Source organism: Rousettus aegyptiacus, unplaced genomic scaffold (assembly GCF_014176215.1).
Source record: "Rousettus aegyptiacus isolate mRouAeg1 unplaced genomic scaffold, mRouAeg1.p scaffold_m13_p_11, whole genome shotgun sequence".
NCBI classification, from domain to species: domain Eukaryota; kingdom Metazoa; phylum Chordata; class Mammalia; order Chiroptera; family Pteropodidae; genus Rousettus; species Rousettus aegyptiacus.
Genome location: NW_023416286.1, coordinates 15,069,583 through 15,213,761, shown reverse-complemented (window position 1 = coordinate 15,213,761; position 144,179 = coordinate 15,069,583). Strand labels below are relative to the sequence as shown.

Genomic DNA, 144,179 nt, shown 5'->3' with positions numbered 1-144,179 from the left:
CATTTGGGAGGCTCGATAAATTTTTCCTCAAATATTTTTTTCTAAGATGCCCTCTTATTTTAAGATCATTTTTTCACAGAAGACAAGAATAGATGAGGCATGTTCTGCTTTCCTGGAACAAGCTGTAAACTGACAGTAAGGGATAAGCTGACCCAGTGTATTTGGGGCTAGACAAATGTTCCAATTGTTTTTTTCAATGTTTGGGTTTTTCTAAGCCAAAAACATGTTTGCCCTAAGCTCTTTCCCTTGGATTTTAACAACTCGTGTGTACTTGAAGTGAAATTGAATTCATATTATTTACACTTAAATCATTAAAGTGTTTCATTTATTTTTGTTTTTGGTAAAATTATTAAGGTGATCAGGAAATCTTTAAGGCATCTTTAGAACTCTGCTTCTCAGACCGTAAAAGTTTTCATTTGTAAAGAGGTCACATTTGCTCATAGGCTCTGGAGCATGACCTTATTGGACACATAAACCAGATCCCTGAGGCCATTCTAACTTAATGGATTGATACCATGTGAATTCCCATACATGTGCTACCAAAAAATGAACAACTCCAAAGGCCCCTTAGTTGCAACTGCATCTTGTCCAATATTGCGATGAGATAACTGTAGTTGAATTAGGAATAAAAATATACTCTATATACTCTATAGACACAAAATAGAAGGAAAATTGAAAGCTTGAAATAGATCCAAAATAGTGAATGAGATCATTAGAATACTGAAGGATAAGACAAAAAAAAAATCCTACCCAGTAGGACACATAATGAATTGTGCATCTAAAAGTCTAATTTTCACAGGTTCTTGCAATGATAGTTTTAAAAATCACAGTTGCAGAGGAGGAAAGCCTAAGAATGATATTGCATGACACTTTGCAAAGATGATATTTTATGCAGGGCTGATGCAGAAATAAATAATGGTCATTAATGCTGTCACCCTGCAAAGACTTGCCAGAGCCTCACGTTGGAACCTCTCCTGAATGTATGCAATAGGACTGTATTACCTTGACCATGCCAAGGCAAAAGAAAGCGTCAGAAGCAAGCTCCTATTTTGAATATCCCAGTGAAACTTTTTTACAGCAAGATTAAATTTAATAACTCAACATACCACATTATAAAAATTAAAATCAGCTCTCATGGTTGTGAACTTTATCTCTAGGGAATTTTATAAAAGCTGTTGTAAAATATACCAAGTTTAATCGGAACAATCATAAAGGGAGTTTTGTTTTCTAACAGACATCCATCCACAACTAAGCAGGGTCTCCCAGGGTTTTCCTTTTTGAAAACGTGCTTTAGATCTAGACAAGACATATGCACAGAGCTGAAATGGGGAAAGCATGGCTCATGGCCAGACAAACTAAAAAGTATTAGCCAGGACATAGAGTGTTCTCTAGTTTTCATGTAGCTGCTCTTTTCTGATTATTAGTGAGACACTCAAAAGTCAACATATGTTTAGAGAGAGCAGTAGGTAAAAGGTTTACACACACACGTGCGCACACAGACACACACACACACACACACACACACACACACACACTAGTATTTTCATTTCCCACCACATCAGAAACCACATTTTAGCTCACTGTATCCTGGTACAAAAATGCCAATATGTGCTAGAGCAGGAGTTTCCAATTCCCTGGCCAAGGACCGGTACTGGTCCATGGCTTGTTAGGAACTGGGCCACACAGCAAAGCTTCATCTGTATTTGCAGATGCTCCTCGGCACTAGCATTACCACCTCAGCTTCACTCAGATCATCAGGCATTAGATTTTCATAGGAACACTGGTCCCTGGTGTCAAAAACTTGGGGGACTGTTACGTAGAGTAAAACCTTAGCTCTGCTGAGCAGATTGGAGGTAGAAGAACAGGATAAAAAAATTAGCACATTAAAAAATTTTTGGTTTATATATTGATTTCTTTCCTGATATATGAAATCAATTTTTATTCCATGCCCAGAGTGTGGACATTCTCCTATAAGACTATGATCCACCTGGGGTTTATAATTACAATCACTTCCTCATTACTACATGTACTCATAATCTCATTACTACTCATTATTACACAACTTTTATTAATTTTGTGGGCTTTGTCTCCTTTTGAAATTATAATTGCCAGAGATTTGTCTGATTCATGGCCTTTTTGTTTGTTTATTTTTTTAATTCACAAAGATTTAATTCTTAGATTTATCATTGTAATATTTTTCATTTCTTGTTTTCATTTGTTTTTTTTTACTTTTATCTCTACAATTTTTTTCTTTGATTTAATTTTAAAAATCCTAATAAGTGAGTGGAATGCTTATTTTTTAAATTGTCATTTAATAATGAAAATGTCTAAGATTGCGATTGCACCCTGAGCATTGATTTGTTTACATCTTATATAAGTTTTGATATATAATGTTTACTTTTTCAAACCAGCTACAATTGTAGTTTGATTACCTTTTTGAGTCAATAATGAGTTAGAAGAGTAATTTTAATGTTCAAGCAACCAGAAAGTTTTGTTTTGTTTTGTTTTTAACTTCTATTACTAATTTCTGGTATGGCTTTATAATACTGTGAGAACTGGGTCTATATACCCTATTTCAACTCTTAAGCATTTATTAACTTCTAGGGCAGCAATTTTCAACCAGTTGTTATTGTTTTACCATTGTAATGCCTTTTTAAAAAAAAAAAAAAAACTAAAACAATTTAAACCACAAGATGTAAAAATGATAGAAAGCTGAAAACTTTTAGTTGAATGGAAAATCGAAAGCCCTAGACACTTACTCATAATGAGAACGCCTCCGTTTTGACCAAGACAACCCTAAGGGTCTCTTGAAATTCTATGGCTTTGCCCAGCATGGTTCGTTTTAGTATAGTACAGCATCAATGGATGTGTTTCATGGATCTTTGAAAAGAAGGCAAATTATCTTTTCACACAGATTTATGTATGGTTGTTAATTCAAGGTTATCTATCATAATTTAAACAATTTATGTCCTTATTTAAATGTCAGAATGCTTATATAAAATGTCAGAATGTTTTTCTATGTCCTTTTATTTTATCTTCTGTTATTTTTTATATCTCTATTCATTTTCTAGAAACTTTAGGAAAACTCAAATTTGCCCTCTTTGTCATTGATTGGACTTTCTGTGTTACCAATTCTGATTTTCTGCCATTTCCAATGAAAATTTTAGTTCTGCCATTGCATTTTAGCTTACTATGTGCTAGGCACTGTTGTAATTACTTTAATCCTCTCAATAATTCAATGAAATAGGTACTATTTTAATCCGCACTGTATAGACAAGGAAACCAAGGCTCAGCAAGATCAAGTGACTTGCCCAGGAGCTGGGTTTTGAAGCATTTGATTTCAGAGTCCTTGTTATGAACTACAATTTCTTAGACACAGTTGATAAGGACTTTATAATGAGTCATTTTCATATTGCTTATTATTTGCATTTCTTCAGAAATTTATTCTCTAGTTGTTTTTATTTTTCACATTTCTTAATAGTTATTTTATCTCATTTTTCTCTGTCTCATATCTCTCTCTCTCTCTCTCTCTCTCTCTCTCTCTCTCTCTCTCTCTCCCACCCCCCCCCCTCCACCACTTCATATTAGCAGTATAATGAGAACCAGATTTTGGACTGGTACTTCAGTTCCTTTCCATTACGAGATTGGGGTACATCATAGATCCAGTTCCAGAGCCTGCAGCAACTGGCCCAGGTCCTGGTTATGCAGTTGTCTTAGCTCCTTCTTTGCAGCTCATGTAAGTAGATTTAGGCAAGCCATCACTCTTGGCAGCAGTTGTAACTTTTTCCATTTCCTTTCAGAGTTGAGGTGCCCCACTATACCTGGGTTTCAGGCAGTAAGTTGGCTCTTGGCTTATAACACATATAGTGTACTCTATGTTTCCAATATTTTAAAGTAATCAACATTCCAAATATCCCAGATGACTTATATGAGAGCTTAAGTAGCCTCTGCCTGCTTTCTAATTTCTAGTCCACAGAGATGTGCTTTTTTTTTTTTTTTTTTTTTTTTTTTTTTTTTTTGCATATGTGGCAACAACTGTGTATTTCGGTTTTTTAAAATCTTGTTTTATCTTTCTTGCTATTATTGTAACATTGTATGTAAACTTAAAATCATAATACTACCTTTACCAAACATCCAGTTAAATTATTTTGAGATGTTTTGAGAGATTTTCTTTTAACTCTATTTGATTGTTCTATAGTATTTTCTCATGTACTTCTTGTGCTGTTGTGGTTTTTACAATTTATTATCTTAAAAGAAAAAAATATTCACTTAGAGTTAGTGTTTGCCAACAGACAGTCTATGAATTGCCTATGGCCTTGTGTGTTGTTCATCTACAGTTAGAAATGACTTACAATTGGAAGGAAAATTGGGATTCACAATTTCTAGCCTACTTCCCAGTGACTGGCCCACATCCCACTACTGCTATTGTCCTGGACTTAGATTTTCTTTTACACACAATGCCCGGTTCCTTGTCCTGATAAATTAATCCCAGCATGCCCTTCTTGAATCGCTCTCACCCCTGACTCTTTATTTGTTGATATTTAAATTCCCAGAATGCATCACACCACTGTTAGGCTTTCTCCTTCTTTCTCTCTATATCTTCTTCCATACACACTTCCAACTACATGTTTTCCTAGGTGTTAAAAACTCCAAAGAAGTGAAGAAGAGAAATTACTGATAGGGTAAGGAGGATGTGAGAAGATCAGTCCTGTGAATCAAAGAGAAGTATCTCTACAACTGCGTGATGGCCACACTATTCTTGGCTTGGTACAGACTTTAGATTTCTGAGCTAGGGTACAGCACTAAGACAGTAACCACAAACCTCCCTACCTCATCTAAAACAGTCAGTTTAGTTTTATTTCAGCTGGCAAAGCACACCCAGATCAATAATTTTTATTTCTGTCTCCATCCCATATATTTTATAATTATTGAAATTTCTTCCAAGTTCTGGCGATATGTTTACTGTCAGATTTAGTTTTGTGCAAATGGTCATTCTTTTTGTTGTCTTTGTGATTATTTGAGTAGGAAGTTAGAATAGGTGTGCCAGGGTCTGTTAGCCAAATAACTATATACCAAAAATCTGCTGCTGATATTATTTTTAAACATAATTTAAATTATATTGATAATTATGTTAATAATTATCTGCAACTATTACCAGTTACTAAGATCTTATTTTACCATGTTAGTATTAAAATTCTGGTTCTTCCCTTCTGAGTAAACATTCTGAAAATCATGGTCAACATACTCAAAGGCCACATGTTGAAAATCTAATTGTTTGGCATTATGAGACTCTGCTTAGTCTACTTTTGGAAGTCAGTCTAGTGCAACTTAAGCTATAAGACTCAGAAATATTTTTGAAATCAGATGCTTTTGCACAATTTTGGAGAAAATTATTCCTTCAAGAAGAAACTTTGCTATTTCATACTTATTTTTGCATAACAAGACATTCTACTGTCATTTGCTAGAAACTTCCTTAAAATGAAAGTAAAACAAAAATTAAAGCATTTGCCCACAAGGTTAAAGAGCAGGGAGAAAGAAAAGGCAATCAATTGTAGAAACTAGAAAGCAAAGGATGAAGGATAAGTGATACAGCAGCAATTAAAAATCTGAATACTAAATTGCCAAGGGGAAAAGCTGAAAAGAGCATGATTTACACTTTGGAAACCCCTTAACGGTTAGAGATTAGTAGCACTAGGTAACTATTCTGGAAGAATTATGAATAGGTTGGGGGTGGGGAATGAATTCAAAGGTATTAAGGAATGAAAGAGTACTGAATAAGGGAAAAATAGAGAAAGGGACAACCGCATCTCTATCTCACTGCCCAAAATTATTCAGGGGTGGACAGACCTGTGTAAATGAAGCACACTGGAGAATGCTGTCAAATACCCTCAAGATATCTATCTAGTCCTATTAAGAGGGGAGCCTTTAATAATAATATATGGTGTGCACAATTTTTAATGAGTTGAGGAATGAAAAAGCTACATTTGAAAACTCAAGAAAGGAGCTAGCATGCCTACTTGCACTTGCCTGAGTGGTCTTGGCTTCCCACTTCCTTTTTTCACCCACTGGCAACCACTGTGGTTCTGTGGAAGTCATTTTACCGACTTCCTCCCATTTGGAGCTGGTCTACCATTGCTATTCCTCACCTGATGGGAAAGCCTGTAACTATTCTTGACAGAGAGTGGGAAAATCCCTCTTCTCTTAGTTTCCATACAGTTAAGGTTACTTTTCCAAGAGTCTGTACTGAAAACACATTAAAAAGGCCAAAACAAATTTTGAAAGTATAAAGACATTTTCTTTCCAAGACCTGCATGCCTTCTTCAACTATTTGGTTACAGATTAAAGTGACTTGATTGATACCTTTTAGAAAGCACCAGCTCTCCTTTTCTTTTCCATTTTTGAGACTCATTTCACAAACTTTACCCAGATCACACATTTACTGAGATGGGAAAAATAAGTATTATGGGACTATATATTAGAAAGGGAGTTGCTGGGAACCAAATTAAAATGAAAATGAGAAGAAAAATATAAGAATAAATTATGATTAAAGAAACTTAAATTATTCAAGGAAGAAAATAAAAATAAATTATTACTTTAAAAGGTCTGAATTATTTTGTCTTAAAGTATAAGAAGAGTACTTTTCCCATTCACTTCTTTCTTGAACTCTAGCAGATTGGCTCATGTGAAAAAGCAGACATTAAATAGGTCACTTGTTGACAAAAAAAGTGTTCCTGGCCAGACATGGTTTCCCAGCAACTTCACAGACAGAAAGACCATCTCAACGAATGCTCTCTTTCTAGCCCCTTCTGATGAGTGCTAATATTACTTTTCCACAGCAGAGCTTGTGAATACCCACCCATCATAGAAACATGACTGAGACCTTTGTTGCACCAACAAAAATAATTGAGTAATTTTTAATTAACTATGATTACATTGTCTATTATGCAGATTATTTATAAAGACACAAGGCCTACTCCTTCAACTACTGACAGGACAGACTTTCAAAGATATATTAAAGACAAGATTGAATTGTGCTGAACATGACAAACAACACGAGTTTATGATTGTATGTCTTGTTGAATGTTGAATGAATTTCTGATGGTGTTCCAGAGACAATACAACTTTTTTAGTCACCATTATTTGTATTATTTATGCCTCTTCTTTCCATCAGCATGGGAAATTTTTATGTTGGTTGTTTTTACCTAAAAGTGATTACATACAAGCAGATGTAAAGATTGGGCTGGCAGTCACATTTTGGTCCCCTTATTGAATAATATATGGCGATCAGACTTGGCTAAAGAGAGTCCAAAATGCAAAATTAAACAGGCATACTATAAAACAATGGGGCCTCAGACTATTTTCTTTTTTAGAATTTATTAAAAGTGATGGACCTTTGTCTCAGAAAAAAAAGCAGAGGAAGTTATTCTTAAAACTGCAAAAACTAACGGACTCCCTAGAAGCCATTCGTGGTCCCTTAACAATTGAATTAAATTCTATATTTCCAAAATAAAGTTTCAGCAACTTTGAGTTCTAGTAAATGTAATTTTAAACTCATCTGTGACTTGAAAAAATTTCTAACTGCTAGCTAAAGTCTGCTCTTGGATATGTTCTGGTCCAGGAGACAATATAGCATTTGACATAAGGCCTCAAGGTTTTCCAACAGCAGACACTGATCAGTAGTAGTAAGGCATGAAATATTTACTGAGGAAAACCCTCACACCTCAAATTGTTTCTTCTGAAGGTTGTAAAACTAGGACAGACATAGAAAAGCTGTTGAAAAAAAAAGAAGAGTAAAGAAAAGAATGGACTAGAAAAGAAAAGAAAAGAAAAGAAAAGAAAGGAAAGGAAAGGAAAGGAAAGAAAAGAAAAGGAAAGGAAAGAAAAGAAAAGAAAAGAAAAGAAAAGAAAAGAAAAGAAAAGAAAAGAAAAGAAAAGAAAAGAGTTAAGGAGGATTTCCTTTAAATAGAAGAGTATGGCTGTCATCTAATATACAATTTAGCTGTTTGTGACAACAGGCAGGATGTCAGATTGTATCTCTCTCAGAGGGAGTACAAATCAAGGAATGCGTTACAGCTACATTGAACAGCACCCAAGAACCAGCTTTCATCACTGTCTATTAAAAAGGACGAGATGACTATTATCCTTGAAGTTGAAAACAGGCAAGATAATGCTCATCAAGGCTGAAGAGATTTGAATTCTTTATCCAGTGACCAATATCAGGCTGGAATTGGTGGAGATCTCAGACAATTTTCAACATGACCATTTTGTCCAGTCCTTTCTCATATTTTTTACATGTGCATTGGGTTAGCTCTGTGAGAAATGCAATCTGACCTGAGCATTTTCTGTGCTTGTAGAGTTCGAATTATTTGGTTCCTCTTAAAGTTATCATTTCTTGATTTATAATTCTCTTTATTGTCATATTAGATTGGATTCCTGTAACTTCATTCTCTGGTATGTGATGTTCTTGATTCAATTTTATGAGCACTTTTAGTCTAGTCATAAAAGGATGATTTTTTTTAAGAAAGCCAGCGTGCTACATTGTCGCTGCTCTTGCACTGATTTGGAAGAACATATTAAAATACACAAAACACCTTTTCTATACCAAGGACATCATCAAATAATAAGTTTTAAAAAATTATCAAATGAGTAATTAGCATTAAATATGTTGTGCTTCACATCACAAAGGAATGGTCCTAGAAAAAGACGAGCACTGTAGGCTTTATACTTGCTTATGAACCTAGTCTTATGTCTCTTAGAAGAAAATTATTTTCAAAAATCATATTAGGCAAATCAAACCTTAGTTATTATCTAGCCAGAGGCAATACATTTGAAATTTAAAGTCTCTGTCTTCTAATCACCATGTAGCCAGTACTTTGTTTTGTGACCTCAGGCAAGTCATTTAACCTCTCAGTGGTTCACATTTCTTCATTTGTATCTGTGCACATCAGTGCTAGCAATCAGAAAAATTATCATGAAACACTTTCAAATACTGATGCAAAATGATACTGTTCTTATATAAGATGTTACTGACTTGAGGTTTGGCACATAGTAGGAATGCAATTAATTTTTCTTATATATGTCAATGAATGAAGAGATGATCCAAATGCACTTTCCATATTTTTTTTTGTGCAGGCAGTCTTCTTAGACCCTGTATATATATGTTCTTGTAATATTATACAATCTTCCCAGCTAATTGGCCTTCTGATTATCTCCCCTCCCCATTTCTAACCTCAGTTTTCTGTCCACTCTTGTCTTTCTCATTTCCAATTCCTTCTTTAGAATACCTTTTTCTTTTTAATCTGTTGTTCCCCAAACCAGTCCCTTTTACCACTCTTCACTCATTCCAGTACTAGTCCAAACTAGTTCAGGACTGATCTACAATGACAAAACAAATAAAAATGGATGGTCACTTATCCAAAAAGCCTGAGGAAAGAATATCAGGGTCAAACAGTGGTCTACCTGTCTTTTAATAATAACCCAATCAGTAACAGCTGATTCAGTGAAGAAAGGTTGTTTCTCAAGCATACAACATTCATGACCTCTGAAGATGCTTCTGGAATAGGCAATCACATGGACAAGAGAAAAGTTTTTCTGGCTCCAGGGGACCTATAACGTGCTGTATCTTAAAGCTTAACAAATATTCCAAGGGTCTGGCATTCTCAATACAGGTTAATCTGTGGAAGGGTATGGACTCATCCTCAAATCTTATATAGGCTCTATAAGGTTTCCTTGGACCTTAAGTTTCCCAATCAAAACTGTAGGACTCTTGTTATCTTAAAACAACCAAAACATTTCCTCTTTTTTTATAATTAACTGGTTAATTTTTACTTCAAAGTTCAAACATTCTCTGAGCCTCCTAGATACATTAATAGCTTCCATGTTTCATTCAAGCTTTAGTGTCAAATTTGCAAACATTTGGAATTAAAGATGAAAATAGTAGAATGGCATAGGCCAAACAGAAGTGGCTTTACTGACAATATAAAGTGACTAAGTTTTTTAAACAACCCTCAAACAGAAAAGCCTGCGAGCTCCAGAAGCCTGTCCATTTTGCTCTTTGGCTCCAGTGCAAAGTCATGACTAAAATATCTCACAATAAGTGATAGTTTCATGGTTCTAAGATTCTAATATGGCATCTCGATGATGGGCTGCAGGGCTGGAAGCAAACAAAGATCTTCTGTATAATGAAATCAAGGCTTTGAGAAATGACCAAAACTAAATGTTCTGCCAGTAAGCAACAGAGCTACTGAACCTTGAAAGGAATGCTTTGCTGCTTGGTATTCAGTTAGTAGGGACACTTATCAGGTCATTTTACTGTCACTACCATTTACCAGATCTGATTATTTCTCTTAATTCAATAAGGACACAGCATTTCAGGACTGTAATTTGTTTTTTAAAAATGCCTCTTTCTTACTAGTTCAGTCTTAAATTTCTTTTTATTTAAGGTTAATTTTCAGGAATCGACTTCCTTTTATATTAATCTTAAATGAACATGCCCTTGAAGCCAGTGCAATCCTCTGAATGCAGCCAAAAAAAAAAGGGTAAGAGAGGATTGAGAAGGCAGACCCAGTCTTTATCTGCCTTAGCTCTAAAGGGATCGACTTCATTAAACTTGTACAATGTTACATGTCAATTACATCTCAATGAAACTAGGGGAAAATTGCAGTCTAAATTAACAGAATGATTCATGTGGAATCTCAAAAGATTTAATAAAATTAAGTCTATCGATAGAAAATAAATAAATAAATAATGTGACACACTTCATTTCTAACCTCATTTCATTTGCATAAACAAGTCACATGTCCTCATCTAGATGCCAGTGGCTGGAAAATATAGTCTGTAATATTAAGACATTCACTGCTTGGTGACAACCCTACAATGTGGAAATGGGAACATTAATTTTTTTAAGAACATCTAGCTATCTCTGTCACATCCCCTTCACCCCTCCCTTCATATTACATCACCCAGATCCCTTCATAGCTTCTATCATAATCTTAAGATAGAGGTTGTTCAAGAATAGACTGAGCCACAGGTACTCACAGGTTTAGGGGCTTAACCAACTTCAGCAAAACTCTGTCTCTCTCTTCCCATTTCTTGACTTAACTTTTTGTTGGCTTCTTTCTCAGACAGGCTTAGATTGCATCATTTCTAGAACTTTCAATTGCAGAATTAAATGGAAATAATAAAATCACCTCTCTGTCATGAAATCCATAGCAAACCATAAAAATATATATTTAATTGATCTTACTAAAGATGTAGGTTCACCGTTAAACAAATTACTATATCCAAGAATAGGGGATATTCCGTTAGCCCCATCACATGGCAGAAGAGATGGGATCATAGCATTTATTGCTAAATTTATTGCTAAGAACTTTGGGAAGAAAAAATTTCTAAAAAAAAGTTGCTCAACATACAAGGAAGTACCAAAGATGGTTAGCTCTAAGCATTGGCTACAGACATGGAATTTGTGAATTTACTTATTATTAGTCCTTCCTGTTATTGTTAGTTTTTAGTCTTTAATAACATATATCTTCTCATATATCTCTGAGATTTTTTGCTTATAAAAAAACAAAAACTATAGTTCTCTTCTTCTTTCGTTCTACTACAGAATGGTCTAGGTTAAAGACTATGCCACTCCTTTAAAGATAGCTTTAAATAACTAATGTGGAATTTGCTAAAAAATAGATTTCGACAATTGTCTCGATAAAAAAAAATTCTTAAAGTACTTGTAAAATCAGGTTAGATTGTATCTGTTTTCATTTTGTGAGAGTAGTGTTGTTTTGAGGAATTTAAAGTGTCTTGCCAGATGTGAGCATTTTGTCTACTAGGGTATCTGCAAATTTCTTAAGATACTAGGAAGGTCAGAATGATCGAATATTGATAGATGTCAGACCTCTGATTTTTTTTTTCAAATCTTTACCATTTGGATAATGTCTAAAATGAAGTATCATTTGATTTATTTATTTAAGAAAAATTATTATTATTAATACTGTTAATATTACATATTAACACCTGTGATATGCCACAGCCACTGGGCTGGGCATTCAGGATATAGCCGTGAACTTTAACTTAATGACATCTCCAAAGAGCTTTCTTCCAGATGAGGTAATAGTCACAGACTCCAAGAATTAAGAGGTGGACATGTCTTTTGAGGTACACCAGTCAGCCTATTATATAAGGCTAGCCTTCTTGAAGCTATTCAGCATTAAAGTTGAGGCCGAAAGGATAAGTCAGGATCTGGGGAGTTGAGGTTGGGAGTGTTCCAGACTGGGGATAACATGTTCAAAGCCTAGAGGCAACAGCATGGTAGAATCAGAGGACTGAAAGAAGTTCCTGTTTGGCCCCAGCTAAGAGCAGTGGAAAAATAAAATAAGAGAGAAAAGGCTGGAGCCAAACCATGTATAAACCACATGAAGTAATTTTAAGTTTATCTTTGGGCAATGGGAAGTCACCGAATGTTGTAAGAAGAAGAAAGATACAATCGAATACACAATTTTGAAAGAATTATGGCTGATTTATGGAAAATTGATTAGGAGAAGCTAGAGTGGAAGCAGAGGACCAGTAAGGAAGTTACTACCATAGTCCAGGAGAAAGAATATTCAGGTAATGATAGAAAGAAATAGCCAGACCAAAATGTATTTAAGGTAGAACTGGCAGAACATTCTGATGGTTTGGATGTGGAGAGGGAAGGGAGAGTGAGGTTTCAGGAATGACATATAGGTTCCTCAGCGTCACAGGTTGAATTGTCTACCCCTAAATTCATATACTGAAGTCCTAACCTCTAGAACCCCAGTATGTAACCTTATTTGTAAATAGGGTCTTTACAGAAGTTATTAAGTTAAAATGAGTTTATAAGAATGAGCTCTGATCCAATGTGACTGGCATCCTTATGAAAAGGGGAAATTTAGAGACAGATGTGCACGCTAGGAGAACATCATGAGGAAATGAAGGCAGATATCAGGGTGATTCTCTACACATCAAGGGACACCAAAGGCTGGCATAAAAGAACCAGAAGCCAGGGGAGAGGCGTAGAGCATCCTCAGAGCCTTTAGAAAAAACCAACCCTACTGGCACCTCGATCTTGGACTTCTAGTTTTCAGGACAGTGAGACTATACACATCTATTGTTTAAGTTACTCAGTTTGTAGAACATTGTTAAGGCAGCCTAAGAAACTAAATTTCTCAAAACTAATATCCTGAGAGATTGGGTGATGTCAGATACTGAGCTATAGAGCAATGGAGAAAGAGCCAGTTAGTGAGGAGTGATGCTCTTAACTTACCAACTGAAAGAATTTTCAGCCACATATCAAAAAAAAAATAGTCTTTTTTCACCTGAAATTGAGATAATTTATAACGTAAAGAAGAATCAGCTTCTAAAAGATCAAGGCACTGATCATTTGAACTAAATAAAAGTGTTTTTACTTCAGTATAAATTAAGAGCAAAATTTTAATGAGAAAAACTACAATCTTCTCATTACCTTCTACCCTTAAGCAATGACACAGTTCTGGTTCCAAGTTTGTTATTTGAAGAAACAGGTTTATTAAATACTCTGATCTCTGCTCTTCAAATAGGATACTGATAATTCTCAATCACTTGAATTTGTTTTAATCCATGTAGTGTTTCAAATAAGTGAGATGTGTAGTTACTACAAAATATTTATTAGTACATATTTATTAAGTAGGAGGACATCAGTGCCTATCTTAGCTCCTGGCATAGAGTAGAAACTCGATAACTATTTATTGAATAAATAGCAAATTATATAGTCATCAAATACTAACATTGTAAATTTATGTTAAAAAACATCTAAAATAGTAGTTTCCAAAAAATTTTTAGCTGTTGAAATTCTTATTCAAAGACATCTTACATGAAAGTCAATATGTAAAACTGATGAAATAGTACTATGCTGGTTAAAGCAATGTTAGAGACTCACCTACTCCAGCTCACTCCCATCAGCTAGCAGGACTGAGATAGAGTCATAGAAATCAAAGAGAGACCATTTTGAGAAGTACCGACTGGAGTTTCAGTTGAGCATAGCAGGTTGTCTCATAATTTGAATTCCTTCCTGAAATAATAAGATAGCAAAGAACTTTTTAAAGTTATAATTCACAAAAGCAAAGAGAAAGGTAGAGTACACAAAAGATTTCTGCAAATTTTTGGTATGCAGAAAGCCAATGAAGGAGTGGTACCCAACCTAGCTAAGTACTGGTAAAAGATGTGCCAATTTGCACACAGAGCCATCAAAGACCCAAGACTGGAGGCCTTGTTGCCACAGAATGCAGGGGTAAAGTACAGAATGGAAAAGAAGGTTTGTCGAAATCGGTGGACAGAACTGTAGAATCTCCGGGTGTGCTGTCCCATTCATAGCCAGTTGACTGTACCTCTATGAGACTAGAGGATGTTTCCCAGAAAACATTAATAAGACAAAATCAAGACTCCAGGACAACAGATATGGCTTGAAAGACAGAAAAGAAAAAGGAGAGGATTAGATGAATGTTTGCATTCTGAATGATAATACCCCTGAATTCTGTCCTTCCCTAGACTCTGAATGTCAGCAGCAAAACTGAATAGCTCAAGCTACCAGGCAAGAGATTAAAAAATTCAGGTCTTGAGAAACTGACCCAGTGCATGTTGACATTTAGGGGTTGCCCAGCTAAAAGGCTTTATTCTTGCCAAGTCGCTTTGGGTAAATTTTATTAAAAATTATGCAAGAAAAATTGTATAAGAAAATGTCTCAAAATGAAGGATTTAGGCCTCCAGTTTGAAAGAGTTCTTCGAATACTTAGCCAAAAATCTTTGTTTTAAAAAAGGTCTACATAAAGACTCATCAATTAGAAATTTTAGGACACTAAAGATACAGGGGAAAAAATCTAAAAATTTCTACAGAATAAAAAAACAATAACAACAAGGTCAAATAAAACCAAAGGCTATAAAAGCCAAAGGAGAAATGCCTTCAAATCAGGAGAAAAAATAATTTAATTTAAAATCCAATACTTTGCCAAAAAATAAATCAAATATAAAGGTAGAATAAAGACATTTCAATTGACTAAAGTTGTTTTTTAAGTTTATTAATGGGTTAGCCTAGAAAACAATAGTTTAGCCATATTGTGTTCCCCTCAGGCCCTGCTTTTGTACCCAGCTTCGGGCCCAACCACATCCTTCCTAACTCCTGGATTATGATGTTCTTCCCTTCCACACCCAAGGCTAAATGGCTGCAAGAAACCAGATTGCTTCAGAGGACTTACATGCACTAGAAGCTAAATAAGAGCCAGCAAAATAGTAAAAGTTGGCAGAAAGAAAAAAGGGGGATCTTGAAAAGATACTTTTAATTGGGTGATTTAAAACAGCTAGAGATCATTTATTGACACAGCTCCAGAGTGTTGTGGTTTCCAGTTACAAACTTTAAATAAGTACAGTTTTACTGTATTTGGTTAGGAAATTTAAAATCATGTAATATCAAAGTTCATGGGATGGCAATGATGATGATGATAGATTTTAAAAAGAAAGAAAGTAAAAGAAAATTAACACACATAAAATGGTGTTATGCAGCTGATGAAAATAGCAATTAACTTGTGATTAGATTATGATTTATGCTTATTTTGTTTTCTACAAAACACATAACTTTCAGTAAAATCTTGAAAAAGAGGATGCAACTCCCTTGGAACAATTATCTGTTCACACAAAAAACATAAATTAAGAATCCTATGCAATAATCAGAGGGATTGAGTCTATTTTTCTCCAAACCAAAGTTACCTCCTGCTAGAATATATAAGCTGCACGCGAAGACAAAACCATGGTGTAAATTTTGCATGTGAAATTGTAGTCCTACAACAGCAAATGATGGCAAAGATGTGGAACAACAGGATCTCTTATTCATTGATGGTGGTAATCCAAAATGGCACAACCACTTTGGAAAATAGTTCGGTTGTTTCCTATGAAACTAAAAATACCCTTACCATGTGATCCAAAAGTTGTGCTCCAAAGAAGTTGAAAACTTGTATCTATACAAAAACTTTCACATAGGTTTTTATGTCAGCTTTGTTCTTAATTTCCCTAAACTTAGAAACGATCAAGATGTCCTTTAGTAGAGGGATGGAAAAACTGGTACACCTAGACAATGGAATATTATTCAGCACTAATAAGCCACAAAAAAATAAAAAGGCATGGAAGAACCTTCCATGTATATTGCTGAGTAAAAGAAGCCAATCTGAAAAGGCTACATACTATATGATTTCAACTATATGACATTCTGGAAAAAGGTGAAACTATGAAGATGGTAAAAAGATAAGTTATTGCTAGGGGTTGGGGAAGTAGGGAGTGAATGGGTGGAGCACAGAAGATTTTTAGGGCAGTGAAATTGCTTTGTATGATACTATAATGGTGGTGCATGCCATTATACATTTGTCAAAGCCCACAGACTGTACAAAACCAAGAGTGAATCCCAAGATAAATAATAGATTTGGGGAGATTATAATGTGTCAATGTAAGCTCACCTATTGTAATAAATGTACCATCTGATAAGGAATATTGATAGTGGGGGAAGCTCTGCTTGTATGGGGTTATGGCTATATGAGAAAGTTTTGTACCTTATTCTCAATATTTCTGTGCTCAAAAAAAAAAAGAAAGTAAAAGTCTAAAAAAACTTCTTTTAGCTTGATACTGTGATCCTTATTAAAACACAACTCTTCCAGGAAATAGGAGTGCATTTAAATGTGAAGCTCGATGTGATTGAGTTTTAGATCCTTTGGGAAAGCAGGACTTTATGGGGGGAGGGACCACAAACCAAGAATTGAGCACAATGTGGAGACACATCAGAGGCAAACTTCTCAGGTGTTACAGCTGACCTCAAAGCCTTCTGGACATTGATTGTTCATTTATTCAATAGATATTAACTACATGCCTAAAATGTGCCAGGTACTGTTTGAGGCTCTGAGGACATAAATAAATCGAACGAAGTTCCCTAACTTCACAGAGCATACTCTTCACAGGGAAGAGATAGAAAATAATAATAACAAACACATAAAAATTAAGTCATATAGTATTCCAGAAGGCGATAAGCTGCTATAGAAAAAAAAAATCAGAGCTACGTCAGGGAATTAGGAATGCCAAGGAGGTAGGGGCAGGTGCTAATTTTAAACCTGTTTGGTGCTTTGCTTTTTCAAATAGGTAATTCAGTTAAGAGTCCACTGAGTACGTATTCAGATCCCAAGTTCAAAAACCATAAAGTGCATCTGTGACAACTGCTAGACAATGAAAATACACATAACACATGGGCTTAGAGGTAGTGAACGCATTTATTATCCTCTAAGGATATTTATAGATGTTCAAATAACATCACATTATCTCTTTCATTGTTTCATAAAAGCAAGGTGCATGCTGAGTTTCACAATCAAACCCAAAGGAAAATATGTGTATTTGAGAGATGGCACACCTTTACCTTCTCTTTATCTGTAGACTTCCATAGGCACAAGTCACATTAAATTTACTGGATGTTTCTTTCATCAACATATGAACTGTTTAAATATTTTAACCATACTTTCAAAGATGGCAGTTATTATAAGCGTTGAGAGTGTTGTGATCTGCTTTACAGTAAAAGAATAAAAGACCAGACAAAACGTTGCTTCAATATGCTCTCCCTTTCTCATAGGAGGTAGGCCCTAAATTACCAAGTTCTGCACTCTGTCAGTAGCATTCAGAGGTTTGAAAAAGCATTACTTGGTAATTGAAACTTTTTGAAATTGCAAGGGAGAAATAGTCATGAAAATCACACATAAGAGCAAGAATTTCAATCAAGATTATTTTGTCCTGGATTGATAAAACTTAGCATTAAGTTTGTTTTCTGTTGCCTTGAGTCCCCAAATCACCCCTTCATTAATCATTCCATAACAAATCTTATGTGCTAGGACTGGAAAAGAAAAGAAAGAAGTGGTCAAAAATTTAACTATCTGATCAGTGTAATTACTGAATAAACCAATGACTACTAAAATAAAGCCTTGTGAAGCAAGAGTCTTACTGTGAGTTCATGTGGCAGATATTCAGGTACAAGTTACCTGGGCAACAGATGGTGTTCTGCTTTAAATGTCTTGAGTTTGAGGTGGATTTGAGAAATCTACAGTAAATATTTCTTATTAGGAGAGGAATTTGTTGTCCCAGATCTAGTCACCATTCCTGTTTGGTAGAATTCTTCTTTGTGTGTTCAGTCACCCACATCTTTCCTCTGCCTGCTCCCATGGTGCAGGTGACATAAATAAGGATCAGCCAATAGGATGTTCCGACTGGAGATTTTGGTTCCTACATGTGATGCTAGTATGGCAATCAGGAAGAGTCAGTTCGTTACACAGAGGTCACAGTCACATTAGTGGCGGCGGTAGTTTCCATGGTCGTGGCTGCTGGAGATGTCCTTTTCTGGTCCTTAAGTCTATCTCCCCAGACTTACTAGCAATTCTAAAGCTCACAAATAGTCTATGATAAAGTCACTCTCTATTCAAGTTTCCTTCTTCAGTCAAGGCCTTAACTGATCATTTCCACATGAAACCTGGAAGATTAACCCTTTTGTTTCCCAAAAGAGGAGAAATTGTCTCAGAGAGGTTGTGACATTTCCTAGGTTACTCAGCAACATGGTGTTCTTAACACCATGACTCAAATATCAAAAAGATTATTGAAAATAATGCATGAAACGAAGGAATTAATTTAGAGGTATATTTGGAGTTTAATTTGGGGGAATGAATAAAGTAACTGAGAACACACAGTAGGAGCAAAGAAGAGAGTTGAAAACTAAACCTCAGGAACATTTACTTTAAGAAGTGGTTGAAAACTGAGTCCACAGTAAGGCAGACTAAGATGATGTTAATAAAATAGTAAGAGAAGGAACAGAAATTCAGATCATTGAAACCAAAACATGAGGAAGTAATTACAAAGGAAATAGTTGATCAGCAGTAGACTGCTAATGATTCTGGCCACCAATTACAAAGTGTGGAGGGTTTTTCCCATACCAGGCAAGTCTCTGACACCAGCTAGGTGTCCTACAACTCAACTCAATTCCAGTACTATTTAACCTGGAGGTAGTGTCAGATCATACAATTAACAGCTCAATTCTAAAAGTCTGACTCCATCCCCATTTCAAAAGCCAATGGCAAGTTCAGGTTGTCCCTTGTGCTTGTGAACGACTGACTATAGATCAGAGGTTACAACAACCCCCTCCTTGGGTTTGATTGATTTGTAGAGTGGCTCACAGAATTCCAAGAAATATTTTACCTACTAGATTATCATCTGATAATAAAAGAATACAACTCAGGAACAGTCAGATGGTTGAGATGCATGGGGCAAAGTATGGGACAAGGAGCACAGAGATTCCATGTTCCCTGAGCATGCCACTCTCTCAGCACCACCAACCCCAGAACTCTCTGAACCCACCTTTTGGGGATTTTTATGGAGGCTTTATTACATAGGCATGATTGATACAATCGTTAGCCATTGGTGATTGAATTTAATTTTCAGCCCCTCTCTCCACCCCAGAGGTCAAGGGGATGGGACTAAAAATTCCAACCCTCTCTTCATAAAGTTGGCTCCACTGGTAACCAGCCTCCAGCTTTAAGTGCTATCCTTAACACAGCAAGTCATGTCCTTAACACAGCTAAAAACACCTTTCGTGCTCTTATCACTTAGAAAACTGCAAGGGTTTAGGAGCCTGTGCCAGAAACAGGGATGAAGATTAAATATGTTTCTTAAGATAAAGTATAAAGTATGATATCCCAAATACAAATGAGAAAAGAAAACTAATTTTGTCATTATGAGTTCATTTGTAAATTGAGGTAACTTTAAGATAGAGGTTTTCAAAGAGACACTAAAGCCAAAGCCAGCTTGCAAAGGGTAAATGAGGATAGTGAGTATTAATGCTACTTTCAAAACATTTTGTATGAAGAAAAAAGCATAAGTGAGATTATACTTTGAGCATCAGAGGAGTAAAGGAGAAATTTTTGTATAGGACAGGTGATTTAAACACCAAAAATAAAGAACGGATTTAAATAAGGTAAGACATAAGGATAAGGATTGAGATATTTTATTTGCTGACTCTCCTTCAGCAACTCGTATGGGGCCGGAAGAATTATTTAATAAATTTATCTCATGAATTCTTAAATTTTCAAATATTTGGATATTTGAGTTTATATCTGCTTTCTCTTTAGACCATCAATGGCTGGCTGAAGATTCTTCCTGTTTGGCCCCATGTAGTCATGGCTATAGTCTATTGTGTGGCTAATAATATTTTGTATAATTGGCTCAATTGTTATCATTTGTTTTTATTGTGTACTACCACACAATAAGAACTACAGTAGATGTTATTTGTTTAACAAGTGCAGATATATTCATCACCAGCAGTCCTGCACTACCCTATGAGGCAACAACCTTGGTAAGTGAAGTCATAGGGGGGTATCTGCCTGGGACACCCGGCTGCTTTATGCCCGTGTGTGGAGTTTGGATGCATTTTGAGTGAGTGACACTATTGTATATTTCATGTTACATATTTCACACTGGACTCATGCAAAGTAAAAACTTAGCAACCTTACTATCATCCCTAGGTAACTTCTCATGTGAAACTGTGATGATGTCAAGTATCTAGACAGAAAGATCTTTTTGAAAATTTTACAGTCTTCAGAAAATTTGTTCCTTTAGCTGATGTGTGCTTTGATGAACATGTATCATCCAATCGGAGACACTGGTATAAGTAGGTACACGTATTTATAAAACTCCCTTCCCACCTGCCTTCTGTCTGGAACGTGTATATAATAGGCTTTGAAGACTGATGAGGTTGAATTCTCAAACAGTCTACAAATTATTAGTCTCAAAAATATTCTTCACTAATTAGTTTTGTGATCTTGGACAAATTGCTTTACTTTTCAGAGACACAGTCTGGTTTATATCCCTTGGCATTTTCATATTAAATACTATGTGACTTTGTTAATATTAAATATGAAAGTTTTTATTGAAAATATTTAGATATTAGCTCTAATAAACAAACTTGCGTCAGATTCTTACATATTCAAATAATGTTAGTTTATGGTTGCTTAGGCTTTGTTATATTTGCAGACAGCGTTTATCTTTTGCTTTCCGTAAATGACTCTACTATATCTCTATATCTCTCTATATAGATGATAGATAGATAGATAGATAGATAGATAGATAGATAGATAGATAGATGTAAATATGCCTTTGAAGAGCCACAACACTGCAGACTGATTTTTATCTTCTACCTGAATTTTTCATACATATCATGTAGTATGCCATCGAAATGTGTGGAAATGTCTATTTAGAAACTTTCATTTGTCATCTTTTTATTTAAAAATTGCATGTAAAGAGCATTTTTAGTATTACAATGGAAAAAAAAATCTTGAAATCGTTCTTGATTCATCTTTTTCTCACTCCCAGTAGCCTATTTGCAAGAAAATCTTGTGGTCTCATCCCTCAAAAGATATTCAAGAGCCAATAATAAATATATTCTAAACAGGTCATTATTTACTCTTGTCTCTTTACAGACTATTCTCTCACAGAAGCCAGAGTAATATGGAAAAACATAAGTCATCTCTCGGTTCAAAAATCTTGAGTAATTCCATTTCTGAGTATATGCTCAAAATAATTAAAAGCAAGGACCTGAATAGATAACTTGTCCACCAGTGTTCACAGCACCAGTATTCACAATAACCAAAAGGTAGAAGCTATCCAAATACCCATCTATGAATAAAATGTGGTAAATATGTTCAATGGGTTATTATTTAGCCATAGAAAGGAAGGAAGTTCTGACACATGCTACAACATAAAGGAAGCTTGAATACTTGAAAAGGTGAAGACATTATGCTAAATGAAATAAGCCAATCACAAAAAGACAATATGGTATGATTCCACTTACATGAGGTACCTGAAATAGACATATTTAAAGAGACAGAAAGTAGAATGGTGGCTGCTGTGTGCTGGAAGTAGAAATTGTTTAATCGGTATAGAAATTCAGTTGGGGAATATGAAAAATTTCTGGAGATGAATGGTGGTAATGATTGCACAGCCATGTGAATTTATGTAATGTCACTGAACTGTATACTTAGAAATGGATAAAATAATAAATTTTATGTTTTGTCCACTTACCACAATTAAAAAAAAAACTCGAATGGTCACCCATCTCAGAATAAAAGCCTAAATTCTTATATTGACCTAATGGCTCTTATGTGATCTGTTTCTATATCAGTCCTCTGATCTAAATACCTTTACTATCACCCTTACTCCACTCTAACTACGGTGACCCATCTTGTTACCCTCAAACATCCAGAGCATGGTGCCACCGCAGGTATTCTTATTGATTCCACCTGGGGTGTGGACCCCCAGACTCCACAGGGATCACTACATCCTCCCCCATCATATCTTTGCTCAAATGTGTCTTCCCAGTGGGGCATTTCTGAAAATTCTTTTTTTTTAATGAAAACATGTTCCTCCCAGTATCCTCTTACTCCTTATTCTGTTTTGATTTTTTCTATATAATTTATTAACATTTAATACACTATATAATTCACATATTTATTTGCTCCTCTATTCTAATGCAAGTTTCATGAGGGCATGATTTTTCTCCTGTTTTGTCTACTTCAGCTTTCTCAGGGCTTTGAATAATACCTGCCACCTGATAGTCGTCCCATAAATATTTGTTGATAAATAACTGAAATGTGAGAACTCAAAACAAGATAAAAAGGCAGAACAAATTCATTCAAAGAGCATTTAAAAATCCAATGTTTATACTCATTAATTAAATATTTCACAAAAAAATCCTTATGAGATAAATCATTGATTAAGAATCAATTTAATTTTTAACTTTTTCTGAATACTTGGCTTTGATATTTTTGATAATTAATATTTATGATACTTTTTAATTTCCCATATATATTTTAATCATTTACATTTATATTTAATTTAACAAACATTTACTGAGGGCCTTCTTGTACTGGGCAACATTTATCCAATTTGATTTGGCATTATTATTGTCACAGCTCTGTAATCAGTAAGTAAATGTTTTGGGTTTTTAAAATATGTACTCTTTCAAATTCAAATAGAAACAAATCTTTATCAGGTGGGAGGATAAAGTGAAGATGCTGAATTTTCCCCCCTTAACCATGATTCTTTCTTTCTATGCTCCCTCAGCCTTAACTACTCAAAACTTGTGACATTACCCAACCATGAGTAATCAGAATCACAAAATCAGAGATGCATAAACCACAAGAACCTATCTTGCCTGTCTTCCTCCTCCTGGATAGAAGTGACTTTACACTATTATGCTAAAAGCAATATACCTTATTTTGGGGTTATTCTTCTAAGAATGTATATTCCTGCCACAATTTTATAAAAATAAAACTTGTATTATATCATAATTCTTATTTTACAAATAAAAAAACTAAAGTATATGATTTAACTAAATTTTCTAAGCTATTAAATCAAGTTTATTATAGAGCAAGGATTAAAATTCACAGAAAGCTAAAATTATTCAACTTCCAAGAAGTTTTCTGAAACTTGCTAATTTTTATTGGTACCCAATTTCTTTTCTAAGATAAATAATATTATTTTCACAAACAAATATCTTTTGGCATAAAAGTATATATCTTTTGACTATAAATGACTCCATCTTGAACCCCCTTTCAAAACTGATTTTTAATTTATAAATGTAATAATACAATTTTCAGAGATGCAGTGAAAAACCATTATATCTAACTCTGGGATGTTTTTGTTAATAGCTTGAAGTATAATTTTGCTATTGTGAATATTAAATTCTGGTATCAAATTCTTAAGCAGCAAAAAGAGAAAAGAAAACAAAGTTGGCGTGTGATTGATTTGAAACAAATTAGCAAAAAGACAAATGGCAAAATCAAAGATGTTGTGCTATTTAAAAAATAGTTACCATTTACCGAACACCTAAAATGTATCAGACTCTGTACCAAGCTCTTTCCATTTATTGATTCTCACTCTTTCTCTGTTTCAAAGTCCTGCAACTGTATGTAATTTGTTGGAAATTCTTACTTTTGGTTAGTTTGGGCAAATAATAAGGGGATTATATTATTTTGGTTGATATTTTGTGTTTATTTACTGATGAAAATGATAAAGTGGGAAGGAGTAAGAAAATATGTTTAGTTCCAGTTTCTATTACTTGAAGATTAAGTAAAACATCCTATTTTGTCACGTGTTTCCCATATATCTCTAAACACATTATTACCAGTTTTGGTAAACTAAAATCCTATTATCAGAGATCACGACTCACCATTTAATAACAAATAGTGCTGAAGCAGTCAAATATTGAAGGTGCAGTCAGCACTCTCCAGGGCGCTCTCTTCCTCAATTATATAGTTGATATGGAAAGGAATAATAAGAAGACAAATAACCTGGGCTGAGAACTATGGTTCCATGCCTTACTCTATACAATAGAAATGCTCATTGTTTATATGTGAGATTTTAAGAAGCAATGTAATTCATTTTTGTTACAGTGGTTTGCAATTGCATCTTAGAACCACTTATACCCATTCTATAATCAATAACCTATGGGTCTTGCAAGGAGAGCTTTCAAAACTCACTAGCCCACAGAGACACTCAGTTTTGTCCCATCAAATGCAGTTTTGTTGGCTTTTTAATCTACAAGGCTGTATTGTTGATTTGAAGTCTTAATAGTCTAGCATCACAACTAGAAAGAATAATCACACCAGTTGTTAATTAAGTCTAAGATAGTAATAATGAGAAAATGGTCACATTAATCATGTATAAAGAGATTAAAAATAGCTCCCCAAAGTAGGCTGCTGAAATTCACAACACAGCACAGAGTATTGAGCATTTTAAAGCACTCGCTACCCACTGCCCAGCAAACAAAGGCTGAAGTCAGCTGAATGAGAGGAAAATTCTCTGATCTGGCACAAAATGATAATGAGAAACATGAGCTGTTATGCTTCCAGCTCCAAGGTCATTCTAAGTCAATTATTTCATGGGGTCTTGCCAATAGTATGTGTTTATAGTTAAGTACAAATCCAGCTATGTCAAGGTTACTATATTTAGTTGAAGAGAATGTTTCAAACACCAAAGAACTAAATATTTTTAACCACAGGATAAAAAGAAGGTGCCTTTTCCTCCTTATTGTATACAAGTTGGGACCTGGAATGTTTGGGGCAGAAGAACCTGACAAAGACAAAATTCCTTTTTAATGGACAACACTGTTTTCTAGGCCAAATGTAAAGCTATAGAATTTCAGAATAGAGAGGGACTTTGGAAGTCATCTGATTCAACCCCTTCATATTCCAAAAGAAGAAGCTAAAGTCTGGGAATGGTAAGTAACTTTCACAAGGTCATGATCAGGCTAGAATCTAGGCCTCCTGCCTTCCCACTCCTTCTCTTTGCTGAGAATATGCCTTCCATCCTAGAGATTACAGGGTACCAGGGTACTAGCAGAAAGCTAGTCCAATGCCATTGCATGTAAAAATTATGTACAAATAATGTAGACCACCTTTGTCAATATGGGCGGTCATCCTTCTGGGATACTACAAATTCTGGAGCCCACTTAAGAAATGATAAACTCAGAATGGTTGAATAAATCCTATGACATTTATTAAGGATTTGTTTCTATATTATTCCATTCATTAATTCATTAATCTAGCAAGTAACTCAAGTACTTCCTGTTTTCACATTAAATTGTTCATGTTCTTAGTGCATCTCTATTAAAAATTTGATCAAACAATAAATATTGAGGCCTTCCTAAAAAGGACTAACCTTTATTAAGTACTATTTTCTTATCATTCTACTTACGTTTTTAGAAGGATTGACAGGTGTCTTTCTTATGCCAATGTTTTCATGGCTGTACAATGTATAGAATCTTCCCTAAGGTTCTGGCTACAGGCTACAGTTAGCTTAGTTCTCTCTCTCTCTCTCTCTCTCTCTCTCTCTCTCTCTCTCTCTCTCTCTCTCTCTCTCTCTCACACACACACACACACACACACACACACACGCACGCACACGCACACAATGAAGCTAGTTATTTAGAATTAAGATATTTTTATTCATTTCAAATTTAATTTGAAAATTTAATCACCAACTCTACTATTCTCTACCACAATTTCTCACTACCCAACCCTTGCATCTATTGTTTCTCTCCAATCTAGGCTCAGTAGGTTGTTACTAGAGGAAAAGTAAATACAATACTTTTTTATAAATAAATTTTAGAATTATGTAGCTACTGTCTGATGAAATTCACTCCGGCTCCTCAATTCACTCAGTTTCAAAAAAAATATGAAAAAAAGCTTCTATTTCTACTTTCTTTATTCTTCCTTCTTTCTTACCTCGGAAAATATGTCTCATCACCTACTATTCACTGGACTCTCAACTAGTTGTGGAGCAAAAGGATAATAATTCATGGTCTCTGCCCTCATTGAACCTTGGTCCAGTGAGGGAGAAAATTTTGTTAATGGACAAACTTTCTTTAAAAAGATCCTTTTCACATTTTTGTTGCTTCTGTGAGGATGGAGATAAATTATGTACCAAAAAGACATTTGAGTCAAAGAATCTCTATATAAATACTTTAAGATTTACACTTTAGAGTTGGTATTTTAATCTTCCTTAAGCCATGTGGCTAGTTTTCTTTTTTTCTTGGATTTTGGATACCAGTCATCATGCATTCTGGAGGGGGTCTATGAGCCTCAATAGACATGAATTTCAGGAACCTAGTTCAGTGACTGGGCTTATGTAACAATCTGAATGGCTGATAATACCAAGCGTTCTGTGTTGAATTTAAAAGTCAAGCTTAGAGCTCCTTAAGTCACAAATACAATAGAAAAAATATACTAGAAAATGACATAGTAAATATTCTGAAAGAAGAAGACCTTGCTTGGCTATGAACTACCTGTCACTCTGAAAAAACTATGTACTAATCAAATGCCCTCATGAGAGACATCCTAATGAAAACCAGGTCTAATACATCTCACTCAATGTATTAGTTTCCTAATGTTCCTATAAAAATTACCACAAATTTATTGGCTTAAAATAAAAAAAAAATCCACTTTCTTATGTTTAGGTAAATTAGAGTCCAAAATCTGCTTCACCATACTAAAGTCCAGGTGTCCATAGGGCTGGTTCTCTCTGAAGGATCTAAGGAAGAAAACTTTTTATTGACTTTCTAGCTTCTGGAGTCTGCTACATTTTCTTGTTTGTGACCCGTTCTTCACATTGCTTCCATATCTTTCTTCTATTGTCATCATACCTCTTAATTCCTCCTTTGACCTTCTTGTTTCCTCTTATAAGGACCATAATGATTACATTAGGCCCTCCATATCAAAAATCTTATATTAATCACATCTGCAAAGTCTTTTTTGCTACATAGAAAAACAGTTACCTTTTCCAAGGATTAAATGTAGTTATTTTTGTGGCACCCTTATTCAACCTATTGCACTCAGCCAGACATCTACTGAGGGAAAAAATTTGATTCATTCACAGATGTGGGTTGGCAACAGGCTGAAATGTGGACATAAGATGAGCTATTGCTTACTCCACTAGACTATTTTTTTGGCTGTTCAGTTTGGGGCTGTTTGTTACTGGGTCGACAGAGGCATAGACTCTGGTTATTCGTTGTCACTTTCTGCTAAGTCATATGTCCAACTCTAATGTAGTTTGGTTTACATTCTAGCCCAAAAGTGCTTTTGGGACTTGGTCCTGACCAATTCTCTCTCTCTATCATGTTGTAATTGATTCCCAGTGGTACTGACATTCAACTTGAGAGATTTCCTCCCCTTTTCTCTTTTTAAACATTCTAAGCTTTTCACAAAATATGTATTAGTGGCAACTGCAAATTTCATTGATGTAAATAATTTCTTTGAAAATTTAATGAACCTGTCTCATAAGATAATGTCTAATTTCGATCTTATCAGATAATATCTGTGAAGTAAGAAGACTTCAGTTTTTAACCTATACAAATTTCAGCCAATATAATCATTCTTATTTCAACATTTTTATGGAAAGAGTCAAAAGTCATATTCTAATTAGGATATTATGTGTTCATACTATTATATTCATATCACCACTTTTATAGACACAGCATTGAATGATGTAGTATGTTGTTGCTATTCACATTTGTTAGTCTTTTCTACCCAACCAGACTCTGTTTCTTAATAGAAGCAAAACTTTTTATTTCATTTGTATCCTCCATGATAACTAGTTTTGGATTAACCACATAATTAGCAATCATATTATTTTTGCTTGACTAGTCTTTTCTCTAAAGTCGCATATGGCTATTCAATTTGATTTCTCTCTACAAATTTGGATACATTTCAATTTAAACAAATTGTATATATAGAAACTTGAATTTGTTTTTACAAAAGAAAAATATAGAGCATGATAATTTTATTTGAAATAGGATATATGATTCCTATTAATGAGAACTATCTACCACAAAATTTAAATGCATGGTAGTTGTACCCTGATTGATTGCTATTTCTTTCATCTTCAGCTCTCTATAATTTTTAAAAATTTCTATGTGCTGCTTTATAATTCCATTACCTTACCACCCACCTTTGATTTACACATCTCTATAATTTTAATATTTACTTTTTTAAAACTCTCATTTTATTTCATTTTTATTTGCACTTTTTGCTCCCGTGTAACACAAACATAAAAATACATGGGTCACAGTGTACAGCTCAACAAATTTTCATAGAGAACCAATCCTCTAATTCTACACAAATGTAGAAATAGAACATCATTAGCATCCCTGATGCACCTCTCCCCAGTCCCTCTTCTCCGAGTTTATCCCTCTCCTTACTTCTCACACTGTAGATTATTTTTGCTTGCATTTGAAATCACGTTGTTTTAAAATTTGCTTGTTTACTAGAGGCCAATTTTTTTTTTTAATTCTGATTTCTACTCACTCCCCCAAAAAGGATTCCCAGGGACATATTTTCTTTCTTCTTTCTAAAAGATAAATTTAATGATGCAGTTCATTATCTCAATAATGTCGTGTTCATCATTAAATTCATCTTTCTTCTGACTTACTAATGGACCTCCTATGTTTCTTTACTCTCCAGTCCTTTTATAAAAGCCTTGAAAGTTTCTATAATCCTTCTGCCTACATGTTCCTTCCAGGGACCACTGTTCTTTTCTGTTGCTAGCAGTTCTCAGAATTGCTTTAGTGTGAGTTTATCCTTTTTCATATTCTCGGGGAGATTATTTTTGTCTTTCAAGATAAAATTCTCTATCTTTCTTTGTAAATCCACAGTATAGCTGTACTTTTCCTTTCCTAAAAAAAAAAGAAAGAAAGAAAATCCCATGTGTATTAATTATAGAGTGTTGCTTAAATTTCTAAAGATTCCTGGGGCACTCACAGGAATTTAATAATTCTCATTTCACTTGTCTGATTAGTTTTATGCTTAAAAATGTAAAACTATGAATTAAGCCTTACAGTGCTTTGGGCTATGCATTCATTAATTTTTATTATGCCAAATTCAAATGGCCACTGATGCCTTCTTTTCTGTAATTTTTATCCTTATTTACGTCTCTCCCTTTTGTTCAGAGGCAGATTGAAACATTGGCTGGGACTCTAGTCTCTGTTTCTAACATAAATGTTTCTAAAGAACCGTTTGGATGATGGATGTATCATGTGCTTGTTTCCCAGACAATGCCTAGAATAACTTTCTCCAATGAAATATTTTGAGCACTTTAAAGAATTAGAAGAATTGAAAACTCTAAGTACATCTCACATTCTTGATACACTTGAACTCTAGGGATCAGAATATTATAGAGGATAAAGCTCTTGACTACCAAACAGGAAACATATGTTCTTATCTTGAGCAGGCAGCTAACCACTATAGGATCTTAGGTAGATCATTTCTTGGTGTTCTTCATCTTTGGAGTTGTGCTACAGGGATTCTCAGTGAATGTTAGAAGAGGAAGTATCTAGTTCCCCTGGGGACACACAAGAATCTGTAAGGGTGCATATTTTCATGATCCCAAAAGTAAGAAGTAAAATTACTCAAAATCTTCTTGGGTTGTAGAAATAAATGCTTAAAGGTTAATTTAAAAAGAATTGTGTGAGAAAATGGGTGGAAAAATGTTGAAAACACTGAATAAGAGTATCTTTAGAATAGCTAAGAATCTAATATCTATGATAAAGATCTTTAGGTTTCTTTCATTTCTTGAATTTTTATCATATTAGTCATTCTCTTTTCCTGTGTCTGCCCTCCACGGAGTTCTCTGTAAATTATAAAATTCCCACCCAGGGTTTCTGGGTCTTCTATTCCTTCAGATTTCCTAATAAAAATAAATAATCCTTTCTACCCAGTGAGAAATAGAATCAAAACCCAAAGGACCAAGCCCTCTAAGCAGAAAGTTCTCCTGGCTGACCCCTCACTCCCCACAGCTCAGCTCTGCCAGCACTTGGAAACTAGAAAGAAAACTGAACTGAAACTCAGATCTGAGTCTTTCTGGTCCCGCATTTCCCACTAACTGTGTGGATAATGGGCATGTCATTTAATCTCACTAGCCTTAATCCCTGCATGAGAAGTTAGCATATTACTTCTTATGGTGGCAGTGCCAGCCTAGGATCAGCTCTGGGGTGAGCTCCCTTACTGCAGGGAGACCTTCCAACTGGAACAGTGTTGTTCACGTGAGTAGATTCGGGCTGGGGTGAGGGGTAGGAACTCACAGAGAAAAGTCTCAAGGAAGAACCAGACCAGAATACCAGCGATCTGAAGACAGGGGGTGTGAATAAGGTGAGCCAGCTGCACCCTCTTCCCCAGTCCCATGTCACACATCCTAGGACACCAAGAGGGAGACCGGAATGATGGAATTTCTTAACAGTTGATTTATGATGGTGGCAGCTAAGAAACAAACGACATGATCTTATTAACAGCATAGAGATAATCAGAGAGGGAAGAAAGAAAGAGAAGCAAACAGGTCAAAGGACTACTGGGAAGAAGTTGGAAGATTACCATAGATGAAATTTTTAAAAAAAAACTGTTTTAAAATAAATTAAATGAGAACATAGCATTTAACCATAGTTGCCATTTGGCCTCAAAAGAAGTTGATCTAAGAATGAAAATTTATAGAGTGCATCTCAGCAGACAGCCTTCCAGTGAAGTTTTCCTCTTTTTGAACTCAAAATGCAAGGAGGTTCTGGAGCCCTGCTGAAAAGGGGCTGTGGTAATGGAGAGGCGGAATGAAGGTCAGTTCCAAGTGATGGGCAGGCCTTTTCCTGTACCTAAAATTATTTGCATTGTCATGGATAAATGAAACTTATAACTGTAAAGAATTAACTTGCATGAATAATGGATAACTGGAGTGCAATGAGCCAAAAGGAGATTAAACTTCCTTACACACACACACACACACACACACACACACACACGGGAAAAATACACCTGAGAAATGGACATTTTCCTAATAGTTGTCAGGGGTTGACTGTGGACTCCGTTCACCAAACAGCAGAACAGTGAGGTTCTTCCTTGGGCTTGGAAGCATTTTGGTCAAAGAAATGAAGGGCTGAGCCTATTTCTCTGGCTCCCACAGGAAGTGGTGGGCTGTGAGCACAGCTACAGGCTTTCCTGTGCAGTGAGAATTAGCCAAATGTGAGCAAAACATTCTTATCTGATGAAGAACTGGAAGTGTGACTGTGTGCTAAAATGTTGGAAATAATATTGGGTCTCTGCTTCACTGTTCCCTCATTTTCTTTTTCTGTCGTCCCTTTATCTTTGGCAATCACACTGGGCTCTGGGTTCTTTTCTAGCTTCTCATGTGGTTTTCATTAGAAAGGACAAATATAACTGAGAACAGAAATGCCCGTAGTTTTTCTCCTCTTCTTTCAGATTAGGATGCTTAATTGCTAATCTTCTTTTATGTTTGTGTCAGGAATATACATACATCTCAACCTAAAAGTGTCCCTTTTAATCCTATTCCTATTCCTTTTTAAATCTGTCTTGGAAAAAGAAGTATTAATATGAAACAATCAAACTACCCTTGGCTGAAAGCTATTCATCTTATAGGAGAAATAAACTAATCAGACATTTTGATTACCAGTCTTGGCTCAACATCTAAGTAGATATGTGACCTTTGAAAATTTACTTAAAGCTCCTGGCATTAATTTTATCATCTCTAAAAAATGACAAGGTTGGATTAGATACTCTTCCAGGTACCTTCCAGGAGACTTTATGATTATCTTTGCCAGGTACATTGGTACCACCTTCATGAGATAAGCCTAAATGGAGCTCCTTACCTGCACAGGAGAATGAAGACCCTTCCCTCCTCCCACCCCAAAACAAAAACAAAAACAAAATCCTTGTGCTTATTTCCCTAATTAAATTAAAAGTGGCCAAAAATGAAGTTAATTCCAATTTATTTGCACCCTTTTATTAATGGCTTATATGTAGCAAGAACACAAATTACAGAGTTATGTACAATACCAGACACCTAGAAAGCAGACAATAAATGTTTACTGTATTACATACTGCTCTAGCTGCAGACAGGGAGACAAAGCCTAGTGAAAAGAACATTGAATTTATCAAATGGAGGCTCAAGTCTCAGCTTTACTACTTGCAGTTTTATGATTTAGAACTAGCCACTTAATCTTTGAGCCTCAGTTTCCTCAACTAAAAATTGAGACAAATATCTGCACTTCAAATTTTGGGGAGAAACCAATGACATAATATGTATGAAAATGATTCACAGCATGTAGAGTACTTGAAAATATTCTCGTTCATAACCTAAGTTAAGTTAGGTCTCAGATTGTAAATTAAGGAAGCTGACCTCTGTGATCTGTAAAGTACCTTCCAGCACTGAGCATCCTTCCCTCCGTGACATGGCTAAGCTTTCGTCCTCAGGCTGCAGATGTGCTGGCTCCAGACAACTTAGAGCAATACTTGCTGTGCATAGAAGTTTGAAAAGAGAGGCAAAGAATTTCATACAACCTTGTCCTTGCCCCTACAGTGCATAATGTGGCCTTTCTTCAAAGACATTGATAAGCATGTCCACTCATCTTGTTAACCTCTGACAGCTACTAAGATATTCCAGTCCAGGGCTCTGCATGCTATTATCATCAAAAAAAACCTCAAGTCCCAAAATACAAGACACTTTTCCTTATATCAGTGTTTATGGATGCAAGCTGAAGGAAAGGGGGAAAACATGTCAGTAGTAAGTAGGAAAATAATTCAATTATGTACTTTGTTTTTCACTCCAGTTGAGTAGTTCTTGCTTTTATTTTACCATTTATTGAAAATAACCAAATTGCTAGTAAGAGTATCCTAAACTTGCAATGAAGAAATGACTGCTTATGGAGGCACCTGAAAATATAAACTACATAATGCAAAAGTGAATTTACTATTGTAAGGTATAAGGGAAGTGTCTTTATCAGAAGGATGTGGGTCACAACTCTCTCACCTTCAGAAGACTTGGATGTACTGATGTTGGGAGCATCCTCCTCTACCAGCCTGGCAGTCAGACTCCTTAAAGATAGCTCTATGAAGTGTGAATGTTTTGATACAGCAGCCTATTAATGAAAAATATGAACGAGAGCAAACTCTCCAGATAAAAGAAAAAAATAAAAGGGCAGAGGAATTAATTGATCAAGGAATTAAAACCCCAGTTTACAATGAAAACCTCTTTTTAAGTTTACAATATTCATTTTTATATTTTGAAAACAGTATTTACTCATTGTTCTCCAAAAACAAATGTCAGTATGATTATTCATCCCCCATGAGTCTGTGTGTCACCAGTACAGTAAGGGGTGTCTCTGATATTTTTAGACATGATGATTATGCAAACAAAAGGGCACATTCCACTTCCATTCTGCTGAATGCAGGCTACACCCTGGCACAGCGACCGGTGGTGGAAGCACCACTTATTCTAACTGTTCAAAGGCTTTCTTTGACAGGGGAGTGTGCTGTGGGTTGAGGAAGGGAAACAAAAAATAAAGAAAAGATATTTCTAGATTTGAACTTGAACAAAAGTTAATACTGACAGCAGAGTTAACTAATAATGGTCAGAATACAGAAGTACAGACAGGCATGACTGAGGCCCAATGGCCAGTGCTCTCTGGGAGAGGGCATCTGCCATGCCACAGGACCCACAGGGTGGGATTGAGTTTGAAAAACCCTGGAGGGTGAACTTGGTCTTTGGGGATTTACCATTCTTTTGTCTAAGAGTTTAGTAAATATTTGTGTAGGAAGGAGATAGCACCACAAGGGCTTTGATTAACATGTGTGGGCTTTCTCCTCCCACCTCCTTGCTGGTGATCAGGGATACTGGCCTCCAGGTATGCCATACCCACTAACTTATATCCCCCCAAACCCTACCTATCACCTCCACCTCAGAGGTTTTCTTAAAAACAGTAACTATTTCAACTTGGAAAGGAAAGACTTAAAGGAGGCCACCATTGCCTTTGCCTATGACCTACTTGTACCCTTTTCCTTCAAACACAAGAGCCCGATAAGCCACCCACACTTATTGCATAGGATTCAACAGTCTGTCATTTTTGGCTAAGAGGCAGGACAGGTTCTGGCAAACTTAGTAAGCAGATTTTCTCAGTGATATAATTTTCTTGCTTAATGCAGCTCTACTTCCCGTGGTTAAAACATTCAACCTAAAGAAAACAGAAGTTGCCTGACCTGATATGAAGTATAAATGAAAGTTTTCTTTTTCATTTTTTCTTAGTTTTTTTTCTTTTTTAAACTTCTATTTTCTTAAGGGCAATGGGGGATGGGCTTTATCTTTTATAGGTCATCTTTATATAAGACAACTTGGGTTAGAGTTATGAAACTGGTATAATATTAAATCTGCTTTTCAGAGCAGCCAGCATTAGTACCATATATAGCATTTAAATGTTTCAATTGCTTGATTAACTTTAAGTGCTTACTTCACTGTCACTGTCAGTAACAGTGACTGTCACTGTTACTCTGGTGATCTCTATGTATATGGCCAGTGATAGAGAGAGCATGTAAAACTACAGAGGGCAATGAATGGAACTTAAACAACATGTGGATAAGCACAGTAAAGACCAGTTCCCATGTCAGTAACCCCTCCCCAGAAATTCCAGATCTCTAAGACTGAGAAAACTCAGGTTTTAGGCTAGGCTAATGCCCCTTCATCTCAGACCATGTCGCAAAAACTGGATCCTCATCTTTTCTTCCACTTCCTAGTGTGGAAATGTCATCTATAAGGCAGGAATACCTGGCCTAAGAGTAAGAGGTATACAACTTTCCTAGCTATTATGGGACTAAAGCAAGGTAATAGATTTGAAAGTGATTTTAAAAGTTTAAAATGTACTAATTCAGAAGTCTACAGAAGCACTTTTTTAAGTTCCACTATAAAAAAAGATGTAATCATAAAAGATCTCTTTTCTTGTAATAGTCTAAGTAAACAAATGTTACAGGCATTTTTGGAATTTAGCACATTGTCAGGAAGCTAAGCAATGTATCTTAAACTCATTAAAAAATTAAAAACTCTAATTCTGACTTTTATGTATAAATCAAGTTCAATGAGGTGGCACCAATCTTTCAGAGAAAAGTTTTTTCAAGAGAGAAAGAGTGTGACTCTGAGTCGAAATCAAATTGATTCCAGCTTTCTCAATTTATGAACTTCCATTTTTGTTTTCTGCTGCTTGTATTGCCACTGTGGGTAATGCTCCATTATTGAGCTGCTGGTTCCCTATGAACCATTCCTTTCTTGGATAGACTGCAAAAAGTAAAGAAACAACATTCAGCAGTCCAAAGTCAATATTGGAGAGAGATGGGCCAGACCCCCATTTCAGCAATGAAAGTTAATATGCAATCAAAATAGCAGCACTTTATTAACAGTTGGAAGGGATTAGGGATGAAGACACCGGAGGCTATTTTATTAAACCCTTAAGCTGGGTAGTGACTTTTGTGTATCAGTTCTTTGTACTTTAATTTTTATTTTCCTCAGATACAGAAGCAAGAGCTGCAATATGCTGTAGAAATGCCCTAAGCCTTGTGACCTAAAAATCTGGACTATACACACTGATTGTACTTTTTACTATCTATATCTGTCTGTCTAACTATCATATATATATATATATACACACACACATATATAATACTAGCAAATTACTTCAGATTTTGAAGCATAAGCTTCAGTTTCTTCATATGTAAGAGGGATATAATAACATAATATTACATATTTTAGAGTGTCGCCTTGAGGATTGAGAATATTCTATATAAAATACCTAATGTAGGACTTAGCACATAGCATATCTCAAATAAGAGAAGTTGTAACTGTTATTTTGTCAAATGTTTTTCTGCATCAGTTGAGATGCTCATGTGTATGGAGAGTTGTTTCTCCATTCTGTAAATGTGGTGAATTAAACTGATTAATTTTCAGATATTGAACATTCTTGCATTCTAGAAATAAATCACAGTTGGCCATAATATATAACGTTCTTAATATAGTGTTGAATTCAGTTTGCCAGTAGTTTGTTTAGGATTTTTACATCAATAGTCATAAAGAATATTGGTTTATAGTTTTATTTGTTTGTTTGTTTGTTTTTTCTTGTAGCATCTTTGCTGAGTTTGCTATCAAGTTAATGCTAGCTTCATAGCATGAGTTAGGAAGTGTCCTTTCCTCAATTTTTTGGAAGAATTAAGGGTTGGTATTAATTGCTTTTAATGTCTGGTAGAATTCTTCAGTGGAGCCATTTGGCCCATGTCTTTTCTTTGTTGGAGATTTTGATTACTATTAATCTTACTAGTTATACATTGATTTATGTTTTCTGTTTATTCATAATTCAGTTTTGGTAGATGTATGTTTCTAAAAATTTGTCCATTTTGCTTAGATTATCCAATTTGTTGGCACACAAATATTCATAACATTCTCTTTAATAGTTTTTAATTAGTAGTAATGTCCCAATTTGATTTCTGATTTCGGATATTTGAGTTTTCTCTCCCTTTTCTCAGTAATGCTACAGATTTGTTAATTTTGTTGGTCTTTCCATAGACCAACTTTTGGTTTTGTTGATTTTTTACTATTGTTTTTGTATTTTGTTTATCTCTGCTTTAAATTTTACTAATTCTTTTCTGTTGCTAGTTGTGGGTTTAGTTTGCTTTTCTTTTTCTAATTCCTTAAATAGTAAAGTTTCAGTATTGATTTGAGATCTTTTTTTAATGTAAGTATTTATAACTATAAATTTCCTTTTTAGCACTGCTTTTCTGCATCCCATAAATTTTAATATGTTGTGTTTTTGTTTTCCTTTTCACTTACCACAAGGTATTTTCTAATATCCCTTATGATTTTTTAATTTCCACATACTGTGACTTTTTCAGTTTTCCTTCTGCTATTGACTTCTAGCTTCATTCCATTGTGATCAAATAAGAAACTTTACATAATTTTAACCTTGTATTAAGATTTGTTTTGTGGTCTAACATATGATGTATCATGGAGAATGTTACATGTCTACTGGAGAAAAAATGTATATTCCACTATTGTCGGGTGGAGTGTTCCATATATTGTATGTCTGATAGATCCTATTGGTCTGTAGTATTGTTTAAGTCCACTGTTTCTTATTAATCTTCTGTTTGGCTATTCCATTCATTACTGGAGCTAATGAAGTTTCCTACTATTATCTAGAGCTGTCTATTTTTCCCTTCAATTCTGTTAATGTTTGCTAGATATATTTTGGAGCTCTGTGAAGGCTTTGTGCATATATGATTTAATTGTTATATTTTCTTAGTGAATTGACCTTTTTATCAATATATACTATCCTTCTTTGTCTCTTGTAATATTTTTTGACTTAAAGTCTATTTTGTCTAATATTTGTAATCCAGCTCTTTTTAGGTTACTATTTTTTTATTTCCAACCTATTTTTTTTCTTTAGAGCTAAAGTAAGTTCCATGTTGATAGAGTATAGCTCAATTAAAAAAAAATCTCTTCTGCCAATATATGCCTTTTAATTGGAGAGCTTAGTCCATTTACATTTGATATAATTACTGACAAGGAAGCTCTTCTTCTTAACAATTTTTAATTTGTTTTCTGTGTAGCATATCGTTTTTGGTCCCTTTTCTCTGTTACTACCTTCTTTTGTGTTTAGTTAAGTCTCTGTAGTGACACATTTTGATTCATTTTTTATTTCCTTTTATGTATGTTCTATAGATATTTTCTTTATTGTTACCATGGTGATTACAAATAACCTCCTAAGGTTATAACAATCTAAATTGAATTGATACCAACAATTTCAATTGCATAAAATAACTCTACTCCTTATAGCTCCACTCTTTTATGTTATTGATGTCACAAATTATATTTTTATATATTATATACTCTTTTATATAGATTTATAATTATTTTTTTATATATTTGTCTTATAAATCCTATAGTGGAATTAAATTTAAAGTGATATTAAATTGAAAATTATAATAATAGTGGCTTTTATATTTTATATTTATACAGCTCCTAAAACTGTTGGAAATTTCTAAGTGACGAGAACAATGAAGATGTCTTTCGTTATGTGAATAAGATGACTTTTAGAAACTCATTAGATAACCCAAGGGTGGAGGTTGATTGCCTTGGTTTATTAGAGAGTTGGAATTTTTAGTCTCATCTCTGGACCTTGAATGAGGAGAGAGGGACTAGAGATTAAGTTCAATTGCCAATAGCCAATGATATAATCAATTATGCTTATATAATAAAGCCTCCATAAAAACCTGAAAGGATGGATTCAGAGAGTTTCTGGGTTGGTGAAAACATGTAGTTGCCGGGAGAGTGCAAATTTATAAAGAATGGAAGCTCTGTACTCCTTCCCAAAGACCTTGCCCTATGCATCTCTTTCACGTGGCTGTTTCTGAGTTACATTCTCTTATAATTAGCCAATCAACTGGCAAGTAAATTGTTCTCTGAGTTCTGTGAGACACACTAGCAAATTAACTGAATCTACGGAGAGAATCACAGGAACCTCTGATCTATAACATGTCAGTCAGAGCATAGGTGACAATCTAAACTCGTGATTAGCATCAGAAATGGGGGTTTATGGGGTAGTCTTGCAGAACTGACACCATAACCTATTGGATTTGATGTTATCTACAGGTAATGTCAGAGTCGAGTTAATTACTAGTGATATTGGAAAACTCACACATCTGAGAAGGACTTCATTTAGCATTTATTGTAAAGCAAGTTATCTGTGATAGACCCTTTCAGGTTTTGTTTATATGGGAAAGTCTTAGTTTCCTCTCTCACTTTTGAAAAATAATTTTCTGGATGAAGAATTCTCAGTTGAGTTTTTTTCTTTCAGCACTTTAAATACATCATATCATTGTCTTCTAGCCTCCACGGGTTTTGCTGAGAAATCAAGAAATAATTTTATTAAAGAGTCCTGTACTTGGTAAATCACTTCAGTCTTATTGATTTCAAAATTCTCTCTTTGGCTTTGGATTTTGATAGTTTAATTACAATGTGGCTTGACATGGGTCTCTTTTGGTTATGCTACTTGGAATTTGTTGAGCTTCTTGGATTTGTAGATTCATATATTTTGTGAAGTTGAGAAGTTTTCAGCTATTATTCCTTCAAATAATTTCTCTACCACTTTCTCTTCTTCTGGGACTCTCATAATACATATATTGGTCCTTTTGATCATATTTCATAAGTTTATTAAATTTTGTTCACTCTTTCATCTTTTTTTTTTCTGCTCCAAAGACTCAATAATTTAGGATGTCCTGTCTTCAGGTTCTCTTATTCTTTTTTTCTGCCTACCTACATCTGCTGTAGAACCTCACTAATGAATGTTCCATTTCAGTTATTATATTTCTTACCTTCAGAATTTCTGTTCGTTTCCATTTTATAATTCTTATCTTTCTGTTGATATTTTTTTTTCGTATACTATGTTCCTGATTTTCTTTAGTTTTTTGTCCATGTCTTCTTAGAGCATATTTAAGAGAGTTGTTTTAGTCTTTGTCTCATTAGTCGATTGTCAGCTTTCTTAAGATTTTCTGCCAATTTACTTTGTTCCTTAGATGAGCTGTATTTTCCTTTTCTGTTTGATTGTTTCGGTAAACCATGTGTTTTTTTGTTGTTGTTAAAAATTGAACATTCAATGATTATAATATGGTAATTCAAGAAGTAAAATTCCTACCCCTCTTCCTCAAGGTTTACTTTGTGTTTTGTTTGTTTGTTGAAAGCGGTGATAATTCATTTGCTTTTAGACTTTTTCAAAAGTCTATTCCTTGTCATGTGTGATCACTGAAGTCCCTGTTACTTTAGCTTGTGTTCAGCTAATAATTTAATAAAGATTTCCTTGAATTCCAGAAAGAGAGAGAGAGAGAATAAAATCACCACTCCCAGTCTTAGTAGACTGGCTCTGTGAGAGGGTATTCTTTCCATTTAGTTAGACCTGCTCTGACCCTCAGAATCAACTGAGGTAAAAGTTTAAGGCTTTCTCAGGATTATTGCATGAACATATGTTATCTATGTATGCATGTCGCTTTCTAGATTCCCCTATAGAAATAACTGCTTTTGAATCTCCTAATTTCCCAGAATCACACTCTACTTTCTTCTCTGGGCCTTAATCTATTGTATGTCTCATCTGAGGATCTATTGCCCTAGGCATCTGTGGGTATGTAATCACCTTGTAGCTTTTATGAATAGAGCCTTCAGCTTTTCTTGCTTGTGTTCTACGTTATGTGAGAAAGAGGCAGGGAATCAGTTCTTCAGGTATCCCCAGCTAGAACATGTTAGAACAATGTACAAAATAATTTGCAAATAAGTTCTACTCTCTCCCTCTGGTTTAAAAAGTGAAAGTGGAAACTGAGTTGTTACTACTTAAGATCAAGACTGTTGTCATTTGTGCAAAGGTTTGCTTTGTTTATTTTTATGATTATATGGAGGAACTTGAGCTTGAAGCTTCCTAGTTCACCATTTTGCTGATGTTACATCATGATTATTTTACATGAACTTACCACATACCAAAAATTGCATGTAGGTTGTTTTCTCTTTGACCCAGACCTACCTATTCTTTACACTTCTCTGACCCGGTCTGTGCTCTGCAGGCTGGTCTATACAAGCCACATCAATGCGCTCTCAGTCCAACTAGGAGGAGAGGGAGGTTATGCATTTAATTCCTTCCCTCAGTGTATACAAGTTGGCTGCATCTTTCCACCAAATGTCACAGCTCTTTTCCAATGACCCTCTCCCTGTAGCTACCCACCTTGAGAAAAGGAACTGTTATTTTCTCTTAATGCCTGAGGTTAGTAAAGAGCTTACAAATCACTATTGCCTTCTGCTGTTTTAGCTTCAAGGTCCTTCAACATCCTTTGCACATGTATCTAAATCTTTCCACACCTTTGTAAATCACTCTTTTATTAACACTCCTTACTACTCAGTTTGAGAGTGCCATCTGTTTCCTGCTGGAACTCTGATTGACACACTGCATTTTGGCTACTATTTCTCTTTCAGAGAAATATTTCTGATTTTGGATAAACATGCTCAGATATTAGCAGGTTATGAAGGCTACTTTTGGTCAAGAGATAGGCATTTACTTTCTTGAATGAAATATTTGTAATATCAGAATGATACTCAGCTTGGGATTCAGAAAAATCTCATTTCATATAAAGGCTTGATCCTGTAATCTTAAATAGGAACAAATTTGAAGTTCACATAACAAGCAAACAAAAAGACTGCCCTTCCTTCATGGGTAGGCAGAGCACAACAACAATCCCCCATCACAGATTGAATCATCTTGCCTTGCTCCAAGTTGAAAAGATAAGTGACCAGGAGAAACTGTAAATGGAGATAATATCTCCTGTGTCTAGAAAAGAGTTACCTATGAGGTAAGCTCAAATATGTTAATTGTTCCTTTTTAAATTCATCTTCCTCGTTGTTGACAGCTTTTTCTTGAGCATAGAGCTGATGAGGCCACTTCCTTAGTCAGAAACCCCCTGTGACTACAAGTCAAAAATGACAAATATTCAGCATGTGAGTGGTCACTCTACTCTTATCTCTCTAAAGATACTTTCAATCTTTGAACGATTTCCATCACAGACTTCCAGGAAACCAATCTTTATGCTGTTCTTTATTCAAGGTAAATATATTTTTTCATTCTGTCCTATAAAATGTGTTTCAAATTCAAAAGCATAGAACTACACAATCTGGCCCCAATTTTCCACCTAGCATTTGAGCACTTTTCCTCTTACTCTTTGGTGTCTTATCTTTAGCTCTTTGCACTGCTCATAGCTCATATCGGGTATTTAAAATATTCGTTAGACTAATATTGATATAATCCTATGAATTAAAATTCTCTTTAAATATACATATGCAACATTTAAATCTGAGCCAAATCTGAACATTGATGTAGCACTAGATAATATTTGTAAGTTAGTTTAGGGCATTTATTTGTATACATTTATTTACACATATTTAGGAGCAAAAATGATATATTAGATGAAAAGTTGGGAAGTATATTGCTTAGAGAGCAAAATGACATGTTCACACCCAAGACACTTTTAACTGACTTTTACAAGCAGATGGCCCTGATGACATTGGTCTTCTCACAGTAAAGTGGTTAACACATTCACATGTGAAGTCCCATATTTTCTTAGTTGTGGCTGGCTCTCCAAACTGTAGCTCATTGTTTCTGAGACAAGCCCTCAAGCAAATTCCTGCTGTTCTCCCAAGTCATCTCAATTTTACCTCTCCTTAGAAAAACCAATTACTGACTTTTTTGGTTTAAGCTTCTTAGCACTAATTAACTAAATTCACATTAGAATTTAAACTTGAGTTTTTTAAACAGAAGAGTAAAACAAAAAACAATATATTTTTTAAATTAGAATTAAATTTTAAAATGTATTTAAGGAAAAAAATCAATTCTGAATATAGACAAGTATTGATACCTCCTACTTAACAATGCGATGAAGAGCATGCCAAGTTAATATTAGATTAATTTCATTTCATCAATTTTCATTGAGTGACTGCTTTGTGTTGGAACCGGACTGAAGGTTGGGAAAAGCTGACTGTCAAAGCAGGCCACTGCCCACCTCCCAAGTTCATACATGAGCACAGGGGTAAAAGACATGGGCACAGATTGTTGTAACCTGATTATTAATTGTAAACTTTACTCTCAGATAATATTCTAAAGCTATACTTTATTGAGCACTTACTGTGTAATGGGCAATAATTATTTTATATATATTATGTCATTTAATTCTCATGGCAACTCTGTAAAGTAGATATTACCCATTTCACTTCAGAGACAAGGAAATTGAAACTCAAGAAGTATAGGTAACACAAAGTTCAATTAGTTAATAATCACAAAGAGCTAGAAGTTAATTACTGGAGTTACATTTTTAGAAAGACAAACTTTGAAAACTTTAAAACATAAACCCAAGGGTACAAATAATCTTAAAATTGAATTTTCAGTTTTTAGATAATTAAAGATATCTCAAATATGTGATAGTTGTTGTCAACCCCAAAAATAATTTTTGTTCTAAGTAGTTTCTTTACCAAAATGACCCCACTGGAAAATATTTTCAAAATCTCTTTTTAAAGCAGCAAAAATAGATTTAGATGTAGCAAAAAAATAATTGTTGATTTTGATTTCAGCACAGGATTTATCTTCATAAATAACCCAGGGTGGTATGTGGATGTGTGGCCAAGAGTGATAAGATTATAGAATATCAACTAGAAACACAGTCACAATAGTGGAATCTGGGAGTGCATATTTGAAATTAGATTTGGCATATTTGAAACAGCTTTATTATTTTTATTGTTTGAACATATTTTGAAAGCGAGAACAGTGGACTAGGACAAAATAATACTATTTTTATGAGAAAATTTGGCGTAATTTCTATGCAGCAAAATTACTTTCATTAAGAAATTCTGATTATTAAACTTTGAAGAAATATGCCTCTCTTTCAGTGAAACTTTTGTAATGCCACAGAATAGGTATTGTTCAGATCCTCAGAGCAGACTTTACATTTCAAGGGACTGGAGTGAGCTACAAGGTGACCCAGGACTTGAGTCTTATATGCAAACTTGTTTGCACAGTGGCCAGAAATAAGAAGATATAGTTGAGAGAAACTGCTGAACACAACCTGAACTTTCTTCCAAGAGCTCCCTGCACAAATGCAAAAAAGCAAAGTGAACTTCATTTGGAAGATAACTCAAGAATTCTATAATCAAGATTTTCTCTATCAGGGAAATGGCAATTAAGTTGGAAGGATTGCACCAGAAGGCAATGAACAATCTTTGGGGGGAAAAAAAAAACAAACAGAAAATTGAGAAACTTAAGTTGCACATGTAAAGTCAGCAGGAACTGGAGTTTTTAGTTTAGGGTTTCAGAACCACCAGAAAGAGCAAAATTTTGTGAGTGTGTATTTGTCTCTGTTTTGAGTATGGAGGGTAGATCTGGAAGGTGTAGACTGATCTCATTCATTCATTAGTCAGATGGCATTATTTAGTAAATTGCTCTAGAGGTAGGCAATGCAAATTAATGTAGCAAAAACTCTTAGAAATTTAGGGGATACAAAAAAAAACTAACAATTTATTAGTTTTAATCTTAGAACAAAATTTATTGAACAGAATTTGCTTAGTTTGTATATGTATGTCTGTGCAGCTCAAAGTGCAAAAAGGATAGAATATCAACTAGATAAACAAATTGAGAAATTCACATTCTACCATCTACCAGTTGTGTGGCCTTTGGCACTTTGATTCACTTTTGTGAGCCTCAGTTTCTTCATCTGTAAAATGAAGATAATGAAGGGACCTAGTTCATAGGCTTCTTGTGAGATACAAGCTTAACATTGCCTAGCACTAGTATTTCAACTCATTAAATAATACTATTATCATCAAAGAGCTATGTTGTATAATTAGACAATAAATCCTGGCTTTGATTAAACATGGTTTGCCAAATCTTAAAAGAATTACCTTCTATATGTCTTTCTGTCCCTCATCATTTTCTGACATTGAAGAATTTTCCTGGGAAGTAAATAAAGTCTCATTTCCTGCAACTGAAATAAGTGAATCTCCTAGGAGGTTCCTCCTCACATACTTGCAGAAGACCCTACTAGACTTTTTCAAGATGACCTAAACCCAGATGGTCAGTTGGCACTAGAGGTTGCAATAAGAGAAGAAAATTGCAAACCTTTATGTGGTAGCTTCTAGAGGATAGACAATTTTCTTACATGATTCTCTTTCACAGCCTCTAAAGCTTAGCTCTCATGGTAGGTAGGTGTCGATGTCAGCCACGGGAAAGGAGGGTGGGGTGGTTAGAGCATTCGCCGTTACTGTGGGCAGGGATTGGCTCCCATACAGTGTAACCTCTTCCTGATGTTCCAGAGACAGGCCAGGTAGGCAAGGAGGAAGCAGAAGATACCATCATACCTAGATTTCAGAAAGGTTTTTATTCTATTCAGAACAACTTGAGAAGATGCCCTAATTTATACCCGTGTTTCTAAAGCAGGGTTTTCAAGAAGATCCTGGGAAGGACTGCAGAGACCAGAGCGATGGAACATGGCAGAAACTGAACTCCTGGAGCTGGGTCAGCATCTTCAGCACCATTCTACTGGCTCCTCAGCACTGTTCATACTCTATCTGACCTTTCAGTATTTTCTCTCCTGCCATGCCCTTTCTGTCATCTTATCTCTACTGTACCTTCTTGTTAGAGGAAGATTCTTACCTAGGTTGTTACTGGGTCCCACCCTTCAATCAGGATTTCATTTCACCAGGTATGTCAAAATCACCCTAGAGGAATGTGGGCTGTGCTCCCTGATAATTTCTCCTTTCTTCATTGCTTGTCTTCCTTGCTCCCTACTTCCTTCTTTTCCTCTCATACTTCATTTTTCTCCTTTCTCCCTCTTTCCTTTCCTTTCTTCCTTCCTGACAGTATATTTACTGACTGCCTATTATAAGCTTGGTGTTAATTATCTGTGTTTAGGTTGGGCTCTTGGACTCTTAAATTTGAAGATAACAGCAAATAGTGTGAGACTGCTAACACCTCGAAAGGGAGGAAAATTTATGCATGTGTTGAATAAATGCACTCAAGATAATTAGAAAAATTGTGAAATGATTTAAACTTGAATAAGTTTAGGCCCAAGGTAGCGCAGAACCAAATTTCATTGCGGAATAGGTGAGATTCCAAAAATGAAGCAAAAATAGATCAGCAAAGCAAGTCAAATGTATTTTCTGGGCTCCCCCTGGCTCCCACCACCACCCTCAAAACATTCTGGCCTATGCCAGGGCCTATGGAAGGTAAGAGGAAATTGGAAAAGATGCTTTGGGGAGCCGTCTTGAGACACACGTCATTTTGGAACTGCTGAGCAATATACTATGGACAGATTCCCTGGGGATTTTCAGGCCTATGACTTTTGAAACAGGTAAAGCCACTGCAGAGGTTTAGGGGCCTCCCAGGAAGGAGTAAGTTTCCTACAGTGAATCATCCTTTGTTCAGGAGGATTTTTCTGACCTCAGCTTCCAAACGGCTCACTGAAACCTTATTACTCAGAGGACATTGGAGCAGAACACCACCAGAATATACACTTTATTTATGTTTGGGAGCATTTTTCAAAGGAACATTTGAACCCAAAGTGGCCCATGATCCCTAGAAACCCTGAGTAGAGGTTTGACATCTTAGAAATCTGTCATGCTTTGTGGAAAATTCTAGAAAGGTCTAGTTTTGTTTGAAAAACAAAACTAATTATTATTAATATGAAAATGTAACCCAGCTTACACTTTCTAATAAAAACTGCAAACTCAAAGTAAAACCAGTTAAATCTTTTAGAGATCTAGATATATCACTTAAAATCGATGTGCTTTTATTTAGCTAATTCAATTAATTTTGGACTTCTGGGATGCACAGAGAAAAATTGCAATACTTAGATAAGTATTTTTAAGTCTTCAATATTTACTTTTTCCATTTTCACTTTTTTTCTTTTTAGTGAAGCGTAATGTCTTCCAGCCTTAGGCTTGCAGGTCCATGTGTATCTCTGTAACTGACCCCAGAATATTTACTTATAACATTTATAAAAATACCCTGCATGCCAAAAATTGCTAGCTGCAGGAAAACGATAAAATAAAAAAAAAAAAACATTTAATATGCCATTGGGAATTCCCTTACACGTTAAATAAAAGGCTCTCTCAGAGGGCTCACAGACCTTGGAAGGCCAGCAGATTCAAGCCACACAGAAGAACAACAGCAGGAGGTAACACATGCAGAGAATTTGCTCTGGCTAGGGCCCCTTCATGTTCTCCAGAAAACACAGCCTGAAGGAGGTTTTGACTTCATTGTCAAAGGGCTCAGGGGCAAATGTGTCCAAGCACTGTGTGGCTTTTCCATTGGAGTTTTCATAGTTTTTCACATCTTCCCCAGGGTCATCCCACCATGTGGCACCTATTTTGCTCCCGACCTGCGGACCACAGTCTGTTTAATTTTTTCCCCAGCTTTACTGAAATATAATTGGTATATAACTTTGTCTAAGTTTAAGGTGTACAATGCAATCATTTGATACACACATATATTGTGAAACATTTACTATAATAAAATTAGTAAACATGTCCTCCACCTGGCATATGTAGAGTGTTTCTAAGGGAGAAGTGCTAGAGAAGTGATACAGGAAATAATGTAGTGGGAAATACCGCCAGGGTAAGTAGTTCTGGTTTCCTACCCTGACTCTGCATATATTGACCAAGTCATTGCATGTCTCTGGACATCATATATATCCAGAGTTTTCAGCCCTAATGGTTTCAAGAAGTACCCTTACTACCTAAGTTAGTGACTTGGAGTAGGTGGGTGTTTAGCTACCCCCCACCCATTCCCATGTCAACCAGCTCTGCCTTATCAATTTTATGTTTTGAATAACACATAATATTTAATTCACAAAACGTGTCTTCTGTTAAAAAGAAAAGTTTAACGACAACCTCTGGAACAAAAAGAGATTCCTATTAAATATTAACATAATTCGGGGCTCAGTAATATCTTGGACTCTAATTTCTTTCTTCTTGGTATTCCCACTAAAACCTGGTCATAATGGATTTGTTACATCTAGAGAAACTAACGAGCTGTCAGGGCATAAGCACCCAGACATGGTCCATCTGAGAGGTGGAGTTGGGTGGCATGATTCAAGGATGATATTATCCTCCTTTTGCAAAGGATGATGCGATCCTACAATCTTCAAGTTGAGCCAGTTGGCAGAATGTCTTTCTTCTCTTTTGGGTTACTTTCTGTTAGAATGGCACCAAAGTAGTGTACTGTGTCCCAACTGTCTGCCAAAATGTTTTGCTTGTTTGTTTTGTTGCTGTTTTTGTTTGTTTGTTTGTTTGTTTTTCTAAACCGAATCAGAGCCCTTCCCAAGATCCAGGAAGCCCAAGAGAATTGTACTGGGGCACATATGAGTGACAGGAACTCTGATAACAGTTAGTCTCTTGCTGAGATGCTTTGCTATGAGGCCAAGCTTGTCCTGAGATGATCTTTCCCAGTTGGCTGCTTAGGACTTTATGAAAACAAATTCTTGAGAAGTCTACCAAACAAATTTATCCAAATCCCAGTAGTGAGTGCCACTGGTCCAGCTACATTTATCATACCTTCCTCTGTTTTTCCAAAGTCCTCATTTTAAGCAACACAGAATATCTAAAATCAGTCCATCATTCAATATCTATCTGTTGTGCTAGATGACACACTTAAGGTTTACCTTTGATTCAATTTCTGCCAACCTGATAATATTGACTCACAATTCTATTACCAATTCAAACTAAACATGACAAAAACAGGTTTTTACTGGGCAAAAAACACACAGGGAAGTTTACAATTCAGCTGCTTAATATTACCTCTAATCTTAACATCAAAGGATAGTTTTATTAACATTCAGTTTGTTCTCTATCTTCTCTATATGTACATAACATTTTTTACAGCAATAAGATCATGTAATACAAACAGTTTTAAAATCTGCTATTTTGTCTTTAAACAATAGTCTGAACATTTTTTTCATCTTAATTAGCATTCTTTTACAATATACTTTTAATGAATTATAAAGTGTATAATTTAACGAATTTCTCAATTCTCCTAAAGTTGGAATACCGTTCAGAAGCTCAGATGTTCTAATTTTTTTAATATTGAAAATCTTAAGATGAATATCCTTATGCCTGCATATTTATTCTTATAGTTGAAATTCCAGTAGCAAAGAGAATGTTTTAATAAATATTAAAGATGTTAAATAAATATTGCCAAATTTTCCTCTAGAAAGATGAATCCATACTTGTGCTACCACTGTTTGTTTATTTCCCTGAACCCTAGCCAACATTGGGTATAATATTTTTAATCTTCATCAGTTGAAGGAGAAGGGATAGTATCTTTTTTTTTTGCTTTAATTTGAAATGTTTTACATTGTAGTAAGAGTGAACATTGTCTCAAAAAAGTGTTGATCATCTGTATTTCTTCTCTGGACAGTGCCTATTCATGTCTTTTGCTCTTTTCCTCTTGGTGCAGTCGTCTATTGATTTATAAAAGATTATATATTAAGAGTCTTAATCTTTTATGTAATATGTATGTAACATATATTTTTCCAGTGCTCTAAGCCTGAAAATGTTGTTTAGCCAATTTGTGATAAAAAATGGTTAAAAAAAACTATTGATTTTTTTTAGAAATTGTTTTTGATTTGGTATCATCCTTAGAAAGTACTTCCTCACCCTCAAGATTATATAAATATTGCTTTTTTCTTCAAATGTTTATGTTATTTTCATTTCACACTGAAGTTATTAGGCATTTATATTGAAATACAGTATGAGATAGACTTCTGATCTCTAAACCAAATATTCAGGCTACTGGCAGATTTTTTTAATTAAATTTATTGGAGGGAAAAACATTAGTTAATAAAATTGTATAGGTTTCAAGTGTACAATTCAATATTACATCATAGATATATTGCGTTATGTGTTCACCACCCAAAGTTAAATTTCCTTCCATCTCCATATATTTGACCCTTTTACCCTTATCTACCTCCCCACTTCCCTCCGGTAACCACTAAACTGTTATCTGTATCCACGAGTCTCTCTTTGTTTGTCTTATATGTTTGTTGCTTTTAGTTTTATATCCCACATATGAATGAAATCATATGGTTCTCAACTTTTTCTGTCTGACTTATTTCACTTAGCATGATAATTTCAAGATCCATCCATGTTGTCACAAATAACATTATTTCATCTTTTCTATTGCTGAGTAATATTCCATTGTAAATATATACCACATCATCTTTATTCAGTCATTGATTGAAGGGCACTTCAGTTGTTTCCATGTCTTGGCCACTGTGAATAATGAATGTTAGGTATAAATATCTATGTGGATAAATGTTTTCAAGTTTTTTGTGCAGATACTCAGAAGAAGGATTGCTGGATCATGGTAATTTTATTCTTAGTTTTTTGAGAAACCTCCATACTGTTTTTCATAGTTGCTGCACCAATTTACATTCCTATCAGCAGTGTATGAGTGTTCTTCTTTCCCCACAACCTCTTCAACACTTGTTTTGTCTTATTGATGATAGCCATTCTAACAGTGTTAGATGGTATCTCATTGTGGTTTAGATTTGGATTTCCTTAATAGCTAGTGAAGTTGAGCATCTTTTTATATGTCCGTTGCCCATTTGTATATAGGGGTAAGTATCTGTTCAGGTCTTCTGTACTGGCAAAACTTTTTAGTTCTTCTTTCACAGCCCCTGCTGTATTTAGCTCTCTCTGCATAAACACAACTTTAATTGGTCTACTCTCCAAAACCAAGCTCAACTTTAAACTAGTCAAAACTATTCAGAATCTCAAGGCAATTAAAAATGTTGTCTTATAATCTTGTAATTAAAAAGTAAATAAATTTTTATTAATTTTACCAATTGTAAGATAACAGTTCATTGTTCAAACTAAAGTATAATTTACTAAGTCCAAAATGTCACTGTTGGTTATTAGAAAGCAAAGTTCCCTTAACTAGGGTTCTCTTCTCAGGTCTTTATGTCTTTTCTTCCTAAGCTCTGAAGAAGCAGTAGCTCACTGCTACCTGTGAGCCTTCTTTCAAAGTAAGCCATGTAGATACAACTTTATTCCTCACCACCATCTAAGTTTCATCTTTCAAACTGGTGTGAAGGTTCTGTTTTTCTCCAGAAGGTTTCAATGTGTCACTTAGATGAGAACCCAAAGACTTTTCTGTCTTCTCTCTCCATGCACCTTTGTAGATTTACCATTGCTACCTCCACTAAATTTCAGTCACCTCCAACATAAATGGATCCTAAGGTTTTTTAATATGATTAATTTTTTAGAAGAGTTTTAGATTACAGAAAAATTGAGAAGACAATCCAGAGAATTCCCAGCAAGATTTTTTTTAAGTGAGAATTCTATAACTCTTTTATGTTAGTATGTCTTTTACTTAAGTATGTGGCAAAAAATGGTTCTATGGAAAGTAACCTCACAAGGTGATCTGATCATAAATTCCTAACTGGGAAGGTCATGATAGGTCATTATGTCCCAAGTGTATAACTTTTTAGTAAAAGGTTTAACTTTGCTTTAAGCAAGCACTTCTATCGTTTCTGTACATCTCTCTAGGTTACCGCCTCTTTAAAATACCACCTTTCAGACCCCTCTTTCTAAAGCTGAAGAGAACCATAATCTTAAGTAGTCTGTAATCTGATCCTCCGCCTTGTTTTCTCTCACTTTCATGTAATCTTCCTTATATTTCTTCCTTAATGTAAAATGCATAAAAGAAACTGTTAACTGTCATTCTCCACAGTACTTTAGATCTTGCTCTGTGGCATATATTATCAGTTTTGGCTCAAATAAACTCATAAAAATTTTCTACATGGTTGGTTTTTTTACATATGCAAGTAGATATCAGTGCAGTTTTCATTTGTGTAGACATTTCAGAGTGGATTACTTTTAAAATATTAGCTCCTAGAAAATAATGAAAATCCCTTTTAATAGTGCCACATTTTTAACATAAAAGTCTCTTAATAATTATTGACGATAATGGTGACTACTATCATATTTTTACTCTTGGAGGTACTCTAAAGGTAAAGAGGCACATTTTTAAATTATTTCTTATTTGAATAAGTATTTCTTTCCTACAGTTTTTTTCTTTCTTTAATACCAAGGCATTCACTTGGCTCTATTTTATCAGTTTGTTTTTATGTTTATCTATTTTTAGATCTTGTGTTTTAAAAGATCCTATTGCTACACTGCCTTTCGATTTCTAGAGTGGCATAACCTTTTTTAAAAATAATTCTCTTTTCTTATCATCCATTGGCATTTTATTTGAAGAACAAATGATTTATGAATACCCTTTGTACAGATATATTTATTTATATGCTTCCTATGATGTCTAAATCTGTCCCCAGGTTTAAAAGCAATTCAGGAAAAAAAAATCAGCATGTTCTGGTATTTCAAGAAGGATAATTTGAAAATTCTGAGGTGCATGTTAAATTTAAATTCTCCTTACTTTGTTTTGTATTTTCCTAGAATTTTAATTTTGTCTTCTAAGTCACATTTTAAACAAAAGTATACCACGTTCTTTCTCAGTCTCATAACTTTTTGTGTTAATTATAAGATCAGTGTTTTTAACAGTGGCCAAAATATACAGCAGAACATGATAAAGAAGTAAATCTTTTTCCCTTTGATAAATTTTGTTTGTTATTGTTATTGTAGAAGTGTGATTAAAAAAAAAAAAAGCTCTACATGTACTGTGAATGCACAGCAGCTAAAACATTTGACCAGAATACTTCTTCCCAGAATAAGATGTGGTCTGTAGAATCAAAGATCATCACGGAGCACAGGAAAGTAAAGTGAATAACCTGGGTTAGATGGCATTTGAGTCTTCACTGAGATCAAGAACTCCCTATCAATGTCATTCTGCAGAGATGTGAGGACTGGAGGGATACTTCTTGATAGTTTATTTACCTGTTTCTTGTCTGTATCCTTTCCCCTTCCCCCTAGAATGTAAACTCCCTTAAAGCAGGAACATTGTCTGTCATGGTCACACTCATTTCCCCTCACCTAAAACAATGGCTTTCTTCTAGTAGATACACAACAAGTATTTGTTGAATAAACAAATATATAAATAACTCAAGAATATAAAATTGTCTTAAAAGAAAAACCATTATTCACTACATTGGCAGTGACACCAGCCTAAAGCTATTCTTGCTTAGTTATTTAGCAAACTTTTCTATTCTGTGGCTAGCTTAAGTAGGAAAAAGAAAGGGCTAAAGGCAAGCTCTCAGAAGCTGTCCCAGTCTCATTTGAGCTCTTAAATTCAAGGAAAAAATAATAATAAGGAGAAGTAGCAGGAAGAACAAGTAGGAGGGGAAGAGGAAGAAAGAGAAAAAGGAGGAGAAGGAGAATACATACGTTTTTTCTGTATGCTTAGTTCTCTATAAAGTTTCTTTTGAAAAATTCTAATCTTGTTTATCAACTGAATAGTGAAAAAGAAGATGTTCAACACAAAGACAATCAATTAGGGAAATCAGCAAGTAACCTAGTGGTCTATTGTTTGGTGATATCTGAGATAGAAATAATAGAGAATCTGATTTTGATGATCCCAGTTAAACGTGGGTGTTTTTAAATGTACTACCCCCACCTTGGAAAATTCCACACTATGTCAGTTTTAGTTTTTAAGCTGTAAGTAACAAAACATCTCAATCAACTAGATTAAACATAAGGTAAACTTGTACCCTCATAACAGGAAGTTTAGTTGTAGAGCAGCTCCTGGGTCAGTTATTTCAAAGGCTGATATTATCAGAGACTCATTCTATTCCTATCATTCCACTTGACCACCCTCAGTCTGGAATTTGTCTTCAGACAAACCCTATCTCTGTGTTGTTGTTTGGCAATAATAGTTCCAGGTATTCCATCCAGCTTTCCTCCCTCAAGTCTATTTGTAGAAGAGTGGCCATCCCTTTTTTTGCATCTCTTTTTGCCAATGAGAAAGCCTTTCTTGGAATTCCCTCAGTAGATTTCTTCTCACATTTTATTGGCCAGAAACAACTTCTCCTAAACAAATCCTTGGCTAGAGTATAGCTTTATTGCTTAGGGGTATACAAGACTTATCCTGAGCTAGATTTAGGGATCCTCTTAAGAAATATGAACACTTGAACAAGTTCAGAATATTGTTAGCAAGGAACAAATAATGGAACGAATTTTGAGTAGGCGGCTAACAAGGTCTGCCACATATCCTTCCCATTATCTTTTTCAATTCTTGCCTTTCTTTATTTTTACCTAACAAAAGATATAGTTGATATTCTCATTCCTTGAATAGGTATTTGATAAATGACTCTAACTCCAGAGAGCAGTAGGAGTTTGAGCTAGAAATCTGAGAGCCATCTACATAAAGGTGGCATTTATAGCAATAAAACTGGATGAGATGCCCTATGAGTGTGAAAAAAAAGAGTTCCAAGGATTGATATTTGGGACACTCTAATGTTTAGAAGCCAGAGACATATAATAAAACAGCAACAAGGACTGAGAAGGAGCAATCAGAGAGATAAACAGAAAATAAGAGTGTGATATCTTGAAAGTCAAATGAAGAAATAGTTTCAAGGAGGAGAAAGTGATCAAAGACGTCACTAATGACTTCCATATTCCGAAATCCAATAATCAAAACTTAGTCATATTATTTAAACTGTAAACGACCTTGTTGAAGAGCTTTCTGTAAAGAATAACGGAAAATATGGCACAGTATTTGGACAAATACAGCTGATGAAAATGATTTGATTAGGGGCAGGAATACTGACTATATAAAAAGGAGAGGAGAAAATTGCTAGGCAATATCCTTGAGTGAAAAACACAGGGAATGGTATCTCAATTTCGTGTAAGAGTTCAGGATTTGCCCTTGGCAAGGAGCCAGTATAATACATTCATAATAACAAAAGGGAAGGTGAACTATAGCAGAGGTGCTATATCAGTTAGTCTATAAACACCTGTTGAAGTTCTCTTTCAATTACTTGATTTTCTCAGCTAAATAATAAGCAATTCATTAGCTGAGAGTGTGGGGGTGGTGAAGTAATGAGAAGTTTGAGGAAAGTAACAAAACATGAAACAATTGTCAGGGAATGAGAAAGATAGAATTTACTAAGGAAATATAGGATGGTGAACTTTTTTACTTAAATGCTACTATATATAGAACTCTAACTTAAAGATAAAGCCTAAAATGAGCTCCCCTGTCCTTGTAATGATCAGTGGTAATTAAACTGAGTTATAAGGTTCCTGAAAAACACATTTGCATAGTATCTCAGTGGTGCGGAAATCCTCTATTATAAGAGAGAGAAAAACCACTGCTACTTTCATTCAAAGTAACCCACCACCCAGGCACATTTGTTTTATTCTTAGATAATTCTAGGTGTTTATGCTTACAAGATAGCTCACATGAGCATGATATATTCCAAACTCATTTCCCAGGTGCTGTGGGTTTTAACATTGTCAGGCACATGTCACATCTCCTTGACGAGCAAGAAGCTCTGACCAAAACTCAGTATGAATTGATTACCTGAAAATACATATCAGAGTACTAAAAACTATGGGCACAGGTTCCACCTGTGCTGAAATCCTAACTCTATTTCTTTCAACAATATTTTTAGTTGAACTAGTTGCTTAACTTCACTGTGCCTATTTCCTCATCTATAAATGAGGATAAAAATAAGGTTTTGTGAATATTGCCAAATGGATTAACTAAGTAAAGCATTCAGGACAGTGCTGGCACATAGTAAGCACCAATAAATATTAACTGTTTTATGATTATTGATTATTATTCAGGAACTAAGGGGTTCATGGAACTGATAACTTGGAAGACTAAATCAAGGACTGGCCCTGCCTAAATATGGACAGCATGATCAGAGTAGAGGTAAGATGGGTTTTATCGTTTCTCCTTTAAGCCCAAATGAAACTACTTTGCATGGGAGTTTCAACACAAACTATTAATTTAAAAAATAAGGACAAAAACAATAATACTGAGTTAATTACACACAAATGTACATAATTGCTTTAGGTAGCTATATTTACAAATGTTGACATTATTTAAAGTTCATGCAATAGCATTTCGTTGGGGAGGAATCAGCATTATCTTCTAGCTACAGCTGACCAGAGGCAAAGTCTCAACCTGGGTCAGCTTTGTGCATCTTTTCCTTGGTTTCACCAAGGTGCTAGCTGATTTCTTTACTTATCACACTGTCTCTGGAAGCCTGTTAGTTACATGGACTCCTAAGACGTCTCCTCCATTTCAAATGAAATTCTCATATTCAGGGCTTTTCTCTCTTTTGCACTTGCTTCTTCTGTAAAATATTCTTTTCCTCTCTCTCTGAGTCTGGGCAGGAAATTGCAATTCTCATTTAGTCCATTACTCCTAGTTCCACAGATTGGAATATGTTCATCTCCAAGGGTAAAAAGCAGTATGAATAAGGAGACCCAGAGCCTTGAGATTTGCTTGCTATACATTCAGGGTTCATCAGTCTTATCAAAGGTACATCATATAAACTACTTTAGTATAAAATAAACATAAATATATTGTGCTAAGTGTTCATAATTATTTAAGATGAAACACAACATACCAAGAAATTCTACATCATGAAATCGGCCACTTCAAAAAATATTCCAGGTACTTGTTCACTAGCTTCTGCTATTGGGCATATGTAGGTGTCATTTTAAATAATTTTATTACATTTATTACCTAGACTGCTTCCTTGTCCAAAATGATTAATGACTTCATTACCTTAGGATAATGCTCAAATCTTTTAACATAGTTTAGAAAGCCCTCCACCATCTAGCCCTGTCTACTTCAATTTCATTTCTTCTTGCTTGCCAACCTCTTTTTCACAATCTACTTATTCTCCAGCCATATTGAATTCCTTCAATTTCTTTAAAGTCTCCTATGAACTTACCTCTGTGTGCATAATTGTAGTTAACTTTTTCTTGTTCCTCTGCCTATATATTCTCCGAGAAACCCATACTTCCTCTGTCATGGTACCTCCCACACTTTATTGGTTTTGTATATATAATTATCTGTCTTTCACTTAACAACTTTGTTTTCCACCTGCCCAATGCTATATTAGTAGCTCATCACTATATACCTAGCTTCTCACACAATGCCTGATACAGAGGTAATATAATTGTGTATGAATGAGTCTACACATTTGTGCTGGACTCATTTTCCCTCCTGTTAAACTATTTATTTATTTTCCTTTCTTGTGGAGTTTCTCTTAGCATTCACTTCAATAATACATGTTTTTTTTCAGGGTCTCCTAACTCTAAGAACAGATCCCATTCATCCCATTTTTCTAAAGAACTCCCTTTTAATCATTCGGTTAATCACTATGGTCAGGTGATTACCATCTACATTAATTCTTTGTGTTCTATTGTGACTTTCTCAGGGATTCAACTCTCCCTACAGTCTTCTAGGGTCCGCAGATGACAGTGAACATTCTGGCCTCTCTTATCAACAGTCTGAAAGAGGTTATTTTTTCCACAATTTGGGATAGGAAGATGCCACCAGAAAAATTATTATCATAGGCTAATGTTTCAAGATATGACCTTATTTCACTTTTATAAGATGAGATTCTGAAGGTGTTTTATTAATGGCGGGTCAGGGGTAGAGGCAAAATTAGATTGGATTTGAGAGAGGAATTAAACAATGACAGCAAGGAACTTTAATAATAAAGTGGCCCATAATCAATTTATAGCACCAAAGAAAAATAGTGAACTTGGATCCAGCCCGGGCTTCTAGTATATCCAAAAAACCAAATCTGGTTAATGTAGCCATAGAAATAGAATATTCTCCAAAGTGGTGTTCCTCATTTTTTCAAAATGAAATCACTTAGGTTGAAACAAGTTCTCAGCACTTATTTGAGTGCAGGAAAATGGTTCATATTTTTTAGAGGGTGGGTTTGCTAGGATTATATAAATTGTTAAAGAACTAGCCAAACAGGCTGGGATTCAGGAAAGACCTACCACCCCTGTAATATATTAAGTATGAGCCAGGACCTATTATTCAGAGTCTAGGTACATCAAAGAGAGGGTTTTTATTCAAGGAATGGGTCCTATTGGTGTCAAAATACTGAAAAAGTGAAAAAGAGACTAATAGGTAACCCAGAGAAAAATAAATAAGAAGTAACTAACATCTGTGGAATGCAGGGAAGGAGTGAAGCAACCAGAATTAGGAACTCTGAGGATCAGTCCTATGGAGCTGTTCCCAGGGATATTGATCAAAAACAAGCAGATATGGTGGTGACTGATATGCACGTGCTAGTACATATGCCCTAGGGACACTGGACTTGGTTCAGTATAGGAGTAAACTAAGTCCTGGCCTTATCTGTTCTTAAAATGAAGTTTCTAAAAGATTTGGTCAGGATTGGACCAACTGGAAAGTCCTGAACCAACAGGAAAACACCTTCAGAATCTCAACCGAGAACTGAGGCTGGGAATATCTTGAAAATTTAGCATTAGATGAAGCATATTATATGTTAAACTAAAATATATGGGATAATGACAAGACAGAATGTAGAGGCTAGGCACGGTACCTGAAAAATGTTATGAAGGCATGCAGAGCAGTCAGAAAGAAAGAAAATATGGTCAGAAAGATAGCAATTGCTTCAAGGAATGCAAGTTTCTGGAAGACAAAGAGGGAGTACTTTAATAATATAATGTGTTAATAATATAAGTCCCCTAGAAAAGTTAAATAAGATGAGAACTTAAAAAAATGCTATTACATTTGATGGCTATGTTGTCATTGGCAACCTTTGGGAAGAAAGTTTCCACAGGGTAATGACAAAATCTATCGAACTGGATTGATGAAGAAAGATGGTGTTGAAAGTATGAGCAGTTTACGCAGACTTCTTTATTGAGGTATTGGCTATGAAGGGAAGAAAAGAAGAGGCTGAAAATTTGAGGTTAATCAGGGACAATGAAAGAAATAGGAAAGATTTTGTCACATTAATAGCACAAAAGAAAGGATATAGTAGAAGGCAAAAATATGAAAATCCAAGAAAGAAGAGGAAGGATTTAAGCCTGGGATAGGAGAATGTCAAGGTATAACAATCCATCAGTGGCTCACGCCCCAAATATATTCTTCTAATCAAGCTGGAGACATTCCTTTGGTGGAAGCATATGTTATGAAGGCATGTAGAGCAGTCCAAAAGAAAAAAAAAATATGGTCAGAAAGGGGAGCCTTATCAAATGTCCCTAGTAAATTACCTCCTTTTTTTACCTAGAAAAAGAAGCCAGCTGAATCACTTTTATGAGAGACACCCAGGTGTCCATTACCATGAAGGGAAAATGGAAAGGTTATAAACTAGTCTTTGCCACCAGGTAGAAATATTCAAATACATGCAGAGAAGAGTTGTGATCATCTCATTCTTAAGCAATGTCTGTTAGCTGTTTCCTCTTCAAGCCATTCAAATCTAGCAAATGTCCTGACCACTCAGCTGAAACTATCCTTTGCAAAGTCATCAGTGGTTTTCATGTTGCTAAAGTCATAAAGGGCTTTTTGTCTTCATCTGGTCAGAAGCACAATTTAGCTTTCTCCTCTCTCCTTCCTAGCTTCCATGACACCACACTCACCTGGATTTTCTCCACCTAGAAGTCTCTCTCTCTCTCTCTCTCTCTCTCTCTCTTTCTCTCTCTCTCTCTCTCCATCTATCTCTCTCTCTAATGGCTCATTCTTCTCTACCTAAACACTAAATGTCAGAGAGTCCTTGGTGCCTAGTCCTAGGCTATATTCTAAGAAATATCTTTAAATACTATTATAAGCTATTAAATAATATCAATGCCTCTAAATATCATTTGTATATGATAACAACTTCATCCCAGATATCCTTTGAGTTCCACACCTATAATGCCTACTTACCATCAACAACTGGGCTTAAACAGTAGGGTATTTTATTATCTCACATAATAAGAAAATGCATAAATTTTCCAAGGTTTTCAAACTAGTAGATCAAATATGCTATCGAAACTGAATTTCCTTCTTTCTGCATTGCCCTCATGGAACTCAGAGAACAAAGGAAGCCAGTGTAAATCTGAAATCACGCTGCTTGTTATGCCACAATAAAGTTATTTTTCACTGACAGGAATCTCATGTCTTTTGCCAACATCCATGAAACTGTGTCAAGCTAACTTGTTAGTTTGCAAGAAGGGTAAATATCTCGAACTCTTCAGAGTTCTTGATAACTCTTAGCATCCATGTTATAATATATTTGTAGTTATACACCATTTATCCCATGTGCAATCATTATTTTCTGATTCTGGTAACTTGCTCCAACTACATTTTCTCTGTAACCATGCCTTGTCTACAGCACTGGACAAGATTTCCTTCCATTCTCTTAATCTAGTAACAAATTCCCAGCACCTTCTCACTATTTTCAGGCAGGTCAAGTTCCAGACCAGTCCTGCCCAATCTTCTCCACAATATCATTTTATTAACCAAATATATTATTAACAACATTATTAAGGAGGAATTCCTGGCACCAAATATCAGCATTTGTTAGACAAATGTCCACGTTTGAAACTTTAGTGCCATGAATGGTTTTGTTAAGGGAAGACAGGAAGCTAATCTCCCTCTTTGAGCCACAGAATTCTGGGTTGTCAACCATGCACAAAAGGTGATAGAACTAAAAGATGGACATAAAGCCAGAGCCGACCTCTGAGTTCTCCCAGATGGCTTAGAAAATTCAATGAAGCAATGGTAATTGAATCAGAGGAGGAAATATTGCCACCACCATTTTTCCAGAAATATTCCAAACACTACACAAGGAAAGTTTCCCAGGCTACTGGAATGAGTGTCATACAAGGGGATGTCATATTTGTGTGAGATCACTTGTGTGCATGTTACTTAATATTAACATTGGGGCAATGACAGCTTTTCCTGTCATTAAGGTTACATATCTAACTGAAATTGTCACCTTCTCATCATTTACTTTACATCTAATAGGAATACTCATCAAAGAGAGAATGATCATATTTTATATGATTATATAATTATATTTTATAATTATAAAATAGTGCCTCATTCTTATATATCACTCTATAAGTTACACAGCACTTTTCACATTAGCTCATAGTTATCATTACAACAACTCTTTGAGACAAGTACTCTGACTCCATTTTATAACTAAAATATAAAATGAAGGTTTAACTGGAGAACTTTCTTGATAGAGGCTGGGGTTACGAAAGTACATGCAGTCTAGGCCATACCACCCTGAACAAGCTAGATCCTGTCTGATCTTGAAAGCTAAGCAGGGTTGGGCCTGATTAGTACTTGGATAGGAGACCACCTAGGAAGACCAGGTGCTGTAGGTATAAAAAATAAAAAAAGAGAAAAATTAAGAAATAAGGAATTGTAAGCTGACAAGTTTCTTGCAATATGTAAAGTCAACCAAGGGTTGCCTCACCTAAAAACAAAAAAAGGTTTTGGGAAAACACAGAGAGTTGGAGAGATTAAACCTTCCTTGGGTTACAGTCTGAGAATCAAATCCAGTTCAGCTGGTCCAAGTTCCCATGCCAAATAGGAACCTTTAAGAAAATCATTATTGTTGAGCGTTCAAAAGAAAGCGGTGGTGCGGGTAGGTACTAAGCTCTGGTTCGCTAAGAGCTCTGCAAAACCAGGGCATTCTCTACGGTAATAGGGACGATGTGTAAGCAAGGAGACTGCATTTTTAAATCTCACATTGATTCAGCTCAGGGAGTATTGCCCCCTTCATAGAAGTTTCTTTGGAGTATTTGACATTTATTGTAATGATGTTGCCTCACTCAGAGCACTGTCACACCTCTTAAGGGAGTACTTTCAGAACTTAAAGCAACTCTTCACATATTCACAATGATGACAAACCTTTGTCTTTTCTGAAGATCCAAATGTCAACTGAACCCCAGTCAGGGGAATAAAACTCAGAGTTTACAATGTCATTTCTTTGTAAATCTACCCAGTAAATACAGAGCATCAAAGGGAGGTTTTTGTTTGTTTTTGTTTTTGTTCAATAAAATGAGTTAAACTTAACTAACAAAACTGTTTGTTTGTTTTTTCTATTTTGACACAAAAATTATCTCTGAAACCTACTCTGTGCCAGTTTTTGGGGCAATGGCAGCATCTCACTCATGACAGTACTTACCAATCTTTGTTAACAGCCAGGGATCCTGGAAACTGTCTCACTCCCTTAACATAGGGCCTGTGTTTTTATTTACAAAAAAAAAAAAAGTAATAAAAGAATGAGTTGATGAGTGAATAAGTAAATAGATGAACTAATTATGTTAACTAATGAAAAATTGTGCTCTTTTGATTATGTCTGGCTTAATATTTCTGTTGTAACTTAATTTCTTCAGTATCATATCCCATATATGTTATGCAATGCAGTAATTGAAAAGTAGCAAAACTACAAAAGGTAACAGTTTTCTACAGATTTCTTTTTCTGCCTTTTAATTACCATTAATAATTTTGGTTACCATCCTTGAATTTATAAGTATACAATTATATCTTTGTAAAATATAATTTTGCTTTTCTTTGTCTCTTTTTTTCTTCTTTTTCTACACTTGTAGTTATTAAAAGCACATCTCACACTCATAAGTAACAGTGGTAAACTGGTTCCCTCAGTTTCAACTTTTCCACTAAATGCAGTGGCAACATTCTTGTTGAGTATATAGTATTTATTATGTCTATAAATAAATTGTTTGATTATTATGCATTTAGAGTTTTATTAGTAAATGGATTTTGACTATTATTGAGTTTCTTTTCATTGCCTTTTCTACTAATGATGCAATGTGCCATGCTATTGGCTATTGTGATGAACTGATATAGTGAGGATAATGATACCTACTATCCTGATTGCTGTGAGCATGGAAGATGGACACGTAGAGCACCTGGCAGTATAGGTTACATGGTAGATGCCAATTAAAGATTCCCATTGTCTTTTTAGTTCCTGACGAGCTTTAGATGACTGAGCTGGCACTTTCCTGTGTTTCTTGGCTCATTCCATTCCTAGTTCTTACCACTGCTTAAGTGTTGTATTAGGATTTCCATTTCCTGGTTTGGCATACCTCTGGGTCCTTGAGTTTTGCATCTTCCTTCATCCCTGACATCAAGTTAGCTCTTTTCTAGTCTGTGGCTATTGCTCTGGCAATTCTGAGACTCAGTATCTTTCATGCTTGTGTAACTACCTGTCCATCCAGCAGGTCTCTGGAGTGCTCCACCATGTCAGTTCGTGCTACTGTCACTTAGGGCCAGGGGACAATGATGGTTTTCTGTTACACCTTCCAACTGGTTTAAACCTTGCATTTGACAGTTTTAAAAAAAAAAGTTGTTTTATTGCAACAAATCAGACCAAAGTGCATTTTTAAAAAATAAATAATTTTTCAAACAGAGTCGTAGGCAACCCCACAGCATATGGCCTAATCGAAGACCATTTTCCAAGAACCAACTTTGACTTGAATTAGGGGTGTCTGAAAGCTAAATTATATATGTAAGTCATCCATGATGCTTTAGCAAATGTCTACAGAGTCCTATGTTCCAGTAAAGCATCTATAATGATGCTCTGTTATCAAATGTAGTTAATCAAGTGCAGATAAGTCTTCACCCACTATTTTTAGGCAAGATCTTGGTGTTTTCTTTATCATCTTAGCTGTTGAAACACAATGATAAAAGTCTACTATAGTAAAAAAAAAAAAACAACTTTCTTCACTTATGTTTCTAATAAAATCATTTTACATTCTTCTTTCCTTTACTACTTGGGTCTTGCCACTTTATTCTTGTGCTATTATATAAAAGCAATCACTTGAAATATTGATTGTGTTGCTGCTACGAATTTAATTTAAAAGGAAGAAAAATCAAATACCTTCCCCTTGGTCTTTCCATATGGAAAGTACAACATGGCCTTTAGGGTCTGAGTTCTGAAGTTCTGCCTTTGGGGGAGTTTGCAGCTATTTCCTGTTCCAAGAGTAGAAATAATTCCTTCCCCACAGGACTTTGTTTGGAAATGATCAGCACTTTGGGAGAAGGCAAACAAGAAAATGAGCATTAAATAGGAGCATGGCAAAGAAATTGGTGCCAGAGGCTGTAGATAAAGATAGGAGATGGCCTGAGTAAGAGAAGCTCATTCCCAAGGCTTGGGGACTGGGAGACTATGAACAGTGGACACCTATAAATATCCATAAACACCAGTGACCCTCCTGCACATCACCTCAAAGGTGATAGGACCTTGAATAAAGGATAGCTGCGTGCATACCAAGTGTCCTTGTGTTAAAAATAGCAATGTTTCCGCAGTGGAGCCTAGAGTCAAAGAACAAGCCATTGTTGGGGTTCCTCTGAAATTCTCCTTAAACATCAGAGCCTGTCACAGAGAGGTGCAGGTGTGGCCACTTCTGATGTTAATTGCCAGAGAAAAAACTCCATCAACTAAAAACCAGATTCTTTCTTGTGTTGCTGGGGCAATGTTCAAGTATAATGCAATGGAGGTAAAGAAGATATCCAAATTAATAATTAGTTTTGTATACCTTACAAAATCTTATTCAAAGACATGTTTTGTTTATAATTTGGTGGGGAAAAACATTAGATTCCCTTTATTCAAGTGGCTAAGCTATTCAGACTTATATAAGTGGGATTTATCTTTTATTATATTCATACCATATATTGTAAACTACTACACAATCCTTTTAAGAAATATTAAAATTATAAATAATTAAAGGAGAATCATGTTTGAATGCTTCGCCTTTATTTCTCCAAGAATTTCTAAGGCATTCAATTTATGAAAATTTAGCTCATGGATGTAATCCACAGTTCAACCTACTGACCTGAGGGACAAAATTTCATTCGGCCTAAGATTTAACTTGTCAGCCGAGGGATAATAAAACTTCATATTTACATTTCTATCACTATCTTTTTACTCCTTGTTATGTTCCAATTATCCCGGTGTAAATCACTCTTAATATCTTTACCCCAGCTTCAGAGTTAATATCTGAGTTAAGACATATAATTTATTATACTCTGCAGCAGCTCTTCCCCAAGAAGAAATCACAGAAGAAAACTTTATCCTCTTAGATTTGGTCCTTGTTCTTTCATTAATTGATTTGTATGACGGTTTTGTGTTGAACAATATCTGAAACAAGCCAGTTTCTAGAATTTGTGTTGGATCGAGGCTCAGGCATGCAAATTTAACTGTATCAAGTGTACCAATTATGTACCAATGGGATCATTGATATTCTTTGTAAAACTTAGTCTTACCAAATCTCCTTTTACAGTTTCAATGAAAAAGCGACTTAACAAAGACTACCCAGTGAGGTACCTGAGGGTGCTATAATCTTGGTGAATTCAGTAGATTCATCCATCACTATGTGGAGTTTAATCCTGCAGCCTTAGGAACCTGATTAATCAGAACAATAAGAGTAGATCTTTTTCTCTGAGGAAAACTCACATTTACTGGATCCACAGTTACTGATGTACAACAACCAGAATGACAATTATTAGTTTACAATGAAACAGAGCCAGGAAGCAGATCAGATCCTCCTGCTTGTTCATTTATTTCCCTGAAAGGAGAACAATGCTCATGCTCTAATCAACAACAACAAAAATTTCATATTATTCTGTTTTTAAAATTATTATTATTAAATAACCAACTATATCTATTACATTGGTTATAATTTTTACCATTTAAAACTTTTAAATTTCCTTTTATTCACATATATATTTTTATTTTTCAATTACAGTTGGCACACAATATACATTAATTTCAGGTGTACAACATAGTGATTAGACATTTACATAACTTACAAAGTCATCACCCCAATAAATCTAGTAACCATCTGACACTGTACATAGTTATTACAATATTACTGACTATATTCCTTATGCTATGCCTTATATCCCCATGACAATTTTTAACTATTAATTTATACTTCTTAATTCCTTCTCATTATTTATTCCCCAACTCCCTCTCATCTGATAACCCTCAAATTGTTCTCTGTATCTATGAATTTATTTCTGTTTTATTTGTTTATGTTCTTTAGATTTCACATGTAGGTGAAGTTATATGACATTTGTTTTTCTCTATCTGACTTTCCCACTCAACACAATATTCTTTAGGTCCATCCATGTTGTTGCAGATGACAAGATTTCATTCTTCTATTAATTAAATTTTATGGTTAAGTAATAGTCCATTGTACGTATATACCACCTCTTCTTTATCTATTTATCCATGGATGGATACCCAGGTTGCCTCCATGTCTTGGCTACTATAAATAATGCTGTAATAAACACATGGATGCACATGTCCCTTCAAATCTGTATTTTGGTTTATTCAGATAAATATCCAGAAGTAGGATTACTGGATCCTTCCTTGTCTCTTATTATAGCCTTTGTTTTAAACTCTATTTTGTCTGGTATAATATCGCTATTCCAGATTTCTTTTTTCATTACCATGAAATATCTTTTTCCGTTTCTCCACTTTCAGTCTGCCTGTGTCTTTTGACCTTAAGTGAATCTCTTCTAGGTAGCATATGTAAGGGTTTTTTTGAGCATTTAACTTTTCTTCAATTGCAGTACTTGCTCATAGATATGTAGTTATTGCCATTTTATTATTCATATTTTTGATACTTTTTTTTTCTTCTTCTTATAGAAGTCCCTTCAACATTTCCTGTAATACTGACTTAGTAGTGATGAACTCTAACTTTGCCTAGTCTAGGAAGCTCTTTTATCTATCCTTTGATTTTAAATAGTAGCTTTGTTGGGTAGAGTAATCTTGGATGTAGGTCTTGCTTTTCATCACTTTGAATATATCCTACCACTCTCTTCTGCCTGGAAAGTTTCTGTTGAGAAGTCAGCTGACAGTCTTATGAGAGCTCCCTTGAAGGTAACTAACTGCTTTTCTCATGCTGCTTTTAAGATTCTGTCTTTGAATTTAAACTTTGGCACCTTAATTATCATGTGTCGATGTGGGTCTCTTTGGGTTCATATTCTTTGAGACTCTCTGTGCTTCCTGGGCTTGTATGTCTATTTTCTTCACCAGGTTAGGGAAGTTTTCCATCATTATTTCTTCAAATAGGTTTCCGACTTCTCGCTTTCTCTCTTCTCTTTCTGGTACCCCTATGATGAGAATTAGTTAAGCTTGATGTTGTTTGAGAGGCCTCTTGAACTCATTTTTTTGATTCTTTATTCTTATTCTAATTATTACTCCATCCTTTAAATTGATGATTCAATCTTCTGCTTCATCCAATCTGTTGATTCCCTCTAATGTATTCTTCATCTCAGACATTGTATTCTTCATTTCTGACTGGTTCCTCTTTATGTTTTCCATCTTTGTTTATGTTCTCACTGAGTTCATCCACTTTTCCCTTAAGTTCACTGAGCATCCTTATAATAAGTGTTTTTTGAACTCTGCAACTGGCAGGTTGCTTGTCTCTATTTTGTTTAGTCCTTTTTCCAGATCTTTGTTCTTTTCTTTCATGTGGAACACAGTTTTTGTCTCCCTATTTTGGCTGCCTCCCTGTGTTTATGTCTAGGTATTAGGTAAGGCTCCTAAGTCTCCTGGTCTTAATAGAGTGGCTTTATGTAGTAAGTGTGCTGTAGGGCCCAGTGATGTAGTCTTCCCTAGTCACTTGAGTGAGGGGCTCAAGGTGTGTCCCTTGTATGAGTTGTGTGTGCTCTCTGTTGTAGTTGACCCTTGGTTGCTGTTTGTACTTCAATGGGAGGGAGATTGAACCTTGGGCTGATTGTTTTGAGGCTTGGCTAGTGAAGGGATTCTCTTTAACAGTGATCTGGTGCCTACTCATTCTGCCCTTTGGGTATGTCTTCCTTAGCTATAGGCTTGGGTGGTACTCCAGCTACCACACTGGTTAAATTAGGCCACTAAGTATGCTGGCCCCACTGGCCTCCTGGGAGGGGCCCAGCTGCAGATCAAGTTCAGCAGCAGACTGTGCACTTCTGGAGCCAACTGTTAAGAGTCACCAAGCAATCCACAGATGGCTGCCACCTCTGTTAGGCTTATAAGTGTCTCAAGAAGCCAAGCTAGTAACTGAGGCCAGTTGGGTCTAGTGCAGAGCTTGAGCCTGCTCAGGTGCTCCTCCTTTGAGTTTTGTGAGCCTTTGAGAGATTTTGTGAAGGTCCACAGCATGAGCCAAGGAAGGTCATTTATATGGCAAAAACCATAGGAGGCAGCTTGTTTGGGCCACAGGTTGGGTGGGGCAGAGTCTCAGGAAATCACTTGGGCAGAGTGGCTTGTATTAACCAGATTGATGGAGATTTATATATGGGAACCTCCTGTGTCCACATGCTGGTCGTGGTAAGGGCTTAACAAAGGGAAAATAGATACTGCTGGCACTTCTATCTTGGAGAAAGCTGCCCTTCCAGCCCTTGCTCTAGACCCAGACAATTTGGTGTCTCCCCATATGTCCCTGGAGCTTTGGAAGCAGCTTCCCCAGCACTGGAGCTCAGAGCAAGTGAGTTTTGATGCCAAGTAAATCCATGCACAGGTCCTGTAAGAGCAATGTCTTTTACTCTCACAGCCCTCTGTCTCACTCAGCCACAAATCTCCACTGGTTTTCGTAGCTAGAGGTTGCGAGGCTTCTCTTGCCAGCACTGGAACCCTTGGTTGGGGAGCCCAGTGTGGAGTCAAGACCCCTTGCTTTTCCAGGGGTGGGAGAGGGGGCTCTGCAGCCAAGATATCCCTCCCAATCTCAAATGCCGCATGCAGTTATGGGGCTCTCCTATTTCATGTTTCTCCTCCTACTACTAGCCTCAAGGTGATCTCTTATATATGTACCCAGTTATAGGACTTATGTTCACCTAGACCTCAGGTGACTCCCAGTGATGATTGCTCTGTAGTTTCATTGTAATTTTAATGTCATGAGAAGGAGTGAGCACAGCATCTACTTTGTATCTTGATCGGCTCTCTCATACTTTATATTCTTGTATTTTTCAAAAGCATGTTAGATCATAATGATTTTATCATAAAAAGACTCAATACCCTGAAATTCTTAAGTAAAAGTAAGCATATACCAATCCACCAATGATGATGTTATCTGGAGTAGGTCATTTGTCCAATAACTTCTTTGTAATTCAAAGTCAGATTTGAAATTAATGGGTGATTTAAAAAGAAAATCACTCATCAAATTAGAATGCAACAGCTTTGACCATTCTCTTTCCAATGAACACATGCTTTTATTGGATATATGTATGTCTTAAATGAAGTTATCTTCAGATTTTAGCCTGAGAGGCATATAGCTCTGAAGGTGACATAGGTTTATTGCTTATGTAATTTAAACTTTTGAAGTGTGATCTTATTTCTCTATGTCTACTTAATTTTTTAAGGTATAGGAATTTTGAGAGAAATAGCATTGTCTAAAGATATCAATTACTTTCTTTATCTAAACTGTAATTAAACTTTCAATAACCCTCTTCTTTGACATATAAAATCATACCCTTTTAAGGAAAAATAAGTCTAAGATTGAGTGCTTTAGATCTGAGTAGAAGTAAAGAAGTGTCCTAATTAAGACTTAAAAACTTTAAAATAGGCAGGGGGAAGAACCCAAATTGTGTCTCTATTATCATTTTTTTTGCATTACTACTCCAAATAATAAAATTACTATTAATAAAATTAGATAACAAATCTGTGAGGTAAGGGCTGATATTCTCATTTTGCAAATGAAGAAATAAAATATGAGGAATTAAATAACTTGCCCTAAGTTATGATATTTATGCTGCTGCCTTTAATGGGTTTTGAAATATGCTAAACAATGATTCCTGACAAATTACATGCACTAATTCTTTTTAAAAATTAAAAACCATTTTTATTACCACTTTGTGCAGAGAAAGAGAGATGGCAGTAGTTAGGCTCACTCCTGACACCCTTAGCAGCTAACTTCCAAGTGGAAGTGATTCAACATTTCTCCCCTTTTGTAAATATGTGCCAGGTACTCATGCATGGGCTTTCATTATCTGGCAATGTGCCACTATTGTTTAACCCATGTATAAAAGGCGCTGCTGCCCTGCACAGTTGGCTGTGCCCTGCTAAAGTAAAGAGCTATGTTGCAGTTGCCTACGGCTCCTTGCATTTTCTTCCAATGGCCTAAGCCTTGTACCCCTTACCTCAAAACCTTGCTCTGCAGCAGTACTGACTTATGTATTGCTAACTGACTGAAATGTCTGTAGACTTGGATGAAATAATCATTGTTTTACAATTTTTAACTTGGAAGTTTGTTTCAAATCATAAATTTGTTACTCTGAGAACTTCAGCAAAAGATGCTTACATTTCTGAACATTACTTTCAAGAAATGAATCCTCATGTATTTGTGTATTGGAGCTTTTGCTGACATGGGAAAGTCAAAACTACTCTTAAATGTCATTTCAAAGTAAAACTAATGGAAATATTACCTTATTGATGCAAAAAAAATTACCTTGCTTAGGTAATTTCATTGATCAGTTTATAAATTTATTCGACAGTAGCAGTTTATAAACTTTTTTTAACATCCAGCATATTATACTGTGAGAGTACCAAAAAATAATATATTGACGATATGATTCTTTTAAAAGTTGAATTGTGAATACATGTCTATCATGTTTGTTTCTGTATTTTAAACCAGTTTATCAACTTGCCATCAATGGTACAAAGAGCACTGATTCTTCCATGTTAATGTGATTTTCACTTTTAGACCTATTTAAGGCAAACCATGAGCCAAATATCATAACTTAAAAGCCAGATCATTACCAGTAGCCAAGCTGCCTGGTGGTGAGATTAAAACATAATCGATCTGTTTCTAGGTAATATCTGTCACTTAATATCTTCCTGCCAAACGTGTTCTTGTTACTAAAAAAAGTAAAAGGAGTTAGCTCTATAGTCTAAGTTACTCCTGAAGTCTCAAATAGTATAAACATTAGTTTTTAAATCCTTGATGTCACAAGTCTTAAATAATTGTGACAAATTTTGTTTTCATCTCAACATTTTGGTCACAGTGTAACTCACACAAAACACTCTTGTACAAATGCTTTTGTCATGACAATAAATCCTAAGGAGTGATGTACCCAAAGAAGAGAAATACAGTATTAGAGAAGATCTTAAGGATTATTTACTTTGGAAAATGAGATCAAAAAAGATGAAACAATTAGGAAATTAACTAATGAGGTGATACTTAATCTCATATTGATAACTGAAATCATTTCATTTATATATATATATTCATTTATTTATTTATTTTTCAGTTATAATTGACATGCTACATTATGTTAGTTTTAGGTGTACAACATTTATAAACCTTATGAACTGATCATTCCAATAACTCTAGTAGTCATGCAGCACCATACATAGTTATCAAAATATTATTGACTATATGCTATACTTTATATTCTTGTGACTATTTTTATAACTTAAGTTTGTACTTGTTAATCCCTTTCCTTTTTTGCCCACCTCCCAACCCTCCTTCCTTCTGGCCATGATCTGATTCTTAATCACTACATCCAGACTTCACCTCTGCTACCTATCTTGATGTGGCTTATGTTCAGCTAGTCTTCAGGTGGTTCTCGCCAATTGTTGTTCTATAATTTAGTTGTAATTTTGACATGGCTATGGAAGGAGGTGAGCTTAGAGTTTACCTACTCCACCATCTTGACTCTATCCTCTCTTCTGAAATCATTTATTTTCACTCAGCCTTCTAAATCTTGTCTTTGAGGCATTTAATTAGACTAATATATTACTAGTGCTTAAAAATAAAAACCTATATTAAAATGTCTTACATTGTAGCCTTTTCAGTCTCTCTAACAATTTCACATAATATATCTTGGTTGCAATCAAGATGTAAAGCTTTATTTAAATTAACAAGTGATCGTTCTTCCCAATTTTTAACAAGCAAGTTCCCCAATTAATAATATGTACAATGTTCTTCTATATTTAACAACATTAGACTCTACTCCATCTTTAGCCCAGAATATAATTAGCTTTATTCAAAGTTTCCAATGTGTGAACTCATTTATACCAATAATGCCTCAATGAAAGGAAAATGTTTTGTCTTCCAAATTTCACCAATAATAGTACAAGATCCATGACTTTCCAAGGTCACGCCAAGGATCACTGACCAAATTTAGGCAGTCAAACTGTTGGTCCCAGTTCCCTGCTAATCTGTGATTTTGGCATTCAACACTGAGAATGTGTCAGATCACATAAATCAGAATTGTTGACCTCTAACCCATCATATGTCCTTTAACTTTTATTACTGAAAAAACTGTAAGTGGAATTTTGTGTATATTTAGTAAATATTTATTGAATGTGTGATTTAATTAATTAATCTGATTAATTTAATTAATCGATCAATCACTAATCTCTATTCAATGCTTTTTGTTCTGTACTTTCAGATTTATATCCAAAATAGATAGATTAAAATTGTGTGTTTAAATATTTTTGCACCAAAGAAAAGTGAATGCTTAGTATGACTTAATAAGTCGTAATGATGGAAAACATCCATGTAGTCACAAAGTGAATAAAAAGTGTTTCCATCAACATCAAGTTAGTGATTAACTCCTTAAAAAAGTGAGCTTGCAGAGGGGCTTTAACTATATATGTAAAATGTTGTGTTCTTTAATGAAAATAAAGATTAGAAACAGTACAGCAATTGTGTTAAACTTGATTGATGGGCTCTCTTTGTGTCTGTTGTATTATTTTCTGAGATTTGAATTATTTTGTGTTTTAAAAGTTTAGTAAAACAATGTTTCCAAATTTGAGTGATTGAAAGACAATTTTTGAAAAAAGAAATTATAAAACTCTAAAATATGTCTGCAGACCCAGTTTGAGAAAAACTAAAATACAGTACTTTGCAGAAGAAAAAACTAAAAGCAGAAAATTAAAATTTTTCTTCTGAGTGTTTCGATGATTTTTCCCTTTGCTTGGAGTTTGGAATACAGAAATGTGTCCATCTATAACATCTGTACTTTGAGGGCTTGATTTCTACCTTATTTTCACTTACTCTATTTGTTTTTGGGTAATCCTTAGGCCTTCAGGTCTTTTTGTGAGCTCACAGTTAATTTGAGTTTGTTTGATTTTTTTTTTTAATTATAGGTACAAATAAAAGGATATGCGGAAACAAGGAGTGTAATTTTTTGTTGTAGTTAACATTTTAGTTGTGATAATTTGGAATTTTTAATATACAGCCTAAAGAAAAGAGAAGATAAAAGGTACAAAGAAGGAGAAAAAAAGAATAGTAGCATCAGGACGTAGAAGGGGAAAAGAGTTTAAAAAAATGAAAAATAAAATTAAGGAAAAGAAGCAGACAGACAAAAAGGAGAAGGGAAACAGGAGGAGGAGAGGAGAGAAGGGGCAGAACAGGAAGTGATGGAAAGGAAAAAAATATATTTAAAAATTTAGTTTTTTGGAAGTCATAATATTTTATTATAGAAAAGAGAAGAGGGAAAATTTTACTATTCTTTGTAGAATGTTGAATACTTTTATTTACTTTAATGCTAAAAATGGTATTATAAGCAAGAAAACTTACTTTACCCACAATAATCCTCAAACAATACTTTGATGCTTAGAATAATTCACATAACTCTGGTTGGCATTTTTTTAAGATTAGGAAAATAAAGCCTAGGAAAATTAAGTTCTAGACCAGGGATGGCCAGTAAATAGCATTAATACAACTACTGTACTTTCCTATTCTGTGGCAGACATCAGCATCAATCATCAGATTCTTTCCCTAAATTCCAGGCAGCCATAACCAACAAGTCCATGTGGATACATGAAATAAAACTATTCAATAAATCAGGTCTAGACCAAGAACACATAGTGGTCATGAGATAACAAAGAAATAAGATTATCACCCCTCACCATCCCAATCATCAAAATCTGTCACTACTGTTTATTTTGACATCCCTTTTCACATGACTTCATTCTCATAAATACTCTTATTCAAGAAAAATAAGCTATTTATCCACTTTATGACCAAAACCACTCTCCTTTCTTGGTGACACTTTGTGGGTGATGATGACTGAGAATCTTGTCTTCGTATTTGCCTCTCCCCGTGACCTCACACAGTTGGTCTAAATGTCTCCACTTACTCTCCTGGGGCTTGGTGCTCCAGACATGCACTCTTGCTTTCTCTGGCTAGCCACATTGCTTGAAGCCATCTGTCTAAACATGGAATCCCTTAGCCCACATTCCATCATTGTTCATGTTCTGCACCTCTCACCCGTCTGCGGCTTTGGGACTGGCAAACACCAGGGAAACTACTCATAGCTTTACCTGAGTTCTGTATTTAATCATGGAAAATGAGATGTTTCATGACAAGTGGTGTTTTAATCTTCTTTGAGGAGGCTTCCCTTTCATCATCTTCTGCTGAAGGTGAAGATCCAGAAGAAATAAATAGCTTATTTTGAAGGAGAAACTAATTATACTGATGGATATGTAAGTCTATCTTCTAGTTTAAAAAATGCTGATGGAGAGTACATGGCACTACAAAATGGTGAGTGGGGTGTGGAGTTCCACCTTTCTCTAGTCTTCTTGAAGCTTGCCATAGCACAGTGGGCTATTTAGGTATGTGTGTAATACTGTAAACTTTTCTACACACCTATCAGCAAGAATTTTGAGAAATAACAATTTTTCTCATGTTAGTGGATTTGGGCTTACATACAGAACAGTAGTCCCTAACTAACAAAACTTACTAATTCAAAAGTAGGCAGTGAAAGGCCAGAATGACTGCCATTTCTTTTCACCACTTCCACCATGCTAACACTATATAAATCTTGGACATAGGTATAGTGCTAGGAATTTAAGTGAGAGATGCTGACTGGAGGAAAGAGAATGAAGTATCTTCCAGAAAAATTCTCTTCTCAAAAATCTTGATGATTCCTTCTTCTTCTCTTCATCCATTTGTTTATTTAATATACATTTATTGCATCCCCTACCAAGGGCATGTACAGGACTAAGAATTGATTACTGAAAGATAATTAACACTCTGAAAATAATATGTAGACATTATTACTTCTTGAGTACATAATATGTGTGTTTTACAGTACATATTTATTCTTATTCAGCCTGTAACAGAGAAATTATTATTCTCATTTTTTACCAAGTGATAAAATGGAGACTTGGAGAGGTCATGTAGCTTAACCTGTATTTCGAGATGAAAATGTGGCCTAGATTGATTTGAACCCAACCCTGTCCTTCTACTATACTGCCTCAAACCTCACAATTAAGTGAAAGAAAGCAAATAAGAATACATTTACCTTCGAAGAGATGAATGCTATCATATACATGTGTACATGATGCTATCAGTGCACATGGTGGAGAGTAAGATTCTGTTCAGAAACTTCTGACCCTCACCTGCTCCTTGTGAAGAAGAAAATGTGGGAGATCCCTAACATAGGAATCAGAGTATTATTTTCTTATTTTACAACAGCACACAATTCCCAAAGCAGCTACACCTGCCCAGGTTGATGATTTGCTATATATATTCAGTCCTGTAGAACTTCAGCACAAATACGACCTTGATTAGATGGCTCCTGTGAGAAACTTAAAAAGAATGGCAATCCAGGAAACTCATTTGGACAGAAAAACAACAGCTACTCAAATATAAATCTGGTCTGAGTAACTATCATGCTATTATACTGAGGCCATAAGAGAAACAAAAGCATTTCCTTTTGAAACTTGAGTATATAAGTGATCAATATTTGATTAGTTTGCCAGGAAAAATATAAGTTAAAAAAAAAGCCTTTAAATAATGCTTTAGAATATAAAATTGAATTATAATAATGAATTTTTGGGCAGTATTATTTTAACAATTCATCAACACGGAAAGAAAAGGAATCATACAAATAAAGTGACAAAAAAAATCATTGTACTATTGTAATTAAGTGTTTTCATTATAAAACTTCCGACTCAGGAAGGTCTCCTAAACACTTCATTTTCTTTCTAATATTAAAGGAAAATGATAGCCAATGTGTGTATCTCTAGGGACCAAGGAGCGACGTGCATGCTAAGCACAGAACTGAAAAAGGCAATATATTTCTGTGACAGAAGAAGCACAATAAACCCATATCACTGAAAAGTAAAAGTACCCAGTTTAAAAATTTTGCTTCTCCATGCTGTCACTAGACAATGATTCCTTGCTCATTTCCTATTCTATATTCTCATTTGATACTTTTTGACTGGCAAAAATTTTTTTTTCACTTTATTACTTGAAAAATAAAGAAGCATATGTCTGTCCTGTGGGTGAACTAAATAAGGACAGCAAAATGTATTCAGTATAATTGGTTAAGTATTTGCCAATGTTAGACAAATGGCACAGCCAATGTTTATGTCCTAATTGTGTGGATTACTCAAGCAGCCATGCCACATCTAATTGGATTCATCAGAATTTTCAGTCAGTTGATTCAGCTGCAGTTGTTTAGACATGGTCTTTCCCCACAGCGCGGACTAAACTGTAGCTTTCTAAATGACTGAAATGGCCAATAGCAAAGCCACTCATTCAGACTACTCCTCTAGTGTAGAAAGAGCTGTGATTGTAGGCTTAAATTATAGATTTAATTGATGCAGTGTTTCTCTTTCCAAAGTGGAAAAACTGAATAACCTCTGTTTGTTGTTTTGCTATTTTAGATATGAGAGAATGTTTAATCCAAAGTTGATTTCACAACTTTTCGGACAAGTTTCTACAATAGAATCATTTATATAAAGGGTATCTTTTTCTTAATAAAAGATTTTTCCTTAATATTGATAACTGATAGCTGGGACTTTCCCACATTTCCTCAGCAGACTATCTCATCCCAGCCCCACTAGCATGTTACACATGTTTTTTTTTTCCTAAACTTTCTTGCTCAAAAATCTCCAGGCCTAATACTTAGGAACTTCACTCAGAACATTTTCTAGTTGAGTCATTTACTAGACTACCTGACATCTTTGGCTCTCAGACCTCCAGTAGTTGTGCAGGAAACCACAGGTATATAGTCTTACTTCAGATCTCTAGCTAAGCAAAATGACCCACAGATGATAGGGAATAATTTCTACTCAGCTTCCTCCTTTAGCAGCTTATCTACCCATCTGCCTCTCCCCACCATCCAACAGGTAAGCATAGACTCTTCTGCTTCTGCTGTGTGAATTATCAAGACTGACAATATTTGATTGACCCTTTGCAATGTGGCTATCCATTCTAGACACATAGCTCCAGCTTAGCCTCAACATTTCCCACCAATGCAATTCTGCCATTTATCTTCTGGTCTGTAACCATAAATAAAGGTCATGCCTGAAATATACCTTAAACCTTTAGAAAAGCACCCAAAATTAGCATCACCATAGAACATAAGTATATAAGTACATATAATCAAGAAACTAATACCTGATAGAATTAAAAGTGAAAAAAAGAAAAATTATAATTGGTGCTTCCTTTTTGTTATTATGGCCTTGCTGTCACAGAAATAAATTATTATCTCTTCAAAGAGCCATGTAGGCTGTTTGCTAGAATGAAAAATTATACACTTGTTAGTGTTCATCTGATCCAGTAGCTTTGACTAAAAAACAGTGAAAAAGATATCACAGGATATTACCTGAGTTACTGCCAAACAAATGGTGTATAGAATTGCTAAGTCTTCAAAGGAAATAGAAAAAGAACAAGCATGTTTTGATCTTTATTGGGTGCCTGGTACTAGGCTAAAAGAATAAATAGGGGCTCAAATTGATTGGGAATGATCCATTATTGGCTCCTCCCCATCCTTCACACTTTATATCCAAGCCAACATTGTTGCTTCTCTCCATTTACACTGCCATCATTCTCATTTATCATTTTTACTTCAGACCACTTCTACAACTACCTGCTGGTCTCTCCACTTCATCTCCTGTTCTTCTATCTGTTGTCAACACATACATTTTTAAAGCATACATCAGATCACATCACATGCTATTCCTTTGGCCAGGTGCCCTGTCCCCAGTCTCATTGTCAAAGGACACCTTACTTCTTTTCATTTTTCAGGTTTTAGCTTAAATGTCACTACCCTTTCCATGTAGGTCCCCCTTTCGCTCTATTATTCTGTCTCATTGCTCATTTTTTATTACTTATTTGTTTGCTTTCCAGTTAATTGTTTGCCTCCTTCAGTAGGCTGTAAACTCCACAGGGCAGAGAGCATGCTTGTTTATTCACCAGTGGATACCCAATGTCAATTGGTATATACTCAATAAATGTGTGTTGGATGAATGAGAGACGAGAACTTGAGTTGGGTGTTGATGGTAGAAAGGAGCTAGCAACTAGAGGTTAAGGTGTCATAATTCATGTTTATAAATTGATACAGATGAAGATGAAATAATATAAGAGAAGACAAGTGTGAAAGTGCCATGTGTGTGAGGACACTGGGAACAGACACAGAAGATTTGGTCAAGGATTAATATGAAGTAGTCTGAGAAAAGTAGGCCGGGTGTAGTGGGCCTTGTTGTTGCTTAAGCATAGACCCTCTGTTCTGGTACTGTACATCTTACATGGGTGACATCAACTTGCACCTAATATAAGATAGAGTGACTTATATAAATCCCAAAGAGAATGCCATAATCAAGTTTCAAAAGCATGTGTTCTCAAGAGAATCTATTACACATTTTGAGACATTTCACACCTAAAGAATTATATTTTATACATTCGAAAGAAGTGTTTTTATACTCCTCATAGGGCTGTTCTATAAGGAGTTTACAAAGAAGATCTGAAAGAAATTTGGAAAGTTCTTCAGAATGTAATTATCTACAATCAGGAAATGACATGAAAAGAGTAGCTCTTGGTGACTGTAGTGATATATAAGCCAGACATTTACTAGAAGTATGGAGTTAGAAGTAAGAAATAGCTTGATATTTGAGGTGTCACTGAGAACCCATTTAATTCTCTGCCTCTGTTACTGACATGGAATTAAAACACGAGAGCAATAGAATATTCGGTCTATTAAAAATCTCTAGGGAGGAATAAATTACGGTGTTAATGGTACATCTGATCTTTGTCACAGGATCTCCAGCCTTATTTCAGCACATTAATCCTATAGTATAAAGACCAGGTGGATGAGACACAATCCTTGTATTCACAAGTGTTTCAGATCACAGCCAAGTTTTTACTGATTTGATTAAACGATATCTCACACCCAAGAGACTTGGTACAGATGTTGGTCAGGAAAGTGAGATTGAGGTGCTGGTATTGGGTTGAATTCCTTTTAGGTTAAGGGAAAGTCCTTGATCCAGGACAAGAAAAGCTAACAATAGGACTATAGGAGAACAATCTTGGCCTTTATCCTTTTGGTATGAAAGGGCAGGTATGGGAGAGTAATGTTGGCTTAGAACCCAAAATTCTTATTAAGCTCCTGAACAAAATGGCATTGGAATTTTAAGTACAGTATTATATGAATTGCTCACCTGTAGGAAATTGTAGACATATCCAGCAATACCTACATTGTTTACTCCTTTCAGCCAAATGACCAATGGTCACCATTCTACTCTGTCATGACATACTTTGCCAATGCACAGTGCACAAAAAGTACATGCCTCAAAGATCTGGGGGATCTGATCCAGAGGGTTATATGAAGAAACACTAAAAATACTGACAATCATTAAAGATTAAACTTTAAGGTTTCAGATGCTGAATTCTTGTAGTCTTTCAGGGTCAGACTAATGATTTGGTTTAATTAAAGTTGCTAAGAAGATGTAGCAGGGAGCTTAGAATAGCATGGTAGTAGAGAGTGAGATGATTCTGGCCAAATAAGTCACATTTCTGTTTCTTTTGGATTCAATATCGAGGACTGAAACCAGAAGCATCATACTTAACCCCAGAGACCATCACTCTAAAATGCCAAGTTTCCAAGCCCAGTACTCACTGGGGGAGACTGCTTCCTCCCCGACCTCTGAGGGACAGAACACGGAACTGAGACTTTTCCTGAGTCATGTATTAACTGGGTCTACTCATGGAGTATAGACTGCTCACCTTCATCCATGTAACTCTCATCGCATTTGAGATGCACAATAGACTTAGATTATCTTTCTAAAGACATTTCTAATGGCTCTGATCTAAAACTTTCACAATTTTCTTCAATAGCCCAATAAACTAATAACAGCTCCCTTCTCAATAACTCTAGCTATAACATATTTAAAGAAAATTTTATTATAAAAAAATTAACAAATATACCCTGTGGCTGGTAAATTATAGTAGATTAAAACCCCAGAACCCAATAAGTTCCCACAATGAGTATTATCTAATGTTACTTAATCTCTTAACAAATATTGCTGGAAGAAGTCTTAATTCTCTCCATATATGGCCAGTGATTACAGCTCTACTTGCAGAGACCACAATTCTAGGAAAGCGGTATCAGAGAAGAGTGTCCTTTCACTAAATGATAAACATCTTATGGGAATAGGAGAGCATCTCCTCCATATTCAGCTGCCTGCCTTTTCATATGGAGGGATGCAGGCAGAAACAGGGTCACTATAGTAAGACCTATTCCCTCTACCCTTAGAAACATTGGACAAATGTTAAACAGTGGGTAATAGGAAAGACAATCCCACAAATATCGGCTGCCTTGATTTTGGATCTGAGACCTCTCTAGTACTAAGAAGAATAGGGAAATGAGCAGCAACCAGGAAAGTAACAATTGACATATAACCTGTTATCAGTCAATACTCAAACTTGTTGTGTAGGAATATGGTACACAATTCCTTCCATCAAATTTTAATTGTCTGTTTGTCTTAATTTAGTCCAATCAGGTTTTTTATTAATTCTGTGGATGGGACACAGGCCTTCTTTTGTTTTGTTTTGTTTTGTTTTGTTCTCAATTCATTGAATTGGGCTAGTGTCAGCTCATAGACTGTAGGATTCTCATCTGTAGACATACAACACCTATTTATGTCAGACAGGCACAAAAGATATACATTATCTTTTATGAGACATTTCTATTGACTCCCACCCAAGTGCCCTCAAAAAAAAATTACACTTCAAATTATCTTCAAATTACCTTTGCCCAACCATTGTATCTATTCTCCTCTTTAGTCCCGGTATCTGATCATTTTGGTTTTCTCACCTGTTTGTCAACTTAAAATGAAGGTTCTCATTATACCCTGATTCTCAAAACTACGTAAAAGCTTTCAATCATGCACATAACATAAAAGTTATCCATTTTTAAAATAACTTACATCAAAAGCAGAATTCTGAGAGTCTCTAATCAATTTTTTTTTTTATGTGAGCTCTTATCACCTCTGTCTTGCTAGGGGTCTCCTCCAAAAACAGCCTTCACTCCCATTAGGGAAAACCTCAAAACAACCATCTTTCAGTAGGTTAATTCAGATATGAATTGTCAGCCTGATAATTTCTTATACCCAATAGCCCAAGATTCTCCCATTTTTTTCTTATTTTCTTACTTAATGTTACTAAGAACTTCACCTGAAGAGTATACGTGGAGGGACTATCTACTCTTCTACTCTTATCTTGGTGAGATAAATCAATGTGCTTCTTAAAATTTTATGTAAATAAAAAATGAAAACAGTTTGAAGAAAAAGAGTGAATCATATAATAAAGTGGTCTTTAAATTTAGATAATAATAAATCACTTAGAAAGTTTTTTAAAATGGAGATTTCTGGCCTTTATTCCACCAAAGGGGAATGAAGACCTACTCTACTTGAGTAGATTTGAGATGGGGTCAAGAAATCTTTATTCTTATAATAATTCTCCAAAGAATTCTGATGGCCAGCTGGGTTTGAGATCCAACCAAAGGTATTATTACATTTCTACAATAATAGTTATGACTCTCTGAGTTTTTATTTGTTCTGATTTTTTAAACTTTCTATTTTGAAGTAATCATAAATTAACCTGCAGTTGTGAGAAATACAAACAGATTCCATGTACCCTTTACCTAATTTCCCTCAATAATAACATCTTGCAAAAACACAGCAAAATATTACAACCAGGACCTCAAAATTGATAGAGTCCACCTACCTTGTTCAAATTTGTCCAGTTTTATTTATGTTCATTTGTGCGCGTGTGTGTGTGTGTGCACATGCGTGCGTGTGTGTGTGTGTGTGATTTGTGTATGCACCACCATGGTCAGGATACAGAACAGTTTCAACACTACAAGAATCCCTTATGTTGCCCTTTTATAGCTACACCTACCCTCTCTTTCTTGCCCTGGCAACCATTAATCTGTTCTCCAGTTCTATAATGCTGTCATTTCAATAATATGATAGAAATCAAATCAAACCAGTCTTACATGATAAACTGAATAATGACCTCCCAAAGATGTTCAGATCTTAATCCCTCAAGCCTGTGAGTACATTACCCTACATGATAAGAGATACTTTGCAGATGTGATTGTGTCAGGGATCTTGAAAAGGAGAGGTCATCCCAGATTATCTAGATGAAGCCAATATAGTCACAAAAGAGTTGATAAGAGTGAGGCAATAGATCAGATTTATAATTGAAGGAGATGTAGTTATGGAGGCAGAGGTTAGATGGATACCAGGAAAGGGCTACGAGCCAAAAAATGTCATCGTCCTCTAGAAGATATAAAAGTCAAGGAAATCAATTTTCTCAGAGAGTCTCCACGAAGGAACCAGCCTTGTTCACACCTTGACTTTTTAAGGCTTTAGAGGGTGATTTTAGATTCCTGACATCTAGTACTCCATGATAATAAATTTGTGTTATTTAAGCTGCTAAGCTTGTGATAATCCATTGTAGCAGTGACAGAAAATAAATATAATATATAACCTTTTGGGATATTGTTGTTGTTATTATTTTTCTTTTAGCATAATTCCCTTGAGATTTATTCAAATTGTTGTGAGTCAATAGTCTATTCCTTTTTATTGTTAATAGCATTCCAAGAAATGAATGTATCACAATTTGTTTAATCATTTACCCATTGAAGAACTTTGGGTTGTTTCCACTTTGAAGCTATTATTAATAAAGCTGCTATATGGGCTCTTGTTTGAGCATAGAGTTTCATTTCTCTGGGATAAATGTCAAAGCCTATAATTGCTGGATTATATGGTAATTGTATATTTCACTTTATAAGAAACCGCCAAACTATTTTCCAAAGCAGCTGTACGATTTTAAATTCCCACTAGTAATGTATAAGTGATCCAACTTCATCTCCAACATTTGATATTGTCACTACTGTTTTTTTTTTAGCTGTTCTGATAAGTGTGAGATATTGCATTTGGGTTTTAATTTTCATTTCCCTAATAGCTATTGATGTTGAGCATCTTTTTATATATATATTTGCCTATAAATCCCTTTGGATGAAATGTTTGTTCATGACTTTTGCCTATTTTTAAATTAGATTGTTATTATTATTTTTTCACCATTGAGTTTTCAGAGAACTTTATATAGTCTAGATGGTAGTCCTTTGTGAACGTGTGATTTGCAAATATTTTTCTCCTAGTCTATCACTTGTCTTTTCACTCTGTTAGCAGGTTCTTTTGCAGAGTAAAATTTAAATTTTAATAATTCCTATCTTATCAAATTTTCCTTTTGTGGCTCTTTTTTTTTTTCAAATCACATCTAAGAGCGTTTTGCCTAGCTTTAGATCTTGAAGATTTTTGTCTAAGTTTTATTTCTAGAGGTTTTATGTTTTGACACTTTGTTTTCAAGTTAGTGATCCATTTTGAATTAATTTTGGATAATGGGTGAGGTTGAGGTTGAGGTTTTTTGTTTGTTTGTGTCATTTTTACTGATAGATGTTGTATTGCTCCACCAAGATTTGATGAAAAGACTATTCTCCTCCACTGAATTGCTTTTGCACTTAAAAATAATCAAAAAAGCACATTTGCATGTGTCTATATCTGGGTTCTCTATTCTGTTTCACTGATGAATATGTCTCTCCTTCTGCTTATAGCATACTGTCAATCACTATAGCTCTATGGTAAGCCTTCATAGCAGGGAGAGTGGTTCCTTTCTCCTTTTCTCTATTTTATCAAGATTATTTTAACTATCACATATAAATTTTAGAATCAAATTGCCTATGTCTGCAAAAAATACTTTGCTAGTATTTTTATAGGTTACTTTAAATCTATAAACTAATTTAAGGAGAATCAGTATCTTTACTGTATTAAATTTTCCATTCAATGAGTACAGTATGTCTCTATATTCATTTAGGTATTTTTGGAGTTCTTTTATCAGAATTTTATAATTTTCATATATAGATCCTGTACATGTTTAATTATACCTAAGCATTTTATTGGGAGTAGGGGATTTTTTTACATAAATAATGTCATCTTTAAATAGAAAAGTGCAATGATTTTTCTGAGCCAATTGGAAAATTCTAATAGGAAACATAAAGGATTTTGGACTAAAGAATGCTGCCACATCATGGTTTTGAAAGATAAATGATTGTTCTGAATGAGAAGGGCAAAATTTTTTTTAAAGGGCACTGATCTCTATTCATATATACACATAAAAAATTGTCAGTTCTACACCACCAGTTTTCTTCTGTGTCGAGCTGGTAACTATGTCACAAGATAAAAAATAGGTTGGCTTTGATTTCCACAATTGAAAATAGCCCCACCAAGTGTGATTTATACTGTCCCATGTTTTGTAGATAAGAGAGTATGGACCAACTGTGAAATTAGCCTTTTATTCTTCATGGGCTTAAGACTTCTCCGCTCTTAAGGACATTTTCTATCATCAGAGGGGTCCCAGAGTATCAGAGTATATGTCCGTCCAAGTAGAAGACAGCCTTAGTCTCTTGAACAGCAGAGAGCCAAGGACTGAGGATGACCTCAGAGTTATGTCAAAGACAGAAACAAAACTCCTGACATTTAATCTGACAATTTAACCACAAGACCACATTTCCTCCTTTTAATTTCCACTGTCCTTCACATAATTACATCAATGCTTCACTGTGTTTATGACACATGGCATGGATTAAAATGCTGAATGCAAAATGCTTTGCCTGAGAAGGAAATTACTTTGAATAATTGTTTCAGTTGAATTGAGAGGTGATCTTATGCACATTGAATTTAGGTTCATATATTAGATTCAGGCTGTATCTGAGAACTCAAAGGCAGAGATACCACAAGTCAGGAAGGCACTGAAACTAGGATTTGGAAATCTGTCAGGACACCCTCTGATTCTCATCTCTTTTCTCAAGGCTTTACTTTGGAATTCTCTCTCTCTTCTCTCCCTCATCCCTACCCGTGTGTGTGTGTGTGTGTGAGCTCTTCTGCTCTAGAATTCATGTAATGAGAACCATGGCCCCATAAATGTACCCATTACAGGCCTGTCCACTGTAAAAGATTGAATATCTCTCTTCTCATTACTCTCAAAGAAAAGATTCTAAGTGGCCTCATTTTATTAGGAATTTACCCCAAGACCAGAAATTGAGGCCAGGGGAGTGGGAACTTATTGTACAAAAATGAAGAATATTAAAGGGCAAGCTGGGGAAAATTTCAATCATGTCAGTACAGTATAGTTGCACAAATAGTTGGATATTACTACTTCTTTCTCTTATAAACTTGGAGTTAAAAATCCCCTATCTATTAAGTCAGTTTGTTTATAAGGCATCAAGAGTGAGTTTTATAATGCCGTCAAATCTTTCATACATAGGCTCACAACCCAGCAAACAGGTCACCATTTTATTTCTACACTAAAACTGCAATACTTGAAAAATCAGAATATTAGGCTTTTAAGCATCTCGGCTCAGGAAGCACCTACAAATTCAATGACCAGACAAAGCTCTGGCTCTGAAGAGGAGTAAAAAAACCAATTGGCAATTGTCACAATCCAGGGGTTTTAAGTCTTTTTTTGAAAAGACTATGTGGCCTGAAATAAATCATTAACCTTTCTGGTTTTTAATTATTTTATTTATGAAATGGAAAAATAAATCTACCTACTTTGCCTTCTATTATTTTTATAAATATTAAATGAGTTAGTGTAGGTAAAAAATGCTTTATCAATCATAGAACATTCTAAACAATCATGCTTGTCTTAGGATTCATGCTACTGAAAATAAAAATCATAATCTTTAAAAATATCTTGTGTTTATTTATTTTAACAGAAGGAGAAAAAAATAATTTACATAAATGTCCACATTTATTTTTACAAAACTCAGGTTATTTGAGGCAGAAAATATTGTCATCATTCTATTGGTGGAAAAAATGAAGATCTAATAAAATTACTTGCCGAATTACACATAGTCAATAAATAAGACCTATTGGCTAGGATATTATATCAAAGAAATCAGTTTCCAAACCCTAGCTGAGGTTGTCATCCTATTTATGTTACAAGAGAAAGGTGTTTTTGAGCATTGAAAATTCCCAGGAAATTATCTCTGAGCAAATGTTTCTAGAAGACGGAAACATGGAGTTGAAGGGTAGCTCCTTGAATTTCATTGCTGACTTTATTCTGTTTTCTCCTAACATATAGAAAGCACCACTATACTTAGTAATCTGTCCTCCCTGTACTGATTCCACTATCCCTGCAAGCTCTCCAGGCCTCCAAAAAGACTGCAGCTTCTAGGATGAAACTTAACTGCACACACTGAAGTCGAAATTCTCCATTTGGTGAGTTCATCTTTCTTTCAATCGGTGTGAAGATTCCTGAGTGGCATGAAACAGCAATGTACTTCCGTATTGCTTAAATTTGATGGAGTGAGGGATTTAATTTTAAGAGAAAAGTACTTATTAGATAAGAGAATGATTTTGCCCACATTCTCTTTTAACAGACAAGCAGAATTCTCCAATAGTTATACAAATACTCCCTCAAAGAGACCCCAAAATCTGCTGTTCTCACACATCTAAAAAGTGAAACTAGATTCAGCTCCGGGCCTGGGATAGTATGGCTGAAACTGAAAAAGGATTTTTCCATGGATTTGTCCTCAGTCATGATAAGTGGCCCTTGTTTATTTTTCTTCCCTTTAATAACTGAAATAGCTCTGAGAAGATCTGAAAATGCAAAAATCAAAAGCCATTTTATGGCAATGGTATCATTAATAGCATTTGTTGCTATTTGTTTATTAAGGTCCACCCTATAGTGAAAATGCTCGAAGAATCAACCTGTGTTCATTTATCATTAACAAAGCACCCCAGATTTGTTCTGCTGTGTTAGTTTCATTGAAACATTATTGAGAAATACATGTTTCCAATAAGAAGGAATTGAAAGTTTAGATAAATCATCCTAAATAACATGGCTTTTTCCTATGAAGATTATAAGTAATTTGTATGCCATTTGTTTTCCAAGGACAGGGTTTTTTGGTATTAAACTGAAATCTAAAGTGAGGTACATTGTTTACAGGAAATTGTTCCTTTATACACAAATTCATTATTTACAAATACTATTTCGGGGGGCCAGATTGAAGGAAGGCTTATGTTTTTTGAGCCAACTATGTCATCAACCATGTCAGTATCTGTTTATAAATAGTTCTTCCCAATTCGAGGATCCAAAGTTCATAAAAATATTTGTTTTAAATCATTTCAAACAGGCAGCATAAAATTCAGTCGTAAGGCTCACTTCCAGGGAAAGCTGTATTCATTTATATTTCATAGAAAAAGAGAAGGTCAGAGTGGAGGTAGTTATGAATAAAGGGAGTACCAATTAGGTTAGCGTCATTTTCCTAGGAAATGATATTGGTTCTTTCTCAAACTAATAAAGAATGTTATGTTCCCATCTCCTTTAATGTAAGAACTTTGAAAAATCCCCCAGAAATTTCCATTTGCCACTCTGAACTTACTGACAGCTCTTTTATTGACTAGCATATTAATTTGCAGATCTTAAAATGTCCATATGTCATGGAAGATATGAGCATTTGTTGAAAGGTACTAAGATATGTCCAAAAACTACTTTTTCAGGGCCCAGCATCCAAAGTATTGACCTAAGGCTGATGTATTCCCCAGGAGAATTGAACAGCACTGCCCGTTGTTAAGACAAGGCTCCCTCAACCTACCCAACTTCCTCTTCCTCTTTTTAGTTTCATCTGAGATAAGATTGCAATCAAGCCAAGACATTTTTAAATTTCTAATTTATCTATTCTAAAACCTTAGTGCTAGGAAAATTCTCTTTGTTTTGGAAAACAATTCGAAGAAGGAAAATGTGTTGAGAACACAAAGATGTGGAAGAATCTGCCCATCTTCACAGGATGTATCCACCTGCTGTGCTTACATAGCAATGTGGTATTATCACTAGAAAAGGCAAAAGGGCAGGAAGTGGAAGATGGGGGGATCTATTTTAATTTCTGTTGTGCCTTTTCTCTGGAGTTTCAAAAAAATTTCAATATCCAATGCATGCATATTTCAAATAAGCCTTATGCCTTCCTAGAAGCCAGAAATTATTCAAGTGTTACTGAGAAACACCAGCTTTTAAATTCCATGGAAGATGATGGTGGTAGGGAAGGCATTTTCTGACATAAGACAAGGATCCTGGTAACTTAGATTTCATTTGTCCTTGCCTTGGCTAGCTGATCATATGCTGAAATAAAAAGAACGAGATTGTCAATCATCAGTCTTGATTCTGAAAGCTTTTTTTTTTTTTTTTTTTTTTTCATTCATATTGCCTTGAAAATGAGGTTTTCTCCCTTATGCCATATCTCAGCTTTGGGAATTCAGATACCATCATTGGCAGAGGAAGGCAGTATCGGTCCCTTTGCTCTATTTAGAACAGTGCAGTTCTATACAGTCCACTGCCAGCTCTCCCAGACAAAGGAAAAGAACAAGGGAGGCATATGACCCACACTCATCTTGCTTACTTTCACCAAATATAACTATCATGCCTCCATGCCTATGGCTTCAGCAGGAGGGAAGAAACATCTGCTTTGTTCTGCTTTCCAGTGCAGACAAATTAGACAGTTCTGATTTGTGACTCATTTTGTTTTACTTGATCCTCCCCAGAATCTTGTCCTATGTATTATAAGACCAAGTTAAAAACTACTAATTAAGATTGTTTGAAAGAAGCAACTAGATTACCAATTTGGCTTAGCTGTCTGTGTAATTCAAACAACTTATTTGGTTGGGGAGGGAAGAGTGAAGGCTTTTTTGTTTGTTTTAGTTTAGCTTTGTGTTTTACTCTCAATTAACTATGTTTTTTTTTAATTAAATTTGCATATATTCCATATATTCCACTTTTTTTATCCTTTTTTCTTCTCTTGCTCCGCTCTGATTATGTTGCCTTCTGATTACAGATTGACATAGATTTCTCTTTTGCTTCTCTCAGATACCATTGCCACTCACAATCATAGCTGTTTTTGACCTTGTAAGTTTTGTAATTATAAACATACTGCCATCCCTCCAGGTTTCCAGTGCATACCTGACACTGACCTATAGGGATATTTCCAGATATGATCTTGACCATATTCCACCCCTGAAGCATATGATGCCTTATGGACTCTTTTTTCACAGTTTTCAGTTTCCTTTCATATATTTTCTTCCTTTCTTTAGAAGTGGGACACTATAGTTCTGGGGTTTTGCATTCTTTCATTTCAACTGTCATACTTTAATTTTCCACCACACTGATTTTAACTGTGGTCCTCAGGTTGCTCGATTTGTCCCTTCCAAATCTTTTTTTTATACATTATGCTACAAAGTCACCCTAGGAGGTAAATTAGTCTCTATTTCTTCCACTGAAAAGATGGGATGGCTGAAAGCAGAAAGAAATTGAGTGTAGAGCACCAAACTAGATATAAGCAATGATTCAAACTCCCAGTCCTTGTTTTCAGCTACTTCTCAACACAGTGAATCAGGTCCCTTCATTCAACATTCCAAGTTGTCCATGGAGCCCCCATTACTGACAATGCAGCAAGCTTCTCTGGGTTTGTATTCCTGTCGAGAACCCTTCCTGCATATGCCAGATTCTTCCATCTTTATTGCCAGAAGATGTTGTATTCTAAAGCCCTGGGCACCCACAGCCCCTCCTTCAATGCACAATATTATACTGGAACTCCTTTTGGGTTCAGATAAAACTGTTTTTTAACTGGTCTTCAGTGGTTACTCCCTCATGATCCATGACCTCCTTCTACCTTTCTGAGATCCTCAAGAGCCAAGAAAAAATATGATTGCTCCTGCGTGCTATTTTTTTACTTAACCTTCCTGCCAATCAAGCACTTATAGTTTGTTTCAGGTCACGACAGAAAATTTTAACTGCAGGGATTAACTACAGCTTATCAACAGCTACAAGAACCTGCTAGAATTTTCCTCAGAAATCATTGCATTCAACTGTGACGTGCTGATTGTGATAATGAGCTGCAAGATGAAAATTAAGGAATAATAGAATGAATGCCTTTTTTATTTCCCCTCCCACTAAGAAGCAAAAGAAAAGCAAAAGGAAAAAGAAAAGAGGGAGGAAGCTAGGAACTAAAGTTTATTTTCTAACACATTCCTTGCTTAATTTTTCCCACCTAAATCTGATTAAATCCACTGCTGTCAAAGGTATTTGCAAATTTCTACTAGTTTTGGCTTTCAGGCTGAAGAAGAATGTCTTTGAAAAAGTGTAACTTGAATTTATCTTTGGCTGTGTGAGTGCAAAAACCACAGTGCCAACAGCTTTTCTCCAAATCCACTTTCCTTTTACCTCTTCTTTTTCAAAGGATAGACTTTAACATTAGCTTTTGTTTGGCACCAGTACCTTGTATTAGATGTCTAAGCTTTAGTAGCTGGCCCACAGACCAACCTACAGTGCTCATTTGCTATTGTTTCCCAGGAATTCCAGAGGTGTCTGGGCCACCTGGCCAAGCGGTTTCCTCAGGGGAAGCCTCTCCACTCAGTGAATCTAGGGTGGAAACAAATTCCCATGGCTCCATATCCCACCCCAGTCTCAATCCTCCTTCTCCCAGAACAGAACAGAGTTAGAGTAAGAGACAAAGACTGTCTCATTAAAGATTTTATTCTCTAAAGTAATAGACATCTCTTAGAGTAACATTAATGGAAATCTTAATTTTTTTTATCTTTTAAGTCACTGAGATTATAAAATTGAAATTGAAGTTTAAGTAGATGGTGTGATTTAGTTCTGAGATTATAAAATTGAAATTGAAGTTTAAGTAGATGGTGTGAGGTCACGTGTGTGTGAATGTGTGTGCCTGTGTGTGTGTGTTGGTAAGGTAAATGCTAATGAAAAAGAAATGATTTCTGATAAATATCTCAGAAAGCTCTTTTGCAATTCCAGGTTGCTGACATTCAAGATACTTTAAGCATAGAGATGACAACCCTTACCTAATCTTAATTGACCTTGTCGCTTATATTAAGTATCTATGGTACTTATTGCACAGATAACTACACCATCACTCAAAAAATATTTAATGCATATGTATACACATACATAAATCAACAGCTTAAAATAATATATATGTACATATATAGATACACATACATAATATCAACAGCTTGAAACTAATTAAAAATGAAGCACAAATTAATTAAACTTCACACAAAAATATTGCTTCCCGAATGTCATATAAAATACATATATAATAAAATACATATATATGTATACTGTATATGGGTGTATATAGTATATGTATATTATACATATTTTAAAAATTAATGTTCACGTACCCAGTTCTCCTTTTCTCATCTCATTTTTTGTCATTTTTTTTCTTTTTTCACAACCGACCTTCTCTTACCCAGTGAAAGATCCTGTTGAAGAAACAAGCAACTAACTGAGTTGTGGGGGGAAAAAGCACTAAGTTCAGCATCAGTTCTCCACCCTACTATCTACCCCTAATGAGGCATGTAACCTTAGCACATCTCTTTAACCATTCCTTCATGCCTCCCTTCTATGAACAAAAGAGGCTTCAACCTTGTACAGTAGGGGATAGTGGTGGGTAGCTCACAGTGTTATAAGACCTGTTGAGATCAACAATTTCATCAATTCTAAAATCTTTAACAGTTTACTATCTCTGAATTTACAGTTAGTTTTCCAATAGATGATGCATCATATTTAATGACAGCATATTTTGTTTCTTAATGGTGCATAGGAAGTGGTGTTTCTTAGAACAGATGCTATCTAAATTTAATAAAATGAAGTTTGGATCAAAAGTGTTTTGCAGGTTAATGGTATTATTCAAAGTCACATGTTTTCTTGTTAATACAAGATAAACCATGGAATTAATTACTCTGGCCTGTTAGGAACAACTACAGATATTCATTGAGTCATAAATCACCCAGCTGAACCAGAAAGAGAGACAAGATAAGTAGAAGAAAAAAATGTCTCTCTTAAAAATTAAATGCCATTCTTAAAAGATCCTTTAACTTGGTTTAATGACTTGCCATTACTATCCTGAAATTCTTAATAATTTTTAACAAGGGATGCTACATGTTAATTTAGACTGGCCTAGAAAAATTTTGTGGCTCATTTCGATAAGAAAGTTATGAGTTTAAAAATATTGAAAGATATTCGATTCTTCTTTCATTCACCTTTAGACCTTGGTATGGAAGACTTCTATTTTCCCAAAAGGAGTTAGGAGCTATGTAAATACTTGAATCCGAGCATTTTCAAAAACACAGTGTTCTGTTTTCAGAGTCTGTATCATCTCATGCTCACATTGGAGAGCAGAATTTTGGAGGTCTGAAAGTAATAAAATACTTTAAAACCTTTATCTTTTAAAATAAAGTTTTTTTAGGAAAAGTGCATATACTAAGTACATATACATATAAAGTACATGTTACGATTAGAGGGATAAATCCCCCTGAAACTTCAAGATGTCATCTTATATATCTATGTTATAGAAGGCATATTGTAAAGGTTTTTTTTTTAAGTTTTACTCAAAATAGAGTTACTATAATATATAGTAACCAGTTAATCTAATCTGGTTATATTTTTTACCTCCAGTGAACACCCATTAAGGTGTAAGCACTGAGACAATTTTCCCTGCTAAAACCAAAGTACATAAGAGAATTAAAGTCCCTCCTTTGAAATTTGTCATCTGGAGTCAAATTTGATCCAGCAATGAATTATAAACATTCTATAAAATATATATCAAAAACTCAGAATTTCTCAGTGATTTGAGTGAGGATATTAATGGGATAAAATGAACAGACTCATTTAAAATAACATGTTGTTTTATAAAATCTTTATAAGCATATATAGATTTTGCCCAAGCAGAAGATGAAGTCTTTTCACTTTTAAGCATGTTTCAAAATCTAATAATTCTAAAGGCTTTGCAGGTTCGAAGAGCTTTAGGAAGCAAGAATATACATAAAGACTTTTGGTAAATATCTCTATTGCTATATGTGTAATGAAGATTCAACTAATAAATAAGATGAAAGAAACTGTGTTAAAAAAAAAGATTATAGGTGAAATTTTAAAAAAATAGTGCAGAGGATACTAAGAATACCCAAATCCAGTAACTTCTTTTTCTCATGACCCAAAGGATATACATACATGGAGGACAATGGCCAAAAGATACTCTTTATTACTAGTAACTTTGGGTTTACCACAATGTAAAACTGCAAAGAATTAGGCTGAAGTAGTCCTTTTGAAGATTTCCAAAATCAGATTCAATCATGTCTATTTTACTTCAAAAATCTAGGCACGATCTGCATAATATTAAGATCTTAAATTCAGTTACTTTTATAAATTGCATAAATAATCCAAAAGGTTAAAGATAAAGGTTAAGATAAAGAAGAATTTAAAATCAGGGTTCATGGGTTTTCATTCTTCAATAATTTCTCATTGGTTCTTTGGATGGTTCCTCTCTTATTCCTCACTGGGAGTCATCTTTCTCCCCAGAGCCATGTTTCTTATGGAGGCCACTCTCTATAACTACATCTGTCTCTAAAAGTGTAGAGTTCTGCTTAAGCAGTCTAAAGTCTAGGGTACATATCTAAGTTCTTAAATGCATTCTTTTCCAGGGCAAATACAAAGAAGACATAGTCATTTCCTTCTAAACCATCTAATACTAGATATTACCTACCTCCTCTTTTTTTGTTGTTTTTGAATTAGAATTTATTCTAACATCATAACTCCTCATATTGCTTTTCATATTTTCCTCTTATATCCAGCAACCTCCCCCAAATGCATCTTCAATCTTGCAGCGGCAATAGCTACCTCCTTTTACTTTCTATGGAGGTTGTAGAAGAATTTGGGTAGGAGAAAAAGGGAAAGAGAAAAATGAGAATAAGAATCTTGTGATAATCTGCAAACAGATCCTTTAAAAAAATGAGTTGTCTTTATAACATGGTCACTACTATTATGTGAAAAAATTCAACATTTAAAAATGTAATATATATTAGGGGTCATATAACTGTAAAGCTTTATCACTTGCTTTTTTAAGGCAAGAGGAAAATATTTAGGGAGCCAATAATTTAGAAAACTTTATCTTAATAAATAAATGCATCAAACAACAATCTATTTTAGTGGTTCTTTGCCAGGAGTAATTTTTGCTCTACACTCTCAACCCAACGGACATTTGGCAATGTCTGGGTGAAATTTTTGATGATCACAGCTAGGGGGTACTACTGACATCTAGTGGATAGAAGTTAAGAATGCTGCTAAAAATTGTATAATGGCACAGAACAGCCTCCCACAACAAAGAATGATCTGGTCCCTAATGTCGATAGTGCTAAGGTTGAGAAAACTTGCTTTATTTTATTCATAGACAAACAACAAAAAGAGGAGATACTGACTCATTAATAATTGCCTTCACAATCCCTAAAATGGGTCGCTTCAACTCCAGGGGGGCCACCTGCTCAGGGACTGGTCTGATGGAGACAAATACCAAGAGTCCAGTCTTCCTGATCTTCTCTCCTTTACTCTTTGTCTTTTAAACAACAGCAACACCTAGAGGCTCTATCTCCCCTAATTGGGCCAATGCTGCCCCCTAACTATGATTAAAACAGCTGGAAGTGTAACTTTGACACACAGGAATCAGGAGTCCTGAAGCTTGAGAAAGCAAAAATCTGTGCAGATGCTTAAAAATATCCTGACTCAAAGGTGTCAAGAGGTAGACACTCTAATCACAAACATCAGGGAGCATATACTAAAAATGTTCCAAATAGAATCTGAAAATCTGACAGAAATTCTTTGTTAGTTTGTTTCTCCATGAATATCAGGGTTTGAGGCAGTCAAGCTTATACCATTGATTTGTAAGAATTCTTTAGCAAGAACAGCTTCTTAACTTTTTCATTTTAACTTTTAGCCACCACTCCCACACAGTGTTTTTTTTTATAGCAATATATTATTATCATACTTCTGCTTCTATTTCTCTTCACTACAATGTGGGACAGTGTCTTTTGTGGATATTCCTACTATGTATATTTGCATTTTTGAATATTATCTGACTAGCACCATATCGCTCAAACAATTGAGATTGCAGAGCTTTGCAGGTAGTATCCAGAATAATTTTGTACAGATAGAAATGATTATGTTAGCAGGAAACCATAGCAATGGCACTCTGAAGTATAAAAGAAATCAGCCATAAAAGTGCAATAAAAACAAACATTTTTCTAAAATAGCAAAAAATAAAAAGAGAGAGATTAATTTAGAGTTTTATCATTCTATTGGAGCCATTGTATATTTTGTCTATAGATGTATGTTTGTGAGTATATGTATGTGTGTGTATTTGTGTGTGTGTGTATACAAATATATTCCTCTTGAAACTTTTCAGTCATTAATTGATATTTATATTCTTATCAGCATAACTGTACAAAATGTGGTAGATGGCAAAAATGAGTACCTAATAAATGGTCTGAGGGTTGTCAGAAACTAAACAATCCACTCCAGACTTTGTTCACCACATATCTGTAAATGAACAAGTCTCTTTTCAGTGAACATTACATATTTTCATACTAAAGTATTGATCTTTAAAGAATATATTTTTGTCACCCCAGAACTAAAAGAACATAGTATAAGCAATCAATTCTCAAATTACTGATAAATCTTCTTTAAGCAATATTAATAATAATGAGTAATTCTGCCCTTCAAAAAAGTGAAAATATATAAGGTGAAAAGAAATAGAAGGAAGTGATGTCCAGTGGGACATGATATTGAAGAAAGAGTCACAGTGTCATAGGGAAGCATTTTCTAGTTTAGATTTCAAAATTTACTTTGGCTCAACATTTTCAAGGGGCAAGCTACACCTTGGAATCACAATTTCCTCACCTGTAAAATAGGATAAGTAAATACATGTGAAAGTGCTTCGAAAAATACCAAAAAGCAACATGCGTATAATTTAATGTTTAATGTTAAAGTTGCTAAAAGGAAATTCTAGCAGTGGCATTCTCATATTTAAAGGACAGTAAGGCATATCTGTGATGACAAGAGGCCGCTTAGCACCACAAAATGCAGGATATGGGACTAGAACAGACAATGGTGGAGTAAAGCTGCTTGCTGAGGGTCTGGGAGTAATAGAAAGCAGATAGCTTGTACAATTGTTGTATTATAATGTCTTTGGTGACTTGGGCTAGTGCATGCTAATGGGAAAACACTAGCATGTCCAAAAGGATAAATATCATACATGTCCGAGCTGGAGCTCAAACCACCAATTCGGCTACTTAGATTGGAATTAAACTCACAAAGGATCACTGAGACACCTTCTACCACTAACTGTGATTCATATGAGGAACATAAATAATTATCTCTCCCATTTAAATGGTAGTAGAGATCAAATATATCCTCATTTCTTTTCCATAGTTGTTAACTATGTTTTTCAATACCAGCCAGAGATTTTAAATGGAGTCATATTAATATTAATCATCTTTATTTTGCTGGTTCATGTTAACACCAGTTATTGTGAGACATGCACCTCCCCTCCCTCCCCCCGCTACTGACTTGTTCATTATAAATGAGACTCTCCAGGGCTTTTTTATTCTTACTAACATTCCTCTGGTTCCTCTGTAGGGTTCACACAATTGTGTTTCAGCCTGTTAGGACCATCTACTGTCCAGGTCACAATTCCTTAACATTCCATGAAACTTCTCGCCACTGCCTCTGGCACCCACTATTGAACCATTTTTAATTGTGTTTCTGAGGGTCACTGCTGTCATTACCACCATGAGCCATCATCGCCTAGGCCATGCCCTGCAGGGGACTCTTCCAAAGCCACCCCACCTGCTATGCACTGAATGTTTGTGTCCCCTTGCCAGCCCCAGCTCATGTATTGAAGCGCTAATCCTCAGTGTGATGGTGTATGGAGTTGGGGTTACTAGGAAGTAATTAGATCATGATAGAAGAGCCCCATAATGAGATTAGTGTCTTTATAAGATGAGGCTAGCAGTTTCTACCCTAAGAGAACAGGACACAGAAGAGGGCTTTCGCCAGGAACTGAATCTACCAGCACCCTGATCTTGGACTCCTAGCCTTCAGAACTTGTTTAATCTACCCAGTATATGGAATTTTGTTAATGAAGACCCCGCTGACTAAGACATCACCTTTCCTGCCTCTGCCCACTATAACTGGTGCATTGGAGGTATGTTCTTTGGAATCCTCAAAAGCTGAGGCCACGTGGCACATCAGTTCAAAAGTGGGGAATTGTCTCTCTCCCCTGAGTGTGACATTTTGTTACATAAACACGTAAGTCAGAATACTGGTCCCTCCTTTTCCTCCCTGAATTCTTGTGACATAGTTCTTTTCACTTTTACACATTACCTCATTGCTCTTAAGGAAAATGACAAATGTCTCCTGTGGTGGGAGATGCATGATTGTTTTTGTGTTGTGACTCATGACTATATAATCAACTCTGTTATATAAGTATCCAGGTTACATTAAACAAACAACTTAAGATTATTGGAGGAATATAAATACATTCCTATTGGGGCCTTACAGCCTTTGTTAAAATGTTTGTATGCTGGTCCATCTTCATTTCAAAAAATCAGTATTTCCATTTTAATAGAACTCTCATCCAACTACCTTATAAACCACTAGAGGTGGGAGAGTTGGGGATATGAGGAAGGTGGTAGGTTGGGAGGATAAGAGATGTGAGGGGGTTGGATAGATGAGGGAGGTGGGGGTGGGGAGTGTTAGGGGGATGACATATACCTAAAGTGTGGTATAGGGAAAATGCTACCAATTCTCTCCTGGCACAGGCCAAGACTGGCAAGGGCTGTCAGTGTCCCCCAGAGACTGTCATCTGCAACTTATCTTCACAAGGAACAGCAGACACGGCATGTCCTTTCTTAGTGGTGACCTCTGAGCATCAGGGGGGTGCTGTGTAAGAAACAGAGGCAATAGAGGGATCTGGTCAGGAGTCAGAAGCTACTGACCTTGGACCTTTATTAGACTTTGTCTCTTGGGCCACAGGGACATGGTGTAGTGTTGAAGATCCTGGACGTTGAATTGACCCAGAGAGAATTCTCTAATCTCAGTAAACTACCTCAGAAAGTTAGTTGTTCAGAAGGATAAACTATGACATGGACATATCATGCTTATCATATGAGAGCACTCCATGCTGGTCGTATGATTCTTCACATGCATCCTCCTTTAATGTGCCAAACCCATTTTAAAAGAAACTGTCTTCCAGAATAGCATGTCAGAGGACAGCTGATATATTGGGCCCACTCTCCACTGAGTCTTGAGGAGGTAGTAAGATGGGGTGAATTCCTGGAATAAAGTGAGTGGTAGAGGTACCTGCACATGTATGGTGACAAATTGAATTTGCTGGGACTGCAGCCAGGAAGAGAAGAGGCTGAGCATGAGAAGTGACTTGTCACTGAGAAAGGGCCCAAAGTGCAGTAGGGGAAAATCCAGGACATGTAGATATAACATCTATGTCTTTATTAAATGTTATTTAGTACTTTCTTTCCTAGTCTTTCCTTTTCTTAACCATGTAGCCTTTCTATGCTTGTTAAAGGATAAGTTAGCAGGGAAAAGCATGGTGAAAACTCTAACTCTCCTACTGGTCTAATTGCTAGCTGCTCTGTTAAAAAGTGTATTGAGTTGAGATGGTCAAATAGCGAGCCCCTCCTTTTTTTGAAGTTACTTATAGATTTCCTTCATCAATGTTTTCTCTAACTCTGTGTTTACAAGAAAAAAATAAAGGTTGGTTTTATTATTTTTCACACAAAACATCTGTGGCACAGCAGAAGTAGAATTTTAAATGACAAGTTTACCCTGGAGGTCTCTCTAGAACATTTAGCTTTTATGGACAAAATCCACTGAGGGCAAAGCACATGAGGGCTTAGATATATAAAAATCAAGAAAAACCACAGGCTCATATTATCTGTGCTCATTTGTGTCATTACATAACTTATTGTACTTTTCATAAATGTCCTGGCTTTGTGAATTGTCTTTATTTCACTATAAAAGCTGCACTGAGTAATTTGCTATCTTGGTACAGGACTCTCTTTTATGTTTTCATATTTATAAATTTGTCCTCCTGGAAAATGTCAAGGTCAATTTCTGCCATTTGTTGCAAAATGAAGAAGGTTTAACTGAAGGTGATGCTGATTATGTGTGCACTCAAATATAGGTCTAGACCTTAAATATTTAGTTAAAACCTGAAAACACTTAGATGGGAACACATGTGAAGGCACGAAGTAAACAAAAAAAAATGTAAAATGAAATCTGAAATATGTTTTCTTAACCCTCGGTATTATGCTACTTGAGGTGGAAAGATCTAGTCTTTGCAAAGACTGGCTTTTGGTTAATAATAGTTTACAACAAAAAATTGAAAGTAACACAAAATAGCTAACAAATTAAGTTTTCAAATAGCTAAAGGTTTTTATTTCGTTGATGTACTGCTCTTCTGGGTATGCACATTTTTACTTTAAAGAACAGAAATAGTGAATCCAAATCCAAAGCTATTTTAAAATGGAACACAAAAATCAGGAAAAACTTAATACTATGGAAAATTTCCTGGGCTCAGGAAGGAACAAGGGATTAACCTCAGTAGGTAAGCATGGGGTGAAGCCATCAGTGGATGATATTCACCAACTGTCTTATTAATTTTATGAAAGTGTGTAGATGAAGGCGATCTTCAAGTTATAAATTAGATCCAATAAAACCTAAAAGATAGAGATCATATATAGAGGCTGAGGTACAACAAAGTTGTGATGGAACAACTAGAACACATTGACTTACATGACGGAAGCAAATAGAGAAATACCTTGCATATTCCGAGGAAAAGTAAACTGTAATTCAGCTAAGGGCAAAACGAAGATACTCTAGAATGTCTCAGGATAAGGATTTAATACCCATGCATCCTATCATAGACAATATTATCAACCCAAACAAAAGAGTAACTCAAGAAATAAATTAAAGAAGCAGTGGCTCTAACAACAGAGCTGGGAAGAGAAATCCTTGGATGATGACTGGGTCCCAGGAGATCAATGCATGCACATTTGAGAAGGAGAAAGAGGGTCCCAGGAGTAAGGTTTCAAGGAAAATAGGAAATTTGTGGGTCACCTGACTTAATAAAATATTTTTTTTATCTGACTCTCTGCAGGACATTGTTTTTTTCTGTGGTAAAATATACATAGCACAACATGTATCATTTTAGTTATTTTTAAGTGTACCATTCTGTGACATTACATTGAACATCACATTGTTGTACAGCCATCAATTACCACCTATCTCCAAAACGTTTTCTTCTTCTCCAACTGAAACTCTCTATCCAATAAACACTGACTCCCCACTCACCTTCCCCTCACCCCAAGGTAACTACCATTCTACTTTGTCTTTGGTTTTGGATACTCCAAGACAACATATAAAAGGTATAATGTAATAATTGTTCTTTTGTGTCCTACTTATTTTACTTAGCATAACGTCTTATAAGTTCATTTATATTGCAGCATGTGTCAGAATTTTCTTACTTTTTAAGGCTGAATAATATTCCCTTGTCATATTTTGTTAATCCATTTATTCACTGATAAACATTTGGATTGCTTCCACCCTTTGGATATGTGAATAATGTTGCTATAAATATTGGTGTACAAATATCTGTTCCAGTCTCCGATTTCATTTCTTTTGTGTATATACCAAAAGTGAAATTATTGGATCATATGGTAATTCTGTGTTTAATTTTTGAGTATTCACTACACTGTTTCCACAGCAGCTCCACCAATACATTTCCACCAGCAATACATAAGTGTTTAAATTTCTTCTCCAGCTTGCCAAAGTTTATTATTTTCTATTTTCTCAATAGTAGCCAACTAACAAGTATGAAGCAGTATCTCGTGGTTTTGATTTGCATTTGCCTAATTGACTAGTGATGTTGAACTTATTTTCCATGCATATTGGTCATTTGCCTATCTTCTTTGGAGAGATGTTTCTTTAAGGTCTGTGCCAATTTTTAAATAGTGTTGTTTGTTTTTGTTTTTTGGTTGTTGTTGTTGTTGAGTTGTGGGAATTCTTTATATATTCTGGATAAGAATTCTTTATTAGAAATTGATTTGCAAATAATATCTTCTATTCTGTGGGTTATCTTTTCACTAGGTTGACAGTGTCCTTTGATGCACAAAAGTTTGAAGAAGTCTATTTTTTGAAGACATCTATTTTTTTTCTTTTATTGTCTGTTTTTTGGTGTGATATTCAAGAAATCATCACTAAATCCAAAAGCATGAAGTTTTCTTCTAAAAGTTTTATAGTCTTAGATCTCATGTTTAGCTTCTAATCCATTTATTTTTAAGGGTCTAACTTCATTCTTTCTTTTACATGTAGGTGTCCAGTTTTCCCAACACCATTTGTTGAAAAGACTGTCTTTTCCCTATTGAATGGTTTTAGCACTCTAGTCAAAAGTCATTTGATTATATATGTGAGATATATAGACTTCTGGGCTCTCTCTTCTATTCTATTGGTCTATATGCCTGTCATTATGGCACATTTCACATTGTTTTGATTGCTATAGTATTGTAGTAAATTTCGAAATCAGGAACTATGAGACCTCCAACTTTGTTCTTTTTTCAAGATTGTTTTGACTATTGGGAGTGCCTTGATATTCCATATGAATTTTAGGATAGAGTGGTCCGTTTTTGCTAAAAACATCATGATTTTGATAGGGATTGAGTCTGTAGATTGCCTTGGGTAGTAATGATATCTTAACTAATAATATTAAATCTTCCAATCCACAAATTAGTTGTCTTTTTATTTATTAGTGTCTCCTCTTTAATTTCTTTCAGCAGTGTTTTGTGGTTTTTAGCTTACAAGTCTTTCACTTCCTTAACTAAGTTCATTCCCAAGTATTTTGTTCTTTTTGATGCTATCGTAAATGGAATAGTTTTTTAAATTTCTTATTTGGATTTTTCATTGTTAGTATATAGAAATGCAAGTAATTTTCATGTTACTTTTATATCCTGAAATTTTGATGAACTAATAAACATTCTAACAGATATTTGTAGACTTTTTAGGGTTCTCTACCTATAAGAGTATCTCATCTGTGCACAGATATAATTTTATTTCTTCCCTTCCAATTTAAATTCATTTTATTTCCCTTTCTTGCCCAATTACTCTGGTTAGGACTTCCAATACTATATTGAATAGAAGTGGAAAAGCAGGTATCCTTTCCTTATTCCTGATCTTAGAGTAAAATATTCAAATATTTTACAAATTAGTATGATATTAACTGTGGGTTTTTCATATAAGACATTTATTATATTGAGGCAGTTTTCTTCTATTCTTAGGTCATTAGTGTTTTTATTATGAAAGGGTGTTTAATTTTATCAAATGCTTTTTTTTTTACTCGAGATGATCATACAGTTTTTATCATTCATTATATTATTGTGGTGTGTTTCTTTGATTGATTTTCAAATGTTGAATCATCCTTATATCCAGAAATAAATCCCAGTTGTTTATAATGTAGAATCTTTTTAACATGCCGTTAAATTCAGTTTGTTGAGGATTTTGTATTGATAGTCATCAGGAATTTTGGTCTGTAGTTTTTCTTTCTTTTAGCATCTTTATTTTGTTTTGGTGTCAAGGTATACTGGCTTTAAAAAACGAATTAGGAAGTGTTACCTCTTCTCCAATTATTTGGAAGAGTGTGAGAAGGATTGGTGTTAATTTTCTAAATATTCATCAGAATTCATTAGTGAGGCCATACTAGGGTTTTCATTTAGTGGGAGGTTTTTGATTACTGATTCAACCACCTTACTAGTTTAGGTATATTTAAATTTTTTGTTTCTTCATGATCCAGTCTTGATAGGTTGTGTATTTCTAGGAATTTGTCTAGTTCATCAAAGTCTTAAAATTTGTAGGCATACAGATGTTCATAACACGTCATTATACTCCTTTTTCATTTTGTCGAATAGGTAGTAATGACACCTTTCATTTCTGATTTTGGTTAGTTGAGTATTTTGTCTTTATTCTTAGTGAATCTAGCTAAACAATTATCCTTTTTTTTTTTTCAAAGAACCAACCAACTTGTGGTTTCATCGATATTCTCTTTTCTTTTTCTATTCTCTACTTTATTTATCTCTGCTTTAATCTTTATGACTTCCTTTCTTAAACAAGCTTTATGATTAGTTTATTCTTTTTTATTTAGTTCCTTAAGGTGTAAAGTTAGGTTATCGATTTGAAGTTTTCTTCTTGTTTTTGTTTATTGTTTTTTGTATTTACAGCTATAAATTTCTCTCTCAGCATTGCTTTTGATAATCCCTTGTTTTGGCATGATTCTATTTTTTTCATTTGCATTTGTATCTCTCAAGATATTTTATTTACTTTGTAATTTCTTCTTTGGTTCACCGGTTGTTTAAAAGTGTGTTGTTTGATTTCCACATTTGTGAATTTTCTAGTTTTCCTTCTGCTCTCAATTTTTTAGTTTCATTCTACTGTAATCAAAATAAATATTCTGTGATTTTCATCTTTTAAAAGTTATCAAGACTTATTTTGTGACCTAAAATATTATCTATTATGGATAATAACCCATGTGCAATTGAAAAAAAAGTGTATTCTCTCATCATTGGGTAGAATGTTCTGTACAGTTTTATTCAGTTCACTTGATTTATAGTGTTGTGCAAATCCTATATTTCCTTATCAATCTTCTATCTGGCTGTCGTATGCATTTTTGCAAGTGTAATATTAAAGTTTCTACTATCACTGTAGAGCTATTTCTCCCTTCAATTCTGTCAATGTTTGCTTCATATTATTTTGGAACTCTGATGCTCAGTATATATATATTTATAATTATTAATATCTTCTGATATTAATTGACTCTTTTGCCATTGTATAATGTACTTCTTTATATCCTGTAAGTTTATTACTCAACATATGTTTATCTAATATTCACATAGCCACCTTACTCTCTTTTGGTTACTATTTGCATGGAACATCTTCCTCTGTGCTTTCATTTTCATTTTATGCATGTCCTTACCTCTAAAGTTTAGATAGCATATATTGAATCTTATTTTTTTATCCATTCTGCTAAACTGTCTTTTGATTGAGGGGTTTAATCCATTAACATTTAAAGTAATTACTAATAGCAAAGAACTTACTTTTTTACATTTTGTTATTTGTTTTCTGTATGTCTTATAGCTTTTTTGTCCCTCATTTCCTCCATTATTGCCTTCCTGTGTTTAGTTCATTTTTTTGTAATGACACATTTTAATTCCCTCCTCATTTCATTTTGTATATAATCTATGGATATTTTCTTTGTGGTTACCATCAGAATTACATATAATTAATTTATAAATATAAATTTAAAATATAACTAATTTATAAATCTTAAATTTATAGCAATCTATTTTAAATTTATACCAGCTTAACTTGGATTGTATACAAATCTCTCATTTATAGCTCCACCCTTACTTTATGCTATTGATGTCACAAATTATATCTTTATAATAATACAATAAACTCATTAACATAGATTTATAATTATTTATTATGAATTTGTCTTTTAAACCCTGTGGGAAAAAAATAAAAAGTGGTATTACAGGCCAAAATTATAATAGTAATGTTTTTTTCTATTTATTCATGTATTTACTTTTATTGGAGAACTTTATATTTTAGTATGGCTTCAAATTTCTGTCTAGTGTTCTTTTATTTTAACTTGAAGAACTTTTTTTTATAATTTCTTGTTGGGAAGTTATAATGATAATAAACTTCCTTAGCTTTTGTTTGTCTGGGAATGTCTTTATTTTCCCTTGATTTTTGAAAGACAGTTTTGTCATATGTAAAATTCTTAGTGGACAAGTTTTTTCCTTTCAGCACTTTAAATATATTCTCTAACTGCTCTAGCCTTCAAGGTTTCTCCTGATGATTTTGAGTTTCCTTTGTAGATGATGAGTTGCTTTTCTCTTGCTGCTTTTAAGACTCTCTCCATCTTTGACTTTTGACAATTTGATTTAATGTGTCTCTGTGTGGGTCTCTTTTGATTTATCCTAGTCTTGAATTAGTATATCTATGTGTTTCCTCTAATTTGAAAAGTTTTCAGACATTATATCTTCAAATATTCATTCTCTCTGTCTCTTTGTCTCTGTTCTTTTTCTTCTGGGATTCCCATAATTCATGAGTCCCTTGAATCCTTTAGGCTCTGTTCAACTTTCTTTATTTTTTCTTTTATTTTTGCTCCTCAAATTTGATCATTTTAAAGGATCTGTGTTCACATTTGCTGACTCATTCTTCTGCCTGTTTAAGTTTGCCTTTGAACCTCTCTAGCTGATTTTTTTCATTAAGTTATTGTGTTTTTCAGCTCCAGAAGTCTTTTGGTTCTTTTTTTCTAATTTCTATTGCTTTGTGGATAGTCTTGATCCATTCATATATTATTTTCCTGATTTCCTTAATTAGTTAAGCATATTTAAGACAGTTATTTTAAATTAAGTCAGAAGTATGTGCTTCTTCAGGAATAGTTTCTGGATATTTATTGTCTCTTCAATGGGTCGTGTTTTCCTGTTTTTTTGAGTGCCCTGTGACCTTTTGTTGAAAATTGGGCATTTGAAAAAACAGCTATCTTTCTCAGTCCTTGAAGACTGGCATGGAAAACCTTAATTAATTTGCAGGCCTCTGAACCTTGAGAACAGTCTGGAGTGATAGCATAAGGCCTTCTCATTTCTTTCTGGCCATCCTATCTGGATCTGTGTACATATATATTTTTTCTAATTTTTCCCAGCTATTTTACATGCCTTAATGTCTCAAAGAGTCTTATTTCATTTTCTTCGTGTAGCCTTAGACATTCTATATAATTCTTCTGCCCATAATCTCTTGTCTCTAGGTGCCTGGAGATCTGTAATTCCCCTGCAGCTTTCACATGCTGTGACACACATCACTGCCTCTTACAGCTTCCACACTGTGATTCAAACTGTGTCACTGTTTCGCTGAGCTTTGAGTAATGCAAGACAGAAAACAGTCCTGCAGGCTACCCACACACAGGCCAGAACATTGCAAATGGGTTCTATTCAGCTCTTTTCATCTTGAGGATAAAAAACAATAATTGGGCAGCTTCTTCATGACTGTGCAATGCCGAGGAGGAAGAGAGGCAAGGATGAGTAAAATGCCACAAAATTTTCTACCAACTAAATGTGGCTTTTTTGGGGGGAGGGAGGACAGGGATTTTACTTGGTTACTATATATCATTAGTTGGTTTACAGAGCACCTAGAAAGTTATTTTAGTTAGTCTGTAGTTGTTTATTTGGTTTCTCTGTGGGAGAACAAGAATGTGAAGATTCCTAGTTCACTGTCTTGCTGATACCACTCTTATTAAAAAACAATTTATAATAAAATCGATGATGGGTGAATAGCATATTAGAAGATACAGTCATGGGTATGGATTCATTTATTTCAATTCTCTGTTTAAAAGGAACCAATCAGAATCCAGGAGACAACCAAGTTGGATCAACCCTATCTAGTGAGAAAAACTTCCCTCTCAGTATGTGCATATCTGTTCCATTTAATTCAATCTACATATCAAGTTTGTTTTAGCTTATCTAATAAGTAGGGAAAGCCAAAGATTTATATTGGAGTTATGTAAAGAGCAATTGATAGAAGAAAGAAAAATATTAAAGAATGAATTTACAAAAATAATCAGAAGGAGCATTTGAGGAAAATTTATAAAGTTAGCTAAATCAAAAACAAATTATTTCATGAGAGTTGAAATGGAATAAGAAAAACGAGAAAGAATAAATTTCAATTTAGAAGATATTGATAAATTATAAAAGTGTAAAAAGAAGATATAATATAAAACATATTATTTCTATAGTGTTTTTATTAATATTTCTGCTGTTTTCTATACCAATCTCTAAATCAAAATTTTTCAAGAAAAAAATTTCTAAGTAAAAATAAAATCATTTGGGATAAAATATTTAGGCATTCACTAAATATAATAAAACAAATAGGATAAATACTTTGATAAACCATTGATTTTGGTAGTCTGGAGATTAGAATCAGGAAGGAGACAAACTCCAAAACACTAAAGCTAGGTGAACCTCTCTAGTTCATTTATTTGGGCTCAAACCAAAGTGACAGATTCTTAGTTTTCCAGCACCTATATTTCTGGAAAGTTGTGTAGTTTCTCAATTACAATTTTGTTAGCTTTTCTTTAAATATACTTTCTTTTTATCCATTTTACCTAATTTATTCAATATTTATTCATTAATTCACATGTTGAAGTTCTAATCCCCACTGTAATGGTATTTAGATATAGAACCTTTGGAGATAATTAGATTTAGGTGAGGTCATGAGGGTTGGGATCACTGCCCTCAAAGAAGAAACATCAGAGAACTTACTCTTTGCATGCCATGTAAGGTCACAGTGAAAATGATGCCATCTATGAGTCAGGAAGGGAATTCTCTCCAGAAACCAATCATGCTAGCACCTTGATCTTGGACTTGTAGCCTCTAAAACTGTGAAAAAACAAATTTTTGTTGTTTCAACTTATCCAGTTTATGGTATTTTGTTAAGGCAGACCAATCTGACTATGATAGTGTTTATTGAGCACTTTCTATGTGTCCAATACTGGAGTAAACAGTGAGAATGCAAGAAAAATAAGCCATAATCTTAAATTTCAATAATCAGAGTCCAGCATTGGCAACAGACAATGAACCAAAATTTCAATATAAAATGATCAATACTTCAGTAGACCAAAACATAGAGCACCATGAGGGACCGAGGAGGGAACCATTAAATGTGCCTATCATCGAATTAATCTACTTTATGTTTGGAGATGTTAAGCCCTGTAAAATTTTTTAAAATCCCAAGGTGCTATGTTAATGTGGGTTTCCACATTGTGAGTTTGAGGCTGTTCTCCTCTTGTCCTTTAATGGGAAGTGCATTGGTGCATGAGTCAGCTGCTCTGTACTTTCTTTCCAATTTAGCATTCGACTTCAGTTTGGAACGTGGTTAGACCTCTCCAACGTTTTGTTTCTCAGCTTCTCCATCTGTAAATTGAGATACTAATACTTGTGATGAATTTCTGTATGAGGGTAAATGAAACAATGATATAACGCCTGAAGTGAAAGAGAAAAAAAAAGTTTATGTTCTATTACATATGATAAAAATGATGTAGGGTAAATACTAACAAGTATAATCAATAGGCTAATTCTCTAAGTTTCTCAGATTATATATATTATATAATAAATATAATATAATAAATAATATAATATGATATATAATTTATATTATATATAATATCTTATATACAATTAACATATATATACTATATTAATATAATACATAGTATATTTGAATATAATATACATTATATATTATATTAACATATAATATAAACATATAATACATTAACATAGAAGTTATATTACATAATATATTTTATATATCTCCACATAAATAATGTGGGTACCTCGTTAAAATGCAGGCTTTAATTCAGAAAATCTGGGGTGACTCCAAGACTCTACATTTCTAACAAGCGTCCAAATAAGCTGATACTCCTGCTACATGGACAATATTTTTAATAGTAAGAATTTTAGTGATTTCAGATCCTACTGTTACTGCAGGTATAATTTTCACAATTTCTAAATGAATATCTACTTACCAAAACCACTAAAACATCACTTAAAGTTGGCACTTTAAGTTCTCAAGCTTTTTGGTCTCAAATCCCATTTATCGTCTTAAAGTTTTTGTGAAATCTAAAAAGCATATATTTATTTATATTTTCCATATTTGAAATTAAATCTAAGGAGAATTTAAAACACAAGAGCCCATCAGCATATATTCTATTATCTGTTAGAATGATAATGTCATTCCACATTAGAAAGCCTCAGGAAAACTCCACTATGCACTCATGAGAGAATGGGAATGAAAAATCAAATAATGCCTTATTATTATTATGAAAGGAACTGCTAATTTAAGACATTTACTTTTCAGTGTACACAGCTGTACTACAAACTCTACAAAATAAGTCAAATAACAATCTATAGTCTCCTAATTCACTTAAAGATGCACTTACTGAAAACCTGACCACACATAAATCAGCCTGTTTTCTGCCCAGGCCTACTCATTAAAAATGTATGATTAAAGCTTTGGGAACTGATTAAAAATACTAAGCTGAGCCCTATTCAAAAACAATTTAATTAGCATCTCTGAATATCAGTATTGTTTAAAAAATTCAACAGGTGATTCCAATGTTCAGCCAGAATTAAAAACCATTGGGTGAAGAAGGTAGGCTAGAAATAACAGAAGCTCAAAGTAGAAGTGTAAACATAGGGCAGCATTGCTTAGTGGAATCAGATGGGCCGGGTTAGACTCTTGGTACTCATGCTAACTAGCTGTATGATCTTATGCAATGTGCTTATCTTCTCTTATCTTCAATGTTCTTAAATTGAAATTTTAAATTCCATAAATTGGATTAGTAATTGTTCCATCTTAACAGAACTGATCTGAGAATTAAATGAGGTAAGGCATGGAAAGCACAGTTCCTGAATTATGGTAAATGTTCATTAAATGTTATAGAATTATGATTGCACTACAGAATCTTACCAGATAAGATGCAAAGTATGCAAGTTTTGCAAGGCAGGAAGTAGAGCAGAAATGTGTCATATGAACATTGGAGGGAGACAAAATGAATTTGAAAGCAATTACAACTCTCACTATTGCCCCCAAATAAATTGACTTAACAAAGTTTAGGAGTGTTATTTAATAGGGTATTTTTGGTTTTGTTTCTTTAATCCTTGATGGAGAAAGAGACCTACACCAGCAGATTTGGCTGGACTAAAATGTTTTTTGGCTACTATTGATGGGTTCTGAAACAATTTATTGATCTCGAACACTAGAGCTTTCATATTCTGAGAAGAGGGTTCCCCTGAAACCATGAAAGCCAGGCTGGCTATACTGCATAAACAGTCCAGTTTAGTTTTCTTTTTTAACTTATTTTTATTTTTTTATTAAGCTTATTGGGGTAACATTGGTTAATACAATTATATAATTCCAGGTGTACATTATAATTTGACATCTATATATTCTATTGTGTAATTACCATCCAGAGTTCAGTTTCCTTCAGCTACTATATATTTGGTCCCTTTTACCCAATTCATCCTACCCCTACACCCTATATTTGACTCCCTTTACCCTGCCTATTTCTCCCTTCCTCTTCTACCCTTTACCCTCTGGTAACCACTAGTCCATTGTCCATGTCCCTCAGTCTCTGTTTGTTTGTTCTGCTCATTTGTTGCTTTTAGGTTTAGATCCAATGTATAAGTGATATCATGTGATTTTCAACTTTTTCTGTCTGGCTCATTTCGCTTAACATGATTATCTTGAGGTCCACCCATGTTGTCACAAATGGCAGTATTTCATCTCTTCTTATGGCTGAATAATATTCCATTGTATATATGTACCACAGCTTCTTTAGCTAATTCATCTATCATATGACACTTCGGTTGTTTCCATGTCTTGGTCACTGTGAATAATGCTGCTATGAATATCAGTATGCAAATATCTTTTCAGATATGGGTTTTCAAGTCTTTGGGGTAAATACTCAGTAGAGGGATTGCTGGATCATATGTTAGATCAATTCTTAGTTTTCTGAGGAAACTCCATGCTGTTTTACATAGTGACTGTACCACTTTGCAGTCCCTCCAGCAGTGTATGAGGACTCCTTTTTCTCCATATCCTCTCTAACATTTGTTACAACTTGTCCTGTTGACTATAGCTATTCTAACAGGTGTGAGATGATATCTTATTGTGGTTTTGATTTGTATTTCCATAATAGCTAGCAATGTTGAGCATCTTTTCATATATTTGTCGGTCATTTGTTTGTCCTCTAGGGAGAAGGGTCTGTTCAGATTCTTTGCCCATTTTTGATTGAATCATTTGATTTTTGTTGTTATGGAGTCGTATGAGTTCTTTGTATGTTTTGGATATTAGGCCCTTATTGGAGGCATTGGTGTCAAATATATATTCACATTTGAACGGCTGTCTCTTTACCTTGTTGATGATTTCTTTTGCTAAGCAGAAGCTTTTGAGTTTGATGTAGTCCCATTTATTTATTTTTGCTTTTACTTCCCTTGCCTTTGAGTTCAAATTCATAAAATCCTCTTTAAGTCCAAAGTCCTTGAGTTTAGTTCCTATGTTTTCTTCTATGAATTTTATTGTTTCAGGTCTTATATTGAGGTCCTTAATCCATTTTGAGTTAATTTTGGTGTGTGGTGATAGACAACAGTCTAGTTTCATTCTTTTGCAGTTAGCCTTCCAATTTTCCCAGCACCATTTATTGAAGAGGCTTTCTTTTCTCCACTGTATGTTTTTGGCTTCTTTGTCTAAAATTATTTTCCCATATTAATATGGGTTTACTTCTGGACTCTCGATTCTGTTCCACTGGTCCGTGTGTCTGTTTTGTAGCCAATGCTACGTGTTTTGATAACTGTTGCTTGGTAGAATAATTTGAAGTTGGGCAGAGTGATGCTTCCAGCCTCGTTCTTTTTTCTCAGGATGGCTACAGCAATTTGCGGTCTTTTGTGCTTCCATACAAATCTGATGATTTTTTGCTCTATTTCTTTAAAAAAATGCCAATGAGATTTTGATGGGGATTGCATTAAATCTGTATTATGCTTTAGGCAATATGATCATTTTAACTATGTTGATTCTTCCAATCCAAGAACATGAAATATCTTTCCATTTCTTTGTATCTTCTTCAATTTCTTTTAATAGGGTCTTATAGTTTTCATTATATAGGTCCTTCACATGTTTCATTAAATTTATTCCTACATATTTTATTCTTTTTCTTGCAATTACAAAAGGATTTTTTCCACTTCTTTTTCTGATACTTCAATATTAGAGTATGGGAATGCTATGGATTTTTGAACATTGATTTTGTATCCAGAGACTTTACTGTATTTGCTTGTTGTTTCTAGTAGTATTCTTGTGGAGTCTTTAGGGTTTTCAGTTTATTGTTAACATACAAATTGCTTTGATGTTAACAAAGAAAATACGGATCAGAGAATGCTGTTCATAAATAAAATATTTGAGGAGGAGGCAAAGCCACTGCAGTTAATTTGTCTGTAAAGTCAAAAAGAACCAAGAGAAATAGATATAAAAGCTGATGTCAGCATCGGGTAATGCTTTGGACAGATGGAAATTACCTGGATAATTTAGTCAGTGGGGAAAAATTCATAAACTCTTTCAAATTTTCTATCTACACTGACTGAAGTATTCAAACAATTAACAAATCTCTGCATTGTGTTGGGTAGATGGATAATGTTCAAAATCTGTAACAAAATGGAATAGCATAACAAAAATGATAAGTATAGACCAATAATCAGAACAGATACTTGCCCAATTAGATCTGATGTCTTTTATAAATATGTACCTATGTGTGTCCACTGACTATAGCACTGGGGTATGTATCATCCCTTGTTTCTTCTTTCCTAGCACCCCTCCATGAAAATTGACTCTTTAATATATTTTCTCTAAAATTTCAACAATCCCAAGTGGCTCTCTGTACTCATCATTTAACCACTTAACAACAACACAAATTTCTTTTTTTTTTTTTTTTTTGCTGCAGAGATATCTGAGAGAGGAAGAAAAGAGTTTTTAAATTACTAACGTTAATGATGTAGGTCTTTTCAAAATTGGTCATTTAAAATACCACTGAAATTGAAGAAAAACAGCAGAGTGAACAAGAAATAGAAATGCAACTCTATTTATGGCAAACTAGGAAGTATATGCAATCATGAAATATAGTACATTAGAAAAGCTGACAAAAGCAATAAAATTAAGATAACAAAAGGGAATGCTCAGAGCTGCATATCTCAGAGCATCAACAGTGCACAGTGTTATGAGATTTGTACCTTACAGGGACAAATCCAATTATCTCTTGTTTGAGACAGGAAGTATAGGTACTCTATGTAGCTTCAGAAAGCATGGAAGGTAATTTAAATGAGGAATCACAGAGACAAAAGACTTTGCAGGGAATAGTCTATCAATAAAACTAGGAGACAAAATACTGAGTACAGTTAGACAGAGAGAGATAAAGTTTCAGTGACTCTCTCTTACATACACACACTGAATGTTAATATTTCTACTAGCCGAAATATGACACTGATTCTTCCATATAAACCTGTCATAAATGGCCGCTCTAGAAAGAATTTATCTACTTCAAAGATTCCACAAAAGAAATAAAAAGGATTAAACAGAAATTTAAAATATACAGAAAGCACTTAAATCAGAAAAAAAGATTACATTCAACAAATGAGAATTGTAACTAAATATATCACTACAAAATTGTTAAATCTTCGAGAAGCAACCACTTTTCTAAATCAAAAGCATAGATCAGAGATATAAGACCTCATAGAAGTTTTGATAGGACAGTAGAAGGAGATAAAGTATATGCTGATATAACTCAGAAAAAAGTGAAATTAAAAACTAAAATTCTCCCATAAACAAAGGCAAAACAGAAATCAAATGGAACCAATCTCTTTAGGGTACCAAGATATGGCTGTACCAGGCAATATATTAAGTTCTGTACAATATTTGCCACAAGTGGAAATATTTTAATCATCCCCTCCACAATTCTGTCTCTGTCAATTGAAATAAGGAACTTTCATGAAAATACAAAGGGGGAATTGTAAAGTTTAAGAAAAAAGGAAAAGGTGACAGAGAAAACCTCGTTCAATAAATGAATCTTTAGGGCTTACTCTTCTTCAGTTCATTCTTTCTTTTAACAATCTGCAAAAATTAAAGTCATTTAGAAAATAACACATGTTTAAAACAAGAATATCAGTAATGATAATACTTATAACAATAATAGCTAACACAGTTGGTGCTTGCAGTTTGTCAGATACTGTTTTAAGTGTTTTGAGTATATTTATTCATTTAATCCTCACAGCAGTCCTACATATCCTATGTACATATCACTGTCTGCATTTTTCCAAAGAGTAAATCTGATTTTACAATTGGTTCATACCTCACATTTCTATTCAGTGAAGAGTTATAGAGATAGTATAGACAGGCAGATGACAAAACCATCTGGCCATGTTTCTACAAGCCAGGCAAAATTTTTCAAGACGTCATTACCTCCCACACCTGGAATGGTTCCAGAAGCACAAGGTCCTACACAGATCATAAAATGATGATGATGGCCCCTCAGGTGACCTGACCTTGAGCAAGTGTCAACATTCAAAGGCAATGTTTCTGATGGCGTAATTTCCTGCTTTGAATGCTCTACATTCCTGAGTATTTGCAGTGAGGACTAATATAAAGATTTATCCAGGACCATATACTGAGTACCATGTGGTAGTGAACTAGTGAAAATGGAGAGGGCAACTGGGCACTCTGCTTACCCCTATTCATTGCACAGTGGTGACAGCTGTCATGCAGGGAAAGCTTTAAATATGGCACTTTGAGAAAATTTCGCTCTATAATATCTTTTCTCCACATTTCTGTCCTAAGTGCCTGAAATTCCACAAGGAAACTTTACTGTCTGCTGTCTGCCAACTCCACTTTTTAAATGAAAATAAAATTATGTATATACACACATATGTATATATACACAAAACACTAAATAGAAAAGTGAATTATTTTTTAAAAGCAAAAGCATAGAAGTCAGTGTCAGATATTTGTTTTATACTTTACTAGACCTGTCAATACCTCTGTGTGACCAACTCGACTGAGATTACTGAGTCTATTTCCTAATCTATGCAATGGGACTATTGATTCTTATTTCATAGGTTTTTTTTCTCTGTGTGTGAGAATTAAATATAGACACACATACACTCTACTTGATACAGAATCCAGTTAAATGTTAAAGTAACCAGTTAAATGTTCTACTAACATCAGTTTCCTCCTACATTTTCCTACGTAATTAACCCCCATCTCCTTGGCAGGCAATGAGAGAGCACTTTCCTGAAACCAACTTGAACATCTTGCCTGAAACTGGTCCTTTGTGCAATGACCACCCACACACATCCTTTTGTTCACTCAACTCCTCTGACACTTGACCCAGTCTACTCACTACAATTTATAGTGTGGTGAGGCAATCTCACATCGAAAAGGACATTTCCTACCTTTAAAAAAAATGGGCAGAGAACCAGTAGACTTATGGTGACTTCTATTTCCCATCTGTAAATTTCTCAAAACACTTTCCAGTAAACAATCTTTTAAGGCCCATAATGTCATTAATAATACTAAATATCTTAGTTGCCTTTAGTACATAAATGAAATAGTGTTTTAAGAATGTAGTCATGGGCTTATATATGGAAGGCAGTGTGATCCATCTTCCTTCTATTTACATGCATGCTAGGGTTTATAAGAATTAATCTCTCATTCAACAATGAAAAGTTTTGCTTGAAATCAGTAATGAGTTAACAGTGCTGCTTGTGGGTAAAATCCAGTGTCACCTCCAGAATCTGGAGACCTCAATTCAGAGAGTGGCTATTCCTGGGAGCACTTTAGAACATGATTCTGTTTCATGTTCATCTAAAATTCTGTAGCTGTAAAGTTGAATCTTACAAGTGAAAGTACGAGTGAGTACAATTTTCTTTCTGTAAAACCTGTTTCAATATCCCTTATCCTTACTGAGGTGTTCATTTTCTAGATATGTGATTTTTAAACTGTCCAGTCTTGACAACTGTAGAACTGTGTCTCTCCCCACCCCCACCCCTTCCAATAAATGCAGCAACTCCCATTATCATCATCAGAGCCACATGCCCTTTTCCGGGCTCCTACTATTTTTCTTCCTCTCCATGTCAGATCAATTAAAACAGGCAGAGCCAGTGTTGCAGCCACCCTCTTTATCAGCCTTCACAATCCTTCCTCTGCCTATTCAGGCCTTGCAGAGGTCTGGACCAGCTTCCTGTAATCTCGGAGGGGAAAATTTCTCCCTTCTGAGCCTAGTTGTTTTGAGTAACTGATTTCCTCCTCTCCTCTCACTGTTCATATTGCTTCCTTTGCTTAGCCTAACCCTCCTCCAAAGGTAACGAGTCTCTCTAAGCCTTAAGATTTCAACCTACTTTTTTTATGTTTCCTGCTGTCAGTGCAGGATTTCCTGAGCCAGGGATGTAGAGTTGGGGCTCTACCTTTGACCACATCACATAGGGACCATCTTACTCTCTGTACAACACATTATATTTATATTACAGATATCCCAGGGCACTGAGGTTGGTCCCTACTTTGCTATATCATTTCCTTCATTCCACAAAGCTTAGCAAAGCAGAAAACCCTTTATCCTCCAAGTACTCAAACCCCTATTCTCTTCTTGCTTTGATTTAAAGTTGATCTTTCTGCTTCAATCCCTAAGCTGAGGATTTAGTTAAAATTTAAGATAAGTGAACAGCTAGAAAATCAAAATGTTACATGAGATATAATCTTCCAACTGAAATCTATTCTGTGTAGCCTAAATGTTTAAAACATTGAACAATTTGAAAATAAAAGGATTGGTAGATAAACTGGAATTAGGTTAAGTTTTTTGATCCTTTTTCTTTCTGATGGAGGACTATAAGTAGACAGTATTAACAATTTAAAATATGCATTGTATATGTAAGAAAACCCCCGAATAGTAACTAGAAATGTGTATAGAGATAAATCCATTTGGAATCTGGGAAGGAAACATTTCCCAGTGGAGACCCAATATAAAATACTAAATTTCTCACATGGTCCTTATAGCAGGAAATCCAGTCCCTCTATTTCTATAATCCCACCTCCAATTCCCCCATCTCCCTACTACATACGCTAGTATAGCCCAGAATTCCTGAGTGTTAACTAGAATCTGAAGGCAATTCTCAGCTTTCCAGCCTTACTACTGGAGCAGGAACACAGATGCATCCTTTAAGGTGACCTTCAGGGCTCCTACAAAGCCATTATGTTGCCACATTATGGTCCAAACAGGTCCTGTAGTGACCATGCCATTTCCATAGGGATGAAGCATATCGCAGTTGATCATGACCAAGCCTATGGGCCTGAAGCTAGGCCTTCACTCCAATTCCTGCACAATCCCTGGCAGTTCATCAAGCTCAACTCCCTCTTCCCAGTACAATGCTCACCTAGGGGTACCCACAACCAAATGAGTCTGAGTCCAACATGTTAACATGCTCCGACTCATTTTGTCAGGCACTGTCTCAGGCCATCAGACTGCCCCCTGGGGGTACACTCCATCACTCACATTCCGACGGCTCCTCAAACACCCTCTCTCCTCAACAGCTGGTTCAGGGTAAGAGCCAGTCTACAGGTTCCTCTCTTTCTATTTTTGGGGGAAATTTATTTAGAGAAACTCACTGTTTCCTCCTGTCCATGGGCTTTGGTTAAGGGCATCATCTTCATCCAGACCGGTTTTCTTAACTTTTTTTTTCAGTTACAGTTGATATTCAATATTATTTTATATTAGTTTCAGGTGTACAGCATAGTGGTTAGACATTCACATAATTTATGAAGTGATCCCCTTAATAAGTCTAGTACCCACCTGGCACTGTATATAGTTGCTACAATATTACTGACTATATTCTCTATGCTGTACTTTACGTCCCCATGACTATTTTGCAACTACCAATTTGTTCTTCTTAATCCTTTCCCCTTTTTCACCCAGCCCTCCAATCTCCCTTCCATCTGGCAACCATCAATTTGTTCTCTATATCTATGAATCTGTTTCTGTATTGTTTGTTTATTTATTTTGTTCTTTAAATTCAACATATAAGTAAGATTATCTAGTATTTGTCTTTCTCTGTTTACGTTATTTAACTTAACATAATACCCTCTATATCCATCTATGTTGTCACAAATAATAAGATTTCACTTTTTTATGCCTGGGTAATATTTCGTCGTATATATGTACCACATCTTCTTTATCTAATTGTCTATGGTTGGGAATTTAGGTTGCTACCATATCTTGGCTATTGCAAGTAGTACTGCAAAGAACATAGGGGTGCATAGATCTTTTTAAACTAGTATTTTAGATTTCTTCAGATAAATAACTAAAGGGAAATTGCTGGGTCATAAGGTTTAGTTTTTTGAGGAAACTCTAAACTATTTTCCACAGTGGCTGCACCAATTTATAATCCCACCAATAAAGTAAGAGGCTTCCCTTTTCTCTGCATATTCACCAACACTTTTTGTTGATTTATTGATGATAGCCATTCTGACAGGTATGGATTTAATTTGCATTTCTCTGATGATTAGTGATATTGAGCATCTTTTCATATGTCTACTGTCCATCCGTATATCCTCTTTGGAGAAATGTCTATTCAAGTCCTCTGTCCATTTTTTTAATTGGATTTTTTTTTAGTAATGAGTAGTATGAGTTCTTTATAAATTTCTATGCCAGATTTCTTTAACTTTCAATCTTTAAGAGAAAAGAAACTTGAAATCATGTAGGCATATGGACAACTGCTATATGAATCCTTTACTCTCTCACAGTAAACTTAAAACTCTTTATTATTTAAGTTTTGGTTAATTTGAACTCAATGATGAAACTTCTCTGATCTAAACTGTGCACCCTCTGAAAGCAGTCTATTTGAATTCTGTGTCCAATGCTTATAGCTCCTAGAGCAAAACACATATTCAGTGAATACTGGTTGGTTGCTTCTGGTGCCCAGAGGCCACTTTCTTCTTCCAGATGACTATGATCTCTTCCAGCTCTCTATTGGAATCTCTCTACTAATCCAAGCCTCTACTTCTTCTGGATCTGAACACTCATTTCTCACAGATGTTCTTAGTAGTAACTTTGTCTTCCAGGCATGCTCCCCTGAAGGTCCTGCATCTACATCATTCTTCGCAGATGCGGTCAGATGGGCTGTACTATGACCAAGGCAGACGGACGCTTGCAGTTCTCTCCTCAGAGTCTCATGAATATAATTGTTAAGGTAATGGCAGCTTTTCCAGACACAGCCTTCTTTAACTCTTTCTTAATGTTAGGTGTTCTGCTTGGAGCAAATCAGATTGCACCAACCCTAAATAAAGCCATACAGCAGCCATCTTACTTTTCTCACAACCACAGTTTTACTCCCCTGGTTCCATGTTGTCTGGAGCCATCTCCAGCTTAGCTTCCAAAAGAAGTATGATTCAACCATAAGAAAAAATGAAATACTGCTATCTATAACAACTTGATGGATCTTGAGATAACCACGCTAAGTAAAATATGTCAAATAGAAAAAAATTGTGAACCATATGATTTCACTCATATGTGGGATACGAAACTGAAAGCAACAAATGAACAAGACAAACAAACAAACAAAAACTCATAGACAGACAACAGTTTAGTGGTTACCAGAGGGAGAGTGGGGAATGAGGGATGTAGATAATGAAGTTAACTATATTGTGATGGAAGGAGATTTGACTTTGGGTGGCTAGCACATAAAAATGCAGTACACATATGAAAAATTATTAAATTGTACTCTTGAAACCTGTATACTTTTATTAACCAATGTCACCCCCAATAAATTCAATTAAAAATAAAATAAAAATAAAATGACTGCACTAGAAAAAAATTATCTCACTTGGCTTGGGATTACCTTGATTTCCAAAGATCTTCAACAAGATGTTAAACTTGTATGTGAAAATCATCTTACTCTTGCATATGGCTACTCTTAGCTTAAGGAAGACCTCAGTTAACAGATAGTGCTAAGATGTCTGGGGATTAAACTGAGACAGATTTTGGGTCATTTGTTGGTGTGAAGTTGGAGGCCAAATTGGAGATAATATTTTATAGTATCACATATCTGGTCAGCTAAGTTGAGTTTGAATTGATCTGTAGTCTAAGAAGACCTCTAGAAAGCACTGTCCTTTCAATATAATAAGCATATAAGTAAGGATGCTAATTATTACATCGTTTTAAGACAGAAAAGACATAATTCCTGACTCTAAAATTTTAACACAGAAGAGAGTAGAACAATTTTACAATAAGCTATTGTGTTCACTTATGACACTGGGAATTTTTTAAAAAAGGAAAACTAAAATTAAAAACATAACAACAAATATTATTCATGTAGTAATTTAAAAAGCCAGGCTTTTATGTTGCTGAGAGCATTGATAACTTTCTAAAAACATGCCACCCAACTAGTTCAATGGTCACCATGCTATTGTCAATGAGGATATTTATTTCTCCTGCAGGAGAAAGGTTTCCCAACAATGGACATAGGTTTGAATGATACAGCTTTGTCTCCACCTACAGGAATGAAGAGACTGAATTCTTTTTTGTTATTAGAAAATATGTAAGACCTCTAAGAGCACCATTAAAATATTAAGTATAATCAGTACTAAAGTTTTACTACAGATTCTTCTATAATAAAGTAATAATTGAATCAATAAAGGGTCAATTAAAAGAGAAACATAATGTGGACCACTATGCTTATTTTTATAACTTCTTATTGAACTATAATATATATAGAAAAAATTTCACAATCATTAATTTATAGCTTGATGAACTATCACAAAGTAAACACTGGCAACCATCATCCAGATCAAGAAACAGGACATAAACAGCACCCTAAAAGCTTCTTCACAAACCGAACTTATTTTTAAAGCCAAGATTCAAAGCTTTAGTCTTTGATCTATCCATCAGTACATCCAAAAAGAGAAAGGAAGCCATAGGCCACAGACAGACACTTGCCAGCTGAACATCTTGGTCCAGGAGCTGCTCCTGAGAAGGCCATCATTAACCTTGCTGAGATGGGGAGAAGACAGCAGCTACCCAATTTTCTACAGCTCCTGCATCTCACCATGGCTCCATACATGATCAACTCATGCTCAAGGAGAGTTCTAGCACTCATTCTTCATTAAGTAAGATTCTATCATAAGACTCCATCCAGATGAAAACAAGGCAGAGATTGAGATTTGTTCTCACCCAAACCCATTTCTCATGTACTTCTTACAAATTGTGTGATCCAAACCAGAGTAGAGATACCCACAGGTTATACAGTCAGCATGTCCAACACTCTACACCTACACCATGCAAGATATTAAACCCCTTTACATATGGCCCAAACTACAACTTCTAACTAAAATAAATTTGCACCTGATTTAGGTTATCATAAGCTGCCTATTATCCAATGCCTTAAAACTGTTACTTCATATAGTTTTTTGGATCTTTGGTTGCTTCAGACAGGAGAGTACATCTAGTCCCATTAACTTTATCTTGAATGGAATCAGGAATCTGCAGTTACATGCTGACAGTCCTCTGAAAGTTTTTAGAAATACAAACCATTTGATTATTCTTACACTTTGCTATATAGTGAGTTTTTTTTTCTTTACTGAATATGTGTGGTTGCTTGTTTCATGACTGCAAAGCATATAGATATTTTCAGACTTAGAATTCAAAGCAATTAACAATCTCATCTCCCACTGATTCATCCAGGGAATAACAAAGTCACATTTTAATATTAGGAACCCAAGGGGAAAAGAGACAAGAAGAGAGGATATGTAGAAAGGAAATTAGGAAACTTAACAAAATATAGCAGTCTCTATTTTCCTTCCAGCTTTTAAAGTAGATATTAAAATAGATTGTTGGACCATTTCTAATATTTGCTAAAATCAGTATAAAAATATATTTGGATGTTTGTCATTCAAAGAGTTAAGCCAAACTCCATGTGAGTACTTAAGAGGCTGGTGACCTTGCCAGGTGCTTTTGATAAAAGGGAGGTAACAATGTGTCTAGTACACACATATTGTGGGCACACTTCAGCTATTCAAACCCACACAGAGGAAATAGGAATGGAGGAGGGGAAAAGATGAGGCTTAGAAAATGAATAAAGAGAAAAAAAATGGCCCAAAACTCTGCTATGGCTCTTCATGTGATGAAAGCCTCCATTGTGTAAAGCTGTGAGTCAAAATAAGAAGGTTATTCAACTATTCAGGACTGCATCTAAAATATGAAATAGTTCTATTCCAGCCATTTAGTTTATTGTACTACAAAAAGAAAATTCCTCCTCATTAGCTACCATTTTTTATCTATGGCACAACTTTATTTCATACATTTAGGGGGAAATTAATTTTTTAAAAGCATCTCTAATCTCAAATGGATTTGCATGCTCCAGTGAATTGAGGTGAATGTTTGGACCTGACTTTATTTTTCCCAAGAGTCCTCTGACCCTCTAATAAGTGTCCATGTATTATGTGGGGGCGGCCCTTATCTCCTCTTCCCTTCTCTAATACAGTTCCCTTCTGCGCCTGTCCCCGCCCCCTAGGTCCTTCACCGCCATCTATTTTCCTTGGATAAGAGCCTCACTGTGAATAGGACACATTTTTAACAGAGGGGAGGAGGTGTGGTGAAAGAGATTTAGAGGCCAAATAAGGCCCTTGGAAGAAAATGAATTCAGAATCACTGATATAACTCAATGGCATTCAGTGTTGCAGAAAGTAATGAATGTTGTACTTAGTTAGCAACAGTTTATCCTGTGTTGTAGACTAATTGGAGACCATTTTCTAAGAAGAAAAGAGGAGTACATGGTTCACAGCCACACATCTGTGCATGGTGCTGAGAGCCATCCTTTCTTGTGTAGACTTTTGTACAAGGAAATGACACTTATCTTTGTTTCTCTGTCTTGTTTGTTGCATGGCATTCTTTCATAGGAATAAACATATGAAGAAATTAGATAGTTTGTAATCCACTTGAAAAAGGTAAATTTTGCCTGAAAATTATGTACCATAACTTGATCATAGTATTCTACATCCAGATATCTCCAGACCTCTCTAAGTAATTGAGTGTATGTAAAATATTCAAATACTGATCCTGAAGATGAGTCTTCTAACAAGTTAGCTGAAAGTAAATACCTCGAGAAACCATGGAGTCTCTTTTCTCATTTCTTTCAGATAAATCTGGATACTTGATCAGAAATAGTAATTTTCATTTGTTGTGTTAAAATCTATAAATTACTTCTCTCCAGATACTGCCTTTGAATAGAAGAGCCATTTCTTTCAGGAAAGAGTCAGCCACTAGGACATGTATGCTAGAGGGAGACATTTATGCTTCTTGGTAGTCTTGCTTCCTGTGGAACCAGTCATTACATTGTTTTATATATTCAGAAGCAAAGTTCCGAACTTTTAACTTTAATTTGGCTAGATTTCAAGACTTGGGATATCTAGAGACCTTATCAAATTACTTCTCTCTTCTGGTCTTCCTCTTTTTTTCTGATGTGAAGGCTGTAACTGTGAGGAGTAGTTAGTTATTTTGGTTTCTAGTTTGAACTCAATGTATTTGTAAGTAAAAACTTCAAAGCTCTCCTTGTTTAAACTTCTGACACATGTTCTTGAAATAGCACTGTAAATTTTGACTGAAGAAGTTAGTAAGTAATCTAAGATCTTATAGGGGTTAAAATTCTATCCATTCCTTGACCATCAGAAAGTTTCTTCCAACTTAGGAAATATTGTAACTTGCTTAAACTAGGTACCTAATAAATTTTTATTAATTTAATCTAAAATATTATCTCTAAGGACTGTTTCATAGCCAGATTCTTGAATATTCCTGCAATATTTGTTCCCGATAGCTCAATTCTCAGAGGTGAAACTGGGATGGGTAATTTTGAAGTGATTTCTGGCCCTGGTTCCCTTTCTATGCTGTCAGAAACACAGCTTTCTGAGGTGTGTAGCCACCCTAAGAATTTGAAAGAACCTATTCAAGGCTTCTTGGATGGCTCCTGATGGCTCAGCTGAAATTTATACCTCTGATGTTAGCAGGACTCCTAGGCATCTTTTGGTCTTTCTCATCCCCATGCCATTGAACCTGAGAAGTCACATAGTCTAGGTGGCACCTTTCCAGACCATTTATTCTGGTAAGAAAAAAATAAGGAGGCTTTATAACCAAAAATAAATAAATAAATAAATAAATAAAAATAAAATAAAAAAATAAAAAAAAGAAACCATGCTGCCTGTCCTGGATCTCCAGTTTAGGCAACAATAGAATCTAGATTCATCAAAGCCAATAGGAGGGTGTGGAAATAACTCTGTTGCTTATAGGAATAATCAGCTCAAGGGGAGCCCATGACTGATTCCAGTAGATATTGTTCTTGCCTCCAGATTAGTCTCAACACAGGCCAAAGAGATGTGGAATAGGCTTAGTAATTAGCACAATTGCTAATACTTATTGAGCACTCATTATTTATCCTTCACTGTTTTAAGGTTTTTATGTTAATTCGATTTATTCTTACAACAGGTCTAGAAGGCAGATACTAATATTTCTATTTTGCTGATGTAGAAACTGGAATGCAGATATTTTAAATAAATTACCTAAGGTTACACAGTACGATGGGTAAAACTGTGTACACAATTTCATTGAAACTCTTCTCTTCAAAAAGTGGAATATAAACCTTGTCCTCTCTTGATTTGAATCAGACTCAGAGACTCAATTCTGATGAATATAATGTGGTAGAAAAGATGTCATATGCTTCTTCAGCTAGGGTAAAAGACATTGGCTCTTCTTCCTGGCTTTCTCTTGGATTTCTCACTCTAGGGGAAGCCAGACATAACGTCTTGAGAATTCTCAGGCAGCTCGTAAAGAGGCCTACGTGGGAGGACCAACAATCAGCATTAATATGCCTCCCGCGAAAGTGAGTCCCCAGTCAAACCTGCAGATGAAAGCATCCTCATGCTAGACCCTGAGCCAGAACTGCCTGGCTAAGCTACTCATAAATCTCTGGTCTACAGAAACTAGGAGATAATAAGTGTTTATTCTTTCAAACTTCTAATTTGTTGCATCATCTGAATCAGTAGATAACTAATACACACAGCTTCTAAGTGTCAGAGCCAAGAATCAGAAGTCTGAAGGCAGGGCCCACAAAATATCATTATACAGTCCTACGTCTGCTAATACAAAGGATATTATTTGATGAGCACAGATTATGAAAAAAAAGTGTTCAGTAATTGGAAGTACTGTTTCATTCAAACTGCAGGAAATTCTAATGTGTTTTTAGACACTTAGAAATCCAGTGATGGCAATACACACTCGTTTCTTTGGATATTCTAGGTGAATGCTGGTTGAGGCCTTTTGCCCTATCTTAATTTTTTTAGACTCCAGGCAGACAATTGTAATCAGATTACAATTCCTTTTAGTGTCATTTCTATCCTGAGAATATACCATAATCACATTAACCAAATTAGATATATGTAAAACTTATTGAATTCATGTTTCGGCCGTCTTTTATAATCTGTTACTTTTAGGCTGGGAGGAAAATATAAACATCTCATTCTTTAGATGCCTCCTACAAGTGGTTATTTCCCATTATGTGTTGATTAGGACTGTTTAACTCTCAGAAGTTTGACTCTCTGCTGCCACCTTGTTGACACACTAAATATTTATGTCCTTGGCACTGGGCTTTGCAGAGCGGATAATCAATGATGGCTCTTGTCTCTCTCCGAATATACTAGTAAGAGAAATTTAGTCTTCCTCAGAACTTGTTGGATAGCTGTCAGTAAACAACCATCATTTCACATAACCCCGCTGGCTTCAGTAAACATATATTCCCCATTACCCACTTTTCAGTATCAAGGTACCTAGAACATCCATCCATTCAGAGATTCATAAAGTACTTGGTAAGTTCCTAATTACTTACAATAAAAGAAGACAGATGGCCTTAAAGATACTCCAAACAAGGAGAGCTAATTTAATCCTGGAATCCCAGCACTTACCATCTCTCATCTGGACATATGTCACAGTCCAGCCTCTCTGTCTCCTCTCCTGTATGTTTTCTACATTGCAACCATGTCAATTCTCTGCTTTAGAACCAGAACGAAGTCCAAGTTTCCCATTAGGTAATACAGAACTTTCTATAACTTGTCCCTAGACTACCTTATTTCCCAAAAATCCTCATGTTTTTTGACTTAATAATATTGAACTTTATGTAATTTCTTGAGCAATTATCCTCTCCAGCTCCACACTCCCATGATAACTCTATAAGAATTCAGCCTAGAGTTCACCTCATCTGGAATATCATCTTCCCACTCCACCTGACCTTTACCCTTGCACCTTCCTTTTCATGGCTAGAGTGGACCCTCATCCTCCAATGTTCCAACAATATTCTGATAGCCCTGTGCACTGAGTATGCTATGTTGACTTTATCTGTCTGAATGCTTATACCCCAGTACATTATAAATTCTTTGACAACAATTACAAGATCATATTTAACTTTGCATTACAGATGTCTGGCAAATAGTAGGTGCTAATAAATGAGATAATTTATACAAAGTATATAGCACAATACCTGACATAGTAAGTGATCCACTCACATTGCTATTGTTAATTTGTTAAATGAAACCAATGGTCACTACTCACCCATCCACGTCAAAAAAAAAAAGTTTTCTTTTTCCTGGCAACAACCTAAAAGATGAAAGCTGAATAAAAAGAAGAGAAAAACACTGAAAACACACATAGAAAACAATGAAGAATCTTAAGACACTAAAGATAAGCAATTAAATAAGCTGAATCAAATATGTTAATTAGAAAAGTAAACAAAACAAGGGGAATTTGGCAATCTTTCCTAGCAGACCAGAGTCTTTACGAGGAAAGTGGTTTTGAGGGAAGTCATAGGTTCCCTACAGCTCGAGACACTAAAAACTAGACCAGACAAACCACTTAACAGTGTGCAGCAGTAACTATCAGGGTCCTGGCTGAGTTGGTGGGTTTTTCATCTTTAATTTCGCTGATTAGTAAAAACATTCATAATAAGGTGACAAAACATTTGTTATATCTTTTCCCATTTGTTCGTCTTCCTTTTTCTAAGGGAAAAGTGCACAGTATTACTATTTACTCAGTTGACATTACAAAGCAGGTAGACTGTGCAAGCTCAGAGTGGCTAATATTTAACAGTAATATTGCAAAAGATAGAGACAGGTATTTTACTGGAAACTTTTTTGACACAACCTGATTATTTCGATTAGGTTTATATTGGGAAAAAAATTCTTGGGGCAGATTGCTGCTGGGTGTTTGTCGATTTATTCTTTGAATAAAATTGGTCAGAATTTTTTTTTAAATAACAATCACACATAACATACAAGTTGTACTTTATTTCTTCTGCTCCCTCACAGACTCCTACTCCTCCTGCTTCTTCCTCTGCCCCTCTCTCCCTCTTTTTCATCTAATGGTTTCTAGAAACAAGGCACTAGAATAAAGAGTTGATATTACTATTGTAGTTGGGTTTTTTTTTTAACTTTTTAAGAGTTATATTTTTCCAGCTCCGTTGATCAGAATTTTTCCTAAAAACTAGAAATAATTCTGAAATATTATTTTAGAATATTTCCATGTTTCACTTTAACTGGCTTTTTAACTGGCTTTATCTTGTCTTGTGTGTTGAAATGTAATACTACATTCAGAAATAACTTAATTATTAGAGTTTTTGAGATACTTGAGCACTATGTTAGTATGTTAGAAATGAATGGGAACAGGGAGCCTTCAGTACAATCTTCTCATTTTAGTGATGAAGAAACCTAATCCCTAGATGCACAGTAGGGCCACAAAGCTAGTGAATCAATACCAGGGCGGAATCCAGATGTCCTCATTCTTTATCTAGAACTTTTCCCATTATAACCAAGATTAAGTGGGTAGAGACAATTGATTTGTGTCTTTTTCTTTTTTTTTAAGCTAAATTTCAGCAATATAACTGCAATAAAAATAAGAACTGCTAACATCTAATTAATACCTTAAATAACAGATGACATAGACAGGATGGAACTCAAAGCCTGAGATCCTATGCACCCAACCAATATATCTAATGGCCTCAGCAAAGTAAACTTCCTCTAGGCCTGGGAGAGTAATGGAAGTGCCTATTCCCCTACCTGAGTGTTGATATTTCATTGATTTTTCAATGTTATTGTTGTAGCTTTGCATTTTGAGAGCCCCTATTTTATATACCTCTTAATAATGCATTTGCAATTTCACCTCAAATTTTTCTGGATATAATCACATGGATTTTGCAGTAATATGAAAATATGAATTTTGCAAATCTTGCATCTTTGTAAATTACATTGATGTAAAAAAATTTTAGAAATTTGCCCCAAACCACTGATGAAAGTGAAATAATTATAAACAAGGTTTACAAAAGAACTAGAATTAAAAAAAAAAAAACCTTAGTATCCAAATTCACAGATCAAATAGAAGAGCTTTGAGTGTAATGTAAGTTATACCAAACACTATATTTCTCAGATTTTTTTCAAAACTACATTTAATGAGTGTCTTCTGTTCTAAACACCAGAAACAACGGGCCTAAAAATTTATTAAAAATGGCTTTCTATTTTCAAAAACAAGCCTTCAAAATGTACATTATATTAATAAAGTTTTGAACTTATAAGAAGTTTAGGAAAGAACAGATAATACAGAAGGTTTTAAAAGTTATGACTAAGGTTTCCTTTGGCAGACGACCTTGGGGTTTACTGGTGACCATTCTGTAAATAGTGTGCACTGATTGACCTATTTATATAGTCAGGGAACCAGTTAGCTGAGCCCCTTCCTGCAATTAAACAATCCCACCCTGTAAACTGAGGGACCATTTGTGCTTGTACACTCAGCAAACACATATGTGGGTTTCCACCCAGCCACTTTACACTAATCTGCCCAAACTTCCTTGAACTTTTATGTTCCTTCATGTGATTATTTTTTTCAAATTTTATTTTATTGGTTAACGAAATCAATAAGTTTCAAGTGTGTCTTTCAAAAATAAGTCATATATATATATATAATTGTGTATTCATTACCCAGAGTTAGGTTTCTTTTCTATACCAAATATTGACCCTTTTACCACTACCTCCCCCTGCCCCACTTCCCTCTGGTAACTCCTAATCCACCTCTGTGTCCATGAGTTTCTGATTGTTTGTCATGTTTGTTTGTGGATTTCAGTTTTATATCCCACATATGAGTGATATCATGTGGTTTTAAACTTTTTCTGTCTGACTGATTTCTCTTAGCATGATTATCCTAAGATCCATCTATGTTGTCACAAATGACAGTATTACATCATTTCTTATGGCTGAGTAATATTCCATTGTATGTATGTACCACATTTCTTTATCCAATCAGCTATCTTAGGACACTTCAGTTACTTCCATGTCCTGGCCTCTGTGAAAAATGCTGCTGTGAATATCGGGGTACATGTATTTTTGTGGATAAATGTTTTCAGGATTTTTGGATAAACCCTAAATTGCTGGATCATGTGGTAATTCAATTCTTAGTTTTTGAGGAGCCTCCATACTGTTTTCCACAGTGGTGTACCAATTTGCATTCCTACCAGCAGTGTCTGAGGATTTCTTTCTCCGCACAACCTCTCCAACACTTGTTATTACTTGTCCTGTTGATGATAGCTATTCTAATGGCATCTCATTGTGGTTCAATTTGCATTTCCTTAATAGCTAATGAAGTCGAGCATCTTTTCATGTCTGTTCGCCATTTGTATGTCTTCTTGGGAGAAGTGTCTGTTCAGGTCCTCTGCCCATTTTTTAATTGGATTGTTTGTTTTTTTTATTGTTGAGTTGTATGCATTCTCTGTATATTTTAAATATTAGGCCCTTATCAGAGGTGTTTGCAAATATCTTCTCCTATTCGAATGGTTGCCATTTTGCCTTGTTGATGATTTCTTTTGTTGTGCAGAAGCGTTTTAGTTTAATATAGTCCCATTCATTTATTTTTGCTTTTACTTCCCTTGCCTTTGAGGTCAAATTCATAAAATCCTCTAAATTCAAGCTTTATGAGTTTAGCACATACATTTTCTTCTATTGTTTCAGATTTATTGTTTCAGATCTTATAGTCAGATCCTTGATCCATTTTGAGTTAATTTTGGTGTATGGCGATAGACTATAGTCTAGTTCATTCTATTACCAGTGACTTTCTAGTTTTCCCAGCACCAGTTATCAAAGAAGTTTTCCTTTCTCCACCATATGTTTTTGGTTCCTTCATCGAAAATTATTCACCCACATATGCGAAGGCTTACTTCTGGACTCAATTCTGTTCCATTGGTCTCTGTGTCTGTTTTTCTGCCAATACCATGCTATTTTGATTTTTGTCACTTTTTAGTATAATTTTATTTCAGGCAGAGTGATAACTCCAGCTTTGTTCTTTTTGTTTTTCTCAGGATTGCTTTGGGTATTTGAGTTCTTTTGTGCTTCCATACAAATCTGATGATTTTGTGTTCCATGTCTTTAAACAATGCCATTGGGATTTTGATGGAGATTGCATTAAATCTGTATAACATAAAAGGTAATTTTGACTATGCTGATTCTTCCAATACAAGAACACTTCATTTCTTTATGTCTTCCTCGATTTATTTTAATAGCATCTTATAGGTTTCAATGCATAGGTCATTCACATGTTTTGTTAGGTTTATTCCTAGGTGCTTTATTCTTTTTGTTGCAATTTCAAAATATTTTTTACAATTTTTTTGAAATTTATTATTAGAATATAGGAATGTCATAGATTTTTGAACATTGATTTTGTATTCCAAAACTTTACTGTATTTGTTTGTTATTTCTAATAGTGCTAAGTGGAATTTTTAGGGTTTTCTCTATGGAGAATCACGTCATCTGCAAAAGGTGACAATTTTACTTCTATCTCTATTTGAATGACTTTTTTTCTTTCTCTTGCTTATTTACTCTTGCTAAGATTTCCAATATTATATTGAATAATAGTGGTGATAGCAGACAAACTTGTCTTATTCTGTGTGATTAATTTTTAGGTTTATTTCAACCAACAGATATCATGGAGCAAACAGAAATGTCAATAGATTTATGATTTCTGTTTCCATCTGGACTAATTAGTACAGCATAATGGCTTTATACAGGCTAACACAGCATTTCTTATTCTAAAAAAATGCATTTACTTTTAAATAATACATATTTGATTATTAAGTAGATGGAACTTAACTCATAGAAAAGAATTAACCAATTTCCATAAATCTACCAACCTTAGAAGAATCCTGATCGAAATCAGAATGGTACAGAATTTTTACATTCCAGGACTAACCTATAACTGATAAGTGATAGTGGCCTAACTCTTTTACTGACTGCATACTGTCCATCTAAAATCAGACAATCTTCAGTTCAGAATTTCTGCTTCGTTTTCCTCCTGTTCTAATCAAAGCAGAGGTAGAAACAGATAATCAACTTCTAATCATTGAAACTCATGGTGTCCTAGCCTCTTTTGTTGATAGTAGAAAATGTATAAATGGCACAAAATCTCTTTATCTATCAGAAGTCTCATGAACAATCTCCAGTGCTCAAAACTCTTGCTGTTGGGGGAATTCAGATCACATGAAGATTTCTCCCTTCAAACATTCATGGAAGTCCATTTGGAAAGTGATCATTACTGTGTCAATCCATCCCTAAGCCTCTTTCCTAGGAACAAATATAGTGGACCTTTGAACAATATGAGCTTGAACTGCATGAGTCTACTTACCACACATTTTTGTTTAAATCAATGCAGAGTAATGTGAATGTATTTTCTCTTCCTATTGATCTTTTTGATAACATTTTCTTTTCTCTAGATTACTTTATAGTAATAATACACTATATGATACATGTTATGTGCAAAATTTGTTTAATTGATTATTTATATTGTTGGGAAGGTTTCCAGTCAACAGCAGGCTATTAGTATTTAAGTTTTGTGGTAGTCAAAAATCATACATGAATTTTTGACTTTGCAAGGGATCAGTGCCCCTAACTTCTTCATTCTTCAAGGTTCAAGTGAATATGTAAATATCTCAAATGAGCTATACACTGGAAAGACAAATCTCCTTCCTCTGGTTGCCTTGGATAGAGATTGGAGAGGTAAGAACAACACATAATAAACATAACTGGCTATTATCCCTGCCCTGCCATGGGGAAAAGTCCTTCAATTCATCAGACCCTCTGAATTCTCATCTGAAAAACAGCTATACCAACGTCTGCCTTGTGGAGCTGATGTGAGGGTAAAATATAAAATATACAAAGTGCCTGGCTTTAGTGGATGATCCAAAATGGCAGGTGTATAGAAGGAAGACAGTCCTTTGAGCAGTGACAGGAGTGCAGGAGGTTATCAGATAGTCACTGCTCTGGAACCTGAGCTTCTAGCTTGAGTATTTGGTTGCTTTGGAAAACCTTTCAGTTTCTCAATAAAGTCAAGGGAGCCCAAGGTCATTTGAAGAGAGGCATTATTCTATTTTCTACAGAGATCAGAAAGTCAATCAGGTACTTATTTACTTGAGCTTTCTATAAAGAGGTCAACAATTGCACTCCTAGTTTAGGAAGGAGAGTCTGAGAAGGGTCCCTGAGCCAGAAAATAGAGGTTGTGTGATGTAACACCATAGTGCCAGGGAGTAGCTTTAGAAAAGTATATTTCAGGTGTTTATTGAGAACACTTATGACCTTTAATGACGAAGTCAGTTCAACTAATATTCATGGGCTGGTGTACTTGTAAAGAACACAAAGTAAGGCCCAGTTCCTGCCCTCGAGCAACAGAGAGCTGAGGAAATAGGTCTATAACCTCCGTGAGGGCAGGAATTACATCTATAGGGAAAGAAAGGGTTCATAAGGTTGACTCGACTTTATCAAGGGAGCAAAATCAGGGTGAGATCATGACCATCCTCCTGGAGAGATGAGATCAAAACCTGGACCAATGCACTTCTTCACCTCTGTGCTCCAGGGTCTGGTCACAAGCTCACTGTAATTATAAGTGAAAAGACAGGGCAGAAGAGCAAGGTCTCTCTGGAGAGACCTGGGGAAAGGTTGAGGCTCATCCCCATGTTATGATTGTGCCTCTGGAACAAGCATACTTGCTAATCTTGTCCGGTAGCAACACAGTGTACAAAGTAAGTGCTGAAAATCTTGCAGTATGACTTAAATTGGGTAAGTGCCTTATATTATCTGTGGGAAATAAACAAGAAAGGCTGTTGGATATGTAACCTGTTGGGTGATATTCAGAAGATGGGCCTCAAGTTGTTGGGCATTGGTGTGATTCTCACCTGTCAGCTTTGCATGGAATGACCCTAAGAGTTATGGTAGCAGCTCGCTCACTTGTGTGAGTGGTGGCTGTTTGCAGTCATACTTGTGCCTGTACCAATTACAACTGCCATTACTTGACACAAGAAGCAGTTAATGAGGAGCAGCTAATGCTGGAGCCCCAAAGAATGCAGATTTTTTTTTAGTGAAAGTGAACATTAAAAAGATGATTAATATTATCGAGTTAGGTCTTGTAGGCATCGGAAGCTCTTGTGAAAAAGCCTCTCATCAATAAAGAATATAATAACTATATACTTCAGTTATTATTAAACTTTTCAGTAATTAAACTTGATTGGGAGAAATTAAAGCCTGTAGTCTTAAAGATTTTTCATTATGAATAAACCTTTCATAATTAATCCTTGAACTGTTCCTCTTAAAGCAAATATGACAGTGAACTTTGTTCGGTATTATGACTAATGGCTATAGCCACCTCTGGAGACACAAATGGATTTCTTTTTTTTTTTTCAATATGATCAAGTGGATTATATTAAATAATTTAGAAAGGAAAAACAAATAAATACATACTATAATACAGTAAAATAGAGTGAGGTAATGGGGAAAAAAACACATTGGATCCAACGACAGATGACTTGGGTTTAAATCAAGATTCTGTCACATGACAAGTCAGTTAATTTTTTCTAACTCTCAGTTTATTTATCTTTAAAAATGAAAACAGAATTATCATTTAACTTTGAGGACCTTGGTAGGGAGGCAAATACTAGACCATACAGAGATATGTTTTGTAAACTCCCTATACTAATGTCGCTATCCTTAGCATCACTATTGGCTGTCTCCAAGGACTGTTCCATCAATGTGAGAAAGCCTTGGTGTACCTCATGGGACTCTGAGGACTGTGGCATTCCACCGACAGTCCAAAGAGAAACCCAACTAACACGTATAAGATAACAGCAGTAGTGGTGGGTATTAATTAGGTAAATTACCAAATTACCACATGTGATACAAACTTGAAAATTGTTATACCTTTTGGTATTTTATTGAGCTCTCATTTTCTTTGCAAGACAGCTTTAAATTGAGGATGGTACTAAGTAGCAAATATCCTAAACAACAGTATAAGGAATTTTGGTTAGCTACACTTAACAACATTAAGGAGCTGGGTTGTTGGAAGATGTTGCACTTTCATAAAGCAAGGAGTTTGCCAGCATAACTACTAGATATTAGGTACTGAACTCAAATATTTCCCCAACTCTTAGCTCTGGTTTTAATATAAAATGACCATTGCTAATAGTTATTGGACACTACTGTGTGCCTAGTAATATGCTTAGGGATTTACACAGATAATTTTCTCAAAACAAACATATATCTTATTGCAATTAATAATGTCCACTTTACAGATATGAAAACTGAGGTTCAGAGAGAGCAACCAATCTTTCCAAGATTCCACAGCCAACATATGGAATTCATATTTAATGTTCTTAACAATTCTGTCACCATGAACATAATATTGTGTGGATCTAGATAATTTCAAAAAATATTCCCTGGCTGTAGGACTATGAGTTCAGCCCCCTTGGGAAACAATTTATCACTCTATTATACTCATTAACATTCTCATATTCTACAACTCATTAACTCCACTCCAAAGCAAAGAAATTCTCATGCATTTGCACTAGTATATGTACACAGAAGTAGTATAAAAGCATCGTTCATAAGTCAAAACAAAAAGAAAAAAAAAACCTAGAAAAAGTCCAAACGTTTATTTGACAGGAAGATGTCACATAATGGGATATTATACCTCCATGAAGATGAATAAACCACAACTATACACATTACAGCAATGGAATGTTAACATTACACCAGGTGGAGAAGATTAAGTTACAGAAAGCTACCTGTAGAAAGACACTTTAATAAAACTCAAAGCAAACTAACAAATAATGATAATGAATAGTGATAATGCATATGTGATAAAACTTTTAAGAGATCAAGTAAAAGGTATGGACAAAATTTAAGCAACTGGCTCCCTCTGAGGGTAAGTAGGGGTGGGATAAATACCCATCGGTAGATGAAAAGTATTGGGGATATTACAGTTATTAAGTTGGATGGTAAGTCCATAGATGACTGGTTTGTTATGCTACTGTATAAATCAGATAAACTACTTTGAATGAAGTAGATATCTCTTCATTAAAACCTTCTTTTCCAAAGTTACTATTAGGACTAAACTGCAAATGTAGGATGGGCATATAGGATCCTCTACCTGTCAACCCTCCCTAGGCCAAATTTCATGGTTCTGATTATCCGAGTTAGTCTTTTTGGCCCCTCCAAGCTGGAGGGTTACCTGGGGCTCTGGGACCCAGAAAAACAACCTTTCTAGCACAGCAAAGCAGATGAGAAAGATATAGGCCACCCATACAGCAATCAAGGGCTCCATTACATGGACCAGAAATTGCAATTGTCCCTGGCCTGTGGCAGCACTAAGCCATCTGTGGAGAGCAGAGGGTCAGTGGGAGTGTCAGGGTTTCACTGTTCCAGGCCCAGCAGCCCAGCTGCCCCTAAGGACCAGGAAGTAAGTGCCAGTGAGACATCAACACCAAGCATCTCAGTTGAGACAATTTAACTGAGTGGATAATTGCATATAATAGAAAGTTAAAATATAATTGTCTCTTTAAAATAGGTTACTAAATCTCATTGTGTGTGAGCATGAAAGAGATAGATACGTATGTTAAACTGCAAGGAAAGAAAATTGCATAAATGAGTGTGAGCAGGAGTGATCAAAGAGTGCCCAACTGTGTCACCTCCATAAAAGGAGAGACCCTGGTGACTAATGGGGACCTCTGAATGATTTGTGAAACCCACCACTTTTGGCTGCTCTCTTACAATAATGGCTCAGAGTTCAGGCTGACTGGTGGTAACCAGGTCTCATCTCTAGTAGGAGAGTCTCTCTATTAGAAAAGAGAACTCTAATCTTGTATAGGAAAGATATTTTCTGTCCTTTCACTGTCACCAGAGCTCACTCTGGCATGGCTACCCAAGCAAGCTGTACAATTGGCACTTTTCATGCCTGGTTACCTTCATGACAAAACTCTGAGTTGGAATTGGAGCTGTCCACCTGTGTGACAGGGAAATCTAAAAATCAGAGAATGACTATAAGAGGAATAATCCCAAGCAGCAGCACAAGTTCTTGCCAAGCTGTAACGGAGTTCCTCCAAGTGACATCTTCCCCTGTTTCCCTAGAAGTATGTACACAACTATACTTCTATTTAGAGTCAGTAAATGCCCCCACCATCAACACATAGAGAAATGTTTTTCTTTCCTCACAGTTGTGCATCAACTACAATGCTTCCTGCTACTACCGCCTCCATTTCAACCCCCCAAATTGCCAATACTTCATGTAAGAACTCCTAAAGGAAGAAAAATCCCAGCTTTAAGAAAATCCCAGTTTTAAGAAAAAAGTTATTCCTGAAAATAACTAAGTTCTTATTACCCCAAGTGGTCGTACCTTACTTTGTTCTGAAGTTTCTAACATGCACTCAACTTGGCAATTAATACAACTTAGGATGAAAGAATCAAAGTTAAATTTTGTCTCAGAACTCTCACATTAAAATGTCAAGATGAATGAATTATTTTCTTTTCGGTATTAGAAAGCAAATAAATGTTAGCAATCTGGTGTCAGTGTTACTAACAAGATCCAAAACCTGTATCAGAATCTTGCAGTCAAGGAGTGTTTATTATAGGCACAACTCAGGCAAGGAGGCAGAGACAGGAAATCAAGGAGGAATGGGAAAGAGAAGAGGGTCGCACACTCCAGTCCTAACCTGTATATAGAACACAAATTGTGCCTCATTGCCTTAACCAGCCTGTATAACTCACCTCTGCTGGTAAGCCTCTGACTTCAAAAGCAGATTTTCACTTACATGGACAGATTGGTTTCTATGCATGAATAAATATCCTTTTTGTTCTTCAGATAAGTTCAGAAGTGAAAAAAGGAGGAGGATAAGTTTTTTAATTACAAGCAATTCAGCCTGGCAAGTAGAACTGTCAAGCTGTCCAAGTCCTGGACTTCTGAACCTCGCCAAGATCCCCATCTGCTTTGTCTGTGGGGGTTCGGGGAGGGGTGGTGATTCAAGTTCCCACAGAATTAGAAAATCTTGGAACAAATACTTAGCTCTAACAAATAGAGAGCCTCAGTTCTGGATAAAAGTCAAGTTGTTAAGATACTCCACTGCTCTTGTGTTTCATTTTATTTTGCTTTGTTTTGTTTCGGGGATAGGGACAGGTTGTGGGATGGAGTGGGTGATAAGAAATGATAGATCCAAATTTCAGCTCATCTTGATGGAATTTTTGAGTTATAAAGGCTACTCTTGTTCCCCAGATTTTTTTGGATGCAAGCTAGGGGAGTCTGTTCATAACCTCTTGAGTGAACTTCCTTATTCCACTCCAATGCTCGGTTTCCTTGAATTTCAGGATACTCCAGAAGCCTCTGAATGAACTCCCTGAAATGTTATGAAACAGGAATTGGCAACCCTTTTCTATCAAGCTGTGAATCTGAAGAAGAAACTGTGGGGGGTGGAGGTACAGTAAAGTGAAGGCAGTGTGTCAACTGAGTGTCACGACTCAACTTGTACAGTGCCCTGAACTGTGCACCCACCTCTCAAGTGGAAGGCAGATGGAGGGCAGATGGGTAAGAAAAGGTGAGGCACAGAGTACTGGAGAGAGAATCTAGAAGCGTTAGCTGTGGCTGGGGGTAGCTGTTGAGTCTCAGCTAGTCTGGCAGAATATCAGGAAGCCTGGAGTGCTACCCTCTGGTAAGTGAGCTGGGGTTGGTGTCTAAATCCTATAACAAAATCCTCCCTATAGGCTCTCAGTATTTGAGCCTTAATGTTTTTGGAACTTGGCTTAATTGCTCTGTTAGAATAATTCCTTCATCACACTCAGTAAGTATCTGCACACAGCACAGAAGCTGTGATATTTTTATTCCAATAATTCATTTGTCAACCACCAAAATTCTATAAAAACTTCTCAGAAGCTATTGGATATAAACCAAACTGAATTTTACATTGTTTATACTTCAGATTATGGGTAGTTTTATAAATGGCTTAATATCCATTAAGCAAGAAAGTTGCCTCTTTATTTTGTTTAAGAAATTATCTAGAGGGTGGTGAACACGCAATGTTATATATGTGTGTGTGTGTGCGCGCGCACATATGTGTGTGTGTGTGTGTGTCTTACTGCTAAATTGTACACCTGAAACTTACTGGATTTCATTTGCCAATGTGACTATAATAAAAAAATTAAAATAAATAAATAAATAAATTGAAAAAAGAAATTATCTAGAAGAAATGTTGCAATATTCAGTGATAAAATGGATTCATATTTTACTATCTCAAAAACTGGAAGCTGGAAATCAATGTGACATACTCGCTTATATTTGTTAATGTGATTATACCATAACTTACTTTAAGAGAAGGACATTTCAGTTAATGAAATCAGATATCTCTAGTATATAAGATACCAAGATCTCTTAGAAATTAAAGTCATATTCTAGTATTTAAAATCCAGTACCAATAGAACCTAAGTCACCTAAACCAGGATTTGAGAGAGAAGGTGAGAAGGGATAGAAATTAATAATATGAATGTTATCTCAATATGCTGTTAGGATTTAGCTTAATTTATCATGGAACCGAAGCAATTAGTGTTACCAATAGCTCATATATCAGTGATTGGCTTTGCTGGTAAGTCTACAGTTTATTTTTATAACTGTAGAGTAGGACACAGACAGAGAAACATCAAAGGAACGTGACAGAAGAAAATCTATCCTCATCATTGAGTACTGTTCAAGAAACAAATTTTATTGCCTCATTCCCTTGCTAAAAGCCTTAATAGCCAAAATACAAATAACATACTTCTAAATAACTAATGCTTCAAAGAAAAAGTCACAATGAATAAAATTTAAATATCTAGACATATTCTCAAAACATAGAAGGCAAAGACTGATAAAAATAAAAATAAATAAATCCATAAACATAGTTAAACATTTTAACAAATATATCAATAGTTAATATAATATAGAAACCAAAAATCAGAAGGGCTTTAGATGATTCAAACAAGATCAACAAACATATCCTCTTAACATATCAGGAACACATTACCCAATAAATACAGAACACATCATTTTCAAGTATAAAAGAAACAATGTTTACTAAAATAGATCAGAAACTGGACTATAAAGTAAGTATGAACAAATTTAAAAGGGTTACTATGCTATATATATTTTCTGGCTACAATGAAATTAAGCTTGAAGTCAACAATAAAAAAGATAATTAGAAAATATTCATATACTTGGAAATACATTTCTAAATAGTTCATGTGTCTAGAAAAAAATCACAATGGAAATTAGAAAATATGTTGAAGTGAAAGATAATGAAAATATGACATCTTTGGAAACATGGCAGAATGAGACATCCTCAGATCTCTCCCCTTGAAACAACAATAAGCTAAACATCTAAAACTTAACAAAAAATAAAACCACCCAAACTGTACACCAGCACGTCTAGGTGTGAGATTTGCGCACAAGGGCTACCACGGGCCAGAACTTGAGGCGTCCAGCAGTGGTCAAAAAGCTGCCTTTCGCAGCTGTCTGAGCTCCCTGCAGGAAGAGGGGGAGGGGAGGAGTGGCCAGTTCTCTGAACAGTTCTGCCTGGGTAAGCTGTGAGCTCTCGAGTCTGGCTGGCAGCAGGGACCAGTCACCAAGGCAGAAAGCAGAGAAATGGCCAACAGAGAAACAACAGTTGATTTTTATCAACTGCAGTTGCAAAATTGAGGCTGAGCCGCAGTCCTCAACCTCCAACCCATAAGGCTCCTCTCCCCATATCCAATGAGATCAAACACTGCAGAGCCCAAGGGGAATCTTAGCAAATGCTACCAAAAATGTTGTTAACACTGACAGGGACTAAAAATGAGGGGAGTGAGCATAATCAAAAATCTATCAGAAAATAAAAAAGCATTATAAAGCTTTATATAAAGCAAGGATCCAGGAGGCTTAGACGCCACCTACTGGAAACCAAAAGAAAAGCACCTTCTTTGCATCAGGCTAACTAGAGACCTTTATATAATAAATCTTTCTTGGAAAAAAAAAAGTAGAATACATTTCCATTAGTGCCCAAGTAGAGAAATAGTCCATTAAACACCACAAACAACCAAGGTGACAAGACATCTCAGAAAGAAACAGAAAAATCTCCAGAAAATAAGCTTAAAGACATAGAAATATGCGACTTAAATGACAGAGAATTCAGAATGGTACTTCTGAAAAAATTCAGTGAATTACAAAAGGAGTCATATCAACAATTTCAGGAACTGAAAAAAACACCAAGAAGAGCAGAGCAATGAGACTGAAATCCATAAAAATAAACAAATTGAACTTCTGGAGATTAAAAACACACTACAAGAGTTGAAAAATGAAATAGCAAGCTTGGGAAAGAGTTGACCAAATAGAGAAAAGGATCAGTGATACCAAAGACAGAAATCTAGAAATAAATCAGAAGGAAGAAGAGAGAAACCGAAGAAAGAAAAATAATGACCGAGCTATAAAAACTAGATGATACCATCAGGAGAGGAAACATAAGAATAATGGGCATTCTAGGAGGAGAAGGAGCAGGAAATAGAAAGTATTTGCATACAAATAATGAAAGAGAATTTCCCAAATCTAAAGAATGAGCCGAAGCTTGGAATTCAGGAAGTCAACACAACACCCAATTATCTCAACCAAGACAAATTGTTTTAAAATTATCAAAAATCAACAACAAAGACAGAATTCTCAGGAAAATTAGGGAGAAGAACACAGTAACTTACAAAGAAAAAACCATTAGATTATCCTTAGATTTCTCAGCACAAATCTTACAAGCTAGAAAGGGATAGAATCAAATATTTAAACTATTAAGTGAGAGAAGTTACAAGCCTAGAATAAAGTATCCAGCTAAGTTCTCCTTTAGATATAAAATAAAATTTAAGACCTTTCCAAAAATTGAAGGAATTCTTCACTATGAAGCCTGCACTACAGAAAATATTGAAAGAGTTTAGCTCAACGAAAACAAAATGACAAAAAAAAAACATAATTATGAGTAAAGTAACTGTCAAGAAAATAGAAGCAGAGGAGTGAAACTCTTACTAAGAACAAGGCATTATAAGCATAAATAATAAGATAATTGTTATAACCAGATAGTAATGAATGTTCAACATACATAGGGACAAATTGAGATAACGATGACTAAAAAGGGGAGGATTCAAAGATCCAAATTTGCAAAGAGGATGGAGATAAGGCACCTACAGAAGAAAATGAACAACAGTATACATATATAACTATCCTTTACATATTCATAATGGTAACCACACAGAGAAGTTTAAGAACTTTAGTGTATAACATAAACCAAGAAGAACCAGAAGGAAAACCCACAAAAGCCAACCAAAATAAAGAAAACAGAAACACAAGGACAAGGAAGCAATGGAAATACCAAGCTACCATAAAGCAAAACATAAAATGGCTATAAGAGGACCTCATATTTCAATAATAACCCTAAATGTAAGTGGACCGAACTCACCAATAAAAAGGCACAGAGTTGCAGAATGGATCAAAAAGCAAAATGCAACCATATGCTGCCTCCAGGAGACACATCTCAGCTCCAAAAGACAAACATAGACTTAAAGTGAAAGAGTGGAAAATGATATTTCAAGCAAATGGCATTCAGGTAAAAGCAGGAGTAGCGGTACAAATATCAATGAAATAGACTTCGAAGTAAAAAAGATAAAGAAAGATACTGAGGGACATTTCAAAATGATAAAGGGAATCATGCACCAAGAAGACATAACACTTATAAATATCTATGCTCCCAATCAGGAAGCCCTGAAATATGAAAAGCAATTACTAACAGAACTAAAAAGAGAAACAGACCAAAACATCATCATAGTAGGGGACCTAAATACCCCACTGTCAGATGTGGACAAATCATCCAAACAGAAAATTAATAAGTAAATAACATCCCTAAATGACACATTAGAACCACTGGACATAATTGACATACACAGAGACTTCTATTCCAAAACATCTGCTTATACCTCCTTCTCTAGTGCACATGGAACATTCTCAAGAATCGCCCACATACTGAGACACAGAGAAGCCTTAACAAATATGAGGGTTGAAATCATACCAATCATATTCTCTGATCATAATGTTTTAAAACTAGAGAACAACTGCAAAAAGAAATCAGTGAGAAACACAAATATATGGAGATTAAACAACATGCTACTGAAGAATAACTGGGTCACAGAAGAAATAAAATGAGAGATCAAGAAATACGTAGAAACAAATGATAATGATAGAACAACATATCAAAACTTTTAGGACATGGCAAAAGTGGTCATAAGAGGAAACTTCATATCATTACAAGCCTATCTCTAAAAACAAGAACCTAACACTTCATCTTAAAAAACTAAAAAGAGAAGAACAAATGACGCCTAAAGTCAGCAGAAGGAAAGAAATAATCAAAATCAGAACAGTAATAAATGAAATTAAAAACAACAAAAAATAGAAAAAAAATGCAACAAAGAGTAGGTTCTTTGAGAAGGTTAATACAATTGACAAACCTCTGGCTAGACTAACTGAAGAAAAAAGAGAAAGAACACAAATAAACAAAATCAGGGATAAAAGAGGAAAAAAGATGACAGACATCCCAGAAATATGAAGAATCATACAAGAATACTATGAAAAAGTATATAACACCAAATTTAATAACCTAGAAGAAATGAACCAGCACTTAGAAAAATACAACCTTCTGAATCAAGAAGATCTGGAAAATCTAATTAGACTGATCAGCAGTATAGAAATTGAAACAGTTACCAAAAACCTACCAAAAAGAAAAAGTCCAGGACCAGATGGCTTCACCAGTGAATTCTACCAAATATTCAAAGAAGATTTTATACCTATCCTCCTCAAACTCTTCCAAAAATTGAAGAGGAGGCAACACTTCTCAACTCATTTTATGAGGCCAATATTACCCTGATACCAAAACCTGGTAAAATAACACACAAAAAAGAAAACTATAGACCAATATCTCTCATGAACACAGATGCAAAAATACCAAATAAGATACTGGCAAACCAAATACAACAACATATTAAAAATAGTATACACCACTATCAAGTGGGCTTCATCCCAGAGGCACAGGGATGGTTCAACATGTGCAAACTGATTCATGTGATACACTACACAAACAAATTAAAAAATAAGAAACACATAATCATATTAGTAGATGCAGAAAAGCCTTTGGCAAGATACAGGATCCTTTATGAACAAAACATTTAAGAAAATAAGTATAAAAGGAAAGAACCTTGACATAATAAAGGCCATCTATGACAAATCCTCAGCCAACATTATACTGAATGGTGAAAAACTAAAGATCTTCTTTCTAAGATTAAGAACAAGGCAAGGCTGTCCACTATTGCCACTGTTATTCAATATAATATTAGAGGTTCTAGTGAGTGCAATCAGACAAAAGAAAGATATAAAAACATCCAAATAAGAAACAAAGAAGTTGAACTGTCACTATTTGTGGATGACATGATTCTCTCTATAGAAAACCCTAAAGACTTCACAAAAACACTACTAGAAACAATAAGCAAATACATTAAAGTTTCTGGATAAAAAATTAAAAATCCATAGCATTCCTTTACTCTAATAATGAAGTGTCAGAAAAAGAAGTGGAAAAAATAATTCACTTTGCAATTGCAAAAATAGAATAAAATATCTAGGAATAAATTTAACAAAACATATGAAGGATCTATATAATGAAAACTACAAGACCCTATTAAAAGAAATTGAAGAAGATACAAAAAAATGGAAAGATATTTCGTGTTCTTGGATTGGAAGAATCAACATAGTTAAAATGACCATATTACCTAAAGCATAATACAGATTTAATGGAATCCCCATCAAAATCCCATTGGCATTTTTTTTAATAGAAATGGAACAAAAAAATTAAAAATTATCAGATTTGTATGGAAGCATAAAAGACCCTGAATTGCCAAAGCGATCCTGAGAAAAAAGAACGAGGCTAGAAGCATCACTCTGCCCAACTTCAAATAATACTACAAAGCAACAGTAATCAAAACTGCATGATATTGGCAGCAGAACAGACACACAGACCTGTGAAACAGAATCAAGAGTC

At 35.0% G+C, this 144,179-nt stretch overlaps 1 long non-coding RNA gene and 1 pseudogene across 1 annotated transcript; both read left to right on the top strand.

Moving 5' to 3' along the window:
• Nucleotides 1-25,182: 25,182 nt before the first annotated feature.
• On the top strand, nt 25,183-138,125 carry LOC107497780. Its single transcript, XR_001593884.2, has 5 exons — nt 25,183-25,324; nt 45,416-45,496; nt 55,723-55,810; nt 118,804-118,931; nt 137,428-138,125. It is a non-coding gene; the product is annotated as an uncharacterized LOC107497780 (long non-coding RNA).
• On the top strand, nt 61,137-61,254 carry LOC118609732 (annotated as a pseudogene).
• Nucleotides 138,126-144,179: the final 6,054 nt, after the last annotated feature.